The sequence below is a fragment of the Stomoxys calcitrans genome, chromosome 4 (genome assembly GCF_963082655.1).
Source record: "Stomoxys calcitrans chromosome 4, idStoCalc2.1, whole genome shotgun sequence".
NCBI lineage: Eukaryota > Metazoa > Arthropoda > Insecta > Diptera > Muscidae > Stomoxys > Stomoxys calcitrans.
Window position 1 is genome coordinate 100,377,285 of NC_081555.1, and position 143,295 is coordinate 100,520,579.

General features: G+C 37.7%; 5 protein-coding genes and 1 long non-coding RNA gene across 10 annotated transcripts; 3 read left to right on the plus strand and 3 right to left on the minus strand.

Moving 5' to 3' along the window:
• The first annotated feature begins 1,463 nt into the window (after positions 1–1,463).
• On the plus strand, positions 1,464–112,851 carry LOC106083224 (mucin-12). 4 transcript variants are annotated; one of them, XM_059367942.1, is made up of 13 exons: positions 1,464–1,584; positions 6,116–8,522; positions 19,246–20,880; positions 20,968–21,738; positions 30,381–30,422; positions 30,512–30,538; positions 102,825–105,508; positions 105,579–106,039; positions 106,106–106,656; positions 106,913–107,011; positions 110,313–110,745; positions 110,822–110,930; positions 110,992–112,851. In XM_059367942.1, the coding sequence occupies exons 2-13, from the start codon at positions 6,996–6,998 to the stop codon at positions 112,181–112,183; spliced, it is 9,531 nt and encodes a 3,176-aa protein (XP_059223925.1). In that variant the 5' UTR covers positions 1,464–1,584; positions 6,116–6,995; the 3' UTR covers positions 112,184–112,851. The 4 variants fall into 4 exon arrangements, with proteins under 4 accessions (XP_059223925.1, XP_059223927.1, XP_059223924.1 ...); XM_059367944.1 differs by lacking the exon at positions 1,464–1,584 and adding an exon at positions 1,622–1,770; XM_059367941.1 differs by lacking the exon at positions 1,464–1,584 and adding an exon at positions 1,804–2,361 and having other exon boundaries at positions 5,649–8,522.
• On the plus strand, positions 79,459–101,633 carry LOC131997267 (uncharacterized). Its single transcript, XM_059367946.1, has 3 exons — positions 79,459–79,742; positions 99,934–101,460; positions 101,545–101,633. The coding sequence occupies exons 2-3, from the start codon at positions 101,005–101,007 to the stop codon at positions 101,617–101,619; spliced, it is 531 nt and encodes a 176-aa protein (XP_059223929.1). The 5' UTR covers positions 79,459–79,742; positions 99,934–101,004; the 3' UTR covers positions 101,620–101,633.
• Positions 112,852–118,568: 5,717 nt separating the features above from the next.
• Positions 118,569–121,072, minus strand: LOC106083207 (nucleic acid dioxygenase ALKBH1). 2 transcript variants are annotated; one of them, XM_013246093.2, is made up of 4 exons: positions 120,968–121,072; positions 119,877–120,086; positions 119,213–119,754; positions 118,569–119,141 (listed from the first exon to the last, which is right to left on the minus strand). In XM_013246093.2, the coding sequence occupies exons 2-4, from the start codon at positions 119,967–119,969 to the stop codon at positions 118,715–118,717; spliced, it is 1,062 nt and encodes a 353-aa protein (XP_013101547.1). In that variant the 5' UTR covers positions 119,970–120,086; positions 120,968–121,072; the 3' UTR covers positions 118,569–118,714. The 2 variants fall into 2 exon arrangements, with proteins under 2 accessions (XP_013101547.1, XP_013101548.1); XM_013246094.2 differs by having other exon boundaries at positions 119,877–120,264; positions 120,968–121,031.
• An 814-nt stretch (positions 121,073–121,886) lies between these two features.
• Positions 121,887–122,879, plus strand: LOC106083219 (nuclear nucleic acid-binding protein C1D). The gene is made up of 2 exons (XM_013246109.2): positions 121,887–122,227; positions 122,615–122,879. The coding sequence occupies exons 1-2, from the start codon at positions 121,988–121,990 to the stop codon at positions 122,822–122,824; spliced, it is 450 nt and encodes a 149-aa protein (XP_013101563.1). The 5' UTR covers positions 121,887–121,987; the 3' UTR covers positions 122,825–122,879.
• Positions 122,880–125,895: 3,016 nt separating this feature from the next.
• LOC131997254 (uncharacterized) lies at positions 125,896–129,832 on the minus strand. The gene is made up of 3 exons (XR_009398151.1): positions 129,541–129,832; positions 129,327–129,468; positions 125,896–126,176 (listed from the first exon to the last, which is right to left on the minus strand). It is a non-coding gene; the product is annotated as an uncharacterized LOC131997254 (long non-coding RNA).
• A 2,073-nt stretch (positions 129,833–131,905) lies between these two features.
• Positions 131,906–133,329, minus strand: LOC106083225 (glyceraldehyde-3-phosphate dehydrogenase 2). Its single transcript, XM_013246115.2, has one exon. It carries the CDS (start codon positions 133,221–133,223, stop codon positions 132,225–132,227), a length of 999 nt encoding a protein of 332 aa, XP_013101569.2. The 5' UTR covers positions 133,224–133,329; the 3' UTR covers positions 131,906–132,224.
• Positions 133,330–143,295: the final 9,966 nt, after the last annotated feature.

A 143,295-nucleotide genomic window follows, 5' to 3' on the forward strand; every position in this document is an offset into this window, starting at 1 on the left:
ATATTCTGCATTAAAAACATGATAGCCTCTTGTGTGGAAAACGATGCTGTGTCGATGTATTCATATGAAAACCACTTCTGGGAATCAGTGCATACGAAATCAATTGCTTAATACAAAGAATTTAAGTTTGCCACGGAGTAACAATTAGTGTCATTCTGGTTTTGAGTATGTTACTATTTTGAGCTATTTTTCGTTGTTTGTGTGTGTTATGGTTCTTAACTATAATACACACACCCAACAAAAACATGATGACAGATAGTGCACTCGCGAGAAAAAATTGTACTCAGCTGTTTACGGTACACTACCTGGTAATTATGTCATGGCTGGACTTATGAATTGTAAATGATTTTATACTAATAAATAGATAAATAAAAAAAATTTAGCAACATTTTTACTGGCGCAGCGACATGCCGCTACTATTTTGCCCATAGAACTCAGTACCATGATATATTCATTTACAGGTAGTGGCACTTGCCCAACAACAAAATATTGAGTGCACTATCTGTCAAAATAAGTGATTAGTACAACTATTGGGTTGCCCAAAAAGTAATTGCGGTTTTTCATATAGTCGGCGTTGACAAATTTTTTCACAGCTTGTGACTCTGTAATTGCATTCTTTCTTCCGTCAGTTATCAGCTGTTACTTTTGGCTTGCTTTAGAAAAAAAGTTTAAAAAAAGTATATTTGATTAAAGTTCATTCTAAGTTTTATTAAAAATGCATTTACTTTCTTTTAAAAAATTCGCAATTACTTTTTGGGCAACCCAATATGATTTTCAGTATGTTACTAGTTCGCGCCATTTTTTGTTGTTTGTGTATATATAGTTCATAACTATAATACACACACTCAACCAAAACACGTTGACAGATAGTGTACTCGCGAGAAAAAATTGCCAACAATTTTGAATTTTGAACAGAATATTCTGCTTATCTAATATCGGATCAAACAAAACATGGTTTTAAGATCCTCAGGCTGGTACTATATTCGTTCTTCGCGATATTTTTTACCGATAACTTTTTTAGATAATAGATTTGAAACCAAAAAAACTTGCTGATTTCATTCGCTAATAGAAAGTTAGGTCACTTGCGAAAACATAATGTGGATAGGCCCCATAAACATCATTAAGGATGTCAAATTTGCTGATTGAAAATGTCACCAACTAGGTGAAAACTAAAACAAAGAAGAATGAATGTAAAAAGAAAACAAGTTGACGTCCTCAATGTATGTCGGCTGATCGCTTGGCTTAACCTTATACAGTGATTCCTAATTTATTGCAAAACCTCACCTTATAAGTGCATCCTGGGACTAAGCTTAGGTTTGAACTGACATCTCTCAGTTACAACAGTGCGCAGTGTCCAAAACCCTCGCCATTGTGAGTGTATGGACAATCACAATAGCTTTCAAGTGTCAACTGTCAAATGCTTCGGAACAAAGAGTACTATTCACAATCGAACAATCGTATAGCGTTCGTTTTCGTCGGGCGTATGTTTCGGTTAACAAAAAACAATAAAAAAGTGCAAAATAATTAATAAAAATTGCAGTGTTTTACATCAGCATGCGTAACAATTAACGCACAATCATAAAAGTATGGAATACATGCGAAAATCTACATTAAATTAACATAAATTTTATAAAGAAAAACTCGGGAAAAATTTTCAACTCCTCACAGCGGGAGAAAAAAATATCGAGCGTATACGAAAACAGATACGCGAGACAGAGATAGACCTATCTATGAAGTGTGATGGGCGAATGAAATAGTAAATGTAACGATGTAAGAAATACACACACAAAAAATTCATTTCTAACGAAAACTAACTAAAAAATTAAAGTGTGTGAAATGTAATTAAAAATAAATATACAAAATCCCTTAACAACTAAAAATGGGCCTTTCTTAACCGAGTGTTGTGATCTTATGAGAAAGTCATGAAGACTACGGTGCGTTATAAAATGAAAAGCTATCATCAATACATAACTTTTCGAGTCGAAACATAAAAAATGTATTAATACATTTACATCAACAATTTGTACTTCTGCGCTAGCTCTCCACTCCTCACATCATCGATGTCATCTTCGCCGTTGTCGCGTTTTTCGCTCTTGTGGTTTCTATTCTAAGTTTCTTTTATTTTTCCTCTTCGTAGAAGAAGAGTACACAACAAAAAAAATTGTATGTGCGTGCGAGCAGCGAATCCGTCCGTGTGTGTTTAGTTGTTGGTCGGGTGTATGTGAACAACGAGTCGAGTAGAGATGGAGATGCAAGCATTTGTAATAGTGTGCGTGTATGTTTATAGTGTACGACGGCTTACGGCTTTGGCATAATTTTGCAAAAGGCTGATATGAAGTGAAGAACATGCATAGAAAAGAAGTAAGGAAAATATGTGATGTGTGTGTGTGTGTGTTTGTGAAAAGGAATCAAGGAACACGTCCAAGTCCTTTTTTCCCCAACCGCTCCCTTCTTCTTCAGATGCTTTGGCTGGTGTTCTTTGAGATATATTTTTGTACGCTCTTCGTGTATGCGGATGTCGTACGTTGTATGGATGATGTTTTTGTTGTACAATAAAGTTTTTACGATTTTAAACACAAACATCGAAACGGGGAAATATTAAAAAAATGTGAAGCTTTAAAAAGTTAATCAGAGAATGTTTTTCAAAAGATTATGAAGCAAAATATCAAGATAAAAAAATTTTCGAATTAAATGTAATGTGCCGATTAGTGTGAAGTGCAAAATTTTTTTAACATAAAAAAAGATGAAATAAAAACTAAATTAAATTCTACATAATTTTTGTGGGTTTGATCTTGATTGGATTTTATTTTCTTGTATGTGTGTGCTTTTTTCATTGCGCTACTGTCGTCATTGTGCTATTGTGTTTAAAATATGTTGTTGTTGTGTTTCTTTGGCTTTGCGGTTAATAAACTTGCAATGTTTTTCTTCGCCGTCCGTCTACTTATTCTATGCCTCCCCACAAAAACAACACACTACATCAAACATGCATACTTACTCACACATAGTCAGGGGCATACACGTTCTTCAGCAGTGTTGTGTATTGTTTATTTTTCGTGTGTATCTTCTCCAGTTTTTTCTTCTTCAATGTTGTTGTTATTATTATTTTTGTTGTAGTGTTTGGGGATCGAGGAAAGACCGACGTTCGTCGTTTTGCTGTCGCGCGGATTTTGTGCTGAGAGTGGATATTATTTTTTTGTTGTTGCTGCTGTTCATTTCTTCTCTGCCATCCAATTATTATTTATGATCGTAAATTTTAGATTTTTCATTAAGTGATTTTTACGTCCATTGCGCTTTTTCTGCATTTTTTTCTGTGCCTTTTTTTTTTTCTTTTTTTGCTTATATCAGGAATGTTTTCCCCTTAATTGGCACAAATGTAAATGATTCCCACATATAAACTCGTGTAGATAGCTCACATTTCTTTATGAATTCTAGACATATTTATGAATTACGCTATCTGGGCATTTTTTAGATGACGAGAAATTTTAATGAAATTGAAGAAAAATTAACAAATTTCGAACCGCAATTTTTTAGATTTATTTATTCAAACATGTTATTGATTTTTTTTATTTTTCATCCTTATTCTGAGTGCTTTGAAGCAGAGTGCAGGAAGATGAAGCCCAGCGAAATATTGGTTTGCTTCTGAAATGTTTCCGCGGTTGGAAACGTAAGATGCAAGTTTCAGATTAGACAGATGATTTCCAATGATATTCTGGCTGCGTACCTATATGGAAGAAAACAAATTATTAAATAAAACTGTCTCCAATAAACATTGGATTGCCAAAAGGTGATTTTTTTGAAGTTTTTCATTTGTGGTGAGGTACTGACACTTTCTACCAAACTGTCAAAATAATGTGAGACAAAAAGTTGGAATAGTTCTTGAATTTGTGTGTGAGATCTAATCACGTTATCGTGCGTGACAGATGAAATTAAAATTCTTAGTGAGTGAGTGAGTGAAATCATGCTCAAGACTCACGAGAAAATCACAAGTTTTAAAAATGTTAAGGGTTAAATTTGAGACGTAGGAAAAATTTAATATATTGTAGTTTCAACCGTGAGTCGTGAGTTTACAGGTGAGTCAGGAGTGTCTCGTGAGCGTGCGTAAACGTGAGAAGTCGTTCGTGAGCGTGCGTGTATACAATTTGTTTCATGATCGTGAGTGAAAAATAACTCACGCGCACATTTGTAGTGAACACCTTAAAAGCCGAGCGCCATGGGGCCACTATATAAGGCGCCAATAAATAAACTTGTCATATCGAGTAACACAGGTGTCAAGTATTTAAGCAAGAGTTGGTGCCGCCCGACATCGCACCGGTACTCTATTCGATACTGCTGAATGTTCGCGATTGCAGTTGCAGCTATACCCTATCGATTTTTTCTACTATCCGCAACATGTTGACGCGCCTAGTAGCTCTCAGCTGATGCCATTGAATACCAGCTAGATCGGAGCTCAAAGTTGCAGCCTGTGTGGTTCTCATAGTTATCCAGTGCCTGGATAAGCTTCATAGGCTTAAGCGATAAACAGTGTCGGCCCGTTCGGAATATCATACTCATATGGAGCTGAATGCTCTAGTGTTAAGACACGTGAAAACGAGACAGATTAGAAGATGCAAGAAGCTTCATCTAATTACTAGGAAATCAATCTTTCAGGCTCTGCTAGGTCCTGGAACTTTAAGCTAGGTGTACTTTAATGCTACGTTCAGATTATTCAAATTTTGACCATAATTTTTGCCCAAAATATGTCAAATTCGTACCTTCCTGATTTTTTATTCACATTAGACACATTTTGTTTGCATCGAGCATCATAGGAACTCAGCATTTATGCAAAAGCCGGTGCCGCCCGGCCTCTCACTGAGACTCTCCGCTCCATACAGCTGATTGTCCGCGACTGCCGTTGCAGCTACTCCGTATGGAGAATTCCACTATCCGCAGCCTGTGGACGCGCTCGGTAGCTCGCAGCTAAGCTTCTTGTGACAGCAATGACCACCACACAGATCCGACCTCAATGTTCCAGCCTGTATGGCGGTCACAGCTATCCCATGCCGGGTGCAGGAACAGTCGCAAAACGTAGTGTAAATTGGGACTTATTAATTTTCTGCACAATATTGAAATATTAACTAAAGAGAGAGAGATGGATGGGCCAGGTTTCGGTCAACATTCAATTTCATTAAAACAAAACAAAAAATTAGCGAAGGCCATCGCATTTAGTAATTATAATAGCTATCCGTAAAAAGAAATAAAAAAAACACAACAACAAAACGTTGAATAGCACAGCTCAGGCCAATTGGGAATATATCCCCTTTTTAATTACAACAACATACATACACATATGTATACAGCGACAACAACAACATGCAACATTACAAAAAGAAAAACAAAACTTGTCCAATCACTCACTAGCTCCTCTTCATCATTTGGCATACATATTATTGTTCTTTCTAAAGGGATGGCAACTCTGACACCGGGCTTTTTGATGTTTTTGTATATTTCCTATGTTCCTATTATGATTAGAATAGAGTGAAGTATACAACACTAATACACACATAATCACATCGCTTGCTTCACACATACACACACTTGGACTCTCGCAACAAAACACACATGACAGAGATAAAAGAGAATAAAAAAAAGAAAACTGTATCGATTACTAGCTCGCCGTCACACGCTGTTATCGAAAAGAGACAACTACTGTAGAGTAGGCAAGCAAACAAAATATAGCTTAACTGTTATGTCAATAATAAAAGAAGAGAAATGCAAAAAAACCACTAAAATTAAATAAAACGAAAATGAAAAAAATAAACGGAAGAGACAAAATAAAAGAAACGACATGTAAAAATTAAAAAAAAAACGAAATATTGCATGTGAAAAATGTATGTTGTTGAAAGTTCAAAGAAAATGAAAATGTTAAGTGAAAAAAGTGTAATGAAGTAGTGCTTCCCTGGAGAAAAAGGCTGTGTATATTTTTCCTAACCGCCTCGGTCCGTGTTGTAAAATTACTGCCAAGTGAAAATAAAAGAAAAATGCACTCTCTTCTCATAAGAGTCGTCGTAGTTGTAAATTATGAATGTAAAAAAATGATAATTGAAAGTTTTTTATTTGTTCTTTTTCGTTAAATAAGTTATGAAAAATTCACACATACACACATACCCAAATAAAATGAAATGAAAAATTAAGAAATATACCAAGAGGAGGAATAAAATCTATTGATTTTCGGCATTAAAAAACATTGGCAAAAATATATGTGGAAAAAGAAAATCGAAATTTCTCGCCAAAGCCACATTCGCCATCTGAAAAATTAAAAAAAAATCAACAAGGAGCAAGTCGGGATTATCGAATCAACGTCATTCTCATCGCCATAGTTATAAGCCCAACTAACTAGTGGCAAAATATAGTACTATTACAACAACGGCAGGCAGCAGCAATTTCTACAACAAAAAGCGCAGACATTATTAGCGGCTACAACAAAAACAACAATAAAACATCGCCACCAACAACGAGGACGACGGCAACGACGACGACCACCACACAGGCACGACAGGAACATCCATCGATTTTTTGCCGTATTCTCAAGTGGAGTTCTTCCTTTGCTGCTTCTCCATATCCCAAACGGCCAGTCTGCCAGCCCCTTAGCATACGTGCAAGCAAGTCAGTCAGTCAAAAAGGAATAAAACACACACAAGGAGGCATTTAAGGAGCAGGGACAAAAAATAGACTGCAAAAGAGTCATCAAAGTTGTCGTTGTCTACTTGAGATTGTCTGCTTCCTTCTCATTATCTTTGCCTAGTTGCAATTTTGCCCCCTTTCTCTGCCATTAGCACTTTTGCCCTACTATCCAACGTCTCTTCAGTCAGTCGGCTTGTCTGCCTGTCTGTTGGTTCGTGTGTCTACCATTTTTTGAGTTATTTGCAAAAGTGGGTCTCCATCTAATGACCTATCATGTTGTCTTGTTTCAAAAGCAATAAATTACTTTAAATCTTCCTCTCGCACATCATCCCGTTATGGACGGCAGTAGCAGTGCACAAGATCAAAAGCCGCCTGGGTCCAATCATTTACCACCGAACTCCCATAGCCAAGCTGTGGCCGCCCAACAACAACAACAGCAAAATGTAGGCGGTACCGGAAATACTACTGGCAACGCAGGAATCGGCGGTATCCCAACAGGAGGTGGAGGAGGAAGTGGTGGTATTGTTAGTGGTATTGGGATTGGAGGTATTATTGGTAGTGGAGGTACGGCTTCTGGTCTGGCCGGTCAAATGGTCATTGGTCCAGCAACAGCCGTTGCAGCAATAGGTGATCAACTCCATTTGCCTCCTCCCACAAATCAATCAGCTGGAGCAGCTGCCCCAAATGCTATGAATCCCAATAGCAATCATACCATGGGAGTCCTCATTGGGGGTTCTGGTAATCTTACAAATACCAATACATCCAATCTCTCCAATGCTAGTGGCGCATTAGCGGCTGTGATAGCTGGTAGCGGTAATGGCCCAGGGCTTAATACAACAACCGGCAGTTTTTTTGTCAACAGCATTTCATCATCTGCCACAGCGGCGGGATCATCGGTTTTGGGTGGCTCTGTGGGACCCAGTAATAGCGATTTTGATTCGGACACCGAACTTTCAATAGTCGCTGCAGCAGCTGCAGCGGCCGCTGCCGTGGCCAACTCGTCAGCCACAAATGGTTATACTTCCAATACAAACAATAACGGCAATGCCAACAGCAATTCCAACTCCAATTCTTCCCTGAATGCAAAACAACAAAGGCAACAGAAGCGGCGGCGTGAACGGGCTCTACGTCTTCAGGCTGAACGTGATAATCGCAGTGCGACCAATACCACAACGAACAGCAATAGCAACAGTTCCACCGCCAATACCGCCAACGTTGTTAACAACAATACCCCCGGCAACAATAACAATGCGAATAATTCCTCCAATCCCCTACAGTTTCCTAATGTCACAAATGCGAATGCGACCAACAACAATGGAAGTGGCCTAGTGGCCAGTGCAACGTCGTTGACATCCTCTTCGTCATCATCGTCGGCATCATCGGGGGTGGCCTCCACCAACACCACACCGACGTCTACGGCGGTCACTGCCACAACAGGCAGTAATAATAATAACAACAACAACAGCAACAATCATCATCTTTATCATGCCAGCAGTGCCAATAGTATGGGTGAAGATAGTAACAATTCTAGTGGCATTTTTACAACAAGTTCCAGTAGTAGCGCCAATAATAATGCCCTACTACCACCCACAGACAGTATTGCATCATTGCTTTTGAATCCTCCACATTCGCCGGATTGTCATTCAGGCATTATGGCCAGTCCCAGTGACAGTGAAGGCGAGTCACTAGATGAAGATTTACTATCGACATCGTCATCATCGACATTGTTACTGCCACGTGATAAACCATTACCGCGACCCCCACCGCCAATGCGAAGAAAGCTGCCACGTTCACCAGTACTGGAAGAGGAGATCATTGATGGTTTTGCAATATTGGAATTTAAAACCTATGAGGATTTGGAGGTGGGTACCTACTGCACTAAAATTAAATAAATCAAATTTCATTGTTGAATGATGGAGAGGATTACATGTTTACAGGTGATAGGAATATTTTGGGATTAGAAAATTCTCAAAAAATTTAACAAATAACTTATTTAAGTTTCCACGCTTTTCTTTGTATAATTTTTATATTCCTTTAGGGGAGTTTTGTGAACAACCTTGTTTAACGATATAATTATTGATGTCATGGGCATGAGGAATCTCAAATTTAATTTCCCCGCTCATCATATTTTGTTTATTTATTGTTTAATATAGGGTTATATGTGGACCACTGTGGCGCATAGGTTAATATGTCCGCTTGTGATTGGGACCACTGGCGCAGAAGTTAGCTTGTCCGCTTATGATACCGAACGTCTGGGATCAATGAGTACTATCCGATTTAAATGTTAAGATCAATGATAAGGACCTCTTTTTATAGCCCAGTCTGAACGGCATATCCCAGCGCGTCACTTCTCTGGGTAAAATTTTTACATGATATAGTACCTCACATATGTCGCCAACATTAGAAGAGGATAACCATCGCTGAAAATGTTCTCGCCAGGATTCGAACCTAGGTGTATTTGTACTCTCAAATACATTTCATTTAAGGGTGTGCACTCTCCAAGAAACTATGGACTCCACACCAGGTCCCATTTGCGTGGACTCGCAGTAAGTGCCTTCAGCACCGCGAACACCTATGCGTGAAAAACGCTACAACGCGTCCATAACTCTTAATGAGCCCCTTCTAAATGAGGGCTACGGCCCGTATGTGCAGGAAAAGGGTGGGATACCTCCAGCGAATACCTTTGAGAGACAACGACGCACTTATCGTTATTTCTAATGCCTGTGTGAGTCATTTGTTTGAATACTTAGCTTAATGTGTCCTGTTATTATTCCTATGACCGTTACTAGAGTTATCTTAAGGCCCTATTACACGGTATGTAGGTGTCTTATGACATATCATGTGATACAAATGAAACTAACACATGAAAATTACTTTTCAAAATAGCACTTGTAATGCTTTGGTTTCTGACAAAAAAATTCGGCTGTTTTTGTTGTCAGTCGAATGAAAGCAATCCCAAATTAAATTGTTTTCACAAAATTTGTTATTTAACCTCCATTCTAACAACTTTAACAATTTTTACGGATAAAAAAAAAGATTTGCTCATATTTTTAGGTTATGTCAGGCGAAAATAACGTACAGGTGTGATAGCAAGAATGATGAATTGATAATTTTGACAAACGTTTTAAATAACACGTAAATACAAAAAGTGGCATGTCATAATACATGCCGTGTAATAGCGGTCTTATCCATCGATAGGAGGGCCTCAATGTTGCAATCCAAGAGCTCGTCTCACAGTTCTTTCGTAAGCTCACAACTTGTTATTGAGTTTCAATTTTTAAACCACTGTTGTTTACAACGTAATCTGAGTCTGTAAACAGGTGACTTGTGTGGTGTGGTCCCTGGTCACAATCGGGACAAACATCCTGCACGTTGGCATCAATACTTACTCTGTAGGAATTGAGTCGACTGCGTCTGCTTGAACGTAATTGAGCCATAACTACTGTGGTTTGCCGGGGGAGGTCAAATTTAGGTGCAATGGGAGGTTGTCGTTCTACAAGGACCACATTCAACCGGTAGCTTTTCATCGTGTCTGCATGAATGTTGTCTCGGTCTTAACCTAGCTCTTAACCCTGGGCAGTCGTCCTTCGTCAAAACGACGACGGGCGAATTTATTTTCGACTTAAATGTTTTTTTTCTTTTATTGTGATCTCTTTTTCATATAGTATTCGTGCATTTTTGAATGATTTTTTGTTTAATATTAACTGAAAATGATCTAAATAAAAAAATTAATTAAATTTACAGCGCAGAAATAGGTCGTAGTCGAAATGACGAAGGATGACGTTGTGTACAAAAAATAAGGTTGACTCTCCATTGTTAAGATCCTATTCTCGTATCCATAAAAGCCTTTAGCATTTTAAACTTGTTATTGATTATGTTTCTCTTACATGCTTGCTTGCTCCGTAGCGCAGAGGATGGTATGTCCGCCTATGACGCTGAACGCCTGGGTTCGAATCCTGGCGAGACCATCAGAAAAAATTTTCAGCGGTGGTTTTCCCCTCCTAATGCTGGCAACATTTGTGAGGTACTATGCCATGTAAAACGTCTCTCCAAAGAGGTTTCGCACTGCGGCAAAAGTGTTTACTGACATTTGTTATCATTCACAATAGGCAGATTTTGGCAATCTTAAAGATGTTCATGGGGCCTTAACACCTTATGTTTTCGTAAGTGACGCAACCTTATAGTAGGGAATCCTATCTAATATTAAAATGCCCCAAACCTTATCCGTCCCTTCGGTCACTTCGTCAAGGTAGGTATCAACACATGGGGTCTACTCTTCACAATGTTTACTCCCGTCAAGCAGTCAGTCTGCAGATCGGCCAAGGCCTCGTCAAATATATTGGTATGTCTGGCCGGAAGCTGATCAAGTTGTAGCATTCTTAACAGGGTCTTCTGGACCGATTCCCTAAGGTAATAGGTCATTTATGGTGGTTGTAAGAAAATCTTTCCTGGCCCCAAGTAATATCTCCAAGGATCTAGTAGATGTGGTACTTATGCCCCACTTATAAATCCCAAAGCCTCTCTATTCGCCTTATACAGAACCCACACTTGCGAAGCGTACTCAGTCAAAGGTCACCACACATGAGAATCGTAGGTGAGAGATAGATCACGCCACCGCCGAGTGTAACCAGTGCATCAGCTTTAGTCGCAAACCCCATCTGCCTTCTTAGGGCCCAAGGTGCGAATACAGTATTGCAAGTTTTTCTGCTTCAAATATCCCTACAATATGTCTATGAGCTACTCATCTGGAAGGCCATTCTTACCTGACAAAATGCATTGATGTAAGAATGCATCAGCTATCTGAGAAGATATTTATGCACTAATGCCTAATTGTAATGATATTTGTGTATATACTATATATAAGTATAGTCTAGACCACACTTAGTTTACCAGCCTAACCCGAAAGGTACGTCAAAAACATGGCCATAATTGTATCTAGCAATATTTGTGAAGAAATGAGCACTGATAGTTTTTTTATTATGTTCTCACTGTGCTTTGAACCCTAATGCTCCTGGTTTGTTATGCACCATAAAGCCATTTTTTTAATATTAAAAAAGAAACATAAGTTAGCAGCATCTTGTGTACATCTCTTTTGTTCAATCTCACTACAAATTTAATTTTGTTTTTTATGTTTCCTTTTGCATTAAATTATCAACGTTTATTTATTGTTGTTATTTTAAATTTTATTGGTCCATTAAATTATGCCAACCGCAGGCAAAATCTCATATGTAAATTATGTTTGTGGTTAGTCGAAGATTGCTGGGATTTGTTTGTTGATTGAATTCAAATCAAACAGCACCAACAGATGATGGATGTTTATCGCTTGTTATTCACAACGAGTCGCTTGGTAGTTTTTTTTTTTCGTCATACTTTGAAACGATTCAAAAACCTGACGATAAGAACTGTACAGTTTGAGATGTCTAAACACGATTTTAATTTATTTTTAAATTTAAGATGGCCAAATGAAACGTCGTTTATGTTATGTTTCCGAATTAAGCAAAAATTCTACAAACAGTCTGATTACGTAGTATACAATGGAAAAAAGGGAGAAAGGACTACCAAATCTTTAGTTTTTTTTTCAAGATGGCAATAAAATCTGCAATTTAAAACTCAAAGCTACACTATAAATTCACTATAAATTCTTATCTATTGGGAGCCCATGTGTATTCATAAAAGTAGGTGATCAAATTGTTTGTTTTATATTGTTCCCCTGTCGAAAATTGGGATTTTCGTTTTTAATTAGAAACCGCTTGGATTTTAGAACAAAATTATTTATGGTGTCAGTGTACATTGTATCACTGTTTACAAATTTTGTTTTTTCCGAGTTTACTTTTTGGTATTTAGAGGGCACATGCCGGTTACTGGGTTTGAGGTATATCCAAAGTCTAATGGGGCGGAACTTTGAAATTCGGATTTTATCTTTAACAATTTGTAAAAAAAAAAAATCTACAAATATTAAGAAATGTCAGAAGGAATATTTAGACATTTCAAAATACACATTCAAGTGTCTAGTATTCTAATAAACTTTTTTAGAAGCTTAATTAGCCATATCGGAGGATCGGTCATTATTGATTGGTTGACGTTAATAATTGCACTTCACAATCAAATTTCAGTCCAATCGGATAAAAATTTCAACTTGTATCGCACTTTTAAATAAGCACCGTTTTTTTAAAAAATTTTATTTTTTTACAATTAAATGGTGATCAATAAGCGAATTTAAAAAACATTTTTTTAAAAAGCGGAAACTTCTTTTTTTGTGGGCGATATGCCAGAAGTGCGCCTAGGTCAATCTGCTTAATTTTTATCACAATTTGAACGTCCGTATTGTTAAGATTTGTCTTCATCAACCATAAAAGTAAAAATATTGAGCCAGTTAACGTACCATTAATATAAAATAAGTTGTCCTTGCTTTCATTTACCTGCCATCCTTGCCTTTTGACCCGTTTTTTCAAATTTTGTTGTTGTTAATTTTTGTGAGTAAACACGAAATTTAAAGTTGAAACATGATCAAAATTATAGAACAACTTTGAATTGTAACATGTTCCAACTTCCTTTCTATATGGCTTTTCAATTATTCATATAAATGAACATGTGGCGTAAGAAATAAAAACGTCCGATAAAACGGACACTATGCTCAAATGGGTTAAACTAGGCCATTAACGTAACAGCAAAAAAGATGTAAGTGACAAAAATGCATTGTTTTCATTAAAATGCATACAATTTTTGTATCAGTCGAACAAGTGACACATGAATTTTATAACCATATTCCAATCTGCGCTATGTGCAGGTTTATTAAATAAAAATCTTCTCCTGTAAAATTTTGATTTGGTACTTTCATTATTTTGGCAGTAAATCACATATTTTTTAATTGTATGTCTTTTGTTTACACTAATTATTCACAATAATAAAAAAAGTAACTGGACTTTTGTAATTGTAAGATTATTAGAATAATAGGCTCTCCAGCTGGTATTCACAATAGTTATTATATTGTTTGTTGCAAAAAATAATCTTCTTATATATAAAATTCCATTTGTGTTTGTTTGTTTGATTGTTCCGTATAGACTCAAACATGGGGGGGGGGGCCGCCCCAGCCCCAAAACCTCTTAAAATAGGTTTATTTGACGATCATGACAATATGGGACTCAAATGAAAGGTATTCGGGAGTAGATTACGGATATGGTTAAGAAGTAGGATTAGGCTTTATAATTTATTGATATCGGTAGGGGGCGGACCCTCCATCGTTACCCCAAAAACACCACCCAAAATTAAAAGTGGACCAATAAGGACAATGTGGTTTTTAAATGAAAAGTATACGGGGGTAGATAACGAATCTGGCATAAAAATTCATGTCTAAGTATAGGGGGTCACCCCACCCCCACATAAACGCCCAAAATGGGCACATTAGCCAATCACGGATATATGGAACTCGGTTTGTTTGTTCCGTATAGACTGAAAAACGGCAGAATTGATTTTGTCGAAATTTTCGCATATTGTGTAGGTTGGTCTGAAAGGAAACAAAGGCCATATAAGGCCCGTATGATAAACCCAAAATCAAAAGTGCACCGATCGGGGCAATATAGGTATAAAATGAAAGGTATTGGAGAGTAGAATACGAATATAGTACTAAAATTTAGATCCAAGTACCCAGTGGCTTCCCACCCCAACCCCAAAACTTCTCTAAACAGATATATTCGAAGTTTATGTCAATATGGGACTCAAATGAAAAGTATTAGGCAGTAGATTACAAATATGTCATAAATAATTAGGTACAAGTAATGGGAGGTCGCTCACCCCCCAAATACCACTAAATGGACATTTTAACCGACCATGGTTATATGGGACTTAAATGAAAGGTATTAGAGAGTAGATTATAAATATGACATTAAAATTTGTGTTCAAGTCTAGGTGGCGCTTTTCCGTCCAAAAATACGTCAAATGGTTTATTTGACCCATTATGTCAATATGGGACTCAAATAAAAGGTGTTTGAGAGTAGAAAACAAATTTGATATCCAATTTTAGAGCCAAGTGTTTTGGGGTATGCCCTAAAGTACCCCCTAAACTGAACTTCATTTCCATTGGAAACAAAGAACGAATTAGATATCTGTTTTCAGTGCAAAGTGCCGGTGGCCGCCCCAGACCCAAAACACCCTCCAAACGGTTCATATTTACAGGCCATGGCAATATTGGACTCAAATTAAAGGGAACCGAGAAGGGGCAAATTCTCACACATCAATGAGTGCTTTCCGATTCAAGTTTAAACTCAACGATAAGGGACCTTGCATGCATGGCATTGTACCTCACAAATGTTGCCAACATTAAGAAGGTATAAATACCGCTTTTTCCGATGTTCTTGCCACCTCCTAATGCTGGCGACATTTGTGAGGTACTTTGCCATGTAAAAACTTCTACCCAAAGAGGTATCGCTCTGCGGCACGCCGTTCGGACTTGGCTTTAAAAAGGAGGCCCCTTATCATTGAGTTTAAAATTGAATCGGACAGCACACATTGATATGTGAGAAGTTTGCCCCTGTTCCTTAATGGAATGTTCATGGTCAAATTTGCATTTGCATACGTAACAAGCACGTAATTTCTCTTAGATATGGAATTAGCTCTTTCAATTGAAAGCCAATGACTTCATTCAGAATAGTTTTGTAATGTATTAAAATTAATTAAGGGGTTTCCTCAATTATTATCCAAAATCATGCTTCATCACATAAAAAAAACAAATGTACTTTTGTATTTGAAAAATAATTTCTTCAGCTGACATTCACAATAATAGTTGTATTGTTTATTAATTTTTTTTATAAAATTGTTCCCAGTAATTCCATACATTTTGAGATAAATCTTACTATCCTAGGCCAATGGCTCATAATTCACAATAGTTTATATAATACGTTAATATATTTTTGTTTACACTTAAAATTCACAATAATGCTGCTTCAAATGTTAAAAAAGGCAACAGTCCTTGTAATTGTAATAGAATTGGAGTATTTGCTGTGTTTTATTTTATTTTGTGAGTCGTGATTGTCTCGTGAGTCGCGATTTTCTCGTGAGTCGTGAGTGTCTCGTGAGTCATGATTAGTGAGTGTCGAGAGCAGGATTTCACGCACTCACGCAAGACAAATTTCAATTCAATAACGGTCACGCACGATCACTTGGTTAAATTTGGATCTCATTCACGAATCACAGAACTCACGCGTGACACGACAACTCACGTGCACAACACACAGGCTGGAACATTGAGCTCCAATTTGTGTGGTGTTCATCGCTGTCATGTGTGGTGTTCATCGCTGTCCACAGGTTCCGGATAGTGGAATGCTCCATACGACAAAGATCGCCACCTCCACATGAAAATGTGGCTACAACAATAACAACCGATTGCAAACGTGTCCAAACCATGTAAGGGAAAAAGGGCAAATATTTTAAAACTCTACCCTACTCTAGTTGGGTTGGTATGCAAAGCACCGTGATCCATTTGACAAATTTCTGGTTTGAATTTTATTTTGTCATTCACAATAGATGTATTTCTGTTCACTTCTGGTTTTTAATTGATTTGCATTTTTAACAAAAGAATTTATAGTAGAAGATATCTTCGGGCTGTAATAGCCATATCTATCATAATCTGTCACTATATCGAATTGCTTCTATTAGTTTGGTATGAACAGTGTCGTGCAAAACACAAGCAAAGCTTTTAACATCTGAAATTAACTTATTATTGTCAAACGTGTACCTAACACAGATCAATGAATACGAATAACGCACCAATGGGAGATTGCAAATCAATAAAATGTTTCCCAATTACACAAATTGCAGCAGTCTTTTTTTACTTTTGGCAAAGAATCATGACCCGCGATAAAAAATTTTAATTTCGTCAAATTTAATACAAGTTTTGAGACCAAAAATTTATGTTCGTATACAAAATAGTATAATACTCATCAATATCTTATTTGTAGATGCATTAAAAATGAAATATGTGAGTTTTTGGCAAAAATAATGCGAACACATATTTTGAAGTAGGAGATACAGGCGACATAACAATGTATCTGAGAAGAAGTAATTGTACCTTTACAAAATATCCAATCGCAGTACTATATAAAACCTACGGTCAAAAATTACAAACGTTAAACACCAGACAAAACCAGGCATATTATCACGGGAAAAACAAAAAAAGAATGATTTTTCATAAAATCGTTATATTGAAATTTTTTTAAATTTAGTTTTTATACCCTCCATCATAGGATGGGGGTGTACTAATTTCGTTATTCTGTTTGTAACTCCTCGAAATATTGGTCTAAGACCCTATAAAGTATTTATATTTTTGATCGTCATGACATTCTTAGTCGATCTAGCCATGTCCGTTTGTCTGTCTATCTATCGAAAGCACGCTAATTTGCGAAGGAAATCAAATTTTGCACAAATACTTCTTATTAGTGTAGGTCAGTTGGGATTATAAATGGGCCATATCGGTTAATGTTTTGATATAGCTGTCATATAAACCGATCTGGGGTTTTGATTTCTTGAGCCTCTAGAGGGCGCAACTCCTTTCCGATTTGGCTGAAATTTTGCAAAACGTGTTCCGTTATTACTTCCAACAACTATTTTGAGTATGGTTCAAATCGGTCCATAACCTGATATAGCTGCCATATAAACCGATCTTGAATCTTGACTTCTTGATCCTCTCGAGGGCGTAATTATTATCCTATTTGGCTGACATTTTGTACAATAGCTTCTCCCATGACCTTCAACAAATATGGTCTGAATCGTTCTATAGCCTGATACAGCTCCCATATAAACCGATCTCCCTATTTTACTTCTTGAGCCCCTAAAGGGCGCAATTCTTATTCGAATTGGATGAAATTTTAACAATGACTTCTACTTTGGTCTCCAAGATTCAATTCAATTATTGTCCGAATTGGACCATAACTGCTTCAATAGCCTAAAAAGAGATAAGGAGAAAAGGAACTTCACAAATGTGATCCATGGTGGATGGTATATAAGATTCAGCCCGGCCGAACTTAGCGCGTTTTTACTTTTTTGTTACTCTATTATGCTCCAAGCATTCAAATTCAACAAAAAAAAAATTAGGGAAACTAAGATATTTTTTAATGAAACAAAAGTATGTTTATAATATTTTATGAAGTTTAAATAGCATGTTCACGATGAGCCAGTTTTTATACGAGTGCCCTTATCCCAGCTACTGTTAGATAACTTTCCTTCAGTTTTAAAACAATTTTAATGCAGATTTTGTCAATCTGAAAAAATAATGGATAACTTTTCAAAGAGAAATGCTAGAGGCTACCGTGGCTTAGAGGTCTGTCTTTGACGCCGAACGCCTGGGTCCGAATCCCGGCGTGGTTATCCCTTTACATCTGTAAAGTATCTTGCCATTTTAAAACTTCTCTACCAAGTGGTGTCGCTATGCGGCCGCCTTTCGGACTCGGTACAAAAACGGAGGCCCCTTATCATTGAGCTTAAACTTTAATCGGACTGCACTCATTGATATGAGAGAAGTATCCCCTGTTCCTTAATGGAATGTTCATGACAAATTTAGTTATTGTTGTAGCAGTGTGTTACACACCGAGGCGGCAGCCTTTGCCGATGAAGAACTCCATCGGGTCAATCCGGCACGGACAACCGACATTTTTACATAAAAATTAATAAAAACATATTTCTAAACTCAATTAAGACCTCGTACAAGCAAAGTTATTACAAGTTCGCCACTAACCCTATCTTATCTCTTAATATAAAAACCCTTATTTTAGCTTTCCAATGAAAACAATTAAGGATCCAAAGATCCTTGTATGAAGCGCTAATACCAAACGAAAAAGGTTTATGTGTGTTAGTGATTATCCACTAAATACAATCTATGCCTTTTGAATGTATAACCGTGGTCAAAAATCGAGCAACAGATATGAACCAACAGATATGTTTTGCACACATGAAAATGCACCATTGTTGAACAAAGCCTCAAGAAAAGGGTTCTTAATCCCCGTTTTTTTATATGGCTTTTAAAACGTATAGTACGTCAAGTAAAGGGGCTATACAACTTTGTATAAACACAACGCAGTGGTCGAATTTCAGGAATATATTCATCAATATTAAAAAAAGTGTTGCTTTTGTTTTGCACGACACTGTATGTTTATGGAAAGCAAACGATTTTGTGTGTAGAGAGAAACAGCTGATTTAGATAAATAAAAGGAATCAACGGCATACGTTCAAGTCGTTGTAAGTTTGAAGTGGTTATTGTTTATTGTCCAAATGTACTAGCATTACTCCGCTGCCATGCATATTTGTGTCAACAATGACAAACAATTTTTGGTATAAAACGAAGACTACCATTTACGCTTACGATAGTAGACGCCCAAAGTAAAGTGCTACTACAAAAGTAGCTGTTTAAGTTAATACCACAATTAAATCATTTATTATCTAATCTGAAAAAGTAAAATAAATAGCACTTTTAATTTCATTACTCAACAAATGTTTTAATTCAATTTTGTTTTCTCTTCTCTTTTTCATGCTTTCCGCCTTCTCTGGTGGTTTCCCTTGATGCGCCCCCCGCATGCTCTACCGATGCCATGACAATAGTTTGCAATAAAATTGGGCCAAAAACGTAAAGAGAAGCGATTATCAGCGCTGGAAGAGCTGACATGTACGTATAGCATTGAAGAAATAAAAATGCCAAAGATCATAGATACAGGACAGCCGCATCCAATAAGGAGCAGCGGCGGTGGCGTTGGTAGTGGCGTAGGAGGTGCTGGAAATATTGTTGGCAGCGGCATTGGAAATGCTGCTAGTCTTGGTGCTACAGCGGCGGGAGTTGTTAGTGGACTGGGATCCTTAAATCTTAATCATAATAATAATAATAATAGCAACAACAACAACAACAACCATCAGCAGCATCTACATAAAGATAATAGCAGCAGCAACAACAACAACAGCGGCAGTAATCATCTGAAGGATAATAACAGTATTCGTATACCCACAATGAATGCCAACAACCATCCAATGATGATGGTTAATAGCAATAATAATAACAACAACAACAATGGCAGCAGCGGCAATAACAATAACACCAACACGACCAACAACAACAATGCTAGTGGTAACAATTTAAGTGTCTCCACAGATGTTAATATGACATCCTTAATGGGAACAGCAGCAGCGCCAACAGGCCCAACAAACCAAGCGTCAGATGGCAATGCCATTGTTTCGATGAAATCATCATCTTTGTCAGGAAGTTCTGCACCTACACCTCCTATTCCAATGGAAACAATGCCCTGGAAGGATACCCAACAAACTTCCCCCTTTAACGCCCATAATGGCGCGTTTGTCCCTGGTAGTGTGGTGGGAGCACAAACAGGAATCATGGGTATCAATAGTGGTGGCGTTCCAACGTCAGGTTCGGCGACAGGTATGCCGCATGGCCTAAGTAATGAGGGTAAAATAAGTGGGGGTATTCCCGTTCGAGGCGAGAATGGTAATGAAAGCAGTATTATGATGGATACATGTGATGGTTCAACGGCAGCGGCGGCAACGACAACAACGTCGGCGTTAACTACAGGAGCAGCTATGGGCACAGCCACATCTATTGCACACACAACAACGTTGGCGGTCCAAGGTCCAACGCATTTGGTGGGATCCTTTGTCGGTGCCACACTTTCCACTCCACTACCAAATTCCAACGCAACAAATTCCTCATCGCCTTCGCCTATGGATACGATGACGACGACGGCGGCGTTGGCATCAACAGCGACTTCAAAAGTCAACAACAACACAAATGAAAAATGCACAAATCCATTGCCCGCACAGTCCACATCTCCCATGGTCACGCAAACGCCATCTCCTGCCACGAGCACAATAGCTGTCCTAACGACAAATGCGTCTACAATAGCCGGGCAAGCGACAAATGCTATGCTATCCTCCTCGCTTGCCTTGGCGGGTGGCAGCAGCAGCAACATTGGCATAGATAAATTACCTGCCTCGCAACAACATCAAATCATGCAACAGCAGCAGCTTCAAACCTCCTTGGCAATGCAAACCATGCCATCAACTATGAATGCTACTACTACACCTCCTACTACCATTACTACTCCATTGACGCAGGGTTCAAGTGATAATTACAAATCAAATAGTATACACCCACATCCTGGTTTAGGACCACCTTCCTTTAAATCAATGTCTTCGTTGGCAGGAAGTTGCATACCACCAGGAGCATTTAATGTAAGTACTCAAATTATTTTCGTGTTCCTTTTTAAATAATGCTCTTGTTTTTCTCTCTCCACCCTACCCCACCTACGCTGTATTTAGAAATCAAACGCACATTTAATGGATCAAAAGATGCACAATAATAGTAATAATGATTTTATAAATATGGCAACTTCCTCTGCTGCTAATGCCGTTACGGCAGGAAGTGTTGTGTCCAGTGGTGGAGCTGGTGTTGGTGTCGGTTTACCGCCTAATCAACAGCAACCGCCATCACAACAACAACAGCCACCTAACTCGGCAGCATCGGCGTCTTCGCCAGCCATAACACCATCAACTACCACAGGAGCTATGGGCATAGCAAATCAAAAAGATTTACAACATCTTCATCATCATCATCATCATCATCAGGGTGGACCAATTGGTCCGCCTGGAGCACCAATACCACATCCCTCGCATCTGCAGCACCATTTACATCCGCTTCATGCAGTAGCGGGAGGGCCACAAGGGCCGCCAGGAGCGTCTTCAAATATGAGTGCAATAATTAGTGGCCTCTCATCTAAACATCAACCTCCACCACCAACACCACACCAAATGCAACAGCATCATCATCCTTCACAGTTGCAGCAGCAACAGCAACATGCTCTGCAGCATCAACACCAAATGCAACAGCAGCAACTGCAGCATCAGCAACACCATCAACAGCAGCAGCTACAGCATCAGCAACATCATCATCCTCTTCATCACCATCATCCACCACCCCCCCAACAACAACACCAACAACCTATGCAGCATCAGCAACTTCAATCTCACAAGGATATGCTTGCTGTTGGTGGCAGTAACAGCAGCAGCGATCACAAGGATCGTTTAAGTGATGTAAGTGTTGGGAGATACATATATAAGGGTAAAAGTTTATCATATGTGATGATAGATCGTCCCCTATACCGATTTGGCCAGGTTCAATTTTATACTCTGTTTTAGTTGCAGAGCGTAGCGTATGGCTAAAACACCATTCTGGTCCCTATAAGAGCATAGATTGTACCAGTGTCTTGCAGATCCGGTATTTTAGTCTGCAATGTGATGGCATTTCCGAGTGATAAAAACCATCAAAAAATCTATCCTGGAATGTCGCCATGTAGTCGACAAGTGTATGAAATATTGTCGGTATATCATTCTTGGTTCTCAATTCCCTAAACTACAGTCGATAAATGTGTTGCTGTGACAATCTGTGATATTGCAGCCTTCTTTGTCTGGACTTTCCTGGCAGATACTCCCATCTGAGTTTTGAAATTTTCTGCATATACATTCCTTTGATACTTTTTTCGAGAAACCAATCCCACGTTCCTTTTGCAGACACTTACATATATATCTTAAACAGAATTTTTGGCAATTTCCACAGAAACTCCCATCTGAGACTTGTAAGCACCTCTTAATGAAATGCATATCGACTATTCAATATTGTTAACTTATGTTGAATGTAGGCCACCGTAGGGCAGAGGTTAGCATGTTCGCCTATGACGTTGAATGCCTGTAGGGCAGTGGTTAGCATGTTCGCCTATGACGTTAAATGCCTGGGTTCGAATCCTGGCGAGAGCATCAGAAAAATGTTCAACGGTGGTATTTCCCTCCTAATGCAGGCAACATTTGTGAGGTACTATGCCATATAAAAACTTCTCTCCAAAGAAGTGTCGCACTGCGACGCGCCGTTCGATCTCGGCTATAAAAAGGAGGTCCCTTATCATTGAGCTTAAACTTGAATCGGACTGCACTCATTGATATGGGAGAAGTTTGCCGGTGTTCCTTAGTGGTATGTTCATGGGCAAAATTTGCATTTTTGTATAGCGTCACTCTGGCTTAATATCTGAATTGAAATCTTTATGGCCTTGAAAAACGTTAAAAAAATATATAACTCTCCGGCACTTTATTCACAATCGGCTACACATAAACGAACAAAAATTTTAACGATAGGCTCGTATAAAATTTTGGAATTAGCTATCCCAGAAAACCGGGCTTCTATGTCTATGTTGTAAGGCACATTGCTTTATCGTTATATGGTGCCTTATGTTGAACAGACACCCATATATGCATATGCGTTTATTGCTTTCTTGCACTCATCTTAGTGAACACCAATTCATTGAAGGCCACGTTATAGTCGAAGAATATGTAGTGCATGATCGACTTTATTTTGAATTCTGCTGTTCAGGTCGTATGCCACCGTAGCGCAGAGGTAGGCGTGTCCACCTATGACGCTGAAAGCCTGGGGTTCGAATCCTGGCGTGAACATCTAAAAAGATTTTTCAGCGGTGGTTATCCCCTCCTAATGCAGGTGATACTCTACCATTTGGTATGGCAGTCTTGTAAAAAAAAAACTTCTCCACAAAGATGTGCCGCACTGTGGCATGTCGTCGAACTCGGCTTTTAAAAAGGAGGCCCCTTAGCATTGAGCTTAAACTTGAATCTGATAGCACTCATTGATATGTGAGAAGTTTGCCTACCCCTGTCCCTTAATGGAATGTTCATGGGCAAATTTACATTTCCAGGTTAATTTGGGCGATAGAATCTCTTAGAATATGAATCAAAGACTCCATCATTTCCAAATTATTGATTTCGTAGAGGGGATTATCTCTAAGGTTCTCTCATTGACGTTTATCTACGCTTCAGAAAAGGGGTGTTACATGATGGCACTTAGGTCCACATTTCAACCCATTGCTCTTCTGCAATGCGGCCAACATTAATAAGTACTCAGTACAACTCTTGTAAATTTTTAGGTATATAACCTATGTTAGTTTAGGTTAGGTTAGATAGTGACCATGATTGTCACAAACTGCCATTATAACTTAACCTAACAAACTTCTATGTATTTCCCTCTGCACTTGATAGTTACCCAGAGTAGTCCTCCTCTGGTTTTTTTTTCTAAACCAATTTCTAAGTATCCTCAACAATAAAACGATCCAATCATTCAATACATTTGCCTGTTTGCACTTTGCTGAAAGCATCTTCAATATACATATTACGTATTATATGTGAATTAACTTGGTTTGTCCTTTGTAACATCCCTGCTACCATTCACAATAGTACTCTACTTTAATACTTTAATTGGCTGTGACAGAATATTTGTTCCACTAGCCGAACGTAGAATAGCGTTCCAAGCGCCTCGATCTTCTGCGCTCATTTTAAAATCTCTGACACCAAGTTTCGAGGTGTCTCCCACAACATAATCTTTCCATCGGGCTTTTGGTCTTCCCGGTTTGCGTGTAACACCGTGTTTGCCTTCAAAAGGCTTCTTGGCTGGAGCTTCTTCATCCATTCTGACAACATGACCTAGCCAACGAAGCCGTTGTATTTTGATGCGTGTAACTATGCTATCGTCGTCATACAGCTCATGCAGCTCGTGGTTCATACGTCGCCTATATTCTCCGTTAACGCAAACTGGTCCATATATTTTACGAAGAATCTTTCTCTCGAATACTCCAAGCACTGCCTCATCTGCTTTCACAAGTACCCATGCTTCAGAACCATATAACAGCACGGGTAGTATCAGTGTCATGTAAAGTGTAGTCTTCGTCTGTCGAGAGGTGGCCTTGTTTCTAAACTGCTTACTTAGTCCAAAGTAGCATCTGTTTGGCAGTATTATTCTTCGCATTCACAATAGTACAAAACAGTTTTCCCTCCATAAAATCAACTGATTTTGATATTCAAGCGAACAAAAGACTTTTGTTTGAGTGATACATTTCGCAGTAAAACAGTTTGTAGAGTACAAACAAAACATTGTATTAATCTTATTAATCGAGAAAGCTCACAGATGGTTTGTACTATATAGACTAAGGGGCCTTTAAATAACCAATGGCCACCCTGTCCTTTGAACCGGAACGAGCTTGTTCACCTACAGCAGCTTGACGAGGATCGCTACCTCCACATGATGATTTCTGAGAATGGCACGATCCGCATTGTTTGGGTACCAGGAGCAGGGGAGAACAAAAGAGAAGATGATTTGGCCGTGAAGGCCAGAGGACTGTCATCAGTAAGCCCTACCGGGCGAAGCAATCCGAGTTGAGGGTAGGACAACGAATATCCTGTAGGGAGATCCGGATTGTGAGAAGACGAGGCTAATTCTGAAAGGAAGTAAGAAGAAGATCGAAATGGATTTCAGTTTCATTACGACACAAATAGCACTACAACCGCCCTTATCAGAATAGGTGCTGCAAGTTGTAGTATGTGAAGGGCATGTTTAGGATATGTGTGGGTCATGTGGGGAAGATGATGAAACATTAAAGCACTGCTTGGCTTCGCGGCTAACACACTCTGGCTCTTGGGCGGAGACACAATACCAGCCTAGAACCAACTTAGGGTCGTGAGAAGCAAGGAATTCCTAATCTAGAATTTTCGAGCTTATTTTTAGTATTTTTGTGCGCACAACAAGCCGATCACTGGCTTAGGTGTATGTCCGTAGTAACCCAACGTAACTTAACCTACATATTTGTATTATACTTTTACTCCTAATGTCTAAGCGATCTGTAGGGTTGTTGATATACATTTCCACACATAGTCACTATCGTTTTGTCGCGTTAACAAATGTTTTTCCTTTGCTTGATGCCTGCACAAAGTGTTTATTGTGAAATATTTCATTGCCACACTATTTCATTGCCAGTTTTTGACTTTAAATGTTTCTCCAAATCAAGTGAAACTGAATATATTGTAATCAGCTGATCAATTAATCTTACCTTTAAATGTGACTTGTTATTAAATACATATTTTCCAGCTTCCAATCACAATAGAGTTTATCCTAATCACAATGAAAAGAAAAATCAATTAACAAATTTTTAAGATAGTAAAAACGTTTTGGATGATACCGTGGTACATGATAGCTTTGTATATCCCTTATTTCTTATTAGAACGATTGCGATACAAAAACCAACAATTTGTTGCTCTTAGTTAAAGCAATTGCATTAGCATTGTTTTAATGTGTTTGGTATATAAAAGGCTTTATGTTTACTAGCGTTTATTGATGAATTGTCAATTTTATTGATTTCCTTTTTTTATAGTCTTTAGGCAGCAGAGCTGTTAGTATTGCAAAGAGATTATCACACCTAATAAAAAAAATTAAACTGTCAAATACCTACCTTATCATATGCACTTTTTTCAAATGTGCTGTTTATTGAATTGACAATTTAATTAAGTGTTTTCAAAAGAAATTGGCTGCTTGTATTTAAAACGAGTTAAGAACGATTTTATTATTACATTATAATTGTTGAGCCCCAAACATATATATAAAAATACATATGTATGTATATTTATTCTCCATTTTTTACTGATTTAATTAATTAGGAGTGTTATTTTGATAAGTGACTGGCTGGCTACGAAGCTAAATGGTAATAATAATAATTTGTTAATTCACAACCATTTTTTAAATGAACAAAGATAATATGCAGCAATTGGCGGGTTAATGCAAAAGGCATTTAAAAACACATAATTAAAAATTTGGCATAGGAGCCACTTGTTGCAAAGGTCTCATATCGATAAACTTAAGCAGCACTAATCGATATGAGATAAGTTTTCGGTCTTGCCAGTTTCTGGGAAAACCGTAATTTGGGTAAAATGCATCTCCATTGCGTTTCCTGGTCTATTTTCCTGGCAATTAATTTTGTTTGCTTTAGTGAACAACGATCCCTTTTACATGTTGGGGTTGCTCGGAGGAAATTCATCAACAACGTGGAAACAGTAGCCCCACAAATTATACAAACTGGCGAATTTAAATACCAACCAATTTTATTTGAACTTAATTGACAATGTTTAGGTGACTTATGTTGAAACATTAGGCCAAAAAAACGCATATGTGATCGAGTGCGCTTTCGTATCGTATCGTATGGATGTTGTGTCACTTGTATATAAATGTTTACGTTGAAGTTTTTTTAAGTAATAATCGATTTAAGCAATCGCGTTCCTAAATTTCAAAAATTCAGTTAATATGTACATAATTAACAATAGAGAGATTTCTAATAATTTTACCCGTTCTAGTATGCGGTGATTCGGCTCCAGCATTCGCAACACTACAAACGGATATTCACTATTGTGAATGACTATACAACAGCTGTAGGGAAATTCGGTTTATATTTACATATGCCATTATCAATGTTGTTACCGTAAAGCAAACACACATCAAAGCAATGTAATTGCATTTAAAGAACTGTGTTTTCTATATGGAAAACGGGTTTCTTATCTAGTGGGTATCTTGTTTCTTCTACTGAAAATAATTATTTCTATTTTATTTAGATGGATTTATGTTTAAACCACTTTCGGCAGCCCTGAAAGATAAGGTGAAATATGTGGGTCATGGCTATATTCTAAAGTAGTGGAGACAGCACACTTTTTGTCGTTATACGTCTCCTAGTAAGTTGGTTATTAAAAAACTTTTTGCTTCATACTAGCGTCTTGAGCTTCCAGTCCCTTCATTAATGGCATCGGTTTCATTTTGAGGCACTCTTAGTATTAATGTATGCCTGGTAAGGTTAAAGGACACCCGCCTGTCTCGGAGACTTCTAGTCTTAAAAACCAATAGGTCACCCAATTTTATCTGAACTAAATCGACAGTGTTTAAGTGACTTATGCTGAAACATCAGCATTTGCAACACTACAAAGGGATTTTCACCATTGTGAATGACTATACAACAGCTGTAGGAAAATTTGGTTCCTATTTACATATGCCATTATCAATCCGGTACGTACAACCGGCTGCCCTGGAGACAGCAGACTCCCTTGAGAAATCTCTCTACTTAGCCATCTGTGTAGTTTAAGAGATTCCAAAAACGTTCTTACTGTAATATTAATGTCTAGAGCTTCCTGCCCCTTCAACATCAAAATCGGTTTTATGTTAGGTTAAAGGACACCGGCCTGGCAACCGCAATTGCCAACCGTTTCACTCGGAGGCCTCTAGTCCATTGCATTCGTCCTCATTGAAATAGGAGAGATGAGAGAGACGATAACCATTATAAAAAAATATGAATAGAAATTAAATTAAGTCGGCATAGAGATCGAAAGTAGTCTCACCGACTAGATGGGCGCCCCGTCAGTCATCCAAGACCTATGCAGAAGTCCAGAATGACTCGGGGATCGAAAGACTATAGAGAGTTCAGTGAAGACAAGAGTTGTTCACCCATAATCCTTCGCCTTCTCTCCGTCATCGCGGGGCACTGGGACAGCAGATGCTCAACCGTCTTCCACTTCCCCATTCCACGAGCTCATCGCCATCGCTCATCAGTGGCCTCACATTGCGGTGGTCGGTCAGGACTTCCACCAACAATCCAAGGTCACGCATTCCCACTGCAGCCTACAACGCCAGGTACCCACCATCCCAAACAGCCAACATCGGCGTCGCACTCCCAGAGTCCATCCACGATCAAACCTGGCCAGCTCGCTAACCGCTTCGTTTCCGCCAACCCTTGTGGCCCGGAATCCACCGCAATGTGACAGCAACCTCCAAATATCCGAGATGCTCCTTGCATATCCCAACAAGCCTCGACCTCGGGTGACTTGCAATCTCTCCGTCGTCAGGTCACTGTTGCTGTTATTAGATTAAAGGACTACATGCCCTTCCCCTGTCACACGTAAACGGAATAAAGATGGTGTACTTTGCATTGCTCAATCCAAAGAACCTATTTCTCACGATTGCTGAATCAAAGCAATGTCTACCGAGGAGTTAGAGAGTGCAAGAAGTTCGCTCGAGGCTGTCATGGAGTGGTGCAGATTAATCTGCACACGTGACCCGCTTCCTCATTCGAACCCCTTTTTGGCTTTGGAAGCCGTACAAGTTATGATACCATTGTATATTAATTGAAAGCGAGAGAGAACTCTATTTAGTCGACTATGTCATGAAGGGCTGTTGGGTTGGACTAGCCCTTGATATATGCATGTTGTTGAATTTTCTCCCTGAAAAATGTTTCTATCAAAATGCAAATTTGCCCATGAACATTTCATTAAGAAACAGGGGCAAACTTCTCACATATAAATGAGTATTGTCCGATTCAAGTTTAAGCTCAATGATAATGGGCCTCTTTTTTTTACAGCCGAGTCCGAACGACGTGCCGTAGTGCAACACCTCTTTGTTGAGAAGTTTTTACGTGGCTGTCATACCAAATATTGTAGTACAGTACCTCACAAATATCCCAGCATAAGAAGGGGATAACTGAAACCGCTGAAAATTGTTTCTGATGTTCTTGCCATAGTTCAAACCTAGGCGTTCAGCGTCATATGCGGATAGGCCGAAAATCGTTGCTATCTTGTTCGGTTTTTCTGCCCTCAGAATAAAAATGACTTGGATCTCTCCAACCCACAGATATATGGTAAAACAACAACAACATGCTGATACAAGGAAAGCCAGTGTGGCAGTTTGTTGAACAAAGCATGTAATTTCACCGATAATGATTTGTATGGTCCTGGTGATTTAAAAGAAATAACCCTTTTATAGAAGAATCTCATCGAACTCTTTTTTTATTCTTTACTCAACCTTCAAGATGTCACAGCCCTGTGACGTCCTTGTGAGTTTTGTTCTATTAAAGAGTCGTTTGGATCACCATGGCAGTCGCTTATTATCCTTTTTTAGGGATATCTTAAGCCCTAAAAAGGGGTAGTTCATAATACATCTATGTGTCAAAGCTAGAGGACGATAAAGCTCTGGGGGTCTACATTGAGGACCCAGAGACTGCGCTCTGTATCCGGCTGCCTGACAAAAATACAGTTCTGCGTTCTACGGGGGTACGAACCATGGAAAAGGAGGCTAAAGGGGAAGCGCAGAATAGGTGCGCCTAGTAGCAACGTGTGAGCATGGAGAAGATAATGAGACATTGAAACATTTCCTACATCAATGGTCGGCTTTCGCGGGTAATAGGCTGCGACCCTTAGATGGGGATACGATCCAGATTTAAACGAACGTAGAATTTTAAGGGAATTTGTGAGTAGCACGGAATTCCTGACAGATGTTTGAAGTTACTTTTTGGTATTTGTAGCGCCGTAGGCCGATTGCCACTATATCCATGGCGGAATTTGGGCCATAATTGCATTATAATTCGTTAATTGCTTTCTTTTTTCAACTTTCAACTTTTTAAGAGTTCCTGTTTAAACTATTTTTGTAATTTATTGTGGTTTTCATGAGAATTTTCTAATCTTAATAATTGCTCTAAATTCAAACATCATTATCATCGTGTGGGATTTCGCAAGAACTATATATGCAAAAAAAAATTCTACCGCATACGTCATGGGGTATGTCTAACGAACCTCACACCGATTTGAATTACCACCGGCAAAGGGGTAATACAGATTATATTTCCCCAAATACCGCAATTAGTAGATTAAAATCTACGCTCTGGCTCTAAAATGCCTTTTCCTCCATAAAAATCATAAAATCGTTTTAATTATTATTGCTACTATATTATATGCTTATATAATCTAATCTTTCGTTTTTTTCTATGTTTTTGTTGTGCTTTTTTTTTTTTTGTTTTCGTCTACTTCAACTTCAACAACCCCAGGCAAACAGTAGAGTTAACAATATTGGAAAAGGATTTAATATCGTAAGTACAAATCGATTTATAACCCTCTGGGGGCGACGGCGGCTTTATCAATACTAACTTTGAATTTTTCCCGTTTTTCGCTTTTTCAGTGTGATAGCGGCAATGATGAAAATAAGGTATGTGTTTTTTTCTGCCTATTATTCATAATTCTTTTGTTTGTGGTGTATTTCTTTTCAACTTTCAACGAATTATCTAAATTATGTTTTGATAAATGTGATGGGTGAATATAGGCAAAAGATCAAGTGTCTTAAGCAATGGCCTAACAATGGGCTTTTCTTGTTGGGGGATTTTGGGACTTGAAAATGTAGCCACATGTGTAGCTGATAAATATTTTTGTCTTAGTTATTGTGTGATGATGATGGTTATCGTTTAAATTATGAAATACGATCGAGCAATGTGGTAAAATTTATAATCGTTCAATGATTGATTGGCTCCATTTACAATCGTTGGCAAAATGGATTTAAATCGTAATGTTTTTCTTTTCGAATAGCAGTCAAATGTACGCCAAAAGATTTATGGTTATTTTTTTTTCAAGTTATAACATGTTTGACACAATTTTGAATAAATTATCTATCTCATCCTAAGAGATAACATATTATTACATAAGGAACATATCAAATACTCCTTATTAAATAAATTAAATGTGATACTAGATTGATCAGTAAATGGTGTATGCAAATTGCCCATGAAAATTCAAATAAGGAACAGGGGCAAACTTCACATAGATTCAATTTTAAGCTCAATGATATGGGGTCTTCTTTTAATAGCCGAGTCCGAACGGCGTGCCGCAGTGCGACACCTCTTTGGAGATAAGTTTTTACATGGCAAAGTACATCATAAAAATCGCCACCATTAGGAGGGAATAAACACAGCTGAAATGTTTTTATAATGTTCTCGCCAGGATGTTCTGATGTTCAGAGTCATAGACGGTGGCCTCAATTAGGATGGTGTTTAATCGACCTTTATTTTAGCAAAGGCATACAATATGTGCGAATTTTGAATATCAGAATAAGATGTCGCCTTCTTTTACTTTATATGGAACAAAATTATCCTTTGAATATTTATTTATTGTTGGCAATAAAAGAGCTCTTAATGAAATACCATGCTATAAAAATAGTATGTGTATATCGCTCAAGCAACAGTATAAAAATATAAAAGCCTTATCTGAATCCCATATGATATATATTGGTGTATGAATTCGCCCAGATATTTGGATATCAAATTCGTATTCTACTCCCAAATACCTTTATTTGAGCCCCATATTGCGATGGTTAGTAAAAAACTGCTGTTTGTGGGGTATTTTGGGAAAGGGGTAGACCCCAGAAAATTGGTCCCGAAATTGGGTATCAATTATTGATCTTGATCATATCAGATTCATGGTCTACTCCCATATACCTTTCATTTGAGCCCCATTTTTCCATAGTCGGCAAACATGACTGGTTTGGGGGGTGTTTTGGGGGATGGGGTGGCCACTCAGTAACTTGGCTTTGAAAATATATATCAGATTGGTCTTCTACTGTAAAAAACCTCTTATTTGAGACTCATATTGCAATGGTCAGCGAATACTTCCTATTTGGGTGGTGTTATGGGGGTGGGGTGGCCCCATAGACACTTTTGTCGAATATTGATATCTGATTTGTGCTTTACTTCAAAGACCTTTTACTTGAGACCCATATTGCTATGGTCCTAAATTTGTCCTTTGGGGGATGTTCTCGGAGATGGACGGTCCCCAAACACTTAGTCCCACGTAAGATTCGTAAGATGTGATAGTGTTTACCCTCTCTGCCTCTCAATGAGTCTCTGCTCCATACCGCTGGTTGTCCGCGACTGCCGTTGCAGCTACACCGTATGGAACATTCCACTATCCGCAAACTGTGGACGCGCCCGGTAGATCGCAGCAAAGCTTCTTGTGACAGCAAAGAACACCACACAAATCGGACCTCCATGTTCTAGCCTCTGTGGTGCTCACAGCTATCCCGTGCCGCAAATAAAACCTAGCTGCGTGTTAAGGGAGATCTGTACAAGGAATCCCAAAACAGGTACAAAAGCGTGGTTAAGAGAACCTCATGACTGATTCGGTAGGTGAATTCAACGAGTTTCCAGGTTTCACAAGGGTGTTCTCCTAAGACGCGAAAACATATGGGTGGTGAATTTGTTTGAGCCCTACAAGTCAACGGGACCGGATGGTATACTTCCTGTTTGCCATACAGAAAGGACCGTATGCCATACGGTCCACTTCCTTAGAACTACAGGCCATACAGCTTCTCACCCTTCGTTTTAAAGACTATGGCAAGACTTCTTGACGAGGATTCTCAGGTCCATCGAGGAGCAAAGAGTGCAGGTCGTCTACGAATATGATGTCGTCTACTTTTTCTCTACTATTACGAACCTCGTTTAGAAGGGGCTTGGCTAATGGGCTTGGCATAAACCCCAGAAAGACGTTGCCGATGCTTTTCCCCAGAGACGAAGGCTGAAGGTTTTTGTGGGGCCTGTGCTGGATGGGGTAGAGCTGGCGCTTTCTTTGGATGCCGAAAACCTAGACTGGAGAAGGTATGTCGAGGAAAGAGTCGAAAGGATACTGTATGCGCTCTACTATCCCAACTCGATAGAAAGAATATGGTGGTTTAAGGCAGTGGTTCGGCTGATTTTCACCTAAATATGACATAACCCAAAATCGTGTGACATAACCTAAAAATCTAAGCAAACCTGATTTTTTTCGTGAAAATTGTTAAATTCGTGAGAAAGGTGCTTTAATCATAAATTTGTGTAGTTTTCATATGTTAGTTTCATTTGTATCATACAACATGTACAATTATACATGTGCTAAATTTATCATGTCATAAGACACCTACATACCGTGTAATAGAGCCTTTAAGCGACTTTTAAAGCATCACGAAATATTCTATTGTGAATTATTTCTGGACAAATGGTGGTTGTGATCATTCACAAACTCACATAGTTCGCAGCCTTATAGAACTTTTCTAAGAAATGGTTTACCCTTTAGGCAGCTGTAAAGGAGTCGCCAATGTAGACATAACAAAACCAGGAATGAAATGAAAAGAAAATCGTGCATTCAAAACAGACACAAATATCGTTATGATTGTATATTTTAAAACAGTAGCAGGCAATTACACTATTGCACATATTTGTGTACGTTTACAAGAGCATAAGCTCGTGGGCTTGGAAATATTACCCACACTAGTACATGTGCCCAACGCTGTTTTAAAGGAATTGATGGTGGTTACATCCCTTGGATTAGCAAATAGGCTTGGTCTTGAATTTAATGCTAAAACAAGTTAATTCAATCTTTCTAAATACCATTTGTTGAATTACATATTTTATATTTTTTTTGTTTCGTTACAAATATCAATAAAAAACGTAGAACTGACCTTCGTTAATGATTAATTAATTAATTTTAAATGCAGGCTGTTTAATATACCATTCTAGTTGTTAACGTTTATAAATTATATCCAATTTCCTAAGTATTGACTTGTTAGGTTTTGTGTAACTAATAATTTATACAAATTGACGTTATCGATCTAGTGCGAGTAAATTATAATCACATTTTATAGTTTATAGCATGTTTTAAGTAGACTTGTTATTATTTAATTTAAATGAGATTAATTTTGTTGTTGAGGAGAATATGAAATAAGCTAAAGGGGTATTCATTCACATTGGAAATTCCATTAGAGGTATTAAGGCATTTAAAATAGATAAAGCTTAGTTATCGGCAATAAAAGGAGGTCACCATTCGGAACCGGCAATAAGAAAGGAGGTCCTTATACCAATAAGCTTAAACTTGTATAGGACAACACTAATTGATATGAGAGAGGCATCCTGCTGGAATGTTCACGGACAAATTTGGAATTTGCACACACGTTTTATGATCAATTTAATCTATAGCATTCCTAAATCTAAGTAATTCTCGAAATATTGATTTTCGATTGAAATATTTCGAACGATTTTGTTCGTTCACATTTTTATATGAAAGAGTAATTAGCTTAAGTTTTTCTTATTTTGTTTACCCTTCGTAGGCAATATATTTTTTTTTATTCACGATAATTATGTTCAATTGGCCATTTGTCCTTTTAAAAGCAAATTTCAAAATGTGGGAGGTCTATTGTGAACTTTGTCTCATAGAACTCTTTAGAGCCAATTATTAGATATTCACAATAGAGTTATTACAAAGAGCTCAAACATTTATACACACTTTGAGTTTAAGAGCTTCATATAATTCCTTACATTAGCTGTGTTTTATTTTAGTACTATTTAGTGCAGTGCGTTGAAATTTGTATGAAAATTACATCTATACAGAACAACGAAGTTCTGGATAAGTTATGCAGAACATCTGTCGTCAGAATTGCCATGATATGTTTTTTACATATTAATACTATATGGTTTTCGTCTTATGACACGTCGAATTTAGCTATGGATAAAGTTGCACACATAGTGTCATACGAATGAAACTAACACATGAAAGTCACTTTTCGAAATAGCACTGTTATTTTTTCGATTAGAGCGGTGCTCTATTCCTTCTGAAAAAAAAAAAACATAAAGAAATCAGCTGTTTTTGTTGTCAGTTGAATGAAAGCAAATTTGTGTGAATTACAACTTTGTAATTTAAATAGCTTTTTCACAACTTTGACAATTTGTAGCCATAGAAAATTAGCTTTTGCTTACATTTTCAGTTATATAATAAAAATAACATTTAAGTGTAATAGCAAAAATTATAAATAGTATGTAAATAGGCAATTTTGACACACATTATGAAATACCAAAGATACATAAAAATTGACATGTCATAAGACAAGTCTTACAACACCTTGTGGTGGCGACCCGCAGAAATCCTCTATTGTGAATGGAATCTTAACAAATTTTATTTGACTTTTTGCAAATTTGAATATGAATGTGTTCACCTTTTTTCTCGTATTGTTCTGACAGGTTGGCAAATGGCGTTGCCACCTCATGGCAAGCAAACAGACTTGCACTGGAAGCATTTTTTGCGTTCTATTTTTGCCCTTCACGGCTTGTCTATCTAGTACTAAAATGAAACACAGCAATATTGTTTTTGGTCTCGGCTGGCGATTAATCATTCCTCTGCTTAAGACTCTTATGACATATAAAATTTAGCACATGTAGTTTTACATGTCGTGTGATACAATCGAAACTAACATATAAAAATCACTTTTCATAATGGCACATGTAATTTTTTTTCGATTAGAGCGTGCTCTATTCCTTCTGTTAAAAACATAAAGAAATCAGCTGTTTTTGTTATCAGTCGAATGAAATTTGACCCAAATTAAATTGTTTTTACAAATTTATAATTTAACCAGCATTCTCACTACAAATCTCGCAAAAAAATCAGCTTTTGCTCAAATTTTTAGGTTATGTCATACGAAAATAACACAGGTGTGTTAGCAAAAATGATGAATCGCATGTAAATTGAAAATTTTGACAAACATTTGCAATTACATGTGATTACAAAAAGTAACATGTCATAAGACATCTACGTGCCGTGTTATAGCGCCTTTATTTGTTTCTGGCATTGTATCTACGGACTTTGGGAAATTTTTAATATCATTAATAATTTGTTGTAATGAAAATAACAAATTTGTTTTTGTTGTGGCCATATGTATTTTCTTGTGGATGTGGCGATTGTCGTCAAGCTCCTGTAGGTCAGCAAGCTCGTTCCTGTTCAAAAGACCGATCGCCATGGGAACAAGGTGGCCATTTGACATTAAAGTGCGCCAATAACACGCCTTGTCATATCGATCATCAAAGGCACTCAGTATGTATGCAAGAGCCATTGCCGCCCGGCCTCTCACTGAGATTCTCCGCAGCTATTCCATATGGAGCATTCCACTATCCGCAACCTGTGGTCCCGGCACGGGATTGCTGTGAGCACCACAATGGCTGGAACATTGAGGTCCGGCGTTGAGGCGGACGAATATGATGCATCGATGTATACGAATATTCCAACTACAAAATCTAATGTGAATAAACGGCTAAACATTACAAAGCAAAAACACATTTTCTGTCTAAAGGGTTTTTTTTTGCTTTTCTATATGCAATAGAAGCAGACTACCTACCTTATGATCTGCAGCCGGAAAATATCCGATTGCTAAACATAATTTTTATTGATAGTTCGTCATAGCCATATTTTATTAAAACGTAGATGCTGAACGCCTGGGTTCAAATCCTGGGGGGAACACAAATACTGATGCTCGATATGACAAAGCAAGTTATTGGCGCCTTTAAATAACCAATGGCCACCTTGTTCCCGCTTGCTCACACAGGAGCTTGACGAGGATCGCCAACTGCACATGAAAATGTGGCTACAACAACAGCAAACTGTGGACGCGCCCGGTAGCTCGCAGATAAGCTTCTCGTGACAGCGATGAACACAACACACAAATCAGTCACCAAAGTTCCCAGCCGTGTGGTACTGAAAGCTATCCCGTGTCGGCAACAAATTTGTATTTATATTAAATTAATCGCTGTATACACAAATTTTGTGCCATGAAAATTCACATAATTAAAAGTTTTTAAATCTTGTTGTATGTGATATCATAAATGGGCAATTCCAATGTAACGGTTGTTAAATTTTTACTAAAATATACGAATGTATCTTCTGAACAAATATATTTAAAAGTTTCATTTTATATGAACTTTGTGCAAGGCCTATGGGGACCGACCTCCATATAAACAATCTCGAGCTTGTGAAACGCTTATTTTTCATCCGATCAGGCCGAAATTGATTACAATGATTTCTAATAGACCCCTGGGTACCCAGACAGAATATTAGTTTTATCGGACCATATCTGGATATAGGTGCCAAGCATGGGTATTGAGATCATAAAAGGTATATTTTTTTGTCTGATTAAATTGTAGGATAAAATTGTATCAGATCTTTTTACTATCTTGGGAAATATGGTTTAGATGTGATGATAGTTAGATATATTTATGTTAGTATGAAGTTATGGTGACCTATCTCTTGATCGAAGTTGTAATAATCGATACCATCATTGAAAGGATTCTACCATTTTTGAGAAACATTGATGCCAATCCGACCTATGACCATGAAAAGCGAGCATTCTTGGGACTTTTTACTGAAATCAATGCTTTCAGTCCTAAAGGTACCATTAGGTATTAATTTATATAGAATTTTTTAATTTTAAGTTTTTGAGTAAGGGGGTTAGTTTTAGTGGAAGAGAGAGAAAGAGAAAATAAAGTGCTTTAAATTTCCATGTTGTTGCAATGAAACCAAGTTTGGGTATCATCTGATTTGCATATGAGAAACAGTCTTATTGGCGAAAAGCAATACTGATATCTTATTCAAAGTCAAAGCCACTTCATTATCACTTCTTGCTAAGCATATTCCCAATTTTGTTCAATTATTCATCTCTATCATCATTATATTTTCAATAAATATCTTAATTTTTTTCAATAACTGGAATAATGATCATCCACGCCAATTTGTTTGGGTTTTGGTCAGTTCAAATTTGCTGACTTTCTCTTAAGCAAAAAAAACAAAAACAAAACAAAACACCTCATGTAGACGAGTCAAGAAACTAATATTGAAAAACATAAACAACTTAACAACATGCAAAATGGCATAACTTCTCCTTCACTGCTGTTCCTCTCACCTTTTTGCTTTACTAAAAACAACTATCAATCTTTGCTTACTTGGTCGTCACTACTAAAATCTAGTCGGTGTTAGGTCGAACTCTTGGCTCAGAGTTTCAGGTTCAGATAGACAGACACGACTGTTAAATATCACACACACTATTTGCGGCAACAACAAGAACATTATTACTGCCGAAAAAGCAACACTTTAAAAAAGCCATAAAAATCGAAAACACTACAATTATGATAAACGATTATAGTGAGGTTGTGCCTTAAGTTACCGCAACATGCAAACTGCTTGGGGATGTTCGAGGGTCGTATGATAAATAATAAATTTTCATTCACAAATGGAGTGCTGCTCGAAGCTGTACTTAAAAAAGAAAATGTAAAATCAAATTCTATTTATTAGATGACAAATGTGTGTAACTGAAAATGCGTTAGTGTGTACCTATTACCACGTAATTTGAACTAAAAAATATATTAATGGGTTTGTTTGCGACGTTTCTACGAATATGATGTATCGATATGTCATTCCAACTACAAAATCTAATGTGAATTAACAGCTAAACATTACAAAGCAAAAACACATTTTCTGTCTAAAGGGTTTTTTTTGCTTTTCTATATGCAATAGAAGCAGACTACCTACCTTATGATCTGCAGCCAGAAAATATCCGATTGCTAAACATAATTTTTATTGATAGTTCGTCATAGCCATATTTTATTAAAACGTAGATGCTGAACGCCTGGGTTCAAAACCTGGCGGGAACATTAGAAAAAATTTTGTGCGGTGGTTATCCACTCCAAATGCTGGTGACATTTGCACTAAATAAATTATTATTTAAATCAATTAGGTACATTTGAACAAATAGAATCCTTTCTTGTTGTGCGAACCACATCAACACTGGCTTTATGGTGCATCCAGTTATTTACTCGCTCGTTGCTGTAGTTTTGTCCGTTTGGCGGGATCTACCCATAATCATTCATAGTCAAAGAGCACAATTTCTACGACGCAACATTAAAATGGAAGATATGCTACACATCAGCTTCTCAATTGCTCTCCATAATATAACCCTCCCTCGTAACGACAAATCATGTTGTTGCGTACAGCCATATACCAGTAAATCAAAGAGAAACGTGGCGCGCAAACCTGTTTATTTAAATCGTTTTCTAATTTATTGGCCAAATTACGGACATTATTAGTATTCACCAATTATTTATTTATTTTGTGTTTTGTATTGTGTGTGTGTATTTTTTCATGTTCCTTATCAACTATGCCATCAATAGCTCTAATAGTCTTCATAATATGGTCAATAATTCATTCATGTTGTTGTATTAGATTATTGGCATTATTGTAGTTGTTACTATTAGTAGTGTAGTCGTCGTTGTCGATGGATGTTGCCATTAGTAAGTTATTACAGAAATTGATTTGACTATCATCATTATCACAACATCCATCGATGATGAACAGTAGGTGGTATTCAAATTAACACAAAACTGCCCTAAGGCGGGAAGAAGATAAGACGGACAGACACATTCAGACACAACAACCATAATGATGATGGTGGTGATGTCGATGTGTCCATTTCAATGGCTGTTGTGTGTAGTTTTTTATTGTTATTTAATGTTGTTAACAAATATACAAATGATTTGAAAGAGTTAATCTTTCCGTCTGATCTGTCCATCCATCCGACTGACTGTCTGTCGGTTCATCATAGTCAAATGTAGTATATTTAATGGTGCGCCATATAGCATAGAGCATAAAGTTTCTCATAGATGGACTTAACCCTTAAACTTTGCTAGTCGAGCAAAGTGACTAGCGTGCCTCATGTGAATTTGAAGTTTTCAGTGTTGCCACTTTAATATTTCACAACATATTTGTAAGTGCCAATGTTTTTGTTAAGACTGTATGTGTGAGATGGTCTCTTGAAATTTTTACAAAATTAATTAAATAGTTTTCCCAGCTTTTCTAGCGTAAAACCAGAAGAAAACATTATTTTTAAAATGAAAGCAAAAAAAAGCATTTGTTACTGTCTTTACATAAAGGTATACCCTATTCTAACTGCTCTGTTATGAGATATTTATTATTCACAATAGTGTAATATGATTCACAATAAAGTAGTACGAATGCTTATAGGTTTAAATCTTGTTTTTAGGGAAAGTTGCTTAAAAAGAATAGTTTCCGATGAAGCTGTTTCCAACTTGTCCACTTCATATATGTCTTAGAATCTCGAGCGACTCGAGTCCTTACGACGAAAGACTTATCGAATGAAGGTAAAAGTAAGGTAACAGGAAGACGACTTATAAAAGCAGCTGCCATGAGAGTTTTGTAGTTCACAATAGTGTGTTACGATTCACCTGAAGTTAATGTTTAATTTAATTCGTATGAACCATGTTCAAGGAAAAGTTGCTTAAGCAATGTGTACTTTTCTTTGATCAGCGTTTTGAATGGGGCGTGTTGATATCCTTGTCATATATGTATGTTTTACATCATTCCCTTTAAGCCGCTCGGGAGTTTGGAGTACTTACGGTAAGAGACTGGTCCGTATATAGTCGAAATAAAATAGAAATGATTGATTGCCTTGCATGGCTGGCACGAAATTGTTGCGATTAACAATAATGTGTTTTAATTCATGTAACAGCTGCCATGTAATTGTGTCATTCACAATAGTGTGTTATAATTCACAAGAGACAAAGGTTGAATACTAATCTATATCAATCTTGCTTAAATGCCGGTTCGTAGTTATAACGAAAGTGTTATTATTCACAATAGTATGATAACATTCACCATAGTTTATTATAATTCACAAGAGAAAAAGGTTGAGTGCTAATCCATATCAATCTTGTTAAAAAGCCGGTTCGAAGTTCTAACGAAATTTTCGTTGCCATTAGAAAAGGATGGACATATCTTAATCAACATTTGTGGTTATTTCTGTGGTACGGGGTGAGATTCGAAAAATTTTTTCGGCTTCATTGAAAGAAAAGTAATGCTTTGAAATTTGTTTACTTTAATTTGCCAACTTTAGTTGTTGTTGTTTTCGTTGTGTTTTTTTATGTAAAAAAAGCACAAAATGGCAACAATGGTTGTCAAACACGCATACCCAGTCCCGCAACGACTATTTGATCATTTTATTATCCCATAGAGCTCCAGAGCCACCATTTATATCAGCACATAGCGCATAGCACCATCAAAAGTATCCCATTAAAAATCTATTATGTTTCTTTTAATTAATCATAAAAACAAAAACCCCAAATGATTTGATTTTCTCTATACACAACTACAACTATAATACAACAACAGCATAGCATATGTTAGCAATGGTGTGGATTGGTTTTGAAGTTGGTAAAGCAATCATAGCCAATTGTCAACTATTTATCAAAGCCTTTTGATCGTTAAACGTTTTAAATTTAAACATTTAACAATATGTATAAGTGTGTGTGTGTGTGTGTGTTTGTATGTTTTTAATGAATAGTTTTAATGCTTGGATTGGGATTGTTATTTTCTATTGATGGAGTGTTGATTGTTTCAAATATGTGTGTCTCCATTTTCTAATCGCTGCATTATGCTGGTATAATAAAAAGTTAATCCACTTGGGAAGAAATAGCTTGAATATGTTTTTTTTTGTAAGGGTAACATATAATGATTGGACAAGTGGAATGCAATAAATACTTAATAAAGTTAAATATAGTCGTAACGGATTGATGAACGACTGATGCGAAGGTTATATCAGTGTGATAACATCTGAAATGGAGAAAAACTATTTTAATGTTAGAAGATAAAAATTTGATAAAAAAAATAAACTTTGATATGGGAAAATTTCATCAGCCTCAATACGTTGTGTTGTAACTTTCGCTTCAAAAATTCGATCAAATTGTTGCTTATACATCTTAAGTTCCTCCTGCTAGAAAAACAATTTCCTAACCCAGATTATTTTCTCTAATGCACATAACGCCTTTCTGCTATGCCCAATAAAAATTATGACACCTTTTCACTCAGCTGTTGATTTTATTGATTGTCTTAATGCAATGCAATCGATTACATATACTATGCCCTCAAATATACTTTTGCGTGTACTCATTAACCTTGGCTAATCTCTAAATCCTATTTTGTCGCTTAACTTGTGCTCTCTTTTATTTCCAAGTTGCATGCCACAACTTAATCGTCATTTTAAACTTTTATGTTGTCACCTTATTTACAATGACAACAAAATGAGAGTACAAAAAAAAAAGAAAAATTAACAATACAAGACAAAATTCAATTATCTACATGACATGTTGTTGTTGTTAATTCTATGAGTTTATGTCTTTACTGGGGGTTTTTTATTTATCTTTTTCTGTTGCACCTCATGTTCGTGATGATGGTTTGTTTTTGCCATCGCCGTTGTTATAGCTGTGGGGAAAAAAGGTTAATTTGCGCACATTAAGTGCAAATTAGTAAATTACATGTTTTCAGTGCACGTCAAAGTATTTGCGCGGTTTCTCTCTATCTCCTCTCTGTTTACCATCATCATTGCTTGTTGGTGAGGCGGCCGGTGGTTCTTAGTTGTGTTGTCGTTCGTCGTTCACATGCAAATTAAACGATAAATTAACAGACAAAAGAGTTAAGCTCTTTACATACTTACATAGCTTAATTTTACACTTTGTTTGTGTGTTTTTGTTGTGGAATTGCTGCTTGTTAATGTTATGGTTGCTCTTGTTGGGGTCGTTGTTGTTGTTGTTGTCGGCTTGTCGGTTACGCTGTTTGGTTTTACACATTTTGAATGAAATGTAAAGAATAGGCGGTGAACAAAAAAAAAACGCAAGACTAAGTGAGAGACATGTAAATATTATTTATATTCGTTTTTTCGCCTCTGGTTCTAAATAAAAAAAGTAAAACAAATATCTTGATGTGTTTGTGTATGCGTGTGTTCGCTCGCAAATGTGTGAATGTTTGCACATGTTGTCAGGGTTTGTGGGCATAACTGTCTGTCCTTTCGTTTGACTGTGTGCCCCCTCCTTCTTTCTAGTAGAGCGTTGAAGTTATTTTGTAAACAGCCTTTTAGGCTTTTGTTGTAGGCCCAAGAGGTAGAAAAAAATGTTAATAAAAAGTTTCATGTTTTTCTTTAGTAGAGTGTTTATGTCTGTTCGTTTGTGTGAGCCTGCCTACTCAAAAGCATTTGCTTAAAAGAAATCTATTTGTTTTTTTGAACTTGCAATGATTATACCTTGTAGGTACACATTTAGGTGTGTGTGTAAACCTATAACATACACATGTATAGGAGAACCATACATACGTTTTTTTTAAATCTTTTATGCACATCTAGGGAAGTCAAGTCAAAGTACTCAGAGTCGTCGTTGTCATGGGGGTTTAGTTAGCAAGGTATTTAAAATCATACTAAGCTGATTTGAGCAAAGATTGTTTGAATCAAATGCAAGCCAGTAGGTATAATTGCCTTAAGCAAAAAACGTGAGGCAATCTCTTGTTGTTGTAGTACACTGAGGCAGCAACTCTTGCCGACGAAATACTCCATCGGGTCAATCCGGTACGTACAACTGACTACCATAGGATTGGATCTCTTATTTCCACATTCTTCTAACATGGCCCAGCCATGTTAGAAGATACTTGAGTAAATAAAGTCCTAATTTGAGATATTTTTAGAGTAAAATTCTGAAATTCAGCGCCAACGTAAAACTTCTTACTTATATTTCAAATTATATTGTAGTTTGAAGAAAAAACAAGTAATGAAAGGCAAAAGCCGGGCGCCGCCGACTATATAATACCCTGCAACTACCCTATATGTGAAACAAAGGATATATATCTAATTCTGAATCGATTTGGATGGAATTCGGCGGAGATTTCAGATGGGTTATAAAACAATCCCTATCAAATTTCGAAGGCCACCGTGGCGCAAAGGTTAGCATGTCCGCCTATGATGCTAAACGCCCGGGTTCGAATTCTGGCGAGAACATCAGAAAAAGTTTCAGTGCTGGTTATCCCCTCCTCCCCTGTAAAAACTTCTCCCCAAAGAGAGGTCGCACTGTGGCATGCCGTTGGGACTCGGTTATAAAAAGGAGGCCTCTTATCATTGAGCTTAAACTTGACAGCACTCATTGATATGTGGGAAGTTTGCCTGCTCCTGTTCCTTAAATCTCGAGCAAATCGCTTTAAAACTGTTATAACTACGGTTCTAGAAGTACAAGTAGGGGGTGTGTATATGTATATGGAAACTTAAAATTAATCTAAACCAATTTTGATGAAATTGAAAATAAATTTCAGCAGTCGTCAAGGAAAGCTTTGTGCAACATTTTAGGAAGATTAATCAATAAATATGCTTGAAGAGGCTATAGTAGTGAAAATCGAGCAATATATATGGGAGCTATATATAAATCTGAACCTTTTCGATGAAACTCATCAGTAATGCCGAGAGTCATAAGAAAAATCTTCCTCTCAAATTTCGAGAGAGCCGGTTAACAAATGAAATGCAATATTACTCAAAATCGGACGAAAGACATTGTACACATTCATATAAACATAGACGGACATAACTACACAGACATACGGACATAACTAGACAGAAAGACGTACATAATTAAATCGAATCAGAAAGTGATTCTGAGACGATCGGGTCCAGCTCTCTTACTTTACGTGTTACAAATAAATGCACTAAGTAATAATGCTCGTACCACAGTAGTGCTATAGGCTATAATATATTTGTCAACATTCGGTCTTGACCTGGACTTATCCTCCAGCTTTGGTTTGGGTGTAGTTGTTCTCTGTCAAACCAAATTTAACAGAATATTTCTTAAATTGTACAAAGGCTGTGCAACATTTTCAAGAAAAGAAACTTTGTAAATTGACAACGGTAACCCCGATCTCAATATCTGACAAGGTTACTTCCTTAAGCTTGACATTGGACAGGAATCTGTGCTTTTTTGTAGTGACACATTTAACAGCATTTTGACAAATTTCATAGATACTGGACACAATGTAGAAGTGCTGTCGTCTGTAAATGATCTACTGGATCGCTTGGTAGACATATAGATTAATATGAGGTAGCCTTGCGGGGAGGGAAGACTGGAAATATGTAGGTGCCACCGTTGGAGGGAAACTCAGGTTACGATAACAAACCCCACCGAATTTTATAGATTATATATATATATATATATTGAAAATTCCAGATTGTTGTTGCCATAAAGAGCGATCATCCGGCATCTTCTTTTAAATAAATGGGTTATAACGCGGCCTTAACAACAGGAAATAACGCAATAAACTCCAGTCAACTCCAGATCATTGCTGTTGTTGTTGTAGCCATATTGCATGTAGATTTAGCAATCCTCGTCAAAAAAATGAGTTACTTCGCGGGAACGTGATGGCTAGTAGCTCTAAGCTGAGCTTCTCGTAGTTACAACATTTGACCACACACAGATCGGAGCTCAAAGTTCCAGCCTGTGTCTTCTTTGTATGCAGAAACTGCTTGTCGTTTCTCTCTATCCCTCCCACATGTTCTTCCTCTTTCTCACCCTCTCACTCCCCCTTTCATTCTCTATCCCACTTTCTCCCTATTCATTTGAAGTAGAGTGGCACCACTTTTCGAGTCCTGAGTATCTGGATGGAGGGCAAGATTTTCAGAGACAATAAGCAATCAGTTTTATTTTTTTATATCCTCCACCATTGTAAGGAAAGTGTAATAACTTCATCATTTCATCTCTAAATACTTCTCCCTGCATAAAGGTCAATTGAGAATTGTATATGGGTCCAAATCGGGCATATACTCAGTAAACCGGTCTTTTTTTTAACCATCTCATGAGCCATTCGATTAGGCTGAAATTTTGCATTTGATGTTTTGTTAAGGCGTATAACTGTTTGAACAAAGACATACAATACGTAAAGATACGACATTTGAAAAGTCGATTAGGGATAATTTTAAACGCATAGATGGCATTGTATTCATTTGGTTTGAATCAAATTCACATTAGCGGATGTGAACATTCGCAAGTTATAGGACTTTTTTAAGGCGATCTGGATAGTTCAACGGTAGGAACTAGAAGGCATCTTTCTTCTTCTGTATCACAATGGACGAAAACGTCTAAGTGATTCTGATGGCAGACTGCCACTTAAACCTAACCTAACCTGATCTACAAAATGTACACATATATAAGCCCACTCGGTGAATTTATTTGTTTAAGAGCTCAAGATGCAAAATTACACTTAAACTATACAATTTTAGGAAAATCGCTTAAAAATATTGGGTCCATTTTGATCAACGACACCTGTTGACTACTACTTCTAACTAACATATAACTGAAAGATGGGCATATTTTTACTAACGACATCTGGCATCCAAAAGGCGCAATTGAAATACTGTATCTTTACCTATTGTATGTCTTTAACACATTGAAAACACTTGTTTTGCCCTTGTTAATTAAGAAATTTTCATTAGTTTAGTGTTGTTTACGTTTAATTCAAAACAAATTGAGCTATCATAGTTTACACTTAATTACCTGTTATGCCAAAAGTGGGGCGACAACCATATTTTCTAACACAATTGAGATTCTTATCTTTCCCACACACAGTGTGTATATGTTGTTGGGGAAGCACTTCCTAAAGCCCTTCATGATAATTTCCCGTATCGATGACTACTGTCGGCGCTTCTGTACTGCTGGTTCTTTTTTATTTTGTTTTATATTTGTTTTTGCTGTTGTTTTTTGTGTTCATACTTTAAACAAACATGAGATTACAACAAAGTGCTTGTCATACACTTTGTATAACCATCATTTCAAGTCTTTTTGAAATGACTTTAATATGGGTTGATGTTGTCGTTCGAGGAGCAGGGGGGGTATAGAAGGAGGAGGGAGAGACTTCTAGGCTGGGACTGTTTGTTATATGGATTACATGGTTAAGGTGTTGCGGCAGAGGGAGTGGCGCCCTACGGTTCAATTTTTGCTGTTGTTGTTGTTCAACTCTGTGTCTTCTTTCATTTCGGAACCCAAGGAACTAAGAACCAAAGAACGACATCACATATTTTACAGACAATTTGTTTGCTTGCTTGGCACTTTTATTCATTCCACTGCATTCAGACTATACCATAGGGAGGACAGACGCTCATATCCGAAAGGTCCTTCCATTTGCGGATGGTGCTTAGACGTGGGCTTGGTTGGTTGCCTGATTTTGGTAACGTTTTCTTTTTTGTTTCGTTTTTATTTTGCACTGCAGTAAACTTTGAGACTGCTGCTGTTCATTTCATTTTGGTTTAAGTTGTGCTTCCACTGTTTTGCTTCATCATTCCTTGGCTTTTTTTGTAGTGTTTTTTTTGCTGCTGTTTGCATACAAATGTTCTTATGTCGTTTTGTTTGTAACAGTTCATATATTTTCTTTTTATACAATGGGTGACGAAAATGGGATGATTTTAAACTCACCCTTGGAAGGCGAAAAGGAATCAATTTGCATTGCTTTGTGTTTTTTTTTTTAACGATATATACCTTTCCTAAAAAATTGTGACATTTAATAAATTTTGAATTAAAAGGGAAACACTTGACATATAACTTTGAAAGTTCTAAGAAAAACAAGTAAAAGCGCTTTAAGTACGACCGGACCAAATCTGATATTCCTTATACCATTAACCGCATTCCTTAAAATCTTCGGATTTTTTGAGGCAGAGCCATATCCGGTTATTGACGGATGCAGACCAAACTAAAATGAAACTCTAATCGGTTAAAAATTACGTCGTCCAGAAGCTCAAGAAATCAAATCAGTAGATCGGTTTTTATAGCAGTCATATCAGGTAATGGTTTCGATAAGACCAAACTCGACGCAGATGTTGGAAGTCCTAACAGAATACAACATGCAAAATTTTGGCCAAATCGTTAAAAAATAGCGCCCGATTTGGGAAAGTCAAATCGAGAGATCGGTTACTATGAAGAAAACCTAACGGTCGATACGGCATACGTGCACGAGTAAAATCATACGAAATCTCTCTATTGTGAATTATGTATACTTCTATTGAATGAGAATTTTGGAATTTAATCGACCATCGACCATAATTTATAAAAAAATTTACATTTAAATCTGTATAAAAGTGTTATAACATCCATTAAGTACGATATGAAATATCATTCGATACGAAAGCGCACTCGATCACGTATGCTGTAATTAGGCCCCTGGACTGATTTGGTCTATTTTCAAGCCCAACACCTTTCTAGGCTAACAAAAAGTGTTGGGAATAGCTTTACTCCAGCAAAAGCAAGCGTGCTTTCGACAGGCAGACATGATGACGGAGTTCTTACCGCCTCCAAACAAGAAATACTTCATACAATGTTTCCCGTCGGGAAAACGAATCTAGAATATATATGATCTCGAAATGGTTGTTGTTGTTGTTGTAGTAGCCACATTTTCATGTGGAGGTGGCGACACTCGTCAAGCTTGTTTAGCTCATGTATTCTGAGACCACCCTCAGTGGAACAGTGGCAAAATTCTACACGTTCTCTTTCAGCGTGCTCAGTTTCCTCAGTCTAAGTGCAACCTTAACGGCATAATTCTGAATATAACTTTAATTAGCTGATCCAAAGCACCATGAATAACATCGAGAAAATATTCTAGTGAGCGGTTTTTCTAAATTTTTGGTTTCAAGGTCATTTGAAACCACCCCAGAACACTCGGTCCTCATCAAGGGCGGCAAAAACTCTTTTCATACTGTAGATGGTTTTTTCATTGTTACTTTAATGAAAATCAATAGCAACACAAATATGAAAAGTGGAAAATATGTTATGGGCCCATCTGACAATTATCATGCGCAATAGTGAGCAATTATTTGTACAAGTAAAGTTCTGTAGGCATAGCCAAAGCAATGGTTATTTTACGCAAATTATCGATAATCGCAATATTCGATAACTTTTATAGTTTTAATAATTAATATCTATAGTATCGATACTATCGTTAATTTCCCATCACCTATATTTCGAACGAAAATGAGAAGTAAAAATCTGGAGATCGATTTATAAAGAAGCAATATCAATCCACAGACCAAATAAAACCAAGATTAATAAAGTCAGTTGAAAGTCATGAGAGAAATCATTGTACAAAATGTTATAAATATATAGACCTCCTTCTTACTTCCTTGCAGTAATAGCATCGTCTTCTCACGATCTATTGGGTTGCCCAAAAAGTAATTGCGGATTTTTTAAAAGAAAGTAAATGCATTTTTTATAAAACTTGCCCTTATGGCAGTTTTACTGTCCGTAAAGATGTTCACACTCTACGTCCCCGCGTTAGCACCACACCACTTCACGCATTCCGTGATCACCCGGATCTCCGCCTGCAGGACCGTATTATGGTCAGGCAGTCTAAAAAAGATCTCTGTCCCCTAGCTTAGATCCATCTGTGTAACATGATCTTGCAGATGGCAATACTAGGATTCCGTCAATCCAAGACTGTGCCGATGGCAGCAGTGCCTCGCACTCGACTTTAAGTTTCATCTCAGGTTTCTGATCGGAAACCTCTTCCCTTCCTTCCAGGTTTCCTATCGTTGCCTCGATTATACCGCGATGGTGTTGTTGACTATAATTCCATATATTTTGTTTCAAGATTTTTGATATAACAAACAATTCTTTTTATGCTGTTGTTGTTTTTATGTGGAAGTGGGGATCATCGTCAAGCTTTTGTAGGTGAGCAAGCTCGTTCCGGTCCAAAGAACCGATCGCCGCGGGAACAAGGTGGTCGGTCATTGGTTATTTAAAGACGCTAATAACTCGTCTTGTCATATCGAGCATCATGGGCACTCAGTATTTGTGCAAGAGCCGGTGCACACTCACTAAGACTCTCCACCCGATTCCGCTCCGGATGGAGCCTTCCAGTTTCCGCAACCTGTGGACGCACCCGGTAGCTCGTAGCTAAGCTCCTCGTGACAGCAATGAACACCACACAGATGGGACATCAATGTACCAGCTCGTGTGGTGCTCACAGCTATCCCGTGCCGGAATACTTTATATGGTTAATGCAATCTTACTTAGGCTATCCACAGCCTTCCATTATAGCAAAGTCTTTAGTCACCCTTATTCCCGTTGTCGAAGGTGATAATCGCTACTGCAGTCGTAGTCGAAGGCAAAATTCACATTTCATGGTATTCTGTAACTTATTCGCCTTCGACAATTTGGTAATAAACCAAATACTTGTTCGACAAACAGGGCTGATTCAGTTTAGAATGCAAGGGATGTCCTTTTTATAGCCGAGTCCAAAAGGCGAGCGAATTTGGAACACCTCTTTAGAGAGCTTTTTTTCATGGCAAAGTACCTCACGAATGTCGCCAGCATTAGGAGGGAATAACCACCTTTGAAAAATATTTCTGATGTTCTCGCCAGGATTCGAACCCAGACGTTCAGTGTCATAGGCGGACATGCTAACCTCTGCGCTATGGTGGCCTCTTATAGATAAAGTAAATGAATTATATTCATTACGCCTTAATATTATGGTCTACTAAAATTACATTCCCCATCCTTCGTCTACTCTTCCTTGGCCAATTTGCAGGATTTTAATTCACATGCTACAATCTCAATATAAAAGAACTTTCAATTCAATGGCATTTTATATGCCCTCAACCTTGTAAAGGAATTTGTTTTCGTTTTAGGGGTTTTTTTTGCCTGTTATAATACCGTTGCTCCATGTATACCAATACCAATGCTTGGCTTGAAAAATCTGAAATCTTTTTTTGGTCACTTTGTGTATGTTTCCCACATGCGGATGCTGCTCGAGTGGTGAGGGTGGGATTGGGTGATGTTACTGTGATATATATGTCCTTGTCGGTGGGTGTGCGTGTGTTTATACAAAGATATGACTATCTGGGATTTTTCCAACAATTTTACAGAGTGTTTCATATGTAAAGTCTACATATCCTGGCTGCCTTCCTGGTTTTGTGTCGCATGCCATATGAATATGTGCAATTTGTTGCTGTTGCTGTTTTTGTCGTTGCTGCTTTTGTATGTATGGCCTGTGGCAGTGCAAAGTGCCTTTAAGAGAGTTAAACACACACCATATTTGTTGTGTCGTCCGTCCCTCTTTGTATGGCATTGTGTGTCTATGTGCGCTGGCTAGTAGCAAAACCTGTGGTGCTCCTACACCGTTGATGGTGATGGTCTTTGTCGTCTTTGCTGGGTCGGTCTATCTCTGGGTGATGGTAGGTGGTGTTCTTACTGTTGTTGACGTGACATACCATAATGTTTATGTTGGCCTTTTTATAACCATACATCACTCCCTTCTGGTTGTTGTTGTCGTCGCACCTCCCCCTCATTTCTTATTGTTTCCGTAGTTGACCTGCCTTCCTTCCCATTTTTTTTCCTGATACCCTGTGTCGTTTTTTTTTTTTTTTTTTTGTACTGGGGCATGCAACACACGACTCACACATTCCCTCTGACCGACACGACACTCGGCCCCCTTTGCCTTTTGTGACCATAATCCAACATAACGACGGTACTGTAACGTTTTTATTATTTGTGCAATAAACTCAGACATTGTTCAGCTCATAGGGCAGGATAGAGCAGGTTATATCCCCTTCAACTATGGTGGCACCACAAATGCTTTGGTTGAGTACTTTATGCATGCCTGTACAGGAGTCGAAGGGGAAAAAACCTAAAGCCTCGAAAAAAAACGTAACATAAACATTAGTATATCTTTTTATAACCCATGGTTCGTTAGGTTGGTTTGCTGGTTGGTTGGATGGTTGTTTCGTTGGCTGTTTCATCCATGCAATCTTCCATCCATCTATCATTCAGTCCGTCCGACTGTTCTTCCTTCCGCCTTCATTTCGTATCTTCTACAAGCTTTGTGGTGCTACTGTGTTTGAATACGAGGGGTGTACGAGAAGTTTAAAGAGTATTCAGATAAATAAGCAAATAATAAATAAAAACAAAATAAAATAAAAAAATAATAGTAAATAAAAAAAATTTTAAATTAAAAACAGAACAATATCATTAGATAACAATAATTAGAATTTAACAAAAAAAAACATAAAAAATGAAGCAGTTATGAAAAATTAAAAAAATGTTAAAAACTCAGCAATGATTGGAAATAAAAAAATTAAGCAATCAGAAATAAAGAAAACCCGAGTTGGTAGTGTGCTTGGATTACAATAGACTTAAAATTGTCTAAGTGAGTCTGTAAAGGACTGCCACTCTTACCTTACCATCGATAGTGTCATCGATATTTTGCCAGCTCTAGTCCCGTAGGGGCTAAAGAATTGAAATCGGCAGATCATTTTATATTGGAGCTTTATCAGGTCATCATACTCAGACTGTATTTGGTACCTATGTTAGATAACATGGAAAAAAGTCGTTGTCCAAAAATTTCAGGTAAATCGGGTTAGAATAACGCCCTCCAGAAGCTTATGAAATATAATCGGGTGTTAGCGGGTTTTAAAAAATAAAATTGTAAACGTAAAAATATTTTAAAATGAAATAAACAATTTTACTAGAATTATAAAGATAACAAGATAAAGGCACACAAAAATATTAAAATGATTATAACTTAAAAAATTTAAAAAAAATTATTACCAAAAATAAATTATAATTTATCAATAACACAAAATAAATAATTATTATCATAAAAAGATAAAAAAATAAAATTAGTAAATATAAAAAAATTTATGAAAAAGTATATAAAACAAATGTCAATAATAAATAAAAAACAAAAAATAATAAAAAATATTTTATAAATAATAAAAAAATTATAAAAAAAAACAAATTTAATTTTAAAAATCATAAAGAATTCACAGCAAATTGTTGTTAAAAAATTAACCAAAAATATTAATCAAAATTAAAAAAATATAGAAAAAATTATTAAAATAATTAGTAATAAACAACGTAAATATAAAATTTATAAAATATATTAAAAAAGAACTACAACTCTTTGCAAAAATGATAAAATTTAAGAAAAATATTAGGTTAGGTTGAAAAGAGGGTGCGCATATTAATCCGCTCCATTCCACTATGTCAGTATACGTAAGCCAGTCAATCCCATAGCAGCCGGTTGCACGTACCGGATTGACCCTTTAGAGTTCTTTATCCAAAATGTAATGAAAAACTAAATTAATTTAAAAAATAAATGATAACAAGTAGTAAAATATTGCGAGAGAAAACATTTCACATTCTCAGAAAATATTTCCTTTTGCTTCCCGCTCTTTCTCTTTCTTACAAGAAAGCTACTGTTAAACATTCGGAAAAACTCCAACATCAAAAAATACAATGAAAAGCGTGCTAAGTTCGGCCAGGCCGAATCTTAAATACCCTTCAACATGGATCATATATGTCAAGTTCTTTGTCCGATATCTCTTTATAGGCAAACAAAGGATAATGGATAAAAATTTTCACGCCATTTGAGCTATGTTAGATTATGGACCGATTCAAATCGTACGAAGTTAGATTTTGGAGACCATAGTAGATGTCATTGTGAAAAATGTCAGCCCAATCATATAGTGGCTCAAGAGGTAAAATCGAGAGCTATATCAGGTTATGAGCCGATTCAGACCATATTTGGCATGTTATTGAAGGTCATAGGAGAAGTCGTTGTACAAAATTTCAACCAAGTCGGATGAGAATGGCGCCCTATAGAGGCTGAAGAAGTATAATCGGAAGATCGATTCATATGGGCGCTATATCAGGTTATAAGACCATTTTAGACCATACTTGGCATATCTGTTGGAAGTCATAATAAAACATCTCATTCAAAATTTTAGCCAAATCGGATAAGAATGCGCCGTCTAGAGGCTCAAGAAATCAAGATCCAAAATCGGTTTATAAGGCATACTTAGCACAGGTGTTGGAAGTTATATCAAAACATCTCATTCAAAATTTCAGCCAAATCGTATAAGGATGCGCCGCCTAGAGGCTCAAAAAATTAAGATCCATGATCGGTTTATATGGCAGCTACATCAAAACACGGACCGATATGGCTCATTTATAATCCCTACCGACCTACAATAAAGCGCCTAGCTTTATTCCTACGAAAGTTAGCGTGCTTTCGACAGACGAACGGATATGACAAAATCGATTTAGAATGTTAAGACGACCAAGAATACAGAAAAGTCTACATACCTCACTGAAAAAACAAGTTTAACAAAATGAATTTTTCATACGAAAAAATTTTTTGCTAAATGTCTATTGAGGCTAAAATTGTTTACCATGGTTCTCAGTATCGTCATTAGTTAAAATTTTTAGGGTAAAATTTTTTTCCTGACTACGTCTGTTAACGTAACTGCTATTTATGAAAAGGTATGTAGACATATCTGTGCCAATGTATATACTTTGTTGGCTCTTAGATCAATATTTCGATTTGTTACAAACGATATATATACATACTCTCTTGATCAATACGACCAAAAGTCTTGACAATCTGAGTCGATCTAGCCGTGTCCGTCCGTCCGTTTGAGCAACTCACGATAGCGATTCAACGAATAAACATAACCGCTTGAATTTTTGCACAGAGATTTCTAATTGATTTAGTTCGTTGGGGATTGTAAATGACTCATATTGGCTCAGATTTAGATAAAGCTGTCATATAAACCGATCTCCCGATTTGACTTCTTGAGTCCTTACAAGCCGACATATTTGTTCGATTTGGCTAAAATTTAGCATGAAGTGTTTTGTTATGACTTCCAACAACTGTACCAGGTACGGTTTAAATCAATCTATAATCTGATATAGCTCCCATATAAGACGATCTTCCGAGTCAACGTCTTGAGCCCATGAAAGCTGCAATTTTTGTCCAATTTAGCTAAAATTTTGCACATAGGGTTCGGTTATGGCTTCCAACAAGCGCGATAAGTACGGTAAATAACCTGATATAGCTCCCATATAAACCGATCTCCCGATTTCACATCTGAAACCCCTGAAAGCCGCAATTTTTGTCCAATATGGCTAAAACTTTGCATAAAGTGTTCTGTTACCACTATCAACAACTGTGCCAAGTATCGGTTTTTAACCTGATAAAGCTCCCATATAATCCGAGCTCCCTATTGGACTTGCTGAGCCCCTAATACGCCGCAATTGTTACCCGTTTTGACTAAAATTTTGCATAAAGTGTTCTATTAAGACTCCCAACAACTGTCCTAAGAACGGTCCAAATCGGGTTTCAACCTGACATAGCTCCCATATAAACCGATCTTCCGATTAGCTTGTGGAGCCCCTATACGCCGCAAATGTTATCCGATTGCACGGAGTGTTTTTTCATGACTTCCTCAAACTGCGCCAAGTACGGTCCAAATCGGGTTTTAACCTGATATAGCTCCCATATAAACCAATCTCCCGATTATCCTTGTTCGGCTCCTAGAAGCTTTAATTATTGCCTGGTTGGCAGAAATTTGGTACGCAGGGTAAGATTATGCCCTTCAACCAAATTTATCTTTTGTAAATTTTTAGCAGAATCCATGGTGGATTCGGTCCGGCCTAACTTGACACGTTTGTACTTGTTTTCAGCTAATAGGGAGTGCTGCAGTTCTACAACACGTTGATAGTCATCACTTAAACCATAATGTTACAAATGCCACACTAAATGGCCACAGTAGGGGGGCGTTCTACATGTTTTTGCCACAATGACGAAGTGACTATTTTATTTGGGGTTTCCAAAAAGAAAAAAAAACAGACACACACAAATTCATTGGCTTTTCCACCTTAGCGTGAAACTTATTTGTCCTCATATATTCCATGCCCCTCGTCATTGCCACATAATCCCCCAGACACTCGTGGCACAATCTTTAATTCCCTCCTTCCACTTTATGTTTCTTCCCCTCCTTGACATATGTTTCTTCCCCTTGACATATTTACTCACTTAAATGTTGGCAATAATACGTTCTGTGTATAATCTGTATTGTGTGTTGGCAGGAGGTGAAGGAGTGGGAGGTAAACAACGTATCACCCCGACAGCAGAAGTAGCATTGGCACGTCAGTCTCCTGTGAATTGCTTTGTGCTGCTGCTGCTGCTGCTAAACGTGCGTGCGTTTGTATGTATACGTGTGCCGATGTGGGAAATGAAAATGAAAATGGTACAAGCTAATCAAATATTAATATGATTTTATAACAGGGTAAGTGTATTATAGAGTGGTGTACTTGAATAAAGCAGTGTGTTTTCTAAAGGTACAATAATAAAATCCCTTTACCCCCTCAACCCTCCAATAACAAGCACACACGCACCAACACTCTGTGTGTAAACAATGGGAGTGAGAAGAAGCACGTACCAACAATCCCAACAACTAACAATTCTCGGCCAACGTCAGTGTGTCTGTCTATATCTTTGACAGGGATTCGTCCATTGTGTACATACTCTTCAGGCACCCTAACTTCTGCTAATTCCCCTTTAACATTTTGTATTCAAGCACATACAGTGTTGCCATAACTAAGTACTTTTGACTGCATTTTATAGATTTTGACCAGTGAAATTAATAAAGTCCCAGATTCGAAAAACTAACATTCAACCCTTATTTTAGTAATTAACGCAAAGAATCAATTAAAAAAATTTTAAATAAATCTGGACAACATTTTTCAGATTTCTTCAAAGAAAATATTTTGGTTTCTATATTCTCTCAATTTTTTTCATATATGTATATTAATTTTTTTAACATCATTGTACAAATATATGTGTAGTGGCAACTCTGTTTGCATCTACTATGTTGGTTTGTCTCCCCCTTTCGAATAACTTTTGAACAATGCTCAGGCAGAAAGCAAAGCCAGCAGCATTTAAACAATTGATATTCAATATGTACTCGACGATTATGTTTGTTGCTAAAATAATAATAAAACTTTTCCAATTCCTCTTGAGATATTAATATGGTCCTGGTCCTTGTTTGTGTTGTTGTTGTTGCTGCAGCAGCTACTTTTGCCTTTACTGTTGGCATAGTCATTGTTTCCATTGTTGTTGTTGCTGATTGCTCCCCTCGTTTTATAAGCTTTACTCAAACAAATCCCCATACACACAATTCCCAAATATGTTGATGACGATGACAAAGGAGATGTGCTGTGGGCTCTCACCCTCTCTCATATGCATGCACATACACACCGTACATACTGGATATTTCAATATGTACTTTGTATTCATCACATACCAATGATTTTCATTGCCGATAGAGCATCAGTTTTATGTCCGTTGTTGTCGTCGACGTAGTCGTATTGAGTGGTAGGAAGTCAGAGTGAGAGAAAGAGAGAGAGAGAGAGAGAAAGTGTGAGTGGGAGATACACCAAGGGCGAGAAGAAATATTCATACATGGTATAACAGCATTTGGTTGGGGTGTCATATCATCATGGATGGCAATGGTAAATGGCATAAAGCTCTTGGTTCAACTCTGCTGCTATCATTGAAATCCTCTATTGTATCCTGATTTTCATACAAGAATGGCAAACGGGCCAACATGAAAAAATTGGTTTATTTGGTAATGTTTATACATTCATTTTTTTTGTCTTGTTTTGCTTTTGATGTTGCTCTACTCGTTCACTTTCGTTTGATTCCCCCCATGCAGGGATTGGTTATTTGATTCTTAATGTGTGTGTGCTCGTGTGTGCTAGCTAGGCATACCAGGGGATGTAGAGATTAATAACCGTATGAATGGCTGAGCCTAAAATAGTCCCTTTAGGAAATAAATGATTATGTGGCTGAAATAATTGCAGCAATAATTTCCAAATAATTTCAATTTTCTATTGGCATGTTTTAAAATGGAATTGAGCATGAAAATGTTTAGTAGTTATATGGCAATTATATTGTAAACATAAAATGTGTGGAATGCTTAGCAAAAAATTATGCCAACACAAGAATTTTCAATTTATATAATAGACTTAGAGCCTAATAAAAATGATTGCTAGTTTAAATTTAAAAAGCTGATATCTTTTTATTAATTTTATAAATATCAAATATGATGTTGAATGTAATGGATTATACTCGAGTATGATAAGTGGAAAGAAATTTATGTTATTGTGACCACAGATGTTCAGTAATAAGCAGATGTGTTTTCCCACTCTTTCTATATGCGCTAAGTGCAACGATTAGAAATAAACGAAAAAAATTAAGACAATGAAAGTGATTTATCAAATTTTCAATCGATTTTGTATTTTTTTTTTGCTTTTTAATAGTTTTCATGTTGATTCATTTCCGTTTTCTTCTCTCTTGAGATGGCTCTTATGAAGGAAACAAAAGAAAGCGTCAGATTTCTAATCGTAAAAACTTTTTTTTTTGGGAGAGGAAAGGTTCATCTACAATTATGTACTGTCTATGATTGTGGCTCTCATATGTCACATGTTAACTTAGCTATTGGGTTCGTATTGTTGATAAAACTCATACACATGATGTACATGCAAACTCATCGAAATCAGTTTATTTTATAAAGGAAAAACTACTGGATACCGACGAATCCAACGACGCTCGTCTTGAGAACTTCGGGCCAAATTCCTATTCGATTTGACTAAAATTTTATTATGAGTTGCAATATATAATAATCCGAGTATCCGGTTTGGCTTCTTAAGGCCATACAAACCCCAATTTTGCCAGAATTTTCCGTATTTGCCAAGTAGGATTTAAATTGGATTAAAATAGATTTTTTGGATTAACTGAAATTTTGCATGCTGATTTAATTTGTGGTTTCAAGCATCATCTGGATATCTTAACAAATGCGATTCATGCTAGAAACCCCAGTTGAACTTTTTTTTGCTTGTTTCTACATTATAAAGACGCAATGAACAAAGCTTGGTTTATGCTTAAAAACATATATTTAATTTTCATTCCTAATACGTCAAATTACCTTAAATGTTTAATGTACAAATGTTCATTTCACTTTTATAACAATCACCTCACATCACATCACATACTTTATTTTCCTATTGGGTATATCCTCATTACTGCGCCCTCCCACCGCGCCACGTTTATGCAAATATAAAAATCCAATCACAAAGGAACTTTGATGTCTGTCCTCCTTTTGTATATCTGTCCGTCTTTTCTTTCCTTGTTATAAAGTCCCTGAGCGTACATATGCCCGACGTCGTTCGTTTGTGTATTATGTGTTAACTTTCAACCATAAACATTTTATGGGAAACCATTCACCAACAACACATTCAGACACACAAACATAACATGAATTTATCCTAACATACCCGGAAAGCTTTAGCCAACATATGTACCAGCTATATGTATACTACATACAGACATATACCTATTAGAAGTACAAGGCAACGGCAGGAGCAGCATCATCGGAACACCAGTAGTATTACCTCAAACGAAAGCATCGACAACATTCATATCAGAGCAGCATAGTATCATCATCCATACTTTCCATAAAAATGAAAAAAAAAAACAACAACGACTGTGAGGAACACAACCAACCGAATGTCCATAGATAGGATGTTGAAGAATGAAGAGTATCTTGTGTCTAACATCAACAATTTGTCATGCATACATATTCTCAGTTCGTTTCTCACTCATCTCAACTCACCTCAATTTTCCTCTCACTCATTTGCAAAAAAAAATCCCTCATGTTTTGGTAGGGTATTCATTGCTCCTTTTTGTGTTATACTGTTTGTGTATGCGAGGCTTTTTTTTTTGCTGCCAGCGACGATAGCAATGGCAACAACAACAACAACAAAATCATCAACAACAATGAACAAATCAACGTGCCATGGTAGTGTGCCCCCCAACAACATGATCCATGTGAAAAGCATCACTGTTCGGTTGTGCTGACTTCCTTGGTTGTTTTTGGGGGTATGCTTTTAACATCATTTAACTTTACTTCCTCTTCGACCCGAGCACCATGATTTCGTCTCTCGTCTTTGGCCTCTTTTCCAACGTCTCTCTCCCTCACATGCAGCAATATGACTCTGTCAGCCTGCCTTCATGTTACTTGGGCTATCATACAAACAGTTTGGTGGCTTTTGTGCTCTGGGGCCGCCAACGTAACGTAACGTCTATAATATGGCAGTAATAAAAACGACCCTTTTTTATGAGTGTGTGTGTGTTTGTTGGGTTTAGGTTTTTATACGTGTTGGCTTGTGTGTGCACGTTGGCTTTTAAGTCGTCCTCTCTACGACCCCACAAATGTTATTAAATTTCAATTTTACACGGAGGTTGGCATACAAACGACGATGAGTACGACGCAGACTACAGCGATGGCAACGACAACATCATCCATCCCAGTTAGTCAGTTTAGCAGCTCCTTTCTTTACAATGGATCTATGTTTTGCTGGCTGACTGCCATACTGTGATGTTTATCGTCGTTGGTACTTGCCAATTCAAAAAATCAGTGGCGTCGTTAGCTAAATAGTGGCTTCTCCTCCGTTGTTCCCCGCTATAGAAAGATGAAGTAGTATGTACATAATCTCCTGCCCAGGATTTTTGTTTAAATTCAATATTAAAACCGACTTTTCGCACAATCAATTGTCAATCGCAATAGGAACGAAGAGAATGGAAAAACAGATTGCAATGATAGCAATGGCAGCGACATGACGCAGCAACATTTTAATTTTCGTTTTGAAATAATGGCTTACAAATAAGCTCATTTTCAACAAAATACATTTTATTTTGGCAATACAGTTGAAAATGTATACAAATGATATCTACCCAGTACGACAAAGTTTTGTATAAGTATCCAGTGCAGTCTTTTACTACCATTTGTCTCCAGGATTGCCATAGTAATTCATAATTAAGTGTGACCAACTGAAGAAACATATAAATCTATTGTGAATGGCATAGCAAAGTATAAATATACGGCCTTATTTACAAAACTTAAAGCTTATTTAAACATAGATTTATTTGGCATATATCCTTTATAAAACTGTCAAATAAACCTATTTTAAGGCTTCATAAAGTTTTGTGAATAATAAATAAACATTGTGTTGCAACCACCGCATGGTTGCCGCATCAAATAAACACTCTTGCATTGGTTGCACTAGTCAAAAAAGTGTCCAGGTTCAGGAGAGCATTGCCTGATCTTTCTCTTTAATTTTTAAGTTAAAATTTTTTTTAAATAAACTAAAAGAATAATGATTTTAATAAACTGAAATTTTAACCGCGCCTCTGTACACTTACAAAAGGGTGGCGCAGCATGGTCATACTCTATTGTTGATAATCTTGATGTGCTGCGGGCTCTTCTTGCCGATGCTAAGGGACGGAATTGTTGTGGTGGCAGACGGCAACACACACACAAGGAGTAAAAGAAACGAATTGAAACCAAGCCAAACGTGAAGCAAGCAAAAAAAAATGAACAAAATAACTTCAGTTATTCGCACGGTTTGCTAGTGTTGATTTGTTTCTCTTGTTTTTGTTGTTGAGGTTATCTTTATGTTGTTGTTCTTGTTCGTTGAGTACTTAGTGGAAGAGATTGTGTAAAAAATTATACGCTCCGTTTGTTAGTCGTTTTGTTAGTTGATTTTGTACAGATAGATGTGGCTGCCATGGGATGCTTGGATGATGATGATGTCGCTGTTGTCGTTGGCGTGGAGGATGTACTCGTATGCTTGCTTGGCTGCTCTTGTTGATTTTTTTTTGTGTATCGTTGGAACGTTTTCGCACTTTTCACATCGTCGTGGTCGTTGTAGTCGACATAGTCATCGTCATCCTTGCCATCATCATCAACATCTATAGCAACAGCCACTTTGCCACATTACCACTGTTGATGGCAAACGATGTGCATATTGATGAAGTTTTTTCAGTGTGTGTGTGCATGTGTTTTTCCCGACATGCTTGCTTTCTTACTTACCCTCAAAGAGAAGAGATACCTAAGTGTTGTGTGCTGTTTGAAGAGATTACGTTGAGTCGTCTCGTCTAACTCCCAAGTCGAAAATGAATAAGGAGAAGCAAATAGTTTTTGTTAAATGAATTATTAAGTTAGTTCTCTAGCGAAGAGATTATCAAAAGTAAGCCATCAATATAATCATGAGACATTAGATGATTTATATGCTTCCTCGTAATCTTATTAAGATACAACAACAATTATGTTCTTTTCATTTTAAGCTGCAGCAACAGCAGATTATCAAAGTTTTTTTGCTGCTACGCTCTTGGATCTCAAAAAGTGTGGCTGTTTAGCACTTAATTTACATTTATTACAGTGCTGCCAACTCAAAAGAAATAAGAAAACACCTGGTGTTAATCTCTGTGTCGTAGTATAGAATAACTTTACAATCCAGAATGATAATTTTAGAAAACAAAATAATCATACGCCGCAAATAATTATGGTATATAAAAGTGTGTTCCGTCTCGATTTAAAAACTGTTGAACTGAGATTTTGAAATTTTCGCAGAATATAGAGTTTGATCCTCCATTGAAATAGGGTATTACACATTTCATATCCCGAGGGTAACGTGTGCTCCCCCTTATAATAATTTACAAAAATAGCAGATCCCAGGATAACTCGGCAATAGTGGGAACTAACCTAGATTATACTAGACAGGAAGCACTGGACGAAAGTAAGGCAGTACAGCCCTGATAGCTCCAGAAAGTTAGGCATTGGGGTCGGTTGTACGTAACGCTCACCAGAACCTCCTAATCCAGCTCCAAGGTAGCGCTCCCACTGACATTGTTACCAATCAGATGGATTATGCTGCTGCCACTTACCCCTGACGTTGTCTGCCCAGATGTTATGAAAGGTGTGGATACTGCCTAATGTTGTTAGGGTAACTGGTGGATTGAACACCTCTGGTGTTCTGCTAGTGAATTTTACTTTAGCCAATCCGTTGAACGAGTTGTCGCCGTCATTCATCCTTGCTGGAAGTACCACCCCATTGTCGCCGGATATGTCGAGCTTAACTATATCGGTTCCCAAGCTAGGAAGGAGAAGAAGAAAAACAAATGTTTGTATGGAAAAACTCTAATTTTGTTCAAAGGATATCTTTTGGATGTTAGAAGGTGCGGTAATGAATTATAGGAATTGGTACTTGCCTTTCATCAATGTCGACGCCACTCTTTGAACTCGCATCGGTTTCGGATTTAAGTCTCCTAAGGGACTTGACACTGGTTGTGGCGACATGCCATTACAGGGGAATGAACTTCCAAGTATATTTACTTCTGCCTAGGTTTGGGGGCTGCAGCAACTAGATTTCCAGGGTGTCTGAGTCCCCATCGCTCTACTCCGGCATTTCAATATGCCCTGCTTTCCAACTCTTAACCTTTTTTAGGCTTTACACTACTGACCTAATACTATCACTAGAGGTGGGCATCTTAGTTAAATTTAGAGATGGATCCTTTTACTTCCATACCACAAGAGGAACTAGTTCTTTAGATTTATTTTCATGTAATGTAATTATGCTTTATGTAATGTAATTATGCTACATGTAATTATGCTTCATGTAATGTAATTATGCTTAGTCAAATTGTGATATTTTGTTCAAGTTTTTCGAAACTATTTCGAAACCCGAATAGGATTCTCTCCTTAAAGTATGTAGTTGACATATAGTGGTTACCACCACATTAACTTTTTGCCATTCATTAAGTGCACAGCTGTTTGTTATTGAAATAAATTACGCTTGTATTTAGTTGTTGCATGAAACTGAAAAAATGGCATGTCAATCAGCTGATCTACGAATTAGCAAAAGCAAGAAAAAGATGGATATGTTAAAGAAAGGTGTCCATGATATAAAAAGGAACTATAAGAAAGAAAGAGATTGAATTAGTTCGGCAGTTCCTTGTTGGGTTTAGCTCAGTTTACATGATGATTATATTTAAGAAAATACATGGGCCAATATTAATACCAAAATTTCAGCTTGATTGGCTAATTAAAAAGTGAACTAGTCAAACAGGGAGTTAAGAACACATACCGCATTTTAGCGGGCTATTATTGTCAATTCTAGACACGTCAGAAATTAAACACACAAAATGGTTCAAATTACAGTTTCACCTAGATAGTGAAACTTTTGGCTTGTGAATTTATATGGAATTGTAGTTTAGTCTTATAATTTTTATCAAAAAGAGGAACTATAAACAAAGAGACTAAATGATAGTATTAAAAACTATTGGTATTGAAGCAAAAATTACACTATCGATAGTGATTGTTTGCCAGCTCTAAAATGATGTGTTGTCTGGTTGGTGTGAATATGGATATAGTGCTTTGTATTATGAGTAGATTAGTGGTTTTTTAAGGTTGTTTAAGCGAGTTTAGCTTAAACAGCTGATCTGCATATACATACAAAACATAGCTCGGACATATTAAATAATAAAGGTGTCCGCGTACTCAAAAATTTGTTCAAATTGTTACTGGAAGTCGTTTGTGTACTTTATTTGCCAGCAAAAGAAAGTGAAAGAGTGCATGAGAGCGACCCAAATTTTGAGAGTTTGCAAATTTTCAATGGAGGTCTGTTCCCCAGCTGAAATTTGCAGCATCCAACAGCTGTTTTATGGTTAACAGCTGTTTAATTCAAATAAATAACAAAAGGGACTAAAGGCTGTTCTTTCTCTCCTGGAAAAGTACGCTAACAGACCTAATATGCTGCATACGATCTATTGCGAATGACCTTGGTCAGATGTTCAGTGTCAGCTCGACATACATTTTTAGTATATATCATCTCTATACAAATTCTTCTTTACTGAATTGTTGTTTTCAATCGTATTGGATAATTAATAAAGCGATATTTCTACAAAATGTTTATTTTTTGTGATTTCGCTTCCCTTTACCTTGTACCTATAACTTTGATGTTATATTTGGTGTTATCGATGATTGAACACTGAAATTGATTTATACGAATTTTAATATATATTATTGTTATGACACCTTTACACATCGACGTTTGGCTTATGGCCTATACAGTAAATTGCACTCTTGTCTGTCTGATTTGTGCTTTATATGGTAATTTCCTCTGTCAAATTTTAACAAACATCTTGGAACTGGAGTGGTTCCATAAATATTGCATGCTGCCGTGATTTGAGGTTATTATAGGTTATCCTCAAGCACCTCATTCATTCGGATCTTTTAAATGCCCTAACCTAAAAATGTTACTAAATAAAATTGGTTTTCATCAACGCCCGAAATGAAATCAAAAACACTTTTTACAGTAGTCCAGTTGGCATTAAAAATTATCAGTTTGGCAACTCTTTTCTTTCTAGATTGCCCTGATGATCTTTTGTCAGCTACGGCTGATTATATTGTTGTTATACTGCTGACGGAACTTGCATGTTCTTTACTCCCCACCCCTTTGCTTCTACTTTTCTCTTACGTTGCCTTGCATGTTATCATAAACTTTACTCTTATGTTTTTACTACTCCCTACGGCAGAAATGGGCACCCCAACCTATTTCTTGATCTACCGACCGACACAAATGTGTATTAATACCAGGGATTTAAAAACTTGTTATTGTTATCGTTGCCGCCGTAGTCGTAGTCGTCATCATCGTCAATATGCCATATACGTGTTGCTGTTGTTGTGGTTGTTGCTGTTTTCATCGTTGTCGGTAATTTTCGCTTCGGCGTGCGCATATCATAAATAGTAATCATGTTTCATTCAAGTAGCTTTTTTACGATTTATTAAATTACGCGCATTATTACGATTACAACAGTGGCGGCAACAACGATTAGAGGCATTCAACTGTGTTGTGCTGTGCTGTGTGCTCCTTCGTCCGTCTTCGTTATGCTCCGTCTCTCTCCCCTACTCTTTACTGCTACTACTACTACTTCTGGAGCTAAAATCCACTTTACTTCACAACGCTACTTTAGCAAGGCACTCCACACACCACTCCACTCCATGGCACTTGAAAATTATACGACGAGAGTATACCTCGACGGACAAACGGAACGGTCCAACAATCAACCACACACCATATATATAGGAACCACTACTGCAAACCACCAACCAGCAGCAAATGATGACTGCAAAAAACAGCGAAAATGAAATAAAACTCCCAGCTAAAAAAAAACCGAGAAACCAACAACAAGAACTACAAATCTTTGTGTGCGATAACAGCAAAACGATTATTTTACGCTAACAGACAAGCAAAAAAAGCCAAACAGGCAAGCAGCCAAGCAAGCCAGCCAGCAAAAACATATGTATGGTTACAATGGTTAAATGGACAAACGTTAAGACGGACGGACATTCAGTGCTATTAAAAATAAGAAGAAAAAAAATGAATACCACCAAAGCAAAAATGAAGCAAGGCAAACCCAGATTGTGACCGACGGACAATGTGACTTTCTCATGCGCCGTCTTTCGTCTTACAGTCACAAGAACATCAGCACTACACGATAAACCCTTCAATCTTATGCTTTTTTGTTTTCGACCCTCTTTCCCTCGTTTATTTTTATATTTTTTTTTGTGAAACCATGGACAATTCAACAAGGAGGAAAAAATCTGAATGCACGTATAGCCAGCTTTCCCTTCTCCTCACCATTTCTCTATTGTACTCTTGTGCAGCTGACGTTTTTGGCTTTGATAGGAAGCACATACATCAAAGTTCAACCTTTGGCACGTGCTTTCGTGAGTGTATTTTTCATGGGACGTGATAATTTAATATGCAAATAAATATCAGGTGGAAATGCCTTTGGTTAGGAAAATATCCGCTATAGTGATTACCAACAAAGTAATCGGTAAATGTAAATGAGCTAATACAAATTTTAAGCAAATGTCGATGTACTTCATTTATCTTCGTTTTGCATTGCATAGTTAGCGATGTCATGCGATCATAGCCGATAACATGTTTTGCACTTTTAGACGGCACATCATGATCGTACTCAACGTGTATATGTGCTGATTGCTGCTGTGTATGTGTTGATTGTTGATCTTTCTTTGGTTTTATTTAATTTTTCATACTTTACTTTTCATTTTAAACTTTATTTGGCACAGAACGTGTTTTCAATTAATGATTACACATATCTTTGGCGATAGACGTCATTCATCGAAGAAAATTAAATGATTTTGATTTTCCAGCCATGACTGATGGGTATATGTACATGTTACGCATACACCTTTGTTTTCACCAACACTATTACAATGACCATGCATCAGACGTGCCATGTAAACGGGCCATTAAATACTAAAATAGTGAAGGGCATAACACTACAAAAAAAAAGTCTCAATTTATTGAAATAAATCGATATATTGAATATACAGCCTATTGAGGCCAATAATCGAAAATGTAGGCTGAGGGGCTCTACATACTGAACGAGAACGGGAATAGCATTCTACATTTTCTAGATTCTTTGAGTACGGAGGGAAAGCTAATAAAAATCGCGGGCTACATGGCGCAGTCTCGAGCCATAAATTCAAGCATGGCTATGATAAAATGCCTTGCGGAAGTTATAGATTTTATGAATAAATGGCTTATTTGAGTTCCCGGTCACTTTGATATTCCAGGAAATGATTCGGAAAGGGCTCGTTCTCGGTGTTTAGTCTCAATACTTCATCTTGTTCTAAGGCCATGGTAACTTGAAAATATATCTCTGGTCTGCTTTGAACAGAAAAATGTGGATGCGGACCAGCGCTCCTACCCTATTGTTATCTTTCTTTCGCTTGTCTGTAGGTCTGACCTAAGTACTCAATTCCATTTAATTTTTTCTTGGGACAATGGATCACATCGGCCTACATTTTGACTCAGGAATTCTTAATCCACGAACTACGCCACTATACTTCACCATAGGGTCTGGTTATGAATCTCCTACTATATAGTACACATCTTGATCTTAAACTTAAAGATTGGGTCATCCACACGGGGCTTCACGTATCCTATCGCGCTACCCTCCCTCCACGTTTAACAGGATATTTGCTTTCAAAAATCATTCAGATTTTAGCCATTCGAGATCTACCATAATCTTCTGCAACATCTGTTAAGGCGTCCCTTGTGTCCATGCAACATTCCAATCTGTGGTTTAAAGACCCCGTTTGCAATGTTTCAGTCTTCAACAACAGATGTTAAGTCCTCACCCCCACCGTTTCTAACACTATTAGCTTGATCTTGTTAATTTGGTAGGATAGAACTCTTTTGAACTTTTTGAAGTATATGGGCAGATATAGGTCAGAACGTGTACTACGTGCCCCAAGTTCCCTTCAGTCACCTTCACCAGTGTGTTGTGTTTCATCCATTCGTATGCAAGATTCAGTTATATATCCGGATCTAGAACCTCTATAACGCACTTCAACTTAGTCGCTGGATTGGCTGGGCATTTAAACAGTTGGTGTGTATCGTGTGGCACCAGGTTATAATCGGGACATACATCTAACACGCTGGCATCAATCCAAGCTCTGTAGGAGTTATGGCGGCCCCATCTGTTGAAACGCAATTGAGCCACGTCGAGGGAGGCTTACTTCTTCAGGTGAAACGCTTGCATCGCCAGATCTATAGGTTCTTTCTTGTGGCGCTGAACCTCACCCTCTAGATCATATAGATTCACTCTGATATCTCTAGGCGGAGGAAGCCTCACAAGATGGTGATAGTTTCTGCGATAACTGTCCTTTAGATACTTCTTAGACATCATGTAGTTGTGCTTTCGCACGGGTAGTATCTTTCGCTCCTGATGGAGGGAGGTGGTCCACATGAGAACTGAGGCGACAGCCTGCCGCAGTACGTAGGGGGTCATTCTGACAGATCTGAATATCATTCCATTGCGTCTCGTTCAGATGGCGAGTCGACACCGGCGCTGCATAGTTGGTCACTGACTGGTTAATTGCTTTGTATGTTTAGGACTGAATGTCCAATTGCTTTGTAGTCAACAAGTTTACCTTTTCAGCACCCCGAGTGCTGCCGGCAAGCGACTTGAGGATTTTGTTTATACTCCTTAATGGGTTTATAAAGGCTGTCAAATGCAACACTAACTATTTTGGAATAGTTGGTGGTTGGAATTCTTACGCCTTCGACTATCACATTCAACTACTTATGCAACTCCGCTGAAGATTTGGTTGCGGATTTTTCAAATTTCCGACAGTGAAATAAACGCTAAGGTACTGATTCAACAGTCCAGAGCTACGAGGATCATTCTGTCGCATAACCCAACTAGTTTTAGACCACGGTTAAAATGTTTAGTAATGGTGGCAATGTAAAGTATACAACTCGGCTCGGCAGAAGACGCCCCTAAACCGCCTTTGCTACTTGCGAAACAAGGCAGATCGGTCTGTACGATTTTCCTTTACTCGGATCCCTTCCAGGCTTGCAGTAGCGGCAGTGCTCAGAGACAGGATGAGGATCTGACACTGCGGATAACATTTGTAAATTCATCCACTGCAAATTATGATGGTTGTTCACATGCTATAACGCTCGTCTGCGAGTACCGCTGCCTGTGCCGAGAAGTTGGGCCGCACTTATTCGACCGGCTGGTATAAAGCGAGCGACTGCTGCGCTATTGATGTCTTGAAATTTCTTTTCGCCAGAAGCCCCCCAATCGCCTTGGCTAAGTCAAAAATATTTATTCACTCTTTAAAAACATGTCACCTATTTTGCAATTATCATAATTAGAAGCAACAAAGGAAACATCTAAAGAAATCTTCATCTTTGTTCTTCTTACTTGAACATTTTGAACAAAGCAACCCTATTTTGTTTTATAATCACATCACTCACAGCTCCTCAGCTCTTTCAACAATTAACACTGATTTTTAACGCTTATGTGAAAAAGGAATGCTTGGTTGGGAATTTCTTAAACAACTACGTCCTTATTGTCTTACATTATACAAAGGACAATGAAAAACAAATATTTAAATCTTTGCAACCCCTTTAAACAAAAAACCAGTTTTGTTTTTATTTGAAGGGGGAAATAAGAAGATTTGTTTGAAATATTGTTAAATACTTCAATTAAATTGGAAACAATATGTGGTTTCCTCATTTAAAAGGATTCCCATTTAAGATATAAAACCAGTTTTTTTTTAAATTGTTTTTATTTGTTTACGCTTTATAATTGATTTGCATGACATAGTAATAAAAATGTCTTGCCCTTGAATCAAAGACATTTCATTAACACTCTACCACTTGAATAGTAATAGTCAGTTAGTCGTATCGGTAAAGAACTGTTATGAATGAACATTGGGATCTTTAAGTAGAAGAATTGGATGGAAATTAGTATCGTAATCGATGTTGGACCCCATTTGAATATGCGGAAAAAGTGAGCCCAGGAAGTATACATAAGATGGGGTTCCTCTCTATGTTATCATTTAAATAAAGATTTGTCTTGTGGGTCGATTATGGATCGCTATTCAGTTATATTTGCGTTGCCAGGAGATGATATGATGAAAAAAATTAGTATAAAGTTCGAAATTATTTTCAGTTTCATCCAATGTTAACCTTTTGAACATTCAGGTACTAAGTAAATTGTAATAAAGTATGCAATTCAATACAGGAACGGAAATTTCTATAAAAAATTTTTCTCGTTGGCAATGCAAATTAAGTTGGGTTGCCATCCATAATTGGCCCCTTGAAAAGCGAATGTGAACATTCACAAATTATGAGGCATTTTTAAACGATCTGGCATCTTTCTCTCTTCTTAATGTGATATTACAATAGGTCGCGTACTTTTCCAAAAAAAAATTACAGGAGAGCCGTTTAAAAAATTTGCAAGCAAAAGTACGTGAACGACTTCCAGTGAAAATTGGCAGAAAAACAGCTGATTTTTGTTTTGGTTTTTTTTTTTATTTGCTTGCTTGGAAAACATTTCTTTTAAATAAAAAATGCGATACTTTTGAGGTGTTTTCCTTAGATAAACGTCAATTTATTGACCCGAGAGTGAAAAAGCTAAAAGGGGAGCCATTTAATCTCCGTGCCGCTGGACAGCCATCATAAATTTCCGTGCAATTCCATGACAGCCGGTTGTACGTACCGCATTGTCCCGATGGAGTATTTCAATGTACAACAACAACCCCAAGCGCTGGTTCCAGACAGAATCTCTACTCTGATGCTGAAGAATCTGGATCTGCCTAGAGTCGAATACCTTACAACTGTCCTTAGCCTATCTGAGCACTATTATAGTAACCGATGTTTGGAAGATGGGCAGTTTGATCCCGCTACTGCAACCTGGAAAGGACAAGAGCAAGGGAGAGTCGTACATACCGATCTCCCTTCCTTCATCAGCAGCCAACACGCATGAGGGACTACTCCTCCCGCTCCTCTCGTTGGACAATTTCCATTCGGGCATCGGCATACATTTCGAAGGCTGCATAGGACTACAACTGCTTTGCATGCCATCACCGTATACAAAAGTACACTTGTTGTGCTGACTAACCATCTAATGCTTTTGGATATTGTGGCTACGGACACTTTGTTATCATTGAAGATATCTGTATCCGTTCACAATTGGCAGACTAATTTGCACTAATTTTTTTTAATCCCACTGTTCGCCACTTGTTTAACTGCCCAACTAGACCCACTCAATCCCATGGCAGCATCTTCCCTCCTTAGCAAATTCAAAGGAACAGTGTTGGTTTCATCGTAGCTCTCCAATGAGGTTGATTCCACCAAAACACTCAAGAAACCGATAATTGCTCTTTTCTGGGTGTCTGAACGGATACAAAGTTTTAGTTTTAATTTAAAATTTAATTTTCCAAATAATTCCGAAATATTTTGCGGAAAACCGAAACCGAAAACCGACTTGAGGTAAAATCACAACTTCATCTGTCGAGTTTTCTGTAACTGAATACTAGCTGCTGCCATGAATCATCATTAAAAGTAAATAAAAATGAAAAAAATTTGCTCTCTCTCGCGCTCTCTTCTGCTGGCAAATAAAGTACGCGAACGACTTCCAGTAAAAAATTGTGCAAATTTTTAAGTTTCCGAACACAGCTAATGGATGGAAATTTCGTAGTGAGTCTGATTCTAGAGTGTGGCAGTTAAACCTGACAAGATGTTCTGTTTGTCTTATGTTCCTTACTATTTGGGACATAATCCATTTGGCCCTCATCATATTTTGCGGTTGTCACATACCCGAAAAATCAGTCCAATCTTTCAACATAGCTTCTGCTGTTGCTGCCGTTGTGCAAAATGATTGTTCAAGTATTTTATTATTGCAATGCGATGAAAACGACAACCACGAGTGAGTGAGGAGAAGAGTATATCTGCTACTTTTCATTCATTCCACTGTGCTCCCTCTCAAGCACTCAAGTGACTACAAGCATGAGAAGTGTACTTAAGTCATAAGTGCTTGGTTTGCTGTGCTTGTCGATTCAATGGGTAGGCTGGTGGGTTCGGTGGGATCGGATGGATTATTGTCGTATGAGAATTGTTTGTACGTACGTTTGTTTGTTTCTTTTGGCAATATCGATGTTATGTCGTGGTGGATAATTATATTTCACCGATGTAGAGTTAACTGAACGTGTGTACTTTTGTATTATTATTACTATGTACTACTATTCACCAGTGGTGGTACTATTACGACGGCGATGACGACAATAAAGGAAAACAAAACAATGACTAGGAATAAAAAGAAAAGTGTTGCCAAATTGAAGTATTAGAAATTTCTGAGTGTTGGGATTAGGGCGAATTGGATTTTTTTTTAAGTAAAAAGCAGTTAGGGTAAAAGGAGTAGTTTAAGGATTTTGTCTTTTTCAATCCATCCTCCTTTCGGGCGCAAATGTTCAATTCAAATGTAATTTGGCTTTTTAAATTCGAAATTGGGTTCTGTTTAAGATGTAATTTAAAATTTTAATTTAAATTTCTTTTATAAAATTCTTAAAATTTCAATTTCATGAAAAAAGTAATTTTTCCCCAGTAGTCGGCACAATTTTTCAATGCTCGACATCACATGTTCCTATAGTCGGCATTTAATATTTTATTAAAATAAAAATTATTAAAGAAAATTTTTGATGTAAATATTTTAAAACACAAGTTTTAGATTATTAACTTACATACTTAACACGAAAACAAGAAAAAACGAAAAAAAAGCCATGAGCTCTCGCGGACAAAAATTGTAACCACATCTTATCCCAAAGTCTATCTATATAACAGCTTTATTTAACTGAGATCCGATGTGGACATATTCGAAAAGAATGTAGAAAGGTCAATAATATAATAATGAAGTATTACAAAGTTCAAGCAAATCGATTGAAAAATACGTCATTTATGAGGTCAAGAAGTTACTCTGTTTCAAGGGTCACTAGGATTGGAGCTACGACTCCTACTACGCTCGCTTGCATGTTCTGGTATCTGCCCCTAGAAATAAGCTGGGATAAACAGCTACTGCCGCTTGTGTATATTGGATACTTCGCTGCATTTGAGCTATCGTAAATGATTATTACCTGATGTTCAATATCAGCTGGGCATAAATGGCATATGTCATCTTTTTGCGTATTCCCGTTATACCCTCCACCATTGGATCGTCTTGAGTTTCTAAGTCGACTTGACAATGTCCGTCCGTTTGTCTGTCCGTCGAAGGGGCGCTAACTTTCGAAGGAGCAAAGCTATGCGCTTGAAATTTTGCAGATAGGCAGGCCATTTTGGTTCATGTTTTGATATAGCTGCCATAAAAACCCTTATCGGATCTAGACTTCTTGAGCCTCTAAAGGGCGCAATTCTTATCCGATTTGACTGATATCTTGTATGTGTTGCTTTTTTTGTTGTTTGTGCCAAGTATAGTTCAAGTCGGTTCATAATCTGATATAGCTGCTATATGAACCGATCTTCAACTTCTTGAGCCTCTAGAGGGCGCAACTACTATCCGATTTGGCTGAAAATTTTAACCTGTAGAGGAGGAGGCCATCGTGGCGTAGAGGTTAGAATAGCCTATGATGCCGACCGCCTGGGTTCAAATCCCGGCGTGGACATCAGAACAATTTTCATCGGTGTTTATCCCCTTATTAATGTAGGCTATATTTGTGAGATATTCTGTCATGTTAAAGTTTCCCTACAAAGTGGTATCTCTATGCGGACTCCGTTCGGACTCGCCATAAAAAAGTAGGTCCCTTATCGTTGAGCTTAAATCGGCTTAATCGGACTGCACTCATTGATATGAGAGAAGTATCCCCAGTTCCTTAATAGAATGTTCATGGGAAATTTATTAGCTATTTGGTGCGACTTCTGACAGCTATGACAAGTACGGTTCATAACGATAGAAATTCTATACATTTGAAAAAGTCATTCAAAACCTATCCAGTGCGATCCTTGGTGAAAGGAAAAAAATAAATTATTTTACATTGTGTTATCTTGGTTAAAGTAACATTATATACGTAATAACACAGTAATTGACAGTAATGATTTCGCGCCCTGTGCCTTAAAATATGTTTAGTGGCAACACTGGTTGTTACTTGAAAAGTTTACTGCTCTTACAATCTTCACTTTGCATTTGCTACCCTTTGTTGATGAGATGGGTTTTTGTTCGTCTACTCGTGACAGTTTGCCACTCTCGCAGTCGGACGATAAGTCTGTCATGTTCGTTCACTTGATGATGGTGAATTGGTTGTTGTACGCTTGACTGCTTAGGTCGTCTGGGCCACACTACGTTGGGGTTTGTCGTAGTCGTTGTCGGGTCTTTTGCTTTTGTGCTTTGGTTTGCTTGACTGGCGACACGGTGCGACTCTTCGTCGTCGTTCATTCTCAGCTACAGTGTGGTGTTCATTGTTGTTGTTGTTGGTTTAGACGTCTCATAGAGAGTGAAGTGTTTATTCCTCGCTTGCCTGCTTGGTTGGGTTGGAGTATAATGTGTGAATGTTTTTGTGTGATTGCCGCTAATTTAGATGCTTTAGCAGTGATTATATGGCATTTTTCGTATTTATTTATTTATTGTATTTGCTTTAATTCACCAGGTACTAAATAAGTAAGTGGTTTGCTGTTATTATAGCTGTTAAATTTGGTGTATAAGGTAATGGCAGCCGCAGCAGCAGCAACAGTAATAGCAGTGTCGTTTCTTGGCGTTGTTGTTCTTGCTGTTGGTGGTAAACACAAGGCACACTCAAACGCACTCTCCTGCATATATTGCACTTTCAGTGGCAATACGTGAGCAGTGTGTAAAAGACCGATGGGGTCTTGTTGTTTCGGGAGTTGTTTAGGGAAGGAGGTAGGTATGTAGGCACTCAGTCCCAAAGTATGTGGAGTGTAGTTGGAGTTTAAGCAAGCCAGCAATGACGGAATTGTTTTGATGTGTGGTGCTGCTGTTAACAAGGGTGTTGGAAGAGGGGAAACATCGGGAAGTGAAAAAAGTGCAGTGTGCACTCCAGAGCATGAATACCACCTCGCTTTTCGACACATGAGGAGTTTTGTGCTTGAACAGAGTGTGCCTGTGAGTGCTATGATGGGGCGACGACAACATAGCGCATTGGATTGGATGTGGTGGCTGTTGGTTAGTCGCATGGACGGATGGATGGATGGTTGGATGCTTGGTTGGAATGCAAGTGGTATGTGGGGAATATTACTACTCCTCCAGTTTGGCAGCCGGCAAGCACAACGACCAAAACCAACAGTTGAACATACTACCATACGTACCATTCATTACAAAGTGGCCCAGCTTGCGCTCGTCCTGCTTATATGCGATATAAGTAAATTATAATGTGAAGTGCATAAAGACAGTGTGTAGTATCGCCGCTGTTTCTGGTGTGGAGATGGCAAGCTGACTGACTGCCTGGTTGGCAGGCAAGCATGCATGCATTCATGTTGAGTTGTTGGTTGTAACATGGAGTTAAGTTCAGTTGAGTTGACTCTGGACGACTTGACTGGATTGAAGTTATGTGGAGTTATTGCATTGCATAGCATGGCATGGCAGTGCATATCATAGCACGGTTGGTATGGTATGTCTGCATATTCATTCCATTATGTGTGCTGTTGTTGTTGGTTTTGTTTTTGTTGCTGTTGCTGTCGTTTTTATTGCCAATATCTCTCGTTATGTTTGCCATACTCGTATTTGATAGCTGTACTGATGCTGAATATCAAATTATATGTGTAGTACCTACCTACTGCATGTAGATGTCCGCATACACATTCCTCTACTCATACTCGTATGGGCAAAAGAAGAAAAAAATAGTGGGTATGTAAGTTTACATTTTTTTCCTGTTCATATTTGTTTGAATTCTACGTGCCTCTGTGGTTTTGTGAAACCCCTCTACACCACAGCGATATTGCTTTCGTATATGGTGTGTATGTGTCTTTTTTCTTTGCTGCCCTTTCCCCAACACCCTTCTTTCTTTGGCAATGCAAAGCTCAACATTGTGGTTAAGGCCCTCCCCATTGTATTGGCCTAGTGGTCTTTTGTTTGTTCGTATGTGTATTCCTCTGTTTGTCCATTCAATTTATAGCATAAATTTCTTTGGAATGTGCTTCGGGTGCTGCCTGCCTTGCTATGCTATTCAGTGCCATATTACAATTTGGTGCTTTTTTTCTACATCTCCGTTTTCCATTCCATTTCCATTTGAATTCAATGCAATTCTATTTTAAATTAAACTACTCTTTTGTGCTGTGTATAGAAGATGCTCGTCATTTCCTCATATCTCCCCGAATCCGCTCTTTCCTTCATCCACACAAAAGATTTGTGCAAAACGACTAAGATATCTTCTTTATTGTCGAAACAAGCAACCAAACAGGAAAATAAAAAAAAACACACACACACAAAAAAACATCGACAACACAAATCTCTCAAAAGTATCCATCCTCCACCAACATGATGATAAAAAAAGAGTAGTCGTAGTACTCAGCTAGCTAGTACAATGTACTTATTGTGAATGTTGTGATTTTTTAGCTTCTTCTTCTCTACATTTTTGGGGATTATTGTATCTCCAGTGGCATTGCTTGCCTTGACTGCTACTTCTACTAGCTGGCTGGGTAGTCTGCCTGCCTCTACTGCTTAAGCATGAATTGAAACTTTAATACTGCCATTTACTCACACAAAAAACATGGCCAACAAAATGCTAGTACGTACTACAAAAAATACCCCACACACAATAGCAGTACGTACTCATTCAATGCCATCTTTTGTGTTGAGGTTGGATTTTATTCATGAGAGAATATGAGAATAGAACAGAGTTGCCGTTGCCCTAGTTTTTATTTGAGACTAAAAACTTGCATTGTAGAATATGGTAAAAGTGGAAAAATGTACAAGCCAAAAGTCAGCAACTTTACGCAGCTAAAAAACTGGCATTTTTTTTTGACAATTTATGGGCAATACACTTTCTGTCCTAAATGGTTATATAAAACCCCGAGTAAAAAAAAAAAATGATATGGTTAAATTTACGCAACTAAAAAACTAGTAAAAATTATTGACAAATTTTTCGACAATTTAGGAGCAATACACATTCTATCCTAAATGGTTATATAAAACCACGACTAAAAAAAGAATGGATATGGTCAGATCCAATCATATTTGCCGTTGGATATAACTGGATGAAATTATATCTAATTAGATAAAATTTTATCTCACATCTTTTCCGAATTTTCAACTTCTTTACTATGACACTAAAATTACAATTTTTCTGTTAAATTCGGTGTTTTAGGATTTCAAAGGATTATCTTACTAAATTTGAGGTTTTTAACATATAAAAACTTTTTAAATTTTTAAATACAAAAAAATAGGTAATAAGTCGAACTTAGAATAGATTTCTAAGCGCCTCTATCTTCGGATAAGAGGTTCTTTCTTTTACCGAAGAACGTGCGCCCGCTAGCAACAACCTGCAAATATGTGAACTTTGCAGGAATTCTTATCTGAAATATGACTCGAAATAGCTATAAACATATAGGGTTGTCCAAGAAGTCTTTGTAGTCAAAGAAGGGGTCGACCGTATTGTAAATATTTGAACCATAGTGTCGCCTCTGGTCTTAAATAGTGAAGCTGGCAACCAATCGGCCTCTGCTGCTTTGCTTAAGCATGGTTTATGCTAGGCTTATCTAATTCTGACCAGGCAGTATAAATTCTATAACGTCCATTGCCATAATTTTATAAAATCAGCTGGGAATTATCTATATAAGCTATCGGAATTATTTATTGGTCTCTGCAAGGAGGATGTAACTGTACCAAGGCCATGGGTTCGATATTTAATTCTTTGGAAGACTTTCTAATCTTATTTCTTACTCTCGTACAAATCGATTCGTTCACACCATGCCTTTCCTTTCCTCTCCGCTTCCTGCAGAGTTGGCCTTTCCTCTCTCCTTTTGCTACACAAAAAATTAAAAACTAGTTTGAACTTATAAGAAGAAGCCTCACTTCATTGTCGGGAACATGGTCTGCAAAGAGTATAATAAATAAATTATTTTTATACATATTTAAAATGAATTGTTAAGGATTTTGGATTTTCCTATTTCAAGATCCCAGGTATTGAAAAACAGAAGAAAATTTGTCGTTTCCATCTAGAGCCTCTCCATTGTCGTGAACATGGTCTGTAAAGTGTAATATAAATAAATTAAATTAATATGTATAAATATTTAAAATGAATTGTTAATGATTTTTGATAAAGGATTATTAAGGATTTTGTAAGTAGCACGGAATTCCTAACTTAGATTTTCTTTATCGATGTTACTTTTTTAGTATTTAGAGCGCACAATAAACCGATGACCTTACTTAAAATCAATTGTAGTAATTACCAATCTTAGCATTTTGCTCACAATATCAAAATCTAAATCCACACATGTTATCTTCCATCCTCAACCCCGTTTTCCAAGTTAATCTATATCTCTATTTGGACAGTAAACTATTAAAATAAGATAATGTTAAAAGTATTTATAAATATCACGTTCGCATCCCACAATATCCTCCAATTTCTTGTGTTCAAAATTGGTCCATTCTATTTGTTCACACACAAATTTTTTCCGCTTTTCACTATTTCACACAACGTTTTTCACAATAAACTTTTTCAACTTTGAATTATGATTAAAAAAATTATATTTCATGGAATGATTAAACAACTACAGCTTCTATTTTTCTTGATATTGTTTTTCTTTTTGTCTAGCCAAGCTACTTTGAGTCTGTATATGAAAGAAGTGAGACTTATAAAATCTTGGTCAGTACACAATATATGCTATTAAATAAAAATTTAATTCATACAATAAAAAATATGTTCAACGTATGCCATATTTGTCAATCACTCGCCGTGCTAAAGAAAATCCAATTTCCATGTCAAAAATTATTCAAATAACACCTTGTTTATGAAATTTTTCATAAGTCAATGCCATATTTTAATTAGCTATATATTTTTTCTGTGTACTGATTGCAGATTGCCGCATTTTCGTCCTCAAAAGCATTTCGAGGTTTTAGTTGCATTAAACAGAGTTGAAAACATTCTTTTCGTTATATACCAAAAATAATCGTTTGAAACTATGGTATTGCCTAATGTGTTATTTTAGTATTTTTTTTTTTAACTTCTTTAATGAATTTTGTTTGTTACTAATTTTTGTTGTTTTTCTATTTTTTCTTTTAATATATTAATATTTTTTGTTTTATTTCAATCGCGAAATTTGGTGGTTTAATTTGATTTTTAGAAACAGTAGTAGGTGGTAACTCTGCCCAGTGTGAGAGAGAGCTCCAGCTAGAGAGAAAAAGAGAGGTGATGTTTTGTATCTTTCAAATGAAAATCAAAGTTGTTGGGTTGTCGAATGCTCAGTAAAATCCTTAGCATTCAGTGTAGTTCGTGATATGGAAGCAAGTGGAGCTCTTTCTCGTCTATACGCTATTGTTTTATGTAACTGACGGTACGCGCGATACAGCGATACGCTACAACCGACGATACGCGAACGATCGAATGAGTTGTCTACGTCGGTATCGGAAATCAAAAACAAAAAAAAAATAAATTCAATAATAGTATTACACATCGTGTGTGAGTGTGACAGTGATTAAACTCGATTCGATTTTTGTTGGTTTTTCTTTGCCTTGGCAAAAATTCAACGCTATATTATTCTCCGTGTGTTTATGTGAGCGCAGTGTAAATATTTGATTGTTTAGAGATTTGAAAGGAAAACAAAAAAAAAAAATAAATAAAAATAAATATTAAAAAAAATTGAAATGAAATTTTGGAAATGATACTGCCGTATATTGCCATGTATACCAATCGTCATCATTTGGAATAGACTGAATAACGGACAGACAGACGGATAGATTTGTACGATTAGACGAGGACTGTGTACGTACCCACCAAACCACCGATAGATGGATGGATGGACAGATGAATAGACTACAATAACAACAACAACAAGAACTGCCACAAACAACTACAATATGCACAACAAGCAAATAAACCCATTTTCGTTTCTTGTCATGTCGTGTGTATGAAACTACTGAGAAAGAAGACTACGACGACGATGAGATGTAGTTGTTGATGATGATTATGGTGACGACTGTATGTCTGTGTATTAGTTTGGATTGAAGTGTGCACTACCAACGTACTGTGGATCCCGAATGTTAACATTGGATATCAGTTTTGTGTGTGCCTGGCTAGTGGCCTCTATTTTTTCTCGGATGCCGTTGCAGAAACATTTATTCATGTGCAATCTTTGTTAATGCTCGAGTTTGTGTGTGTGTTAGCGCTATTTGTGTTTTTTTTTTAATTTTTCTCTTTCAAAAATTTGCTACAGTCACTGGGCAAGTGAGTAGTGGCGGTTTAGTCGTAGTCCCAAAGTTTTAGCTTTAACAAAACTTACTCCCTCTCTCTTTTTCGCTCGCTCTTTCGCATAAACGACTGCGTGTGAGGGCCGGCTTTAGTAAATTTCAGCTTTTTTTTGTCATTAACATCCATTTGTGCACACACAGAGGCTGTTTTACTGTTTGTGGCCCATCATGGATTTGTTGCTTGCCTACTTGGCCAGGCTCTCCGGCTTTGTGCTGGAATTGTGCTTCTATACCATTCAGTGTTGGACACACTGATGAACAGGCGCATCGGACAAACGGAGAACTAACTGGCTAGTAGCTATTCTTGCCTGATGTGGTTTATTGTGGTTGCATGTTGATTGCCTATCGTCGTCGTTATTCTCATTTCCATCCTTCTCATCAACAAAACAACAATAAATATGTTTGTTGTTGTTGTTGTCCTAAACTGTACTGCAACACTGTGAGGAGCTTACATATCCATGCATACACCCAAAAAAAAATCAAAATATTAAACAACGTTAAAATTTAAAATTAATTAAATAACCAAGCTAAATAAAACTGGAGCCGAATCACCGCATGCGTAATCGAGTGTGCTGTCGTATCGAATGAAACTTCATCTCGTATTTAAAGGATGTTATTCCACTTTTATAGACTTTTAATTATGACATTTTTTACAAATTATGATAATTTAAATATTCGCGTTCTTAATTTTCAAAAATACTCGTTCAATAAAGAAATGCATAATTTCAAACGATTTTACTCGTTTACGTATGCGGTAGTTCGGCCCCTGGTTGATAGGTACTAAAAATTTGTCGTGAAAAAACAGAATAACTTACAAACCCACTTAAAATTTTGTCATTCGATTTGTTTATCAATTCCTCACAACCTGTTATTACCCTCTATAAAACCAGCTGATTTGGCGGAAAGTTTACTAATCTTGCTTTCTTTCACTGGGTCTAGATTGGATGGAGGCAGGAGGGTTCATTGAGTTTCTTGGAATCATATAGGCTTTTTCAGTCGGAGGTCTGCGCTACCCTGAAGTCACTGGTGTCGGCCCTAGTAAGGTTTTGACTGGTAGAGAAGTTTCATCGAGATCCGTACGGATCTGTTCTCCTCTCGTAATTCTGGAGTTGTGTAGAGGCCTAATTTGGCTTACTGATCCATGGGCCGTTGAGAGTTTCTCCCAGGTTCGCCTGGTTCTTAACTTTTTTGTTTTATGCGTTAGTTTGTTTTTTCCTTTTTCTGCACCATACTATGTCTTCCTTTCCCTTTTCCAATGTATTAAACTTGCTATGTGATACACTCATCTCAACATTCCTCCTTTATTTTTTTTCACGATACACTGCCTTTCACATCAATTAGTTATATTTAATTATTAATTTCATATTGTACTGATATCACCAATCAAACAACCAGCCTACCAACCAAACATTTCAACGTTGAATAATATGAAAATTTTCCCTAATTACCCATTGCTCACCAGCACCATCACCATCTCCACAACCACCACTTTAACAGATAGCTATCTGACGTCGGTATGATGAGCAGTAAATATTATAATAGAGGGAATGAGAAAATTGATTAAAACTGGCTGATGCCATTTTAATAACCTCTACCCCAATCAGTTCATCATTTAACAGATAATTGCAACAAATTCTCTGCTGTTGATCCCTTAAATGCACTGCAGTTGCGGGCATATTTTCATGAGGGTGTTGGTGTTACCATCGTGCACACACGCCACTGTCTCGGCTATGATGCCATCAGTCAGTCAGCCAATCGCCACCAACATTACCATGAAAAAAAGAGGCCATACCCTCCTTTTTAAAGCGACGAAAAGTTTGGTGCGCGTTGCACCAAGACATTGAGGTGGGTCAATTGTTTAGAAACATAAAAAAAAGAAAAAGAATAATATAATTAAAATTGCAAAATTTTTCTTTTATACCCACCGCCATAGTATGGGTGTATTATTATCTAGTCATTCCGTTTGTAACACCACGAAATATTGACATGAGACCCTATATAGAGTATATGTTCTTGATCGTCTTGACATTCAGGGTAGATCTAGCTATGTTCGTTCGTCTGTAAAAATCTCGATAGCGTTCGAATGAATAAAGATATCCCCAGGAAATTTTGCACAGAAACTGATCGATGTAGATCGTTGGGGATAGCAAATGGGACATATCCCCATATAAACTGATCTGCAGTTTTGTAATTTTGAGCTCCTAGAGACCTCAATTTGAATCCGATATGGCTGAAATTTGGCACAAGGGCTTGGTTCCAATCTTGGTGCCGAGTATGATCCAAATCGGTCTATAAACTGATGCAGCCCCCATACAAACCAATTTCTTGACCCCCCAGAAAACTCAGTTGAAATTTTACACAAAGACTTGGGTTCTGACTTTCAATCTCAGTGCTGTGTATGATCCAAATCGGTCTATAAACTGATATAGCCTCCATTCAAACCGACTTCTTGAGCCCCTAGAAGCTTCAATTTTCTTCTAATTTGGTACAAAGACTTTTCTATGACTTCCAACATCCATGCCAATTAGGATCCGAATCGGATTTGGCATTTTGAGCTCCTAGATGCCCCAATTTTCACCTGATTTGACTGAAATTTGACACAAAGACTTCGAAACGGTCTGTGATCTGAAATGGTCTGTATAACTAATCGAGACCAAAGCAGCCGCATCCAATTCCCGATTTTATTGTTGTAAAATAATTCAAATACGAACTCAATTAATAAAGGCAAATTTTGAACGGAACCCAAGGTGGTGGGTACCCAAGACTAGGCCCGGCACGTATTTATTTGTTTATAATTAAGGTTTTGCAAAACTGTAATACCCGGCATTCCAAAATTATAATGTCCTCATAACACTGTACATATCTAGGCTATGCAATATCAATTTGTTGAAGTTTGGGAAAATCGATTAAAGGACTTTTTATTTTACTCGTTTCTGCCATTGAAGTTATCACATTTTTTGTTTACGTTTTCTCTTGCTTGTGACATTTTCAATCAGCATATTTTTCTTTCTTTACTTTCACAACATGCATAGGGACCTTTGCACTTTTTGTTTTCTGTAAGTGACAGTCCTGTAAGTGTGAGTATTGAACAAGTAAAAATGTGCCAAGTTCGGCCGGGGCCAATTTTGGGATCCCACCACTATGGATTCTGGTAAAAATGTATGCAAATTAACTTAGTTGAAGTCCTCGTGTGTACTTTACGTACCAAATCAGGCAAAAACTAAAGCTTCTAGGGATCACGGAAGTCTAATTGGGGAATTGGTTTATATGACACCTAAATCAGGAAACTATCGTAGCGCAGAGGTTATAAAGTCCGCATATGACCCTGAAAGCCTGAATCACATTTCTTGCGAGAACAGAAAACATTTTCAGCAATGGTTTTCCCCCTCCTGATACTGGCAAAATTGGTAAGGTACTATGCCATATATAAACTTCTTCCCAGAAAGGTTCGGAATCTGCTATAAAAAAAGGTCCCTTATCATTGAGCTTAGACTTGAATCGGACAGCAGTCATTAATATGTGAGTTTTCCCCTGTTCCTTAATGGAATGTGCATCCCATCAGGTTAGAAACCAATTTGAACATTATTTAGCGTGGATGTTGAGAGTCATAGTAAAACACTACGTGCAAAATTTCAGCCAAATCGAACAACAATTGCGACTTCCAGGGGCTCAAGATGCCAAATCGGGAGATTCGTTTATATGGAAGCTGTATCAGGTTAAAGACAGAGCACTACTGCAAAACTTCAAATAGAATAACAATTTTAACTTTCAAGGGATTCAATAGGAGCTATATCCAAATCTGAACCGATATGGCCCATTTGCAATCCCTATCCACCTACATCAATTAGAAGTATCAGTGTAAAATTGCAAGCGAATATCTTCATTCGTTCGAACGCTATCGTGAAGCGGACGGACATGGCTAGATCGACTCAGAATGTCAAGACTATCAAGAATATAAATACTTTAGGGGGTACCAGATCAATAGTTCGAGGATGCTACTAACCGAATGGCTATTGCTGTGGATATAATAACTTGTTGTCACGTAGTTTTAATTTGACAGTCGTCGGCGATTCATGTTTAGTTTTAGACAGCACTATTTGTCAGCTGATTGAAATTACTAAAAAAAGTTCTTAAATTATGTTGCATTAAAAACACCTTAAACATAACGATTACCGTTTTCGATTGAAATAAATAATATTTGACGTTATCATGCTCTTTCCAAATTTCACTTCATTAATGAAAACCCGTTATGGTCTTATACTACATGCAAGTTTACTACTGGGGTTTCCAACAATTGATGTTATTTTAATCATCCGGTATTTCGGTAGCTGTCACTTTTAAAGCATTTATTCTTTGACAAATATAAACTACGCCATTTTTAATATAAATGGAGCGATTAACGCTTCAACAAAACTTATACAAATATTAAAATTCGCTATGAAAATGATGAAAAATTTGCAGTCATAGTTCCCAAAACTAAAGCAGTTTTGGGTCGTCGTGAAGCTCCTTGTCGGACCGCAATACAGCAATATTGTCGCATCTGGAGCTCGGAAAACCCAAGAGTTATTGTTGAGAAACCTCTTCATTCTCAACGTGTGACTGTTTGGTGAGGTTTATGCCCCGTCGGGTTTATTGGACCGTACTTTTTCGAAAATGAGCTTGTGTCAACAGTTACGGTAAATGAATTGAGCTATCGAGAGATGAGTAGTGATTTGTTATGGTCGGAGCTGAATGCTATTGATAACGTTTGCCTTCAACAAGGAAACGCTTTGTGCCACACAAGCAACAAAACCATTGGTATTTTGCGAGCAAAGTTTTCGGGCCGTTTTATCTCTGGAAGAGTTGATAACAATTGTGATTTAACGCCGTGCGACTTCTTCCTTTGGGGCCACGTGAAAGATATGGTGTACGTCAACAGTCCATCGTTGATTCAAGACCTCAAAGATAGAATTCGTAAAGGATATAGAGCAACTTTGCGAAATGGTTATGGAAAATTTCATGAAAAACATAAAGCGTGGTCGTGGTGGCCATGTGGCTGATGTTCTTTTTCATTATTACAGATATGCAAATTGCAAATTTTACCCGTGATCATTTATCAATGAGTGCAGTCCGATTCAAGTTTAAGTTCAATGATAAGGGGCCTCCTTTTTATAGCCGAGTCCGAACGGTGTGCCGCAGTGCGATACCTCTTTGGAGAGAAGTTTTACATGGCATATTACCTCACAAATGTTGCCAGCATTAGGAGAGGAAAACCACCGCTGACAATTTTTTCTGATGGTCTCGACAGGATTCGAACCCAGGCGTTCAGCGTCATAGGCGGACATGCTAACCACTGCGCTACAGTGGTGCTATGCCTTCCTCTTTGTTATGAAATAATAAACATCCGGTCATTTTTTTTTGTATACCAAAATAACACTTGTTATTTGAAAAACCTATATATCCATTACCTTAAGGTTAAGGTGACCACTATAGAGGGCGTTATAGGAGACGATATAAACCTACCGTCTCTAATATTGTAGAACCAACCATGCAATATGTTTGATCATTTATTTTCATTTTGTTTTTCATCTGTTATTTGCCTGTTATGTGTATGCTGTGATACGTGGCAGACATGCCAAAATACAACATCCACACACACCACAGTCTCAAAAATCTATGCAATTTAGTTGGGCTAAATAAGTGCATACCTACCATCGGTATCGTCAACATCATCATCCTCATCGTACGGAAAGGATGCTGCGTCGTCTATACCCCATTGTGCATGGATCAGCATTTGGGATAAAGAAAGATTTTGGCTGGTCGAGCAGAAGAACTGCACCACTCTGCACACACCATCGACATCAATAACACAGAAACGGCAAATTTAACAGATTGCATCAAGTAATGCACGTAGTAGCGCTTTATGTGGCATTTTTAAGACCTTACCAAATCGAACAACAGGACTTTTCTTTTTTTTTTTTTAAACAAAACATCATTGTCGGCACCTTTGGATTTGGAGTTGTACAGTGGGAATAGTGATTGTAATGGGATTTAATTTATTTTTATAGTTTTTTTTGTTGTTGTTCAGTTACTCGAGCTGAGCTGAATTATTTGCATTATCGATTATTGGTATCGAGTCTAATTTTAATATATCGATTAAAAGACTATTATATCATACATTATTAAACGGCCAAGGTTTTATAAAGGCGATTTTGTTGTACATATTGTAGCCAAACGGCTGAATGGACTTTAAAGAATTGGGCATCAATTAAAAGATATTTTGCCAGATATATAAAAAATATATATTAAAATTAATCCTCCGAAAAGAGCAATTGAAAATGAGAAATTAATTTTCAATGAAAGAAGAAGAAGCACAAACAGCAAGTTCTTGCTTTTTTTACTCAAGCACCCGTCATTTGTGTGAATGCAATGCCATATTGTAAGAGAATCACATAAGTGAGAGTAAGAGGAGCAGTATCGCTATTAAGATGAGGGTGTGGGGTGGGTAGCACTTATTGTGTTTAAACATGAAAGTGAAAATTGTAGAGATTCCCAGTTATGAACGATTCTGCTCAGTCAAATTAACTGATTGTGTGACTATACTATGCACTCAATGAACGAAATAATCGGTAGATAGTTTAAAAACAGGGAGAGAATGCATTATTTCGCACTATGTGATAGCCTCAAATCGTTATTATCTAAAAAATCAATTTCTGTTTTGTTTGTATATCCATGTAGATTCAAAATGCAGTGAAGAATGATATTTTGATGTAAAAGCGGGATATGTAGGAGGTCGCCTTTCCCCTAACAAGCCCAAACATGTCCGCTTCAGGGATGTTAGGGTATCTAAAGGCCCGCCAAACCTTCTTAAAGGGGACATGCAGCCAGCTTATGACAAACTGGTGCTCAAATAGAAGGTTTCTAAGGGTAGAGTAGTAACTTGGCATTAAAACTCAAAATACGATCATGGAAATGTTTGCTGTTTTAGCAAAAAAATACTGCTGTCTCATTTCATGCTGACTTTCTTTTCTTAAGGCTTTGCGCGAAAATTTTCCGTGATTACTTTGTTTAGATAATAGTTTTTAAAGCAAAACAAATTGCTAATCACATTCAGTAGGACATTCCCATAGCTTATGAAACATAGTACCAGCCATTACACCAAAATTATTTCTGATTGTTCTAATAAATTTCTCTGGGTGTAAGTTTTTTGCAAATTTGCACACAATCCTTGGAAGACAAGAAGCGCCCATGAAACCTATCAGTTTAAATGTAGGAGAATTTTTGTACTGTGTATTGTAAAAGAGGGCACACAGCGCATCATGCTTAGGTGGGCTGGTAAACGATTAATCGTGGTTTGTACTATATTGTACGAAAATAAAGCACATCCATTGTTACGAGCCACTCTAGTAAATAACGCTTAAGTAGCGGGGCTACTCCGCCCTATTTTTAGTCATCGGGAGCTTTAATTGCACAGTTTGTGGTAAATTGTGATGGTTGCTCAATGTCAATGGCTCTTCTAATTGTCCTCTTTACGCTTTCCATAATTTCGGTTAACCGTTTTAAAAATAGCCTCCGTGGCTCAGAGTTTAGCAGATCCGTCTATGGCGCCGTATGCCTGGGTTCCAATCCTAACAAGAACATCCGAAGTAATTTTCTGCCGTGGTTATCCCCGACATTACGACATTTTTGAGCTACTAGGGCATGTAAAAACTTCTCCCCAAAGATGCTTCATACTGTGGCACGCCGTTCGGACTAGGCTATAAAATGGCGGTCCCTTATCATTGAGCTTAAACTTGAAACGGACAGCACTCATATATGTGAGAAGTTTGCTGCCTGTTTGTTAATTGAATGTTTTGTGAGGAAATTGCAATTCATATTAAAAGTCTTCGATAGGTCAAGAGCTAGGAGGACCGTCCTATGGCACGGTCCCGATGTCTGAGACGTTAAATTAGGCCCCACCTTAGATATTCGCCCAGCTTACTGCTGCGTTAATAATTGCTTCCATATAATCCGATCTACTGCTTTGATGATTTCTGGGGCTTCTGGAGGTCAAAATTTTTCGATTTCTGTCGAATTTTGCATGCGATATCCCATCTCCTGCTCTGATGACTTCTGGGGCCAAAAGAGATTAAACATTTTTGATTCATTTAAAATTTTGCATGCAATATTGTTTGGCCAAAGAATTCCATGAAGATTATACTAATTGAGAAAATTTTTCTTTGCCCCAGTGTGGTCCAAAACAATTATCCAAACGTTTAAGCCTGTTTCACTTGCCTTGCTAGTTGTTTGTTTGCTGGTGCTTACTTACTGGTTCGACATGGTCCCTGTCGCATGGCTGGCCGTTTGTCGTTGCCATCGTTTAGAGGATGGTTTGGTCAGCCAGTCGGTTAGGCAATCATCATCATCATTCGTTCGTCGTTCGCTCATTTATAATTTTTTTGTCGTACTGGTTTTTTTTTCTTTTATATGGCGTCGTTTTGCTCTTGCTGCTGTTGCTTTATTCATTTGCAAATTTGCATAAGTACGCGTTGCGCATAACAACGACGAAACAAGAAATAAAAATAAAAAACGTATTAAATACAACAACAACGACAAAAAATAAAGTATAAAAAGAATTCACTTTTTCTTTTTTTTTCTTTATTTGTTTTTTGGGCCATCGTACAAACTCGTGTGTTTGTTTGTATGTTTGTATTTATATACCCCCTCCCAAAATATTTATTGTTGTCAAACAACAAAAAATCATCAACATCGTCGCCGTTGTCGTATAATCGTTGGCAATATATTTTTTTTTTCTTATTTAATTTTCTCCTTTTGTAGCCGCCTCTGTAAAGTGTACACGGGTCTATTATGTCTGCTGTTTTTTTTTTTTGTATTGGAAATACCAAATGTATTTTTTTTTTCAATGATATTTTACTACAGTGGTTTAAGGACAATGCAATTAAAAAAAATATCTCAATTTACACAATTGAATGCACCCATGAATTTTCGATAATCATATGTAAAGAAAAATATTTCTTCAACTATGGAAACTCTGTAAAAGAATGTATGATTATTTTTTTAATAACATAAATGATGATGACCTTGATTATGCATAGTTTTATCTCCTTATCAAATTGTAATATTAAGAATAATATGATTTTATTGCCATAAGATGCTGTTCACAGTGGTTTTGCAATAGAAATTTGAATTAGAAATGTATTCAGAAGCTTGTTTTTTTTAAATAATAATAGTTCGATTTCTTGTAATCGATTTTCTTATCTTCTCTTTTCCATTGTAATAATTGGGGCTTTACACGAAGCAGGGTTACTTGCAATCTTCCTTCTTAACACCCTTTAAAATTAAGTGAACCCATATCCGGAGCGTAAAATAAAACGAAATGAATGAATGTAAACAATATAATGAGTTGCAATATCATGCACCCCAGACAAATAATTATAGATATGTGCGAAACATTTTTGCTGTTTTCCATCTAAATGAGACCAGTAATTGAGTGGTTTCTGTAACAAAATAATCCCCAACAGGTAGCCAACGGAAAAACAACCATCAATAAAAAATTCAATTTTGTTTTCCCACATAAAATTGAATGTAACGGAGTGGCTATAATAAAAAAAGATAAAAGCGTGCTAAGTTCGGCCCGGCCGAACTTACTTGTGGTAAGACATTCATTCCAAAAATAATACCGTCACGGGTGGCAATGCGTGAATTCAGGCGAATGAGCCTGAAACAAAACAACAATCGACCATGGGGGTGTCTGCCAAGAAGAGCCAAATCCAACGAAAGTTGTTTGTGGAAGAAGCACTTCGAAGCAAATGGTAGTCTGTTTCTTTGGCAAAATTGGTCATGTGCCAACTATTCCGCTTTAGCAACGTAGGTCGGCCAATTGTAAGTGGTACATCACAATTTGTTTGAGAAATTCGGAAAAACGAACAAGGGAAAACGAATCATTGTTCACCATTACAATGCGAGCTCTCACACATCGGTGTAAACCAACTGTTTATTGACCGGCCAAAAAGTCAAATTGATGGGTCATACATCGTACAGCCCGGACTTGGCACCCCATGGCTTCTTTTTATTTCCGCCAAAAATTTATATAGCAGCCCTCGTATGTTACGAGATTTCCTTGGTCTCTGCAGAAGGGAGGATGTGCCTATAGCAGAACCATCTGCTGACACATTGATTGCTGTGTTGCTACTGACTACAGAATCTGTATACTGCATTCTAGGCTTCAAATACATATTTTCACGCTCCTGGCCCTACCATGAGTTCTTTATGGCAAACTTTTGGTATCCGAATATATCATTGCGATTATTTTGGTTTTTATACCCTCCACCATAGGATGGGGGTATACTAATTTCCTAACTCCTCGAAATATTCGTCTTAGACCCAATAAAGTATATATATTCTTGATCGACACGACATTTTATGTCCATCTAGCCATGTCCGTCCGTTCGTCTGTCTGTCGAAAGCACGCTAACTTTCGAAGGCCGCTTGAAATTTTGCACAAATACTTCTTATTAGTATAGGTCGGGATTGTAAATAGGCTATATCGGTCCATGTTTTGATATAGCTGCCATATAAACCGATCTTGGATCTTGACTTCATGATCCTCTAGAGAGCGCTATAATTATCCAATTTGGCTGAAATTTGTTTTGACATATTTCGGTATGTCTTCCAATAGCTGGCTAAAATTTTGAACAACGGCTTCTCCTGCAACGTACGCGTAAAATGCGGTCCGAATCGGTCTATAACCTGATACAGCTCCCATATAAACCGATCTCCCTATTTTATTTCTTGAGCCTCTAGAGGGCGCAATTACTTTCCGATTTGGCTGAAATTTAGCATGACATGTTTTGTTACGACTTCCAACAACTATGCTAAGTATAGTTTAAATCGGTTCATAACCTGATATAGCTGGCATATAAACCGATCTGGGATCTTGATATCTTGAGCCTCTAGAAGGCGTATTTATTATCCAATTTGGCCAAAATTTTGAACAACGGCTTCTCCCATATCCTCCAACGTACGCGTCAAATGCGGTCCGAATCGGTCTATAACCTGATACAGCTCCCATATAAACCAATCTCCCTATTTTATTTCTTGAGCCTCTAGAGGGCGCAATTCCTATCCGATTTAGCTGAAATTTGGCATGACGTGTTTTGTTATGACTACCAACAACTGTACTAAGTGTTGTTCAAATCGGTCCATAACCTGATATAGCTATCATATAAACCGACCTGGGATCTTGATATCTTAAGCCTCTAGAAGGCGTATTTATTATCCAATTTGGCTGAAATTTTGAACAACGGCTTCTCCCATAACCTGCAACGTACGCGTCAAATGCGGTCCGAATCGGTCTATAGCCTGATACAGCTCCCATATAAACCGATCTCCCTATTTTATTTCTTGAGCCTCTAGAGGGCGCAATTCCTATCCGATTAAGCTGAAATTTGGCATGACGTGTTTTGTTATGACTACCAACAACTGTACTAAGTGTGGTTCAAATCGGTCCATAACCTGATACAGCTCCCATATAAACCGATCTCCCTATTTTATTTCTTGAGCAACTAGAGGGCGATTTAGCTGAAATTGTGTACAATGATTTCATGAACATATGTGTCCAGAACATATTGGACGGTTTATCGATCGGTCTATAGCCTGAAACAGCACAACAGAGATACGGGGAAAAGAACTCGACAAATTTGATCCATGGCGGAGGGCATATAAGATTCGTCCCGGCCGAACTCGGCACGATTTTACTTGTTAAAATTGATTCAATTTTTAGTTTATCTACTTTGCGGAAACTTTTAATCGTTTTTTAATTATCTATTATAATCGTATATTAATTACTTCAAAGTATTAAAATGTTCAATAACAGCGATAACTTGAAAATATTAGTTAGTATGCAGGTATGCATATCAAATAAATGTTAGCTTGTATTCGAGTTTTATTGAGAACAAAATTAATTGTTTAATTGATAAGCATTATGATAGAATTTATTCATTTGCCAAAATGATGAGGGCAGAATAATGGCAGCGATGTGGTGCAACGACATGAGGTCTAAAACACAATATTAATATGTGATGCTTTTATTTTTTTATTAGATCTTCATTAGGTGGTGATAAATGTTTGGTTTATGTGCGTTTAGCATAACTATGTTGTCTTGCAAACCGGTTAATTTATTGAAAATCTTTCCTATTTATTTGGTGTGCCCATAGCGAGTTATTTCTTTGAGCAATGCGTTTATCACAAAAATTCCACTGTTCGTTCTTCTTTGGTCTTGACTTGTTTTAGTGTGTGTTTTCTTTTTGCTGAGAAGCGCAAGGCACCACTGCTGGGGTGCTGGTGGGGTATGTTACTTGCCTGACCTAACTGCCTGGCTGAATGCTTGCATACGATCCATACAATGACGGCGACGACTAACTGCTGAGGTTTTTTTGTTGCTGTATATATTGTGTATTATTCTTTGCCGTTGTGTGCTTAATATTGCTGCCCGTTGTGAATTTATTTGCAAACACCACTTTTTTGTTTGTTTGCACGCTTTCTTGCTTACTTGCTGCCTTGTGTTGCTTTTAGCCGCTAAAGCTCTCTTGTTTGTGCGTTTGTACACGCCACGCCAATTCAGACACACAAGCACACACACCCAGGCCACCTACTTACTTGGCTCGTCCTTTTCAAATCATGGTCCTCCCTTCTTCCGGCACTCGTTGAGTCGTGTGTATGTGTGTGTTCGTTTTTGTTGTACGTTCGCCTCTCGGTTTGTTTGTTCATCTCCCCTTGGTTGTTTAAAGAGTCATATAAACGACCCTTCCTGCATTCAACCATTCATCCATCCATACATTACCATTTTTATGAGTTGACTGAGCATATAAGCGAGTGAATGTTAACGTGTGTGGCTTTGTGTGTGCATGATGGTATTTTTTTCTTGTTTTCTTTCCCTCTTTGCCCCCTTCCCAGCCTGCCTCTTTGTGTGAGACCTCAATATTGGGTTGCTCATGCACTCTAGTGCATACATCCCCATTTACGTGGATTGTTGCCAAAAAAGAAGAGGAGGAAAAAACTTTATAATACCTCCTCGTCGACACACTCCATCAATTTGTCTTAATTTATAATCGGTACGGATTACAGTGTTAATTACGTTGCAGTGCAACATTACGAGAAACATGCCGACAAGTCGGTTTTTTTTTGTGTTGTTTTTATTATTATTCCATACTTCTCGCTTTGCCTGAGCACAGAGTAAGTGGTTTTTATGTGCGTTTGTGTGTGTGTGCGTCTGTGTGTTATAAGCAGTTTTTAATGCCTTTCGGCTTAAATGCCTTATGTCCCCCTCCCCTAACATTTCTGCGCTTTCATGTTTGTCTTTCACTTTGGTATTATGATAGTGTTGCCAGATATTTCAGACTTAATTATAAAATTGGTGCAATTATCAACAAAAGATGTTTTTCTTCTTTTTCTTTTTCACTGCTCAAATATTTTGACAGCGACAAATTGAATGCATGTCATATAAACATACTAATGTATTATCATATATCGTAGCAATGATGTGCAAAATGATTATTGCATGTTTCGTTATGTTTGAACATCACGATACCAAAAACGGTCGAAACTGGGTAAAAGAAACGCTATTAATGCGTCCATTTTTTATCACGTATCCGTATTTGTAATTTTACATACATAAGTGAACGAATGCAGAGCCACTGTACTAAATTTGTATGAAATAACCAATGCGCAGAAGCACTCATTAAAAGTCAGAGACAATAATTAGCCAAGTAACAAGGTATTAAGACAGCTTTTTAAATGCTCATTTCGATATCAAACGACCCCGTTATCTGAAGACCCATACGGCCAATTTTTATACCCACAATCGAAGGATGGGTATAATCGATCTAGCCATGTCCGTCCGTCTGTCAAAATCACGATAGTGGTCGAACGCGTAAAGGTAGCCGCTTGAAATTTTGCACACATACTTAATATTGATGTAGGTCGTTGGGGGTTGCAAATGGGCAACATCGGTTCAGATTTAAATATAGCTCCCATATAAACCGATCTCCCGCAATTTTTGTCCGATTTGGTTGAAAATTTGCATGCGGTGTTCTGTTACTAATTCCAACAACTGTGGAAAATACGGTCCATTTTCAGACAGATTTCCATAGAAAACCGTTCTTCGTTTATGCGACTTTAGTTTCATATAAAAATGAAAATTAGAGCATAAAAACTTTTCCAGTTAAGCGATTTTATTTGCATGAATAATGCCAAATTCTTTCCACCAAGTTCACTTTAGCGGTATTTTTCACTAAAGCGTACTATGGTTTCGACTGTAGTATTGTTATGTACAACGATGTTTTGCATAATGAGTTTGATACACTTAAATATGTTTTTAAATTAAATTTTTTCATAAATTTTAGGAAGCAATGTTAACACATGAATAAATGTACAATGGCCGAAGGAATTAGCTTGTGTTAGCACAATTAAAATCTCCATACTCAAAATTAGGATGAAGATTTAATTTTAAGGCTATAAATTGACATGCTATGAACTGTAGATCAACAGACTAGAGGGTAGAGAGCAGCAATATTATACTGATGATTAGACTAGCCACCTAAGAAACGTCTACAATTGCTGTGTATTTGATCAAATCCAATCTATTATCTGGCAATTTGTTTTCAATAATCAATAAAAATCCTTCATTTCTTGTGATTTTCATTCCCTTGATCGAATTATTGTAGTTCGACTCTTTCCCCCTTTGGGAAAAAGTAATAACGCAAATAATAAATTAATTTACCAGCCATAGCAGCACACAAAATTTATAAATTTTTATTGATCAAAACATTCCCACTCTTATATTTCAAAAATCTCGTTCAATAAATAAATGTATAACTCACAATAGAAAGATATCGAACGATTTTAGCAGTTATTCGAACCATGCATTTGACAAAGACAACCCTTTTTACACTGGGGATTTTAACTCTTAAGCAGAGTTTACATGGCACATCGTGATCGTACTCATCGTGTATATGTGTTGATTACAGCTTTTGCCTAAAACGGTACATCGATTTTTTCTTTTCTTTGATTATATTTAATTTTTCATACTTTTCTTCTCATTTCTTAACCTTATTTGTCACACAACGTGTTTTTTAATATCTGTTTCTTGATGAAAGTCAACGGGTTCTTTGTCTTTAGGGAAGATTTGTTCGACCTAACAGGCAAACAAATTGGAGATAAACAAGTAAATGCGTGCTAAGTTCATCTGGGCCGAATCTTATATACCCTCCACCATGGATCGCATTTGTCAAATACTTTGGCCGGCATCTTATTATAGGTAAAACAAGTTCTGTGCCCGTAATCTCTTCATAGGCAAACAGAGGATACTGATTAGAATTGCACCCTATATGGGCTCAAGAAGTAAAATCAGTTGATGGGTTTATATGGGAGCTATATCAGATTATGAACCGATTTGAACCATATTTAGCACAGTTGTTGAATTCGGATAAGAATTGCGCCGTCTAGAGGCTTAAGATGTCAAAAACTCAGATCGGTTTATATGGCAGCTATATCAGGTTATGAACGGATTTGACCATATTTAGCACCGTTGTTGGAAATCATTACGAAACACCTCATACAACATTTTAGTCAAATCGGATAAGAGGCCATGAGAAGAAATATCACTAGAATGAAAGGTTTTTATTGATTACAGAAAATAAATTTCCAGACATACAAGTGGAATGGACACAGACAACACCACACTGGCGGACGTTTCAGGTGCCTAGTTAAGGCCCCATCATCAGCTTCATCATGATCACTGAGCCTCCTGTCTGTCGGCTCAATGGTATAGAAATAAGCGGGTTTAGGAAAAAACCGGTTTATTGATCTCCTTACTTTTTTCGATAGCCCTTTACAATTATAAAAGGTCATAAAATAGCATTTTGCAATATGGAAAATATTTTAATTTCCAAAAAAACTTAATTAATTAACTGAATTAAAGCAATTTTGAAATTGTCTTTTTCTATTATTCTATTAACCACTGTTTCGGCTTGAACACAGTTTTATTCTTAGGTCACTTTTACATACAATAGTCTATGCGTTATTCCAGGGTAGATCTGGCATCTCTAACTACTGCTAATAACAGACATAACTTGACGAGCGCATACATATACATAGAACAGTATAATACACTCGTTACATACATACATTCATCTTTTTCACTTTATAAATAGAACTGTTGAACAAAACACCGCTTCCAAAATGAAATAAAGAGGCAAAAAATTCTTTTCACTATGATGGAGTAACCCAAAACAACAACTACACACAAACAGGGAGGGAGAATATCAAAAGAGAAAGCTTAGAACCCCCCTTGGCACACACAAACATACAAATATACCCAACGGCACGGCACAGTGCTGCACAAAAGAACAGAGAACACAGCTTAAGCATTCAAGTAGTAAAGTAATCGCTTCTCTAATTAAGTGCTTTACTATGCGCAACACACAGCTTAAGTGGATTTTTTTCATACGACGTTTTCCTCCTTTATGTTTTCTTTGTCGTAGAGTAAAGCGCCCTGTAGAAACCATAAGAGCAACCACAATAGCAACAGCAGCAGCAACAACAACAAATACCAAAGAGAAGCTGCTGCCGCTATAAAAACACAAGCAGGAAAGAAATTCACTGACATAGACGTTTGTACAATGAAAATAGGTCCTCCCCCCATCACCACGAAAAGAAATCAAACGACCAACAAATGAACGAACGAACGAATAACGAGAGCAGCTTGCAAACGCAAAAGTGTGCAAAGCTTTGTAAAGTAAGACAACATAAGACCATCAGAAACCGTCCGACCTCCCTTGAGTATGAGATGGCGTGTTCATTGTAAAGCAACCTATGTGTGTAGTAGTACATAGCACCACTACAGGCACTAACTATACTTTGTCTATTAAAAGTATACTGCTTGTTGGCCGCCTGTCGCCTACCCAACCCACCCAAACCATCATTACAGTGTACTATATTGTATCCATTGCGAGTTCGAATGCATAGCCACCATAGTCCCCCATCGAAATATACAAAACAAAAAAGTAACTTACTTTACAAATTGTTTTGTACGCGTTCCATCGGTCGGTCGGACTTCCAACCATTATGTTCACTTAAATGTTATGTGCAGTGTGCCACAGTATGTAGTGTAGAGTATAGTGTTTCCAGGTGTGGTCATTGAAATCCCACATTGGGAATTTGCAACGATGAAATAATCTCTAGTGTCAGAGAGGGTAGTAGGTGGGTGTGGATGTGACAACAAATTTAAGTGGCGCTAAGGGAATTTAAAGTGGCAAATGAATATTTAAATAGAAACCATCAGAGAGTAGTATGTGGTGCTGTATTTCTTAGTTAGTTGGTTTAGGGGAGGTATTTGGTTTCGCGGTTAGGGGAAAAATCCAGCGAACGAACAACATGATTTTTTTTGTTTTAATTCACACTTGATTTGTGGTCCATTATAAATTTGACACATATCTGTGTCGGTTTTTATTTATTTAGTATGAATTAAATTAAATTGGCAATACCTTTTATTCTAACAGCACATTTGACAGTTGGTTTGTCGCCATACGACGACATATAGGAATTTATTAAGATTCATTTGGCATCGTTTTGTTCAAGATAGTAAAATATCCCAAATAGCTGGAAGTCAAACAAATTGTGCATATCAAGAAAAAAAAAAATTAATTGAATTTTATGTTCAATACTTCCAAATGTCTCCAAAGGTGTTTTGGATTTTAACCGGAACATCGACGTTTCCTTATGCGATAGGTTTTAGTGGAGTTACATTGGGGGAAGTTCCCCCTTTTTTGGTTAAGTCCACATTCGAATTTAGAATTTAATTCGACGGTAGTTATTTTTTGTGGTTCCTCTTTATGTCTACCCTGGTAATCTTCTTAGCTATTATTCGTTGTAAATATTCCCACATGATATTATTGTCTCATAGTGGTGATTGCTGCTATGGTATTTGCTGTGGATTTGATTCGTTTTCCTCCTTACTATAATATTTTGTCTTTCGCTTCGCCTTATTATCTTTGAAGGAATTTTTGCATAGCGCGATGTTTTAGTTAGTTTGCTTATGTTAGCATGTATTTTATCGTTATACAGTGCTAGTCAAGAAAAGTTCTACCCTAATATGGAGGTTAAACTTCAGACATTTCTTATTATTCTATGAACTGGATTTAAGATTTTGAACGAGATCAATATCTTATAGGCAGCTATATAAAACTGGTTAAATATGACGTATAAAATTGTTTTACTTTTTATTTACTTTGGACACAAGTTAAAATATTGGTAATGTAATTAATTTAAAATGAATTAGATTATTCGTAACATTATTTTCATTATAAGATTTCTTCACAAGAGCATATGATAAATATTACTGAACAATTCCGTTACTCATATGCTCATATGTATACAAGCATAATGATAATTATCGGTTTTTTTTCTTAACTGTTTGAGTGATGCGTTAACAAGTTTGAGAAAAATCTAAGAAAGCTGGATTACAATTCGATAGCAAAACTAAACATGGCACATCTGATGTATGGTCATTGTAATGCTGAGTTTACATAGCACATCTGATGTATGGTCATTGTAATGCTGAGTTTACATAGCACATCTGATGAATGTTCATTGTAATAGTATTGGTGAAAACAGAGGTGTATTCGTCACATGTACACATAACCATCAGTCATGGCTGAAAAATCAAAATCATTTGATTTTTTTCGATGAATGACCCCTATCGTTTAGAAAGAAATGTGTTATCATTAATAGGGTTAACAAATGAGAAGTAAAGTATGAAAAATTAAATAAAATCAAAGAAAAAAAAAATCGATGTACCGTTTTAGGCAAAAGCTGTAATCAATACGCACACACGATGAGTACGATCATGATGTGCAATGTAAACTCTGCTTAAGAAAAAACATTTTCCAGACAATTATGAAATAAATTTGGCAATTATGGAGCATTTCTGTTTTTTTTTTGTAACGTAAAGAGAACACAATTCCAGCCTTTGTCACCAAGAGTGCACCAAAGTTGTTGCTACTTCTGTTTTTGTTGTTGTCTGTGTAGCTCGAACAGAACTTCTATAACTGATAATAACGAACAAAGTGCATACAATTACAAAAGAATAAGAATCTCAATGAAGGAATGTACAATCTATAGGAAAAAAAAAATGCAGTGCAAATAAAAAACCGATGGAGAGAATGTAGTGGCATCAAAAGATTGAAAAAAAATTACAAGCATGAAGAATACAAGAAAGCAGAATAATGAAAAGTGACTGAAAACGTATTAAACGAATACATCATCCAACCATGCATCCACGATGAAGACAAGCTCTGACTGATACATATATGCACATACATATATACATTTGTACACGTACAGACAGACAGACCAATATTCTGAATGAAGGACAGTAAAAATGATGACATGACAATTGTAACTTCAATATCTTTGCCTTATGGAGAGTTTATCAAGTGATTTATGAATGTTAATTTTTAGCAAAAATACTGGACAAATGTGCATGAAATTCCACCAACGATACTTAAACGTAATTTCGGCCAAAATGAAATATTAAAGAAATCCCCTCATGGCCACAGGCGCATATACAACTACAACGAATTGTGTATAAAATATTCAAGAAAAATACAAAAAATATAAACATAAGAGGAAAGATCAGCAGCCACCAGATAACAACATAATGAATTAATGGAATGAACTTAAGTGTCAATAAAAGAAAGAAATCCCAAAATATATTTCAACCAAAGCGAAGAAGAGAAACTTGTAAACACCCAGTGACTTAAAACCACAAAAATAATATTTTTACACACACAAAGAATGTGAGAATGTGTGGTCAACATTGTTTTGTGGGTATTTCTTACTACTCACACTTGAACTGATCTCGTAGTACATTTTCTATAAACTGTCGAAAACATTGAACAAAATGTAACAACAAATAATAAAGGGCTACATATCTAGCTAATGACTTTGCAACGCTGACTTAATTATGTGGCACATCCTTGCTCTTATTGAGGTGTGATATCCATTAATTAAATCTACTAAGTTGTTCTAGTAAAAACAAAGCAAAAAGCTAACAATAAGGAATTGTTTATAAACACCATATAACTAATGTGTCATATTTCGTGAGTGCTGATTTGTGCAAATATAAAACTAAAAAAAGACCACCAACTAATAAAAGTTTGCAACGTTTTTTAAATACCTCTCTCTCTGTGCTGTTCGTTGTTACTTGTTGCCGCTGTTGAAGTGTTGAGAATTCCGTGTTGATTCGATTTTTTTCGGGCAAAAAAATCGAAAGCTCACACGGAACGACATTTGAGTCAAGTTAACAAAATAGCGATTATTGTACGTGTCGAGTCTTCCAGTAGCAATGCACAACAACAGGATGGTGTTTGTGCAGCTGCTGCCGCTGAAACAGCCGTTGCCGCAGTCGTTGCTGGCGCAACGGCCATCTCGTCAAAGAGTTCTTCTAAAACAACGGGCCAAGTGTCACAGCCGACGACGGCCAGCTTACAGTCAGCTGCCTCCACATCCTCTACGGGTAGTCGCTATACAATGGCCACAACAGCAGCGGCAGCAGGGGGAAAGACGACAACAACTTCGTCTTCTGCTTCGGCCACAGCATCCTCATTGTCGACGTCTTCTACAAAAACATCAAATAAAACCAAACAGCGTCAAGCAACAGGATCAAACACCTCCGGAAACCATTCTGCCAATACCACAAAGAATAGTGCTGCGGCTATTGCATCAGCATTGCAAGCCGGCCTCAACAATAAAGCAACGACAGCGTCGACATCATGTATTTCTTCCATTACCACTGCCGCCACCACCACCCCTATCATCGCATCGAGTAAAATTGTTGAATCTTCAACAGCATCTCCAATCACCAACGCCGTTGTCGTCGTCACTACACAATCAACGAAGGCAACCAATGCAGCCGCAACCACACCAATGCTTTTGTTGTCTTCCAACAATTCAACATCAACAATTACGACGTCAACAGTGCAAAAGGTGAGTTGTACTTTTGTGTTTTGGCTGCAGTCAAACATAAACGATAACCTTTGGCCTACGCTCTCTCTCTCGACACAAATGCAGACAGACAAATGGTGTATATATGGTGCGCATAGCTTAATGATCATCGTTGGATTTCGTGGTTTAATTTATATTTAAACATAAAACACACATCTTCGGTCGTTATAAATCTTTGTTTGGGTTTGATAAATATGATTGTTTTATTGATGTCTTATTTTACGTTAATTTTATAAATCTTTACACTCCCTTCGCTAAATGTAATTAATAAAAAACCATGCGAAAAAGAGTATTTGTGATTTTGTTCTATCCACTAAAGCGTATGTGAAATGTCATAGAATAATACCCATACGCTTAATTACAAACAAAGATATGATATTTATCGATAATGTCATATGTTTAGTGTGATTCGATAACTGATTTGCTGAGAAAATATATTGGGTTGCCCAAAAAGTAATTGCGGATTTTCCATATAGTCGGCGTTGACAAATTTTTTTTACAGCTTGTGACTCTGTAATTTCATTTTTTCTTCTGTCAGTTATCAGCTGTTACTTTTAGCTTGCTTTAGAAAAAAAGTGTAAAAAAGTATATTTGATTAAAGTTCATTCTAAGTTTTATTAATGCATTTACTTTCTTTTAAAAAATTCGCAATTACTTTTTGGGCAACCCAATATGTTTATACCCACCGCTATAGGACAGGGGTTATATACATATAGACATTCCGTTTGCAAAACATCGAAATATCCATTTTCGAACCTACAAAATATATGTATATTCTTGGTCGTCGTAAAAATCTAAGACGATTTAACGATGTCTATGTGTCTGTCCGTCCATCTGTTGAATTTAGATTTTAAGGTAAAATTTGAAACAGATCCATACTTTTTCCAAACGCAAGTTAATTTCCTGAATGAGCCAAATCGGACTACCTTTCGATGTGCTGATTTAGGATATTAAGCCCATGACAGTCGCATTAATTATCCGATTTGGCTGAAACTTGGAAACATAAGTTGCAATAGGCCTCCAGATATTCGATCGGAATATGTTCGAATTTATTTTATTTCAATATTATACAAAAGCCTTACGGCCAATAATATACAGGTCTAAAATCAATTAATATTTTGAAAACACCGATCGACATATGCATTTCAATATGTGCCATATCGCTCGTAATCTGCTCAAGCTGTAAGTGTACTATATGTTTTACAACAAAAGAAACAACACCTTCATATGTAGCATTGCGATACTATGTGTTGCAGTTTTCGAAAACTTTTTTGAATAGTATTTTGAATTTTCTGCGAAAATTTGAACAATAAAACTTATTTCCTTTTTTTCTATTCTAATTGCAGGGTCCTGAAAAGTTAGGAGCCATAGTATTTCCTTCGACGCCCACTCAACAATTTACAAATGCAACCCCGAGTCCCACAACACCTCGAAAATCTTCAGATTATCCCCAACAGGCGACAAGTGCAACAGTGACGGCATCATCATCGGCGACTAGCTCCAACACCAGCTCTACAACATCTGCCGCGGCGAATTTGCAGCAGAAACCGCCTGGTAATGAACAAATGCCGCAACAATTCTCTATACCCACAAGTGGTGGTATGCTGCCTGGAGGACCTTTGTCTCAGGTTAGCGGTGCGTCAACAACAACAAGTCATCATATGCATGATGGTCGACCACCATCAACAGGTACGAACGGCCCCGGCAGCATACCATCGACAGGTACAACCGCAGCACCTCCTCCACACTCGGTGTTTGGACCTCCTGTTTCCTCAGCAGGCATGTCAAATGCATCGGATAATAAGTCTGCACTGGGACCACCACATCCAACCCATGCTTCACCAGCATTTTCCTCAAATGTTAGTCAACAGCAGCATCTCAATGATCCTCGCAATGCAATTGCTTCGCCTTCTTCAGCAGGACCTTCGCCGCATTCACAACATCCTCATGCTTCTAGTGATAGCCCGTTTGGTCCAAAGCATTTGGCCGGATCACCGTCGTCTGGCACAGGTAATCTCATGTCCCCCGCTCCAACACCACCCAATGCTTCACCATTGCCAAGTATGCATCCGAAATCCGCTTCGGGTTTGCCGCCGTCTACGATAGCGCCCAATTCACCAGCAAACCTTCAACTGCCTCCTGGTTCTCAAATGCCGCCATCGGCAACAGGTTCTCCCTTGCTCGGAGGTCCTCCGGGTGGTTTTAGTGCAGCTGGATCGATAAATAACAGACTCGGTCCACCACCTCCAACTCATCCATTCCCTCCCTCCTCACTGCATTCCAATGTCAACGCACCGTCGAACATGGTTCTAAAATCCAACGAGTCGGAAAGTCGTGACAAAGGTTCTCATAGTGGGGCAAGTGGTCCCGCGCCTCCACCAATGATAAACGGTTATCTGCCTCCGTTTGTAACTAACGCGGGACAAAACCCACAATCTACCAGTGGTGTCTCAAGGATCTCACCTCACCCTAATGCCATTCCGGCTACGGCAACACCGCCAGGATCTGGATTATCATACCCGCCATCTTCATCGTCTTCGGTAACCGCAAATAAGGCACCAACTGCTGCAACAACTGCTGCCTCACCCCATTCCTCTTCCTCTGGACAACCTCCCCCACCACCATCTTCTGCAGTCTCAACATTGCCGCCATCGTCAACAGCTACGTCTATGTCTAAGTTTCCTCCACACAGCAGTAGCGGTTTGCCTCCCATACAATCGACAGCTGGAATTTTTGGCCCAGGTGGTTTACCACATGGCCTTCCACCTGGCGTCGGGCATCCTGGTATGCTTACCGGAGGTATACCGCCAAATGGTATCTCGCCAATGCTACTACACGCATCGCCATATCGCTCGCCCTATCCCAATTATGCTCTATATGCTCCATATAGTGGATTGCCACATAGTCACTATTTGCCACCTGCAGTGCCATCGCCAAGTGCCTCGCCACGTACCAGTCGAGAATCTCCTATGATGTCACAAGTGGCAAAGCCACCTAGTCTAAGGCCTCCAACACCTGTGAGTCAATCGTCTGCATCATCGTCATCGTCAACCCCGGGGCAGATGGCACAACAGCAAAATAGTGCTAGTGGTTCGAGTACTCCAACGAGTTCTACGCCTGCTACAGTTTCAACACCCACTTCCATGACAGTGACTTCGGCGAGCTTGAGTCATAGTGCCCCAGCGGGATTACCCACATCTTCAATGGCATCCCACTTATTGCATCATCCGCATCTTCCATATCCTGCATCGTTACCGATACCACAACAAATACTAGGTGGACCCCCTTTTCCACATCCACCATCGGCAATGACACATCCCCTTTCAGTTTCTCATCCTCCTCATAGTAGTATAGCGAGTGTTACAACAACTACTGCAGCAGCGTCTACACCGCTAAGTGCCACACTGAGCGGTAGTGCAATGACTAGTGGATTGAATCCACCAGCTATGAGTCGCGATGGAACGCAAATATTGCATCCACCGCCACCGCACTTACTAACGCATCCGCACTTAGGACCACCACATATGCCTCCTCTGCCGCCGCATATGCTGCCACCATCGCACTCGGGTCTTCTGAGGGGAGCTTCACCTACAACAACGCCGACCAGTAGTCAAGCGCCGCCGCCGCCGCCCAGTACAAATTCGACGGCTTCATCTTCAGCATCTGTGATTCATAAAGGAATTTCACCCCAGAGTGAAAGTCCAACAAAAGAACGTAGTGATAATAATGCCTACCTTCCACGTTCATCTGTTGCCAATACTCACCTCAGTGGTTTCCCCCCAACATCAACGGCATATATAGCAACCTCAATGGCTCCATCGTCGATATCCTCATCATCGTCTGTACCACATTCAGTTGCTTCCATGGTTTTAACAAATGCCTCCTATAGTTCCACGGTTTCGTTGCCTACAACAACATATGCTTCGGCAGGTGCAATGCCAATGATGACCACACAACAACTACCACAGCCACCTCCTGGAAGTATAACATATCCAGGAGCTCCAAAGCACTCAATGTGGCCACCTCCAAGGTAATAACAATATTAAATATTTCCGATCAACGATTAATGCAGGGTTTAAATTAAACTATTTTTGTTACAGTTCCTCATCATTATCAGTACCATCAGCACCACCACCAACATCAGTTGTCACTTCACATCCCTCAAGCATAGCCACAAGACCCACACCTCCGCCACCGACATCTTCAGCAGCATCGTCTGCATTGGCACCGCCGCCAATATCGGTTTCACCGCACACTGCAACAATGCATTCCTCTTCGACTATACCCCCGCCAGGTGTTCCTCCAGCTGGAAGTGGGTTTCATCAACAATATTTTGTGCCTCCTATGCCATCAGTTCCTCCGGTGTCTTCAGCTTTGGTCGGTGTGCCAATTAGTTCCATTAGTAGTTCTTTAGCGGTAACATCGTCAATTTCTACGTCGTCATTGTCGTCTACATCGGGTCTGACAACAACATCGGCGAACAGTGCACCAGTGACAACGACCACGCAAAGTTCGGCACCACTTCCATTTTCAGCAGAATCTCTTTTTCAGCCAAGCAAAAGTACGACGATTTTTCTAATCTTTGAAAACTTGAGGCATTAATGGACTTATTTCTCTCCCACTTTAGATGATCAAGCGGATCTGTTGCGACGTGAATTGGATAACAGATTTTTGGATCGTAGCACCCAGCAGCAGCCAGCGGGTCATGGATCGAGTGGCAGCGGTCAAAGTACAACATCCAATGCAGCTGCTTCACCTTCGGTTGCAAGTAATGTTTCACCAGCAACAGTTCCTCCTCCCACATCTAGTTCTGGAAGTCTGCCATCGGCACCTCCACCAACGGCCCCAGTTCCACATGCACCAACAGCGGCAGTGCCATCACCTTATCTAAGGCAAGAATTGCATCATCACCAACATCAGCACACCCATCTGCATCAACATCAACAACTATTGCCCACGGCTTTAGCAGCAGCACCTCCACCAGCCCCGGCTCCCCTTTTTCCCCCACCTCTGTTCAAAGACATTCCCAAAATTGCCGCCGTCGAATCACCATTCTATCGTACCGGCATTGGTTTGCCTGGCTATACCGGTTACAGTCCAGCTGGTCTAATGCATCCTGGATTGGGGGGTGCTACACCCTTCATGCCTCCCAGCCATTTAACTTCATTTGCGCCAAAGGTATGTTATCGCGAAGTTTTTGTTTTTATCACTACGAATAGCAACCAGTAACACTCGTAACACCCCTTACCTTAACTCCACCACAATCATACATACATAAATAAATGTTTCATATAACCTACATACAACAAAACTATTTACACACACCCTACTTCCTCATTTTTCATGTACATTATCCACTCATTCAACCAAAAAATCGTTTCCAACAAAATTCTCATCCATTCCACCATCACCATCACTATCACCACCACCACAGACGATTCAACCATCGCCTTCCACAAATCCTCATCAACAACCTCAACCGCCATTACCAACCAACATTGTTGATTCCTCCTCGAAATCTATTAAGTTCACGGTATGTCTATTCTTCTATATGAATCTTTTATCAAATCCAAAATATGTAACATGTACGATTATTTTGTGTGGCTATAACTTAAGAAATAATGTGAGAAGTTAGTTTCCCTCTAATGGGATTTCGGTCAACAACAGACCAAAACTGCTTAAGGCTCTATTACACGGTATGTAGTTGCCTTATGACAAGTCAAATATAGCACACGTAGAGTAAGTTGTACGTGTCATTTGAAACAAATGAAAGTAACATATGGAAATCACATCAAAATGCAATTTTTTGGTTTAGAGCGTGCCCTATTTTTTCTGACAAAAAAACTTTAAGAAATCAGCTGTTTTTGATATTAATTTTTAGGCATAAATTCGCTAATTCTCGCATCCGCAATCGACTTGTCACGATCGAGTTTCGCATTTTTTGGATTATGACATCCGTTATCGATTAATTCTATTCGAAACTTCGAATGTGCGAGTTTTTGCCCGCAGACCGCAATTTACCTATCGTAAATAACAAGTTGTCGTCTATTTTCAAGAAACTAGGCTAAAAATAGGACATCGAAGTATTTATTATATAAAATAAAACAATAATTATAATTTACTCACGTTCATGGTCTCTTAAATTGGACAAAAAGTAACTTTGTGCTTAAGCCAAATTAGGCAAAGCAAATTAACAAATTATCTACAAACATGTGCAAACCAACAGCTGAATCATTTAACCACTAAATTTAAGGCAGCAGGATATTTTTCAAGCAAAAGGTTTTGACTTTAGGTCTGTTCGCGTACTTTTCCAGTAAAAAATTTGCCAGTACAAATTTACAGGAGAGTAAGAGCTATTTTACTCTCTTGAAAAAATTTAAAAAATTTGCAACCAAAAGAACGCAAACAACTTCCAGTGAAAATTTGCAGAAAAACAGATGATTTTTGTTTTGGAAACTACGAATGTCATCCGTGGCCCCAAGTCGCGCAAGGCTCTGGTCACAAACGGATGCTCTACACTGATGCTGAAGATTCTGGATCTACCTGGAGTCGAGTACCTTAAAACTGTCCTCAGCCTGTCTGAACATTATTATAGTCCCGATTTTTGGAAGATGGGAGGTGTGATCCCGCTACTCAAACTTGGAAAATACACGAGCAAGGGGAAGTCGTACAGACCGATCTGTCTTCTTTCATCAGTAGCCAAGACGTATGAGGGATTACTCCTTCCAATCCTTCCGTTGGACAATTTTCATTCACGGTGCATCAGCATGCATTTCGAAGGCTACATAGGAATACAACAGCTTTACATGCCATCACCGTACACAAAAGTGGAAACAACGTTCTCAAGTCCCTTGTCGACAGCACTTGGTGTTCTGGCAAAACTAACCACCTAATGCTTCTGGATATTGTGACTAGACAAATTGCTGGGACCACTGATGTGAGGCTAAGGGAGCTTTCAATTTGGCCATGTGGCGGCTTCGGACACTGTGTTATCATTGAAGATATGTGTATCCGTTCACAAATGCCAGACTAATTTGCACTTATTGTTTCCAATCCCACTGTGCGTAACTTTTAACTGCCCAGCCAGCCATGCAGTTCACTGTTACGCCTGAAATGGGTAGTGAATAAATGCGCATTTATCATTTTGGTCTGTCCAAATCAGGCATTGTGGTTAATTGAAAACGAGGAAACATTTTATTTTTGTGAACTCAAAAATTCAGGACATCGGTATTAAGAGTGTTATGTCCAGATATAGGTCATCTTTGAATTATGGACTGTTGGATGATTTTCACAAACAGACAGACGGACGGAAGCGGCTAGATCATCTATAAATATTAGACTATATAGTATGTATAATTTGTAAGAATGAAAATGGAAAATTTAATGTGTTGCAAATGGAAGGCAAACACGGTGGAACACACAGATCAAGTAGTGGGAGACACCTCGAAACTTGGTTCATTGATTATAGAAGAAGCGCAGAACATCGAGGACATCGAGGGACAAACGTTATGTCATAGCCAATTAAAGTAAAGCAAATGGACTGACAAAATGACCAACGCTATGGTAGTGGGTATAAAATCATCCGTCGCATTTTTAGCTTTTAGAATATTTGGTAGGTTTTGGTCGGGTTTGGTAGGATTTTTCTTATGATAAGTGTTTTGCAAAAGTAAAGTTAAAATAAGGAATTTAAAATACTTCTTTATATCTTCGGAGTTAAGGTTAGCTCAGGTTGAAAAGAGGGTGCGGATATTAATCCGCCCCATGCCACTATCTACAATACATACAATGCAAATTTTGCCCATGAACATTCCGCTAAGGTAAAGGAGCAATGAGTACAGTCCGATTCAAGTTTAAGCTCAATGATAAGGGGCCTCCTTTTTATAGCCGAGTCCGAACGGCGTGCCGCATTGCGACACCTCTTAGGAGAGAAGTTTTACATGGCATAGTACCTCACAAATGTTGCCAGCATTAGGAGGGGAAAACCACCGATGAACATTTTTTCAAATGGTCTCGCCAGGATTCGAACCCATGCGTTCAGCGTCATAGGCGGACATGCTAACCTCTGCGCTACGGTGGCCTCCTACATACACCTAAGCCGTTAATCGGCTTGTTGTGCGCTCTGAATACTAAAAAAGTAACCTAGAAAAAGAAAGTCCTTGCTATTTACAAAATACTTAATTCCAAGCGTTTAATCAACAGAACAGATCATTGTTTTTAAAATAAAAAAAAAAAAAACAGAAAAACGCAGCGTATAGCCCTGCGCATGTTTATTCGTTGCTGTCTCAACAACGACTGAAACGAAGAGCATAAGAATATGTGTGACTTGTCATCCACGCTACCGTAAAAGGCTGAGCATCGCTAGTTGAAATCCACGTTTTCCCATGAACATTGCACTAAGAAACTGGCGATACTTCTCTCATATCAATGAGTGCAGTCCGATTAAAGTTTAAACTCAATGAAAAGGGGCATCCTTTTTAATGCCGAATCTGTACGGGGTACCGCATAACGACACCACTTGGTAGAGAAGTTTTAACATGGCAGAATAGCTCACAAATGTAGCCAGCTAGCTTTAGTAAGGACATAACCACCGCTGAACATTTTTCTGATGTTCAGGCCGGGATTTGGATTCAGGCATTCGGCTTCATAGGCGGACATGATAACCTCTGCGTCACGGTGACCTCCAATTTATAAAAGCACCTTATAAACGTACATGTACCCTTAATTCATCTTAAAGCGTATGAAGAAGAATACATTTTTTTTTTGCATTTATTACAACTACTTCCTTTTTGGCGTTTATAAAAAAATTGTTTTGTTTTTTTCTTTATTACCTTTAGAAAACTGGTCGTTGGAATGCTATGCACGTTCGTATAGCGTGGGAAATTTATTATCACCAAAACAAACAGAACTCTGACAAACTGGGCTCTGGTTCGGCATCGGTAGGACCGGGTTCTGGAAGTAACCCCTCTACACCGGGTATATCGGGAAACAGCAATAGTAGTACCGGAGCCACGCCCACATCTACGACCGTATCTCAGAGCATAGCAGTGTCAACAAGTTTAGGGGCAGGCCCTTCTCCCTCTGCTGTATCATCGTTGAGTATGAAAGCTTCGCCGGCATTAACATTAAGTGCTGGAGCTTCACCACATCTTTTGCATAGACCTGGTGAATTACCGCCAGGTGCTTATGCTTCGGCAATACCAGGTCGTTCGCCATTCGAAACATCTCCTTTGTCGACAGCTTACATAGGTGCTCCTCCCAGCCATATAGGTATGATAGAAACGCTCATATATAAGCCGGCTAGCCTACAATTGCTTAATTTTTTTTCTATTATATTTTCTTAAAGGTACCGCTGTTTCTCCTTTTGGGCGCTATATGGGTCCTTTTGGTTTTGGCTTATCACCATTTGGCAGAGAGATACCGCTTGGCGGAACCATGCATGACCCTTGGAGAGCGTAAGTTACATTGTCATTAATTCCGTTCATGTTAATTAATTATTTTTTATTTTTTTTATAGAGCTGCTTTACAACAACGTGCTGTGCCTTATCACCCAGGAGCTCCACCTCCTGGTTGGTCTATGAAGCCGGATACTACGGCCTTGGATAATGCTCGTCGTGAAGCCGAAGAACGTGAACGGGAACGAGAAATGCGTGAGCGTGAGCAAAGGGAACGCGAACGTCAAAGACAACGCGAGCGCGAAGAACGGGAACGCAAAGAAAAAGAGGAGAAGCTTAAGCGTGAGCAACAGGAACGCGAACAGCGTGAAAGAGAACGCGAACGTGAACGAAAGGAGAGGGAAAGGCGAGAAATGGAACGACGTGAAATGGAGCGAGAAAGAATGTTGCAGCAACAGCGCATCAACGAAAGCAACAAATTGTCGCAGGCTGCCGCTGCAGCAGCAGCCATGAATCAGGCACGTGATAGATCTCCACATCGTAGCGTAACGGATATGCAAGGCGGCCCTGGTGGTCCAGTTGGTGGTGAAATGAGAATCAAAGAAGAGATGCCTCGAACTAAGGAAGAACAGGATGCCATGATGATGCGCGCATCGGCGGCAGCAGCGGCTGATCCTCGCTACCACAATTCAATGGCCCAAGTAAATGCCGCTGCAGCAGCACATCATGCCTCATTTATGGCAAGCCGTCATGGTCCCCATGTAGGACCACCACCTCCTCATCTAACACGTACCATGATGGGTCCAACGCTGGGCGGTCCGCCAATGCCGCATTTTGGTCCTCCAGGACCAGGCTGGCCTATGGATCCATATCGCGACCCCTATGCAATGTCAGCGCTACGTTATAATCCTCTCATGGAGGTGGCGCTACGGCATGAAGAAGAACGCCATAAGGCGGCAATGAGCATGTATGCAGTACAATCGGCGGCACATTTGAGAGGTAAAGAACCCTCACCCATACCACCACCCACAGGTGTTGGTGGACCCTTGGGACCACCTCCACCACCCCATCATCGTTTGCAGCCAGGACCAATGGGACCGGGGCCCTTGGGTCCAGGACCTGGTGGCCCTCCAGGGCCTCCACCCTCAGCGCTAAGCGGTAAACCGCCCAGCTTAGGTGGTATGCCACATCCCATGGTAGTCGATCCCATGTTGCAGCCTAAAAAAGAAGAGCCGGGAGTAACAACGCCGCAAACAGTAATGGGTATGACACCTACCGCCACCAATCCAGCAAATTCAGCGCCCGGCCGATGATAAATTGATAAAATTCCAACAAAAAGAGCTTTCATTGACTTGACATGAGACACAGAGAAAGAGGGATGAGAAAGCTTTTTTAAAAGGAATCCCCTAAAATAAAGAAGAGATATCAAAAAATCAGTAATAAGCTTGAAACGAGACCAAGTAATCTTTAAAAGAAAAAAAAAGAATTGTATTATAAAGCAACAACAAAAATAACTGAAAAATTTTAACTCCTTTCCCTTAAAAACAATATAAACTGTGTATACCTTTTTTGTATGCTCTCCTTGAGTTTTTCGTCTTTGGGAGAGAAATCTCTTTTACTTTTTTCTTTCGTTTTTATTTTTCTTTTTTTTTTTTAGAAAAAATGTATAAAAGTTAAGCTTAAATTTTATTACAAAGAAATCCATTCTGCTCTTCCCTATGGATAGGTTTTTATAAACCAAACCCCTTCCACCATGCCCCAACCTGTTTTACTACTCCCCCCCAAAGCTATTGTAAAAATTTACTAATTCCAAACGATAATTACAAACAAACAATCTATATAAACTCAAAACTTTACATATATACATAATTGTTTAAAAAGTCGTAAACAAATTAAAACGAAATGATTAACAGCAAAGTATATAAAACGTGTATGCAATATTATATACTACTATTTAAGTAAAAACAAACAACAAAAAAAACAAGAATAAAAAGAAACACAACACAGGTACCATTTTATTGGTCTGGTATATATATATATATATATACATATTATAAAAAATATTTTTATTTTTTACTATTAATATTTTTATTTTTACCTTATTTTTTACTAGAAAATAGGACGCTTCATAATTAGAGCATTTGTATTATTTGTATAGTTTACCATTACTCTTATTATTTATAATAATTATTGTACTAAATGTTGTTCTAATGATAAAAACAAAACATAATGAAAGATTATTTTCTTTCCACTTTCCCCCAAACCCCGTATCCCCCCACCTCCTTCCCCACTTATAAAATCCGCAATGTAAACAAAAGAAGAAGAAAAAAATCAAATGATGTTAACAAATTTGCTATAAAATGATACAATTTATACTGTTATATATATATATATACATCTATATATAAAAACAAAATGATGATGAATATACACTGTAGAAAAGATATAAAACAAAAAACACAAAATTTTTAGTAGTTTTTTTTTATAAAATAGGATTCTTCACATCTCTAAAAATAACAAAAAAGCAAACAAACAAATAAAAATATTTAAATTAAAACATAACTAATTATCAATTAAAATAACATATATATATACATTATATTATAATGCGTATATATATATGATAAAAAAAAACAAACATTTCTATAAATAAAGCGGTAAGAAAAAGCAAGAAAAAATTAACATTCAAAATCTTATATATATATATATTATTAAATTATAAATTAAAAACCAACAAAAAACAAAATCAACTAAATTGTAAGTAGCTTTACGATTATTTATAAAGAAACAAACAAACAAAAATTATTACGAATAACAATTATTTCAAACAAAACAAAATCAAGAAGAAATAAACATTTTGATTATGCAATGAAAGAAACTCGACATTTTTTCGCATATTTATATTTCTGTAATTTAAAATTGTAAAATTTCAAAACAACAACAACAACATGAAGAAGAAGAAGAATAAACTACGTACACAAACACACAAAATGATGCAAACAACCACAGCAACAACTTTAAAACAAGGAAAACAAATATGATTTAATAAAAAAAAACATGAAAATATATATAGAAAGTTTTGTAGCATTTTTGTTTTGCTGCCCGAGTTGCTAGCTAAGCATTGTGTAGGTATTTAATGGCATGCAGTGGAAGTGTTGTATCACATATCAAACGCAGTATGTATGGTTACTGCGTTTGATATGATACGTATATGGCAGGGTACTCTGTTCAGCATTCGCAACATTTTTGAAACACTTTTATCTTTAATTGTTGTTGAATAAAGCATACCAAGCTTTAAGTAGAGTACGCACTTAACGAAATTTTCGGTTACAGCCAAGATATATTCATTTACAGGTAGTGGCAGTTACCCAACAACAAAATTTTGAGTGCACTATCCGTCAAAATCAGTGATTAGTGCAACTCTGATTTTGCCTATCCCTCCAAACATTTGGAAGTGACTTTCTCACTCCCTCCCCGAATAGTCATTTTTTAGGTCCTTTTGTATGATAGTTTGTAGAGATTTCAAGATTTACAACAACAAAATACATTACTGTCGGAATTCTATCATTCATGTTTCGCTAATTAGTTTCTCATAATCAACTGTTATTGCTACACATTTAAAAATAGATTTTTTGTTGTTTTGGACGCTAACTCAAAAACCCCACACAAGAGAATATATGTTTACTTAGCCTTCTGTTATGAAGATCGTAAGGTTGGCTGTTCAAATCCCAGTCAGGGAAAATCATTGCAAATAAAATCTTCGATTATTAATCTTGAATTGGAAAAGAAATAAATTAGAAAGAGAAATAAAAATAAGCCTCACTCTAAAAGGTAAAAAAAAAACATTAGACAAATAAAAATTCATTTTTATTAAAGACGTTGATAATCGAATTTTAAACTTTTTTAGTCATTCATGGGTATATATCGCCAAGTGGCACGTTTTCTTCCGTATCGAGAGACTAATTTCGAGTAAAAATGATATCGTCTGAGATTGTTTTCAACTTCCTTGAGTGCAGATTTAGTGACTCGCACGATAGAAAATGTTTGCAGGGATGTTACTAGTTCGCGCCACTTTTCGTTGTTTGTGTGTGTCATGGTTCTTAACCATAATGTACACACACAACCACAACTCGTTGACAGATAGTGTACTTCGCGAGAAAAAATTGTATTCAGCTAATGGTACACTACCTGGCAATTATGTCATGGTTACAGCCAAGACCGTTATATCTCCGCTGGAAAATAATTGTGAAGATTACAAGATGGCGACAAACATCGATTTATAGTTTTGCCCTAAAATTAATCGTTTTAAATTGAAAATTTGCAATTCACTTTTGACTCGATTAGGGATAGCAAACAACGTTGAGTGGTTGTCTGACAAAGACAAATGAAAATAAAAATTTGTATTATGTACATTTGTCAATTGATGTCGGTAATAGTGTTTTGGCAGAAAAATGTGTTAACAAATAATTAAAAGGGTAAAAGTCAAGTTAATGTCGAGTTTTTTGCCTGTTAAGTTGAGTATTCTCTTCACCTTTTCATGCGGAATGCAGTCAAACTTCATCCAAAAAAAAAACGCTGGAGTACTATTTACTGTTTATAGTGAGTCGGCATCATTATTGTTTTATTGGTTTCAATTATTCATTTTATCTTCTTGTTGTTTTATTTACTTGCGGAAAAATAATAAAACCATAAGTGCAGATAAAAAACGTATTTTGGTATGAAAATAAATGCGAAACATAACTGTCAAATTCCGCTTGCGGAACAGTTAAAGATTTCAGCGACTATTCCCTAAGGGTTGGTATTCTATTCTGCTTTCGGAATAGCCGCCGAAGTATCTAATTGTTTCGCGAGCGAAATTTGACAGCACTCAAAACACGTTTTTTTATATGGAGTTTGACAGCATTCCGCTCGAAAAACTGAACAGAATACTCCGCTTTAGGGCGAAAATTATTAAACCCTGTTTACACTGCTTATTAATCCGGATTTAAGGCTCTCGTCAGCTGATTTTATAAAGGGAAAACAGATGATCGAGCCATTGAATCCGTATTTAAAGAGCAGTGTAAACGGGGTTTAAATTTCACAATTTTTGTTTGTTTCTCTTTCGAGAAGAGCTCAATGATCAGAGTTTTTTAATTTAAATAACTGTTGAACTATCTTTTTTATTTATTAATGTGTAAAAGATAATTTTATTTCGCTGCCGTTTGCTGCCCTTCTCAATGTTTTTTTTTTTAGCTGCTCTAAATCTAAAATTTTTTAACTGGATTTATATCAAAGTTTATTTGCAATAAGTCTGAACCCGACTATGTAATGGAGTCATCCTGGCGATGGACGACAACCAAAGATATATTCATTTACAGGGTGCAATATTGGGTGCACTATCTGTTAAATCAATGATTAGTGCGACCCTGATTTTGAGTATGTTACTAGTTCGCGCTATTTTTCGTTGTCTGTGTGAGTTAATCTTCTTTGTTAACATTTTTCGCAACAATTCCGCAGAACACTGTGCTTAATGGCCTAAAAAGAGTACCAAACAACATTTAATCCAGTGTAAGGGTTGGTATTCTGTTCTGCTTTCGGAATAGCTGCTAAAATTTTAAATTGTTCTGCGAGCGGAATTTGGCAGCAAGCAATTGTTTTTATATCCGTACAAAAACACGTTTCTTTATCTGCACTTATTGTTTTCTCTATTTTATATATTTTTTCTCAAATAAATAAGGAAAAACGAACCATTCAAACCAATAAAACAAGCAAAAATTATGCCGGCAATAGTTTATGGTGTTGCCGCCATAATAGTTTTTTGCCATTTTCCTCACTATAAACAGAGTACTACTTTTCCGCCTATTTTCAGCCAACGCTTCGCCGACGTTTTTTTATATAGAGTTTGACAGCATTCCGCTTGAACAGAATACTCAGCTTTATATAAAGGTAAGATTGTGTTAGTACAAAAATACGGTGATTGGTATTATCATTTTCGTGATTAAAGCAGTTTCCATTAAAATTAATTGGATCAATTCTATTCGCGATTGAAACTGATTTTTATTTAATTTTTTTATGTATCAAAATTAATTGTTATTATGTACAAATAAACTAGTTACTTAGTGGTAAAAAATGACGCCGTTTAGTCCCCTCAAATGGCAAACCCTAGCAGAATAGAATAGTTCTTAAAGTTCGAGGAATGTAGGATTTACGACTACCTCAGTTTCAGTGTAGGAAGCTATCGTGGTGCAGAGGTTAGCATGTCCGCCTATGATGCTAAACGCCTGGGTTCGAATCATGGCGTGAACAACAGAAAAAATTTTCAGCGGTGGTTATCCCCTACCAATGCTGGCGACATTCTTGAAGAACTATGCCATTTGAAAGAATGGTACGGCAGCCATGTAAAAACTCCTCCCCAAAGAGGGTCTCATTGCTACACGCCGTTCGGACTAGGCTATAAAAAGAAGGCCGTTTATCATTAAGCTTAAAACTTGAGTCGGGCAGCACTATTTAATATGTGAGAAATTTGCATCTTTTCCTTAACGGAATGTTCATGGACAAATTTGCATTTGGAGTGTTCGTTACCGAATATGCATATATACATCATAAAAAAGTGTACAAAAGTTTTGTTTTAAATTTTTTTTATTCCACCTTTAAATCATAGATGGGCAACAACACACAAACGCACATAACTTCCTACGCCCGCGGGCAGAGAAAAAATGCATAGAAGTAATCCAAAGGCAGCCGGTTGTACGTACCGGATTGACCCGAAGGAGTCCTTCATCGGCAATGGCCGTCTCAGTGTAAAATACACTGATACAACAACAACAAACGACGGACGTTTCGGTCGACGCTTTGTTGTTATTTTACATAGCATTTTTGTAAAACCTCGTTTACACTGCTCTTTAAATCCGGATTTAAGACTCGTCAGCTGATTTGATAAAGGGAAAACTGATGATCGAGCCATTAAATCCGGATTTAACGAGCAGCGTAAACGGGGGTTAATTTTGCACATGGTTAATTGGTTGTTGTTGTAGCAATGTTTTGTACACTGAGGCGGCATCACTTGCCGACAAAGGATCTCAACGGGTCAATCTGATATGTACAACCGGCTGCCATGGGATTGTGGTTGATTGGTCGAATTATTTGCTCCCATTCAAACATAATTTATTATTTTAACTGTGTTAGTGTGCCCATCACAGCTTTAAATGTACTATTTAAAATTTTATTTTCAAAAACAAAAAAATGTTAAAACTTATTTACGGACAAGTAAACAAATGCTTTTCTACACTTTTTTAACTTATTGCTGTAGATACAAATTTTATTGCTCATGAAACCACGCGCATTTGCGTGGTTTCATGAGAAGCTCAGCTGAGACTACCAGGCGCGTCCACAGGTTGCGGATAGTGCGATGCCCTGTAGGAGTACCAGCAACAGCAGCCGCGGACTATCAGCAGTGTCGAGTGGACAATCTCTGTGAAATGCTGGGCGTCACCGAGTTTTACTTCACTACTAAGTGCCGCTGACACTCGAAATGAAAAGACGAGTTATAAGAGCCTTTCAATGTCAATATTTTTGTTTGTTTCTCTTTCAAGACGAGCTCAATGAACGGAGATTTTTTTGCAAGTGGAAAAGGAAAGCCAGAGATAGATGAGCTTGTCTCGAAAGAGAAACAAACAATAATTGTGAAATTTAATGATCTTCGCCCTAACATAGTCAATATTTTCGTTTTTGCAAATTTTTAAAATTGTTTATTTTAGCTTTACTTAAAATTGTTTGTAATTTTGTTAAATTATTGTAATTTAATAACTATATAGATAGCAAACAATGGTTATCATCTAAATGTGTCAGCAGATATGGGTTGTCGTTCAATGGCCATTTAATGTTGTACGATTTCGATGAAGTACCTGCCTAACGTTAAGATTTATGCGGGAATCGTGTAAATAACTTTTGAAAGGTGACCAAAAAATTTCGTCTGCCACTTGATTGTATAAAATTGGGTCCATAGCCCATTCGAGGGCTGCACTAGTCTCTCTGCTATCTATACAAGGAACTTCGGTACGTAAACGTTTAGAAGGTTGCACTGGTGGTTCCACGCTTGATTCCTTTGGTTGTGTGGATTCTATTAAACAATTCCAAGTTTCCTCACGGGCTTTCATTACCCTAGGTACTGCGTGGTAGCATAAACGGGATTCTTTGGACATGACCAGCACATCGCCACTTTCAATAAAAAGTGCTGTTGGTTTTTCTTCTCTCGTTTTTCCTCCAATAAGAAATATCGCTGTTTGACCGAAACTTCATACAACATAAAAGAAACAAATATTTGAAAATATGCAACATGTAACTTAATGTTTAAATATGCTCACCTAAAAGAAAATAGTGGTGCTTCTAAATTCTGCTCTGAATGGTCCGTATGCCCAGCTAAGGTAGTTCCTATTGGATAATAATTAACAATTGCAGCTTGTGCTTGATAATCATTATAGCCTAGAATGTTGGCAAAGAAACTGCTTAACTTTGATAAGTCTTCAGGAAATTTCGTATGTAAATCTTCGCTATAAATTTTGGTGTCCCAATCATGGTGATAGCCCAATGTGGTCCACCTCATGGATATTTTCATTCTTCTCGATTCATCTTTGTCCTCACAACTTTGCAGGGAAAACCACCAGTCATCAAGCACAGACTTTTGAAACAGTCGTTCATTTAAATTGACACGATTCGGAGCTTTGGGATAATCTTTTAGGCTGCGCGCCATCCAATAGCGTTGACCCAGTGTGGTGAAGGCATGACGTATGATTAGCAAACCGGGATGGGAATTGAGTGTAAATATACGCCAACAATGAACTGGATTAAGTCCCAAAGGCAATCCCAATGAAGCGCAATCACAGTCGTTCAAATGTAATTCCTGAATCTATAGAAAATTTTATAGGTAGTTTTAGAGGCCAATACATTTGAAATTTGCATGCTAAGTACATACATTACTCTTATTTGGAGCCATTTATGTATGTATTCCAAACACGGTGCAATACTTACCTCATTGACTCCTCTCTCTCGAAAATCAATAACGCTTGTTAAATTTGGTATGGGCCACTTTGACTTATAGTATTTAAAGCTTTCCTTAAACATTACTTATACCATCAGATAGGTTTAATTTTAGTTTCTATAATTCTGTTCCCTTGTTCCTTAATGGAATGTTCATGGGAAATTTAGTGGTATATTCTGTTGATAGACTATCAAAACTTCCTGCGAAAAGGGGGAAAACAATCAAAAACGTGGCTAAAGTGCACTTTGTAGGGCGTCTCCGATTTTGCTGAACTTTGGTATGTAGATATTGTTTGGCCTTAGGAACAGGCATCTGAAGTGCGTTTTTGGGGGCAAAGGCACTGCTCCAACTTTCTAACCAAACGAGTAAATTAGAAATCTGCAAAAAAAAACTCCCTGAAATTTTAACACGGAAGGACCTATGGGGCCTTGAAAACGTTGAACAGTTCTCATGTGGAAGACATAACTACATGCTGTCTAAGCAATACCTTTTGGGCTGTTGGGATAGATATTTACCGCCCAGAAGGCTTAAGGTAGATCTATATAATCTAGAGCGTGAGGTTCAGCGCTACAAGAGAGAACCTCTAGATCAAGCGGCATATCAAACGGGTCTAGACAACATTCATGCAGACACGGTAAATGACTACCGGGTGAATGTAGTCCTTGGAGAACGACCGCGTCCCATTGCACCTGAAGAAATTGACTTCCCCCGGCAAACCAGAGTTCTGGCTCAATTACGTTCCGGCAGATGCAGCCGCCTCAACTCCTACAGAGCAAGGATTGATGTCGATGTGCAAGATGTATGTCCCGATTGTAACCAGGGATCGCACGATACATGTCACCTGTTTAACTGCCCGGCCAGACCTATATATGTAGTCGAATCAAACAATGATTACACTATAACGAAGGTATGTATAATGTTCATACTCGTATATGGTAAATATTAAGAAACTTATCCCGGAAAGGAAACTGAAGAGATTGCCCCATGGGCCCACTTGCCCTTTTTAAAATCTTACTTCGTTTGATAAGGGTCATTAGGATGGGCGATGAGCCCAGACAAACAAAGACAATTATGTATTCACCTTGTTGAATAATATTCGCAAAAAAAATATAATGTAAATAACACTGCTTCCTTTTATGAAATAAATAATATTAAAATAATAATAACTTTTTGGAGATTAAACACAATGAAAAATCCGGCGAACACAATGAGAGTATGAAAACACATGTTACGGTTACTATTATGGAGCGTGCACACATAAGAACTTGTATGCAATATAAATTGCATACAAGTCGTTCGCGAACTATATTTGCCAGCAGAAGAGAACGGGAAATGCGTGAAAACGAGAAAACGAGCACATTTTTGAGTGTTTGGTAATTGAGAATTTGCAAATTTCTACTCGCTTAAGCTTAGTATTCTGTTCAGCGTTTCGAGCGGAATGCTGTCAAACTCCATACAAAAAAAGTTGGCCAAAAATAGGCGAAAAAGTAATACTCTGCTTATTGTGAGTAAAATGGCAAAAAAAAAAACATTATAATGATAACACTTGAAACTATTGCCCATGACATAACTAACAGGTAGTGTACCGTAAACAGCTGAGTAAAATTTTTTTCTCGCATTATCTGTCAACGAGTTTTGATTGTGTGTGTGTATTATATATATATGTATAAAGGACTATAGGGTTGACATTCTATTCTGCTTTCGGAACAGCTGCTGAAAAAGTTACTTGTTCCGTGAACGGAATTTTATAGCAAGCAAATGTTGCTATTTCATGTCAAAACACGTTTCTCTATCTACACCTATTGTTTTCTCTATTTAATATATTTTTTATCAAATAAATAAAGAAAAACGAAACAATGAAACCAATAAAACAGGCAAAATTGATGCCGGCAATAGTTTCAAGTGTGAACAAAATACTCAGCTAAAGAGACTGCCGACGCCGTCAAAAAATTCTACTCTTTGAGCCACTTCCTCATTTGCATCCCTAACGCACATGTTATTTGTTTTCAAACAAATTTTGCTTTTGACGTTTTAACTAAGTGCAAGCCATTTAAAGTATTTATATCATCAATTAGAATTTTGAAAAGAAATCCTACTCAAAATGACTTCAGGTGCCCGAGATTATGGAGAACTACGAAATGATGAAAAGTTCATCAATTGCGTGGAAAACTTCGATGAAAGTTTGGATAAAATTGAGGCTTCAATACAAACAGCAATTGGTTTTAAGGACTATGAAGAGTTATCTACACAGGAACGGGTTAAACTGGACAATTATTTGGCATATTCGATTAACTCACTTTACTGGATGTATGTCAAGCTACAAGGATTGGATCCTAATGAGGTAAAACTTGTGTTGTAAAGGTGTATGCATCATCGGAAGTATTGGGCATTTAGGAAATTTCTTTGAGTGCAAAATATTTAATAAAATGTACCAAGGACTAGGATAAGAATGCCGTAGCAACATCGAATGTTAGACGTTTCACTTTGCGATCTTTTACTGAGTTGTTGTTTACCTTTAACGAAATGTAAGAAGCGCAGAAATAAACAGATATTGGGTATGTTCGTATTGCATTGGGAAACAGTACAGAATCAAGAAGTCCGATAGACCGGCAATCTAAAATGTGCAGTTGTATCGTTCACACAACTTAATTTTATTAATTTATTTTGACAAAAACCTAATATAGTTTGAACCCTTACATCGGAATTTATTTTGTTTTCTTCTTTTCAGCATGGCATTAAAAATGAACTGTCCCGTACTCGACAAACGATATTGAGAGATAAGGAAATCTATGAACGTAACACCATACGTCCCAAACTAGACAAAGGAGCAGCTGGTCGTTTTATTAAGCATGGTTTACATCTACGATATGACAAAGAAGGCAATCCCATAAATGACAAAGGAGAACATAGTAATAGAGATGAACCAATGGAAAATTAGTTGTAAATAGACCTCATTTGAATTTTCATACTTTAAAAAGAGATTCAGCCGTTTATTTGTTTGCATTTACTTGCATTTTATGCTATGGAAAAATGCTCACCTATGAACTCATCGAGCCCTTCCCGCAAAAATGATGTTAGTGACAGAATCCAAATTTTAATGGGCATAAAAAAAACCTGTGTTGTGTAAGTCTACTAAAGCATATTTACGAAAAAAAGGGTCCAAGTGCAGTTTACTGGCCCCTCACGGATTCCTCTGAAAATGGCCTATATTGTACAGCTTGGCAAGCTGATTCCAACGATGTGAAAAATTCACGCGGGATAGACCTGGGTCTTGAGAAAGTCCCATGGGATGGACCTAGGTCTTGAGAGATAGGCCTCGAAAGCGTCAGTCAAAACTATTGAATACATCGAACTCTATCACCTGAAAAAATGAGCTCATTTGGCGAGGGGTCCGCAAACTGCACTTGCTCCAAAAAAAGTGATTTGTTTTATATTTGCTGTATAACGATTTCGCAGTTATATCAATTTCGCAGTTACTCTGGAAAGCTAGTTCGCAACATAATGGCGGTTACGCCTCATATTAAATTAAAGACAGCATTTTTGATCCGATTACCTTCAAATTTGGCACAGATGACTTGAGGATTAGAGCATTGAAATTGTTCATAATCGGATTCGGATTTCTATATTCGTCCGAATTGCTTAATATTGTAATAATTTTCACGAAGTTGGCACGAAATATTTTCTTGCGAATACTTGTGAATTTCAAAGAAACAGATTTAGATAAATGTAGATCCCATATAAATGGTTTGGCTGATTTTCACTTCTAGAGTCTTTGTAAGAGCATTAATCTATCTTCCCAAAAACTTTGCGCAATGCATTCTTCTATGACTTATACTATGTATAAGCAATTTAGTCGTAATCGGTTTAGATTTACATATAGGTCCTGTATATATGTTTGTCTAATGTTGACTAATATTGTAAAAATGTGGTTATTTGTCCACCGATTCGCACGAAATTTGTCTCGCAGAATTCTTTTCTGACATTTGACTTTTTTTGCTGAAAAAAAATGCTTCATAGAAATCGGTTTAGATTTAGAATATCACACATATATACTATGTATCACCCTCTTTATACTCCTAGAGGCTTTAAATCAATTATTAACTGATATTAAAATTTTCCACAATATTTTCTTCTATGACTGCCACTATCTTGATGAAAGCGGATCAGATTTGGAAATATGTTGTCGTGGAGGTGGCGATCCTCGTCAATCTCCTGTAGGTGATTAAGCTCGTTCCGGTCGAAAGGACCGATCGCCGCGGGAACAGGGTGGCCTTTGGTTATTTAAAGGCGATAATAACTCGACTCGTCATATCGACCATCGTAGGCACTCGGTATTTGTGCAAGAGCCGGCTCAGAACCCTGCCAGAAGAAGTCATTTTGTAAAATTTCAGCCAATTCGTATAAGAATTGAGTCCTTTAGGGGTTCAAAGAGTAAAATAGGGAAATCGGTTAATATGGGAGCTGTATCAGGCTAAATACCGATTCAGACCATTGTACATAATTTCTGCCAAATTGGATAATAATTGCGTTCTCTACCGGCTCAAGATCTCAAGACCCAAGATCGCTTTATATGGCAACTATATCAGGCTAGGGACTGATTTCAACCATACTCAGCAGAGTTGTTGGAAGTCATAACAAAACAGGTCATGCAAAATTTCAGCCAAATCGGATAAGAATTGTGCCCTCTAGTGGCTCAAGAAGTCAAGTTTCGGTTTATATGGCAGCTATATAAGGTTATGGACCGATTTCAACCATACTTAGCACATTACTAGGAAGTCGTAACAAAACACGCTGCGCAAATTCCAGCTAAATCGCATAAAAATTACGTCTTTTAGAGGCTTAAGAAAACAAGACCCCAGATCGGTTTATATGGCAGCTATATCAGGCTATGGACTGATTTCAACCATACTTAGAATAGTTATTGGACATCGTAACAAAACACCTCATGCAAAATTTTAGCCAAATTGGATAAGAATTGCGCCATCTAGTGGCTCAAGAAATCAAGATGCAAGATCGGTTTATATGGCAGCTATATCAAAACATGGACCGATATAGCCCAGTTACAATCCCAACCGACCTACGCTAATAACAAGTATTTGTGCAAAATTTCAAGCGGCTAGCTTTACTCCTTCGAAAGTTAGCGTGCTTCCGACAGACAGACGGATGGACATGGCTTGATCGACTTGAACTTTACTTTATGGCGTCTTAAACGAATAATTCGAGGAGTTACAAAGAAAATTACGAAATTAGTATACCCCATCGCATGGTGGAGGGTATAAAAATTGCATATTCCATTAAAAAAACGATTGAAATTTTCAATAATTTTTTTAATTGAGCCAATTAAAAAATGATTGAAAATTTTTAATATTTTCAATTAATTTATTAATTGATCCAATTAAAAAATTATTGAAATTTTTAAAAACTGGATTTGATTTCTGTTTGGTACACAGATGTTTACCTACCGGAACATGAATTTGAGGTGCGTTGTTTGGACAAAGGTCTGTGGGCACCCCTGGCGGGTAGGGGTTCCCCTTTAGAATTGTTGTGTATTGTGCACTGAGGCAGTAGCCCTTGGCGGATAAAGGTCTCCATCAGGTTAATCCGGCACGAAGAACCAGCTGCCATGCTATTGCTCATGGTGAAACAATTAAAGATGGTCTCATTTGTACAACAACCACAATCTTGCCATTAAGCTGATCCGCCATCTTGCCATTAAGCTGATCGAAGTTTTACCAATCACTCAAAGAAATTTGTGTGTGTGTATACGTGTGCGTACATTAGCAGAGAATATGAGTTATTGAATCAATTAATTTTTTAATTGAAAATTACAAAATCACATTCATGATTGATCAAATTTTCAGATTCTATTTAAAAATTAACTGAATCAATTAATTTTTTAATTGAAAACTATTTTTTTTTCAATTAAATTTTTAATTGAAATCATTTTTTGCAATTTTTTTTTTCTGTGTAGAAAATGTTAACATTTTTTGCTCATATGTACTAGTACACATTTTTATTTTGCCTTTGGAATTTATTTTGTGCAAAACCTTTTGTTGTAACTACTCAATAATACGGAAAATATTGGATGTAATCCACATGCTTTTTTATAAGATGACCTTTAAGTGTGACGATAACGCACCTACTTTTGCTCCCAATTGGACATCGCAGCCATGCCATGCCTTCTTGTTTATATTTGCCTATTCAAAAGTTCAATACAAAATAATGCTTCCTCTAATAAGGCGATGCGGTGGTCATTAGCTTTCCATTTTGTGTTGTGCAAAGAGAAACACCTAAAAATAGAAAAAGTGTTCCCTTTATTTCTGTATTTATAAATCTTATCCCCCACAAGGAATGAGTTTTAGTTTGACACAGAGTAGGTATACGAAGTCGGTTATTAAATGGTCACAAACATATGAAAGAAAAGTAAAAGTCACCCACAGCGATGTTGTTACCCAGCAGGCCGCATCGTCAAGTTGTCTTAATAGAAGGGTGCATGACCTTAAATCGTTGAAGACACATAGTTCTTGTTGTAACAATGTGTGTTACACGGAGGCGGCAGCCCTTGCTGATGAAGGATTCCATCAGGTCAATCCAGTACGTACAACCAGCTGCCATGGGATTGATGACCTATAGACGACAGTCCATACAAATCGTTGATGACATTTTCATATATGTAGTTGTCGCAAAAATCCATGCATGACATTTTATGCGACATTTTGAACATTTCATCAATGAATATATAGATGACAGAATCCCTCATCCATTCGTTAATGAGAATAATCCAAAATTTCTGCAAGTTTGTCTTTGATATCAAAAAAGAGAAAGGAATCCACAAAATTGTTATTGATGGATTCATTTATTAATAAATTATATTTATACAGTAAGTGACCAAGCTCGTTCCGGTCCAAAGAACCGATAGCCGCTGGAGCAGGTGGCCATTGGTCTTTTTAAGGCGCCAATAACTCGCCTTGTCATATCGAGCAGCATAGGCACTCAGTATTTGTGCAAGAGCCGGTGCCACCCAACCTCTCACTGAGACTCTGCAATCGATATCGCTGATTGTGGACGGGGCCGATAGTTGTCAGCTAAGCCTCTCGTGACAGCAATGAACACCACACAGATCGGACCACAATTTTCCAGCTTGTATGGTGCTGACAGCTATCCCGTGGCTCGTTTGTTATTGGGTTCAGTTAGATTTCTTGTTCTTAATCTACAAAACAGGAAGCCACCGTGGCGCAGAGGTTAGCATGTCCGCCTATGAATCCGAACGCCTGGGTTCAAATCCAGGCGTAAACATGAACAAAATTTTCAGCGTTGGTTATCCCCTTATTTAAGCTGGCTACAAATGCTTAGCATCCTGCCATATACAAAATTATCTTTCAAGTTGTGTCGCTATGCGGCACGCGGTTCGGACCCGGCATAAAATGGAGACCCCTTATAATTGAGCTTAAACTTTAATCGGACTGCACTCATTGATATGAGAGAAGTATCTATCCCCTGTTCCTTAATGGAATGTTCATGGGAAATTTAGTAGTAATCTACAAAACAAAGTCTTTTGACAGATGACGGCTTATGCGATATGATCTGCTGAGATGTCCCCTACAAAGTAAATTGTTTAAATTTTGTATGTTAGAGAAAGAGAATGAAAAAAGATTTGCTGAATTTTTTGTGGACACGGTTAGTGAATTTGTGGCAAGTATCTGGCGCCTCGTCTGGCCAAAATTTTCACAGCATGCCTAGGACTTGCATATACTCCGAAAGCCTGGTAGGAGGCAATGGTGGTGTTTATACCCAAGCCCGGCTAGGCAAGTTGTGCGATACCAAAGGCCTACAGACCCATAAGTCCTTTCTACTCAAAACCATGGAACGTATTGTGGACACCATGATAAAGGCTAGGACATCCAGCGAACTGCTCAAATATAAACAGTATGCCTATGTCAAGGAAAGGTCGGTGGAGACCGCCCTCCATGAGGTTGTGGATAAAATAGAAGAGTCCCTCGATGCCAAAACGTACACCCTGGCGGTATGCATTGACGTCGGTTGGACCCGGTCCTTATAGACTGGATAAACGATATGCTTATGAACAGGTGGATAAATTGTGTGTCCCATGGCATAAATATAAGGGAGAAAGTGGCACAGGACACGCTACAGGGGCATTTATCGCCACTCCTATGGGTGACCACCATAAATGACCTATTATGGATGCTGACTGAGGAGGGATTTGAACCCGTCTGCTACGCAGACCATGTTATAATACTTCCAAGGGGTAAGAATCCGAACGAGCTATGCAGAAGGGCCGAAAGGATCTTGTATATTGCATATGACTGGGCTAGACCCAAAGGTCTCAATGTTAACCCAGAGAAGACTGAAATATGCTTGTTCACGAGGAAGACGAATGTGGGCCTTATTTAACACACCCGTTACCTCAATAAGACGATTTCGATATCTGACAAGGTCAAATACTTAGGTGTGATCTTGGACAGAAACTGAATTGGAAGTGTCACATTCAGGAGCTTACTGAGAAGGCTCACTGATATTGGGTATTATGTAGATGGGCCGTAGGCTCGAAATGGGGCCTGAATCCGAGGATAGTCCACTGGCTCTACAGGAGCGTGATAAAACCAATACTTACTTACGCCTCAGTAGTTTGGTGGACTGCTATGGAGAAAAATCGCAACATAAGGACCATACCTTATGGTCCTGTGCCTGTGCCAAGAACACGTTGTCTTGGCACAGGCGGAGCGATAAGGACCACGCCCACTAGGGCACTGGAGCCTATTCTAGATATCCGAACCATTGACATACAGATTAAGTGTGAGACAGCCATTGCGGCTATGAGACTTAAGGCGATGGGAGAATGGATTGAGGATGGGAGCAGCTCATACCATCGCGGTATAATAGAGGCGACGATAGAAAACCTGGAAGGAAGGGAAGAGATTTCCGATCGGATACCTGAGATTAATCTTGAAGTCGAGTGCGAGGCACTGCTGCCATCGGCACAGTCTTGGATTGACGGAACCCTAGTATTGCCATCTGGAAGATCATGTTACACGTATGGATCAAAGCTAGAGGACAGAGTGGGTCTGGGGGTTTACATTGAGAACCCAGGGACTGAGATCTGTTTTAGACTGCCTGACCATAATACGGTCGTGCAGGTGGAGATCCGGGCGATCAAGGAATGCGTGAAGTGGTGTGGTGCTAACGCGAGGACGTCGAGTGTGAACATCTTTACCGACAGTAAAATTGCCATAAGGGCAATAACAACCAGGACGGTAAGGTCACGAACAGTCTTGCAGTGTAAGAAGGAGATTAACGCCCTCTCTGAGGATGGCAAAATCCGCATCGTTTGGGTGCCGGGCCATAACGGAGTAAGGGGAAATAAAAGAGCAGACGATTTGGCAATGAAGGCCAGAGGACTGCCGTCAATAAAATTGGTTTACCTAAAGCTTTTCGGGTCGACGCAGTCCGAGTTAAGGGAGTGGGCGATGAAAGCGGGTGCAACATTGTGGAAAAGCGAAACGGTCGGTAGGATGGCGAAAATCCTATGCGGGGGATCCAGATCGTGAGAAGACGATGCTATTACTGAAAGGAAGCAAGAAGGAGGTCAGTATAGCTATTGGTATCATAACGGGACACATAGGACTACGAGCTCACTTATGAAAAATCAATGCGGGTGATGAGACGTTGGAGCATTTCCTTTGCCATTGCCCGGTTTTCGCGTCTAATAGATACCGGCACTTAGGTGGAGACACAATACCAGACATTAACCAAATTTGGGGAGTGGTATTGAAAACCAAAAAGGAATATTGTAATTCCTAACTTAAAATTTTCTTTTGAGAGGTTACTTTATAGTTTTTAGAGCGCACAACAAGCCGATTACTGGCTTATGTGTATTTCCATAGTGGCATGGGGCGGATTAATATCTGCACCCTCTTTGCAACCTAACCTAGTGAATTTGTCGACTATAAAATTTTATTACCGACGTCTTTGAAGACAATGTCATGACAGATGTTTGGACTGCTGGGATATATGTATTAGCAACTACAATATATTGATATCTATGCCTGGTATGATGACATTTTCATATAGCTGTGGCGAAAATTATGCATGATATTTTAAGCGACATTGTGAAAGAACATGTCATCATTTCTCATGTTAAGATGTCTTTTATAGAGCAACCGCTTTACGAAGAAAAAATAAATAAAATTAAAAATTTCTCAAAAAAAATTCTGCTGACTTCTTCGTGGACACAGTGAATAGGTCGAATTGGTCAAATTTTATAACAATCCCACTTATTCCGGTTGGCGATAGCGTAGTCGAATGTCGAAATTTTTACAAAATGGTTTATGGTTGTCGAAGACGAAATTTGTTCACATTTTTGGTATCACGTAAGTCGAATTCGACTATCAAATTTGTCGAAAACGATTGATATACATATTTGATTAAAGTTCATTCTAAGATTTATTAAAAATGCATTTACTTTCTTTTAAAAAACCCGCAATTACTTTTTGGGCAACCCAATAAGTTAATTGCATTCTAAACTACATCGCACCTGTTTATCGAAAAAGTATGGAACCTACTTTTATATTTTTTTTTTATTTACCACAATATTTTTCTATTATCAAACTGTCGAAGGCGAATAAGTTACAGAATACCATCAAATGTGAAATTCGCCTTCGACTACGACTGCTGTTGATTTTCGCCTTCGACAACGGGAATAAGGGTGAATATGTAAGTCACGTCAGCAGATATGTCATATTGGCGACAAAATTCAAATTGCCTTAAAGAAGTCTTCGAAGTCAATGTCATGATAGTCATTTGGACTGCTGGGCAACTTCTATTAGGCCAAACGTGTGTGTGTGAGTATTTTATGACGTGTTTATATCATTCGAACTGAAAAGTGACCTTTTGCCTTGGTAGGTCGGTACAATAGCTGATTAATTTCTTGCCTTAATCATAAAAGCTATCACAGTTCGTAATAGAAGACAAAAACCGGTTGGGCCTTTTAATTTGTTTTTTTTTCAGAGTATATAGCAGGTGAAATCTGCAAATGTATGTATGTAAATCTTAAAACCGGCGACATCAAACTGGTAAAATTTCCCTAAAAAAACTTATGTCGCCTGCCACGCAAATAGTAAGAGCAGTCTTTTCTCTTTTCCAAAATTGCTTAGTAGAGAATGAGAAAGTAAACGTGAGTAATTGTTTAGATTTGCAAATATGGAATGTGGTGTTGTTGCCATAAAGGCGTAAAGATAGGCAAGCTATTTGTATAAGCGCAGATAAATATAAAATAAAAAAAAACAGCGATAAGAAGTATTAAACCATTAAACTATTCGAGGGGTCAAAGGTGTTACCGATAATTCGCAAGTACACACAAATGCACACAATCCCATGGCAGCCGGTTGTACGTACCGGATTGACCCGATGGAGTTCTTCATCGGCAAGGGTTGCCACTTTAGTGTATAACACACTACTACAACAAAAACAAAATGCCCAACAATAACATAATGCAATGTGTCATTCTCATTTGGCAAATACTTGAAAGGGTTTCATCACTATTAGCTGTTGGATACATATACCCACCCCCACTTTCCTTCGTTATAATAAAATCAAATAAGCAAATGCCGACGTGCTATTTCATAACAAAACAATGAAAATCTACTAAAAACATTCTTAACCCTCTGAATTATGACGACAGCTATTTGTCTAGTTGGGGAAGTGGTGCATGTCTACACAGATGTAAAGAGGAAGGGAAATTGTACATCTCTATTTTTTTTTGGCATGAGTTAAACTCAACTTTGCACTCTTTTTGTGTACATAAAAATGTATGCAAGCACAATAGAGAAATTTCCCTTTCATGGTGATTATATAAGACTTGTAACAAAGTGTCATGCACTTATTTTTTAGTTTTTTTAATGTTTTTCTTAATAACATTTATTTTTATTAACGTTTGGTTTGTTTAATATCTAAATTTTTAAATTATTGAATATAGTAACAGAGATTTGTTTTCTTTTGTTGCTGTTGCTGATGATGGTTCAGGAGGTGGTTGTGGTTGTTGTTCGTTTGCAAGATATTTGTAGAGAGTAGCTGTAGCCATTAGGCTATATTCCACTTGTATCAAAAACAAATTTTCAAAAGAATATTTATTCATTCTTCGAGTAAATGCGCTTTCAGCTCCTGTCTGATAATGTGCGTCTTTTTCATCTCATGTAAACTTTTTTTAATTTGGGCGTAAAATCTAAATTTTTGCTGTAGCATGTATGGGTTTCTTGTTGTTTTGCTTAAAATGTAACTTTATCATCTTTCTCGAAACTTCTCTCCCCTCTGTGGTGGAAAATTTAATCCTTGGATTGCATGTATTTGATCAAGTCGATGACACGGTTGGAGTAACCGAATTCGTTGTCGTACCAGGAGATCAACTTGACAAATTGATCGTTGAGGGAGATGCCAGCCTTGGCGTCGAACACAGAGGAGTGGGTATCGCTGACGAAGTCGGTGGAGACTACTTCCTCATCGGTGTAGCCCAAGATACCCTTCATGGGACCGTTGGAAGCTTCCAAAACCTTGGCTTTGATGGCTTCATAGTTGGCTGGCTTGCCAAGGCGGACAGTCAAATCGACAACCGACACATTGGGGGTGGGCACACGGAAAGCCATGCCAGTGAGTTTGCCATTCAAGGCAGGAATTACTTTGCCGACAGCTTTGGCGGCACCGGTGGAGGCAGGAATGATATTTTGGGCAGCACCACGACCATCACGCCACAATTTGCCAGAGGGTCCGTCAACGGTCTTTTGTGTGGCAGTAGTGGCATGCACAGTGGTCATGAGACCCTCAACAATTTCCCAGTTGTCGTGGATAACCTTGGCCAAGGGAGCCAAGCAGTTGGTGGTGCAGGAGGCGTTGGAGACCACTTTCATGTCTGGTTTGTAGGCATCCAAGTTGACACCGCATACAAACATGGGGGCATCGGCAGATGGAGCAGAGATGACAACCTTCTTGGCACCACCCTTGAAATGGGCGGAGGCCTTGTCGATGGTGGTGAAGACGCCAGTGGATTCCACAACATATTCGGCTCCAGCGCTGGCCCAGTTAATGTTAGCGGGGTCGCGTTCGCTGAAAACGGTGATGGCTTGACCGTTAACAACCAATTTGCCACCTTCGGCAGCAACGGTACCCTTGAAACGACCGTGGGTCGAATCGAATTTAAACAAGTAAACCATGTATTCCACATCGATGAAGGGATCGTTGACAGCCACAACTTGGGCGCCCTTATCAATGGCAGCCCTCAAGACGAGGCGACCAATGCGACCGAATCCATTAATACCGATTTTGGACATGTTTTTTTTTTTTTGTTGTTCTAGTTCACTTGTATAAACTGGAGAAATTCCTACGCGCTCTCAACTGGGCTGTGCTACTCAACAAACTGTGCTGTTGTTTCGTGAATTTGTTCAGCTCATCAACTCTGTTAGCGGGGGGGAGATGCAATCCCAATGTCAGTTGAAGGACGTTCATTTGCAATTCACACAAATACACACATAAAAGCTCATCTCTGGAATTCTCTTTTTGCCGGCATTTGAAAGTATGGCGTAAGAGTAGTACAGCTATAAGTGATTGGGGCTTTTAACGAATGAACTGAACGAATGGCAAACAGGGTTGTATTTTGCCAATGATGCCACATGATGGAACCGATAATGGGGAGGAGTTGTGTATATGTTTTTATATCAATTTTTGTAAATGTTTCTTGTAAATATGCACAAAGAATGAATGCTCAAGTATTTATTTTTATTGCTCTCAATTTTTTTGGACATTTTGATTTATGCTATGGCTGTGTGTGCTTGTTGCATATTGTTAGCCATATGCTTTGTCCAATATATTGTACAACTTTAAAGCGATTTGTTTGTGTAAAATAATTGATTTGAAAAAAAAGAAAATATTCGTTTATTGCCATTCCGCTGAAGAACCGCGGCTATTTTGCTATTTCTGCAATATATAATGTTAAAGCAATGGCATACGGCTATTGTGAAATTTTAGGTCTTATTTTTGCACTCTTTGTATTCGTTGACATTGATATGTCCTTTCTGCCCTCAGTCTCCTTCGTTAGTCAAATGAAATAATGAATGAGTAGGCATACAAAGTGTATACATACATACCGACACGCACAGTACAATTTTGCCTTATCGACCGACCATTGACCTCTAACTACCCTTAAATAGGACTAAGGAAGCTTATAAAAAAAGCTTTTTCCATTCACATCTAAAGGCCTAGGTACCACCAAGACCGTGTTTCACAACAAAAATCAATATTTTCACTTTTCGGGAAATACATTTTGAACGAAAATATGTGTTGTTATTGTTGTTGTAACAGTGTGTTGACATATGTTCATCCTCAATCTTCTAGCTGGGTTCTGTTAAATATCCAAATCTTAGAACTCTGCAACTTAGGGTGAGTCGAGTTGGTTATGCTTGGTAGATGAACAGATGAGATGTGTTCCTGTTTACAAGCGGGGTACAAATCTAGCAAGCTGACACCAATCCTAGCATAGTAGTAATTGAGGCAGCTATATAATTGCCGGAACGTAGTTGACTCAGAATTTCTTGCTTCACTGGTGGAGCTACGTATGATATCTAAGATTGGCTTTTACTCGGAAGCTATGCACCGGTTCCTTTGCTGGTTGTGCTTGGTAGATGAACAGATGAGATGTGGTTCCTGTTTAGTTAGAGGTTACACAGTGCCGGAGATATCACCACGCGGTGGATTCGTATTCATAAATGGCGATTTGGAGGCAGTAGTCATCAGCTGACATTACAGCCTATTAGATACTGCTTGGAAAACGGGTAGGATATTTGTCTTCTGATCGCAGTTTGTAGAGCTGTATTCTTACAATTCTGGATCCTATTAAACTGCGTGTCGCTCAGGTGGTTAGTCCACACTCCTAAATACAAAATTTCCATGAACATTCCATTAAGGAACAGGGGATACTTCTCTCATAACAATGAGTGCAGTCCGATTAAATTTTCAGCTCAATGATAAGGGGCCTCCTTTTTATGTCGAGTCCGAACGGCGTGCCGCATGGTACGATATCTTACAAATGTAGCCAGCATTTGTAAGGGGATAACCATCGCTGAAAATTTTGTTGATGAACCCAGGCGTTCGGCGTCATAGGCGGATATGCTAATATATGCACCACGGTGGCCTCCACACTAGCGCCGCCTAATCCTCTACTGACCAGTAATTTTTCGTCAGTGGTGCCGGTAAGTGAATTGCTCCTATTTCCAAATTTGTCACAAAGAACCTGAGTAGCATGTGCGAAGAGCCTTTAAAGTGTGTCCAAGGCGCACTCCTTGAGTTTGTCATGTGTGAGATCAAGTGTTTCGGCATAGTTTGTGGTCGGAATTGTTGCGCCATCAACTCTCACATTCAGCTGGCAATGTACTCGTAATTGGGCTGTCCACGAAGTACACAATGTGACTAAAGATTAAATGGCGGTTATCTCCAAATTTCTTGTAGGGAAATAAGTTGAAAGTTGGACATGGGAAATGTTTGAACCCTACCCATTTTCCAAATCGGGAACTACATGAGTACACAGAGATAGTTTGAAGACCTTGGTCTGGTACTTTTAGATTCTTCAGCGTTAGTGTAGAGATTCCATCGGGGATCAGCGCCTTGGACGACTTGATTCTCCTTAACCCTACTTTACTTTAATTTGCTATCACAAAACATTTGCTCCACCAGCCGAACTCAGAATAGATTCCTAAGCGCCTTGACCATCTGCGCTCCAATAACTCGTCTTGTCATCACGCACACAGATGCTACTTTGGATTGAGTAAGTAGTTTTGAAACCAGACCAGCTCCCGACAGACGAAGATCACACTATACAAGACACTTATACTACCCGTGTTGTCCTGGCATGGGATAGCTGTGTGCACCACACAGGCTGGAACATTGAGGTCCAATCTGTGTGGTGTTCATTGCTGTCACGAGAAGCTTAGCTGCGAGCTACCGGGCATAGGTTGCGGATAGTGGAATGCTCCATACGAAGTAGCTGCAACAGCAGTCGCGGACAATAAGCCGTATCGAGCTGAGAGTCTTAGTGAGAGGCCTGGTATTGTTTCCAACATTCTTTGTTGCTCGGGTGTGCAAGGCGTTTCGAGAGTTCATACCATCCACGTTGTCTTATCTTCATTTGCCGCCAGGCCCACATTCGTTCAAAGGTTTTTTTTTCACAAATGAATGCTTCATATTTTTTCCCAAATTGGGCTGTCCACGAAGTACACAATGTGACTAAAGATTAAATGGCGGTTATCTCCAAATTTCTTGTAGGGAAATAAGTTGAAAGTTGGACATGGGAAATGTTTGAACCCTACCCATTTTCCAAATCGGGAACTACAGGAGTACACAGAGATAGTTTGAAGACCTTGGTCTGGTACTTTTAGATTCTTCAGCGTTAGTGTAGAGATTCCATCGGGGATCAGCGCCTTGGACGACTTGATTCTCCTTAACCCTACTTTACTTTAATTTGCTATCACAAAACATTTGCTCCACCAGCCGAACTCAGAATAGATTCCTAAGCGCCTTGACCATCTGCGCTCCAATAACTCGTCTTGTCATCTCGCACACAGATGCTACTTTGGATTGAGTAAGTAGTTTTGAAACCAGACCAGCTCCCGACAGACGAAGATCACACTATACAAGACACTTATACTACCCGTGTTGTCCTGGCATGGGATAGCTGTGTGCACCACACAGGCTGGAACATTGAGGTCCAATCTGTGTGGTGTTTATTGCTGTCACGAGAAGCTTAGCTGCGAGCTACCGGGCATAGGTTGCGGATAGTGGAATGCTCCATACGAAGTAGCTGCAACAGCAGTCGCGGACAATAAGCCGTATCGAGCTGAGAGTCTTAGTGAGAGGCCTGGTATTGTTTCCAACATTCTTTGTTGCTCGGGTGTGCAAGGCGTTTCGAGAGTTCATACCATCCACGTTGTCTTATCTTCATTTGCCGCCAGGCCCACATTCGTTCAAAGGTTTTTTTTCACAAATGAATGCTTCATATTTTTTCCGAAAATTTATTTTTTTATTTTATGGAAGCAAAATGGATTTTTTTTGATTAGGTTATAAAAATAGAATAAGATGTTAAAGAGATGAGAGAGATGTTAACTTAAAGCTCATTTGTCAACGACGACTTTCACAGACAGAAACATATGGTTAGTACCGTTAGTATTCAATAAGAGGCAAAAATAAAGAAATAGGTCTGTTCGCGTACTTTTCCAGTAAAAATTTACAGGATAGTAAGAGCTATTTTACTCTCTTTAAAAAATTTGCAAGCAAAAGTACCCGAACGACTTCCAGTGAAAATTTGCAGAAGAACAGCTGATTTTTGGTTTGGTTTGTGAGGTATTTTCCTTAAATAAACATCAATTTATGGACCCGAAAGTGAAAAGGCTAGAAGGAGAGCCATTTGTATAACCGTGATCTCTGTGCCGTTCGACAGCCATCACAAATTACCGCGCAATCCCATGGCAGTTGTACGTACCGTATTGGCCTGATGGAGTCTTTCAGTGTACAACACACTGCTACAACAACAACCGTGCATCATCCGTGGCGCCAAGTCGCGCAAAGCGCTGGTTCCAGATAGAATCTCTACACTTTTGCTGAAGAATCTAAATCTCCCGGAGTCGATTACCTTACAACTGCCAATCTGAACACTATTATAGTACCCCATGTTTGAAAGATGGGCAGTCAGATCCCGCTACTGAAGCCTGAAAAAGACACGAGCAAGGGCGAGTCGTACAGACCGATCTCCTTTCTCTCATCAGTAGCCAAGACGCATGAGGGACTACTCCTCCCACTCCTTTCGTTGGACAATTTCAATTCGCCAAGCATGAGCATGCATTTCGAAGGCTGCATAGGGCTACAACTGCCTTACATGCCATCACCGTATACAAAAGTACACTTGTTGTGCTGACAAAGATACCTTGGACTCACCATCTAATGCTTTTGAATATTGTGGCTAGATAAATTGCTACGACCACTGATGTGAGGCTAAGGGAGCTTTCTATTTGCTTTTATATTTTTATTTTTTATTTACCTGTGCTTTTTTGATTCATTTTGATTCATTTTGGTTTTAGATTTTGTATTTTCATGTAACGGCTGCTTTTTATACAACAGCTGACCTTTTCAAAACATCTGTTCAAAATTGCAAATTTCTGCTGACAAAAAAAGCCCCATAAAAATTTGCAGCTTCTCTATTTTCGAACTGTCAAAATTTGATCTCTCTCGCGCTGTCTTTTGCTGGCAAACAAAGTACGCGAACGACTTCTACTAAAAATTTCTGCAAATTTGCACAAATTTTTGAGTTCCCGAACACAACTAATGACTACCGAACGAACCGAAACTATTAAAATTTAAAAACAAACTACTGATATATTTTCTTTTGTATATTTATTATTTTTTTTTAAGACAAAAATAACAGTTATTTTTTTTTAATTTAATTATTTTCTATTAAGATTTTTTCCATTTCATTTGTTGACATTACATTGTTTTTGTTTTTGTTGTTTGAGAAAATTTGTTTTTATTCCTTGTTTTGTTGGGTGTTGTTTTTTTTTTGGATTGCAAATAACACTGTTATAGTATATTTAATAAAAATGAGAAACTATAATCACAATAAAATTTAAATTTATTTTATTTAGATTTTTTTTTAATTTGTATTTTTTTTATTATCAATTAATTTAGGAGTGCTTAGCTACAGGGTGATCGGGGCGTTTGAAGGGGTGAGGGCAAAGGATTGGAAAAGGGGCAGATTTTCTTTGACGTCCAAAAAATATATATTTTCTTTTGTTTATATGACTTCTTACTGTCATGGTACATAATACATATACACAAGTTTTAATAGTTTGTTGTTGTTTTTTTTTTATAAAATGCTACATTTATATTAAAAAGTTGTTTAGTTACTGCACTGATGATTGGCTGCTCTTTAGTTGTATGTGTGTGTGTGTGTGTGTGTGTTTGAGGGTTTTATAGAAATTTCCTCTTTAGGGACGAAATTGACTTTTTGTATCCTCCTTTATTTCATATGGCGGCTTGATAAGTGATCCATTTATCATTTTGAGTGAGAAAGAGAGAGAGTATCTAAGCTTTGTTATCTTTGTTCGTTGACTGTTGACTGGTGAGTTTGTATTGAATTCCTTCTCTTTGAGCTAATTTATGAATAATATTTTAATATTTGACCACATTTATAAGATTTTATTGGTTGTTTTTGTTTTTGTTTTTTTATATATTTTTAAAAAAGAGTTGTTTGTCTTGTCTAGCTACCTCTTAAAATTTTCAAAATTTTTTTCTTTTCTTTTTGGAAAAACCAACTGCTACTGTTGAATAAATTACATAGAAATATGAAAGGCTTCATTGTTATTTTGATATTTTTTTCTGTTTTATACTTTTTTGTTTGCTTTCTGTATAGAAGAGTAGTCGTTTTGTTTCTCATTTGGATTTTGGCTTGTTGACACATAACATTTAATGTTATGTTGTAGTTTTTTCGGTGTGTATTCAAATACAGCGCATCCATTTCAAGTTTGCGGCTTAGGCCTGGTTATGCTCTCGTAAATGTATTGTAAATGTAGAACAAATCTATCGTAAATGTAAAGAGGCAATTATGCTTATTACTAAACGTAGCATTTGACATTTCAAACAAAATAATTTTTTTATTAAAAAAAAACTTGAAGGTGAGAGAGATCTGAGGTCGAAGAACTAAGGCATAACTCAAGGGCAGGTTGGAGAAGACGGCTCTCCATGCAGTGATGCTTGAAGTTGAGACGTCTCTCCAACTGAATGAGTACGCGAACGAATATTGAGAGGGCATTTAACAACGAGGAGATGGGTCGACAGTCACAATCCTGAGCCGCACGGAGAGGCAGAATATGGTCAAGTTTCCCTTCTGGACACTATGGATGCGGTGGGCAGACTGAGGAGGGTTTCAGGAGACAGGGACTGGATTGGGACTATACTGCGACACACACAACATTTCAGAGAGAGCAATGTGCCATAACGATAGACGCAAAATAATTTCTGGGAAGCGATTTAGTTTTCGAAATCAGTTATTGTTGATGATGTTGTAGCCACATTTGTATGTGGAGGTAACAATTCTCTTCTAGCTTGTTCCGGTCACCGATCGCCGCTGGAACGTTATGGCCATTGGTTATTAAAATACACCAATAGATAGCCTTGTCACATCGAGTATCACAGGCATTCAGTATTTAAGCAAGAGCCGTTGCGCGCCCGGCCTCTCATGGACACTCTTCCTTCGATACCGCTGATTGTCCGCGACTTCAATTGCAGCTACTCCGTATACAAGGCCTTTAAATAACGGCAACCTATGAACTCGACCTCGTAGCTATCAGCTGAACTTCTCGTAATGACGATGAACGCCAAACAAATTGAAGCTCAAAGTTTCAACTGATGATGATGGTGCTTATAATCATCACGTGCCATGTCGAAACTGGTATGTGTATATGGCGGCCCTCAAAGCCTTGGGCTCTAGTACTGTCAGGTTCTAGTACCGTAGTGCGTGGAAGAGTGTGTGGAAGCCCTGAATAGACCTCAGTTTCACGGCATAGTGATAATATGGATTAGCGGACCCTTCTTGTAATTTCTTGTTATTACATATGTCTCACTTTTTTCACAATAGATCAGACTGGTCACCTTTTCATGGTGGGCTACCCAATTAACCTTTATTATTAACAATGAATTGTTATAAATGCCATACAGAAATAGAATAGAAGAATAGCAGTTTTCTAAACATTAATTTTAGGTTTTGAAATTTCTTCAAACTTCAAATTTTATCCCCTGACACGAAAACGGAACGTAACTTTTTGTTTTTACTGTAGGTAATCGTTTGCATGCGTTTTCATAAAGCAAAACAAAACAGCTGATAAGTTTGCCTACATATACGATATGTTTACGAGAGTATAACCAGGCCTTTAGCCGATACGTTGCTTTTATTAAAGAAAAAAAAAAGATTTTTGTGGGGTGTTTTGTGTGTTTTTTACTTTCTCAAAGATTTTGTTTTGGTTTCCTTTTATTTGAATTTGTATTTGTTGTTTTTGTTTTGTTTTATTTTTTTTATTAAATTACATTTAAATTTAAATAATAACAAAATTTTATATAATTACAGTTTTTTTTATATTTACTCTTTTTACGTAAAAAAAACGGGACTTGCCCATCTTTGAGTATGCCAGAAATGTATACTCTCACTTTCTCTTTTCTCTTCATAATTTTTTACAAAAACTAATGATATTACATACAACTTAGATTTCTCTTTAAAGAGAAATCACACTCTAGAGCTTTTATCAGCATCCATCTCTGCACATATGTTCTCTTTTGTTATTAAACCACACATCTTTAGGTTACCTTTTAGCAACAAAGGCCTTCTAGAGAGAGGGAGAGGCGCGCCGTCGACGCAAGACAAGAGATGGAAAAAAGATTTTGTTGCTGTTGTTGTTTTTTTTTCGTATCTTTTTGTGGCTTCTCCAGAGTTTTAAAATGTAAAAAACAACTTAATTTTGTGTATCTTTTATATATATATAATATGGATGTATATAAAAAAATAATAGAATTTTTGCTTTAGAAAAATTTACAAAATTTTTGTTTTCTTCAGTTTTTTTTTCATTAAAAGTTAATTACAGTACATTTTTTGTAGTAAACATACAAACTTATAGGTAATAAATAAAATAAATTTTCTATAACTTAGTGTTGTTTTGTTTTTGTTTTTTGTAGAAATAGTATCAAGTTCATTATTCCACGCTTAAGAAAAGAGCCTAACAAACTCTAATATTTTTGTTGTTGTGGTTTTGAGCCTACCTAATAAAATCTAATAAAATGGTATTTTTTCTATGGTAAAATAAACGGCTGCGGTTATTTATTAACTTTATTTTTCAAGGGTAATCTTAATGAATATTAAATCATTTTGTCTTTTTCATGATTTGCTAGCTATGATTTCAAAGATTCTAATTTAATTTATATTCTTGAGTTAGCTGAAATGGGATTGGTTATGAAGAAGAGATTATCAGCCCAATTCTGAAAACTCCTTCTCGATCGAATAAAAGCCTCATATTCTGATTGAATTGGAAGAGAGAATTTCAATGTTTTAGAAACAGCTGTTTTGCCTCAGCTGTTTTGGTTTGGCTAAACATTTGACTGTTATTTTTTGGAAAAAAGAACATAACAAAATAAGCAGAAATAAGTTATAACGGTTGCCAAAAAAGTTTACAAACATGTATGGTGTTGCTTTTGTAATGTTTGTTTAAATTTTTGTATTTTAATAGTGCACAATTAATGCCTACAGCTTGTCACCATATTTCTCTGTTGTGATAACAGCTTTTCGTTTTCATCCAACAATCGTTGGCTATTTTAGATGCTTCCAGAGTGGTCTGGTGGACAGAGATAAGCTGTGTTCGGGAACTGCACAAATTTTTACTGGAAGTCGTTCGCTACTTTATTTGCCAGCAGAAGAGAGCGCGACAGAGAGCAAATTTTGACAGTTAGAAAATAGAGAACCTGCAAATTTCTACTGGGACTTTTTTGCCAGCAGAAATTTGCAACTTTGAACAGATGTTTTGTAAAGGTCAGCTGTTTTATGAAAAGCAGCCGTTACATGAAAATACAAAAACTAACTAACTAAAATGGATCAAAAAGGCAGAGGAAAGTAAAAAATATAAATGTTGTTTATTGGTAATTATTAAATTTGTTTCATTTTTAATTACTTTGAATGAGGATTCATGGCAGCAGCTAGTGATCGGGTACAGAAAACTCGACAAATGAAGTTGTAATTTTACCTCAAGTCGGTTGCTCTACATTAGAAGGTAAAAAAAAATTAAAATATTGTATCCTTTCAGACACCAAGAAAAGAGCAATTATCGGTTTCTTAGTAGTTTTGATGGAATCATCCTCATGCACGCTTGTTGTACACTGAAAGGCTCCATCAAGCCAATACGATACGTACAACCGGCTGCCATGGGATTGCGCGGTAATTTGTGATGGTTGTCGAGCGGCACAGAGATCACGGATATACAAACGGCTCTCCTTCTAGCCTTCTCACTCTCGGGTCCATAAATTGACGTTTATTTAAGGAAAATACCTCAAAAACTAAAAATCAGCTGTTCTTCTGCAAATTTTCACTGGAAGTCGTTCGGGTACTTTTGCTTGCAAATTTTTAAAGAGAGTAAAATGGCTCTTACTCTCCTGCAATTTTTTACTGGCAAAGTACGCGAACAGACCTTATAATACACACACACACATCCAAAATTCGTTGACAGATAGTGCACTTCGCGAAAAAAATTGTACTCAGCTGTTTACGGTATACTACATGACAATTATGAAGAAGTAAAGAATAGTTTAAACGGACTCCCCTAATGTTGA

Excerpts from the sequence above, each read along its gene's own strand:
- LOC131997267 (XM_059367946.1), top strand. The coding sequence starts at position 101,005 with ATGGCCACAACAGCAGCGGCAGCAGGGGGAAAGACGACAACAACTTCG. Across the intron at positions 101,461-101,544 it reads CGACGTCAACAGTGCAAAAG|ACAGACAAATGGTGTATATA; the intron begins GTGAGTTGTACT and ends ACACAAATGCAG.
- LOC106083219 (XM_013246109.2), top strand. The coding sequence starts at position 121,988 with ATGACTTCAGGTGCCCGAGATTATGGAGAACTACGAAATGATGAAAAG. Across the intron at positions 122,228-122,614 it reads AAGGATTGGATCCTAATGAG|CATGGCATTAAAAATGAACT; the intron begins GTAAAACTTGTG and ends TCTTCTTTTCAG.
- LOC106083207 (XM_013246093.2), bottom strand. The coding sequence starts at position 119,969 with ATGTTTAAGGAAAGCTTTAAATACTATAAGTCAAAGTGGCCCATACCA. Across the intron at positions 119,755-119,876 it reads GAGAGAGAGGAGTCAATGAG|ATTCAGGAATTACATTTGAA; the intron begins GTAAGTATTGCA and ends AATTTTCTATAG. Across the intron at positions 119,142-119,212 it reads GCACCACTATTTTCTTTTAG|TTTCGGTCAAACAGCGATAT; the intron begins GTGAGCATATTT and ends TGTTGTATGAAG.
- LOC106083225 (XM_013246115.2), bottom strand. The coding sequence starts at position 133,223 with ATGTCCAAAATCGGTATTAATGGATTCGGTCGCATTGGTCGCCTCGTC.
- LOC106083224 (XM_059367942.1), top strand. The coding sequence starts at position 6,996 with ATGGACGGCAGTAGCAGTGCACAAGATCAAAAGCCGCCTGGGTCCAAT. Across the intron at positions 8,523-19,245 it reads AAACCTATGAGGATTTGGAG|TTTGCAATAAAATTGGGCCA; the intron begins GTGGGTACCTAC and ends CCATGACAATAG. Across the intron at positions 106,657-106,912 it reads TAACTTCATTTGCGCCAAAG|ACGATTCAACCATCGCCTTC; the intron begins GTATGTTATCGC and ends CCACCACCACAG.